Source organism: Camelus ferus, chromosome 11, assembly GCF_009834535.1.
Source record: "Camelus ferus isolate YT-003-E chromosome 11, BCGSAC_Cfer_1.0, whole genome shotgun sequence".
NCBI classification, from domain to species: domain Eukaryota; kingdom Metazoa; phylum Chordata; class Mammalia; order Artiodactyla; family Camelidae; genus Camelus; species Camelus ferus.
Window position 1 is genome coordinate 71239348 of NC_045706.1, and position 144179 is coordinate 71383526.

General features: G+C 45.1%; 4 long non-coding RNA genes and 1 other non-coding gene across 5 annotated transcripts; 2 read left to right on the forward strand and 3 right to left on the reverse strand.

Annotated features, from left to right (window-relative positions):
- Positions 1-23080: 23080 nt before the first annotated feature.
- LOC116667271 lies at positions 23081-53139 on the reverse strand. The gene is made up of 4 exons (XR_004324100.1): positions 53033-53139; positions 48404-48408; positions 28302-28312; positions 23081-23091 (listed from the first exon to the last, which is right to left on the reverse strand). It is a non-coding gene; the product is annotated as an uncharacterized LOC116667271 (long non-coding RNA).
- On the forward strand, positions 23091-52348 carry LOC116667269. The gene is made up of 4 exons (XR_004324098.1): positions 23091-23100; positions 30157-30167; positions 49184-49189; positions 52282-52348. It is a non-coding gene; the product is annotated as an uncharacterized LOC116667269 (long non-coding RNA).
- LOC116667380 lies at positions 52200-52389 on the reverse strand. Its single transcript, XR_004324269.1, has one exon. It is a non-coding gene; the product is annotated as a U2 spliceosomal RNA (small nuclear RNA).
- A 37375-nt stretch (positions 53140-90514) lies between the features above and the next one.
- LOC116667270 lies at positions 90515-103684 on the reverse strand. Its single transcript, XR_004324099.1, has 3 exons — positions 103560-103684; positions 91567-91632; positions 90515-90635 (listed from the first exon to the last, which is right to left on the reverse strand). It is a non-coding gene; the product is annotated as an uncharacterized LOC116667270 (long non-coding RNA).
- A 3153-nt stretch (positions 103685-106837) lies between these two features.
- LOC116667368 lies at positions 106838-118320 on the forward strand. The gene is made up of 3 exons (XR_004324256.1): positions 106838-106848; positions 108117-108119; positions 118240-118320. It is a non-coding gene; the product is annotated as an uncharacterized LOC116667368 (long non-coding RNA).
- The last annotated feature ends 25859 nt before the right edge of the window (positions 118321-144179 follow it).

Here is a 144179-nt window from a genome sequence, read left to right on the forward strand (position 1 = left end):
GATACCAGCTAACCAAACAAAAGCAGTGAGCCACACCCCCATCTGACCCTAAGAAGCAACCGGTTTTGTCCCCTGTGGGAGGGAGCGGGGTGTGCCCAGCAGCCTGGAGGAGAGCGAACCCTGGGAGCTGGGTGCCTGCTGCCTCCCTGGCTGGCAGGGCTCTCCTCGGGGGATGAGGGGAAGTGGAGTGTGAGCCAGGGTGGGCTCTCTCAGTCCCTGTTCTCTGTGTCCTCTGAGCCTTTGTGAGAACACACCTGGGAATGGCCACCATTGACGGAACTAGGAACTTGGAAGTTGAAACCCAAGGCTCTTATCTCGTCTCAAGGAGATGGGAGCTTGTGTTGCAGAAAGGGAAATCGGAATGAGTAAATTGTGCTGTCCTGGAGCCAGACGCTGAGGGATCTAAGCATCTGCATCCCCTGGGGCTCGAAGAAAGTCGGCAGATATTGGGCCCCACCCCAGACACACCAGGTCAGCTTCAAAGTCCAGGACCGTGTGCTTTATCAAACTTCCCAAGTGATTCAGATGACAAGCCAGGTCTGGAAAGTCTGATCTAAGGAATCTAGCAGGAGGTCACACACTGCTGGTTCAGTCATCAAGACCCTGTTGGCACACACAGCGCTCTCCTAAACCAGTGTGGAAAATATGGTAGTCCCATGGAAACATAAGAAAGGTGGCTTTATTTTAAAAACACAAGTGGTCAATAGTTACCCGGAAAGATGTTCATCTGTACGACTAAAGAAGCAACCTGATGTAATTGTTTCTACACAACAAATTGGCAAAGATGAAAACAGTGGCAGGTTCTTAGCATGACAGGGTGTGGGGAGACCCACACTCCTGCACCCCGTCGGTGGGGCGGTGGAAAGATGTCACGTGTTCAGTGTGTGGTTTAACAAACTCTGCCAAACTGTGAGCGGATAGTGAGACCCCTAAATGAGGAAGCCCACCAAAGTGTGGGTCCTTGCCGCCGGCTGTGAAAGAATCCACAGCAGACAGAGGGACAAAGTGAAAAGCTGCTTTACTGCTCTAAAGAGGTGAAAGGGAAGAACGCGCTCGAGTGGGAGCTGTCGGCCAAGATGACCGGTCAAGATCGCTCCAGCTCCGGGCTGGGCCACGTGGACCTCTAAGCTTCCGCCATCGAGTCCTTCTGGGTGTCCTGGCACCAATTCCCTTTCTTTCGTCCTTGTATGGGCTTTTCTGGTTGTTGTCATGGCAACTGGCAACTGTCCTGGTGCCAGTGGGTATGTCACTCAGCAGCTATCGCATCACAATGAGCGTATCGTGAGGCTCACGTCCACTGGAAGTCAGATCCTCCGCCATCTTGGGCTCAGCTGGTTCTAACCAGTTCTTGTTTCTTCTCTTTGCAGCAGCTTCCTGAGACTTAGATAAGAGTAATTGGTTTCTTCTCAAAGGAGGGGCAGGGGTATGATCCTGGGGGCAACAGACTCTGTAACATGGGGATATAAACAAGAGGCAGGGGTTGTGGGGGGGGCAGCCTGCAGGGTCCTATTTGGTATCAAAATTTTTACATGAATATCAAATTTTTTCATAAATGTAGTTTTCATAAAACAATTTCAAGGACTTTACTCAAATACATACATATATTTGAAGAAGCAAGCAAAACATATGTGTGTAAGATTGGACCTTGAAGAATTATTTATCACAGCAAGATCTGGAAACAACCCAAATGTCCATTAATAGGAGACAGTTGCACATGTTATGGTGGAACCACACAATGGTTTATTATTCAACATTTAAGAAGATTGAGCCAGGTGTATATATATGTGCTGACATGGGACAGGCTCCGGGAGATGCTATGTCATGAAAAGAGCAGTACGTGTGGGTGGAATTCATTTTAGGTAAAACAAATTGGGTAGAAAGAGATCCTTATGTTTATAGCCATATAATGCTGACAAAGGAACGCAAAACTGTGAGGTGGAGTTACTCCGGACAGTGGGAGTAACGGTTTGGACAAGAGAGGCGTCTGTTCCTTAGTTTTCATTTGACAACCTTATAAATGATTTGAATTTTTACCATAAGCATGTATTACTTTTGTGAAACAAAATAAGACACATAAACTCAAGTAAGGAAGTTGGAACTGAACACATGTCCACACGCAGCCGCCGTGGGAATGGTGCCCTCGTTTTGGGGTCTTACTCTCCACAGCAGCCGCATCTCCCCGCTCACTTTGGAGTTTTGCTGCCTGAACTTGGACTCACCTTGAGCAGTTAGCACTTGCCACTGGCCTGTGTGCTTCTGCTTGTCTACCCCAGACCCTCACTGATGCCCTGAGTTTGAAGTCCAGGGGATTCCAAGCCCCCGGGAGCAGCCGCTGGCGGGAACTGGGTGGGTGGTGACACCCTGGGCTCCGCGGAGGCAGTGTGCGCTCTTCCCAGAGGACCCCTCTCCCTCTCCATCCCCTGTCCCCCCTCCCTCACTCTTGCTCTGGGTCAACACCCAATAAACCACCTCACCCAGGAACTCGGATCAGTGTCTGCCTTGCCGGGAACCTGGTCAGAACTGCATCTCCTTGGAGGGCACTGTTCCAGCTCAGAGTGTGAGCAGCGTGGACAGTGGTGGTGACAGTCAGTGACGAAGACACAGCATCGCTGCAGGCCCCGAGCCAGGTGCCGCCCCACTTCACCTGCGGGGTGGGCGCCCTTCCCATCCCCATGTTACACTTGAGCAAACTGGGGTGCCTGGGGTCACGGAGTCGTCTCAGAGAGCTGGGGCAGACAGGCAGGCAGTGCCCCCGCTGTGACTGAGCCAGCTCGTGCTCCTTGGGTTCCTGCTCGTGGAATTAGCTGCTTGCAGGTCACGCCCGCGGGGCTGTGGTGGTGGGGGTGCTCCCGGTCAGCAGCACCGAGAAGAGGCTGATAAGCAAAACTAAACTGGGCGAAACCAGTTTAAGATGCGAGAGTCCAGCAGTTTGGGAGCTGTGGGGCTAAGATGCGGAGTGCATCCTCAGGAAGAAGGGAGGTGAGCTCAGGAGGAATGCCCTCAGCTGGGGGTCCAGGGAATCACCCCCTCACCCTTGTAACTGAGCAGGACCCTGTGGGGGCTTCCCAGGATCAGACCCTCATCGCTATCCTCTGCTGAGCTCCGCTGAAGCACTCAGATAATAGTATCTCATGTATATTTCCTGAGTTTTTCAGATGCTAAAACCACCACCAAAGGGAAAAATTTAATTACTTGATGATCCAGAGCATGTGAGCCCCAGACCTGCTGGCATATGTAGTGGGTGATGGTGTTGACGCCCTGTTCCCTCTACATCAGCCAATCAGAGGACTGTGCACGAGCTGGTCACACGCCCTGTGACCCCCTCCCTTACCTGGCCTTTAAATAGGCTTTGTTGAATCCCTTTGGGGAGTTCGTGGTTTTCTTGGGGCTGATCCAACCCATTTTCCTTGCTTGGCCCTGCAATCAACCTTTCTCTGCTCCAAACTCATGTTTCAGCTTGGCCTCATGGTGTGGCGGGCACACGAGCTTGCCTTCAGGAACACCCTGTGTCCACAGCTTTAGCCATGGGCCTGGGTGTGGCCTGCAGATTGGGGAGAGGGCGAGGGGACAGGGTGGGAATACTGATCAGCCTGACCCTGAGAGGCAGATGTGCCTCTAGGGGTTGGGCATCCAGGAACGAGCTGGAGCCTGAGAACAGGGTCCTGACTTGAGGAGGGATCCATCTGCTCCACCAAAGTTCCACAAGAACTCCCTCTGTAGTCACCCGTCAGATAAATGAGACTGTTCTCCAAGCAAAACCATCTTGTTTGCTCTGCAAACATGGCCTCAAGATGAATCCCCGGCTCTCCTTCCAGCCCTGATGCGGCCTCCGATTTCCCCCGCCCCGCAGATAATTTGGAGCTTCCTGTGGAGAAGAGGGCGGAGGTGCTGAGCCAACTGGTCTTGGCTCTGCTTAGCCATTCCTGCAAGGCCCAGCTGGCAAGCCCTCTGGGTCTGAGGCCAGTGGGGTGGGGGGTGGCTCCAGGGCTGCAGGTGTCACACACACCTGGCCTGGCTTCCTGGGAGGGTGGCCTCGCTGCGGGCATCACACAAGCCGCGTCCTTGCAGATTTCCCTGGAGTCTAAGATGACAGCCGCCGCTAGCTATAACCCCTCCCCCCGAGCCCCAGGGTGTCCTCCTGAAACCTCACGGGTGAGGAGTCCGACAGGGGTACCAAGCAGGAAGGCAATTGTGAAGAACAAGGGGAAACAATTTTATTAGCAGAGAGCTCCAGGAACAGGTTATTCTTTTACGCTGACGAAGGCTCCAAGTGTTCTTTGAATAATATTTATCCAAAGCGATACTTTCCGGATAGACAGGCAAACATCTGAACCCAGGATTGCCTAGCATTCTCTCAGGTGTGAGAGAATGTGAAACCATTTATTCTCAGGGGGTCCTGGCTCAACAGTCTCCAGAGAAGGGAAACATATTGGGTCTGGGCAGATCTGGTCCTGCAACCACCTGGAGTCCTGTGCCCCCCAAAGCCCAAAGATCAGGCCTGACAGGTGCCGAAGTTTCCAGCCTGGAGCTTCCTCCAGTAGCTGGAAGGTTCTGATCCTCCTTTACGGGGCAAATACTGGGAGGGGGTGGGGCCATGTGACTCTTAGCAACTCTTTCCTCCCGCTGGGCTCGAGGGCCTTGTGAAAAGAGAGAGACAAGGGATGTTAGCGGTTGAATTGTGCCCCCCCCCCCGCCCCTGCATCCATATGTTGAAGTACCTCGGGCAGTCAGGCTGTTGCAGGTGAAATTCGTTAAGATGAGGATGGCTTCCTAACCCAGTATGACTGGCGTCCAAAAAGGGGGACCTTGGACACGGGGAGAAGAACACCATGTGGAGATGGAGGCAGAGATCAATCAGGGTGATGCTTGCACAAGCCGAGGGACACAAAAGATTGCCAACAAACCCCTGGAGGCTAGGGAAGAGGCCTGGAACAGACAGCCCACCCCACCCCACCCCCCTCTGGAGAAACCAACCTTGTCGACACCTTGGTCTCGGACTTCTGTGCCCCAGATGGGGAGACAGCCAGTTTCTGTTGTCTCTGTTACTGTAATAGAAAAGAACGAATCTGACTCCATGTTAGATCTGTTCCTTTGGCTCTAACCCTGTGCTCTGTTTCCTGGGCTCAGACATGCTGGTTCTGCACCTTTTGTAAAAGAATGTCGCCTAGAGCCTGAGATGTGCAGGAAAGCCCATTCTCAAGGCTCCGACCTTTAAGGGTATTATAACACTTTTCCATTCATATAAAAATAAAAAGTTGCAGAATAGAAAATAACATTTGTTTTGTTGGAGGTTTCCAGGGACACCGTGACCTGACCCGAGTGGCCAGCTGCAGGAACAAAGGATTCTGACACCGAGAAGTCTGCACCAACCAACCACACCCCTCCCTTTTTACTATAAAAAGAGCCTGAATTCTGACTCAGTGAAGATGGTTCTTTAGGACACTAGTCCCCCATCTTCTCGGTCTGCCGGCTTTCTGAATAAACTTGTTATTCCTTGCCCCAGCACCGTATCTCCCGATTTATAGGCCTGTCGTGCGGCGAGCAGAATGAGTTTGGACTCAGTAACATTACCGCAATTACCGCAGCCCTAATACAAGGGGTATGGACCCCGGGTCGGGGGAGGGGGTAGCGGGACACAAGGGAGGACAAGGGCCACACCTGGGAAACAGGGGCCTATGGCAGGCTGCTGTCCTGGGGGAAAAGTGAGCAGTCCTGGGGGGCAGTCAGGAGCAGCTGTTTCCAGCCAGGCCAGGGGAGTGGAGAAGAGTTGGACTTGGTAACAGGGTGAACACAAGCAATGAGTGGGGAGGGCCCCCGGTGACCATCATGGGGTAGCTCTGCCTTCAGTCCTGCACTGAACGTTCACCTACCTGAGCCTGTATTCAAGGTGGAAAGGAAAGCTGGGCTCCTACATGTCCCTCAGGTGGTCCGCTCATCCTGTGGAGGAGGGAGTTAGGATGACTCACTGCTCTCTGAGGCCAGACACAGATTACTGATGGTAACAAGCCCTGGGAAGAATCAGGCGCTCCCATCGCAGCCAGTCCATTTGGGGGGAAACTATTTTATCCGCCTCCAGCCCGCCTTCTTTTAGGATTTGCTAAATCCTAAAAAGATGAATTGTGGTCCATGTGGGGAAAACCCTTACAATGATTTATTATTTTTCCAAAAAGTCTCCCTGAAAGAGGTTTCATTATCTAGAATTGTAGTTTTTTGGCAAAACTCAGGATTTCATCTGCCTCCAACCTGCCTTCTTGTAGAATGCACTGATAAATTTTAGTCTGTATGGACAAAGCCCTTATGATGATTCATTATTTTTCCAAAATGCCTCCCTGCAGGGGGTTTCACTGTCTAGATGTGTAGTTTCACACTGGGGCACGCAGGTAGGAGAACCCCGGAGCGCTGGCTGTGACCCTGCGGGATGAAGAGCCGTGATGAGCAGAAGGCAGCTCAGAGCCCGGGGCAGCCTTTACCAACCCCAGACTACAGTGAGCTCCCCCCCGGGGAGGGGGCACAGGGCGGGGCTACTGGGCACAGGGGCAGGACATCTCACTGCCAGTTCTGAAGCCCTGTGACCTTGGCTTCCCCCACGTCTCCTCCTCGGCCTTCGGCTTGACCTTGTGCAGAGTGGAGAAACCCAACCAACCCGGGTCGGCCATCTAACGTGTCTAACAATTGGTAGAGGGCTGCCCTGCCTCAGCTAGCCCCCGACTAACTTGCCTGCCTCCTCAGCCACCCCCGACGCACACTCAAGAACCCCTCCTCCCCGTTCTTTCCTTACTCAGCTGCCAGCACAGACATCCTCCAGCCTCAAAATGGCAGCCTGATCTGTATCTCTTGGCTCCCCTGAATCCGCCACTTTCTGACTATGGCGGGCCCCTCCAGCTGCCTCTCTCACTGGTCTTCATTTCTTTCCCTCCTCTTTCCCTTTTCCAGGATTCAGGTCTTCACCAGGGCTCTCTCCAGACTTCGCTGCTGCCTGGCCCCTCCCTCCCCCACCCTGATCTACGGGTTGTAGACCCCGAGTACCTTCAGGAAGTGCAGCTGCTCAGCCCAGATCCCTTCAGTGGCTCCTTAGCATTTGAGATGCTGTCAATCTGGGCTTGGGAATCCAGCATAGTGTGTGTCTGAGCTGGGTTTTTGTTTTTTCCCCTCCACCTGTCCTCCTGTGGGGAGTTTGGCAAAAGGGAGGAACGAAATTGCTCTTCCATTAGCAGAACACTGCCCCAGCCTTGTTCTGGGGGCTCACACCTGGTCCCCTCTGAGATGCCTGAAGGAGTGAGCCAGGGAGAGGGAGCGGTGAGACGGCCCAGCACTCGGGCGAGGGGAGAGATGGCGGTGAGCCCAAGGAACAGAGCAGGACTCACATGGCCCCTCAGTTTCCAGGTGGGTATCAATGCCAAGTCAGGAGAGTGCTGTCCCGGGTCCCCAGCGGAAGCAGTGGCGATGGGCAGAGGGCGAGGCAGTGGTTGGGGTTAACAGCTCCCTTCTTCACCCTTTGCCTGTGATGGGAACTGAGGCAGAGCCGAATCTTGGGAAAGAAGGGAAGGGTCCAGCGCGGGGCTGGAGGCCGGGGAGCTGGCAGGGACCACCTCTCGTCTTAGCTCCTGCTACCCCAAGACAGGCACCGGGGGCCTCCCGACTCATTGCCTGTGTTCACTCTATTACTGAGTCCAGACTGATTCTGCTCTCCCCCGATAGGCCAATCAATTGGGAGATGGGGTGTTGGAGCAAGGAATAGCGACTTTTCTCGGAAAGCAAGCAGACCGAGAAGATGGGGGATTAATGTCCTGGAGAACCATCTTCCCCAAGTCAGAATTCAAGCTCCTTTTATACTAAGAAGGGGAGGGGGCATGGTTGGTTGCTGCAAACTTCTTGGTGTCGGAATCCTTTGTTCTTGCCGCCGTCCACATGGGTCAGGTCACGGTGTCCCTGTGAACCTCCCACAAGACAAATGTTATTCTCTGTTCTGCAACTTTTTAAAATCATTATGTGAATGGGAAAGTGTTGCACCCTTAAAAGTCAGAGCCTAGGGAACGGGCTGCCCTCTATATTTCAGGTTATAGGCACCGTTCTTTTACAAAAGGTGCAGGACCACACCCGGGAAGCAGAGCACAGGGTTAGAGCCAAGGGAGCAGATCTAAGATGGAGTCAGGTTTGTTCCTCCTTACTCCCTCACGTCCCTCTGTCCACGCGGCTCTTCTCCATCTCTCGGCACTAAAAGTCCAGCATCACTTAAGACCAACTCAAAGTGTTGCTTCCTCTAGGAAGTTTTCTCTGATTTCCCAAGTCAGGATTAACTCCCTTCTCTACGCTCTCTTGATACTTTGTCAAACCATGTATCATGCTCACGTATGTTTGCATCATAGCGTGTGAGACCCCAGACCTTGGCACAGTGCTTGGCAGTAGGCACCAAATAGATGCCTATGGACTGAATAAAGAAAAGAATGAATGGATAGAGTGGAAGCCATGTCCATCCTGGACCCCTCTGCAGTGACCAGCATGGTCTGACATCTGGTTGCTTCTCAATCTATCTTGGCTAAATTGTTACTTTGATGGAACTTGTGATTACAATCATCTTATTTTGTATCATTATTTTTACCCACCTTCTATGGGAGAGAATAAAGGACCATGCACTGCCCCGAGCCAACGACAATCATGTTTTATGAATGTTTCAGGCAGCACAAACTGTTTTGGGCCCTGCGGCTTGTACCAGCCACTTGGGGAGGCCCCGACGGCGGGGCTGCTTTCTTGAAAGGCACCCAAACACCGCTGACGAGAGTGTCTGGGATTCTGCGGAGCACCTCTGGGTTATTTTCCCAAGTCTTTGTACTCATGTGATCTTATTTACAGTTCCAGTGCCAGGAGCCGTGGGCGGCCCTGGGCAGGGCAGCCTGGCTTCCTGGATGAGGAGGGGCAGACAAAGGGCCTCCCCCTGGGCCACGGTCAGGGAGCTACAGAGACCTGGCTCCACCCAGAGCCCAGGCAGGACGCCTCTTGTTCAGTCTGGGGCACAGGGAGGCCCCATCACAACTCACGGCCCTCAGGGACAGGTTTCCTGGGGCTGCCCCCTTCTCTCTGAGGGCAATCTTGCTGTCCCCTCAGTGCAGCAGTGAAGCTGCCACACCGCCCGTGCCACCTGGGTCTTTGTCGAGAAACTTCCATCAACCACTCCCCCTCCGCCACCCCCCACCCTCGCCACCTTGGCCACTAACCCCTCTCACTCGCAGGGTTTCAGTTTATTTCTTTTCCAAGTCACAGCTTTTGCAAACCACTGGAGAGAAGAAAGCCGTCTGGAATTTTAAGCTTCTCTGCATGTCTGGCCCTGCCTGCAACCCCCGGAGGGAGGCTGGAGGCAGGAATAGAATCACCCTCCCGTTTGTCAGCTTGTTCCCAGGGAGGCTGTGATTCAGATCACAGACTGGGCACTGCGACTCTCCTGGCTCCTCCCGCTGCACCTGCCGGGGGCCTGGGAGGTGGGTTCATGATCAGGGAGCTCACAGTGGTCGACAGCCCGCCGTGTGCTGGGCATCATGCAAAGTGCTTGAAAGGTGCACCCCCTCGTGTCACTCTCACAACCAGCCTCATGCATGGTCCTCACCGAGGAAATGGAGGCTGGAAGCATTTGAGGCACTTAGAAGCCCACTCTGTCTAACTCCCGACTTGAGCTCTTAACAGGACCAGGTTTTAGGGTCTGGATATATGCGTCCCTTGGAAGAACCTGACCCGGAAGTCTTGCTTCCTGGAAACCTCTTTTCTCCCCGCAGATCTTATTGTAAGACCTTAAATCGGACACTTAGGTTCCCGAAATTCCTTTCTTTCCTTGCCTTGGGTGTAGGGTGTCGAGGCTGGCCTCCACCAGCCCTCCGAAGTCTCTTTGTCTAGTGTCCTCTTTGTCTAGCGTCCAATGTCATTGCTTCAAAGACCAGTGATGGAAGGGAATGGTCTGACCCAGCATGAGAGACTGGGAGACAAGGTGGTATCGGGGGAACAGTGGCCCCTGGAACTGGTCTGCCACATCCAAATGCTGGGCTTTCTGTGTGACTTAACCGATCTGTGCCTTGGTTTCCTCAGCTGAGAAATGGGGGTATTACGGACTAATTTGTGTCCTTGCCAAATTCATATTTTGAAGTCCTAAACCCTGCTGCCTTAGAATGTGACCATATTTGGAGACAGGGTTTTAAAAGGTAATTAAGGTAAAATGAGGCCATTAGGTTGGGTGGGTCCTAATCCAATCTGACTGGCATCCTTATAAGAAGAGGAAATTTGAGCACACACAGAGTCATCAGGGATGTGTGCCCACAGAGGAAAGGTCATGTGAGGACATGTTAAGAAGGTGGCCGTCTGCAGGTCCAGGAGAGAGGCTTCAGGAGAAACTGCCCTACTGATACCCTGAACTTGGACTTCCAGCCTCCAGAACAGAGAGAAAAAAGTTCCCATTGTTGAAGCCCCCTAGTCTGGACACTTTGTTATGGTGGCCCCAGGGGGCTAAGACAGGCACTAAGGTGTCTAACTGTAACTGTCCCGGTACCCATGCTGGCTACATTCTTTTTAGAACCAGACCACCTGGTATCAAACCCCTTACTAACTATGTGACCCTGACCAAGTCACTAACCTTCCTAAGCTTTACTGCTGCTGAAACACGGCCTCCGGAGCCCACTTACTGAATTGAGACTCGAGGACAGACTTTTGGATGAAGTAGAAAAGGCAGCTTTCTTTCGTTGTCAGCCAAAGGAGGTCACAGTGGGCTAAAGTCTCTAAGACTGTGAGCCTGCTGGGGAGAGAAGGCAGGAGATTTTACAGCAATAGTTCAGTTGTAGGGGTGGAGCTAGTTTCCATAGAGATTGCATACAGAGCAACAAATTATTGCAAAGTTGTTCTTGTTTTTGCAGGTGCGGTGGTCTCCTTCCCTCTGCTGGGTATGAAGTTCACCTCTGGCTTTGGGGCTCTCTTCATATTCTTGTACCTAGAACAAAGGATGCGTAGGAAAGGGCTCCATGGAAAAGAGCTCTAGAGAAAAACTTGTGCAGTTTAAAGTCAGATTGGTAAATGCTTTTATCCTTTTAAAAAGGCTGAGGCCTGGGATCTCTTGCTGCAGGCTGAAGCCTGCAGCTTGAACAACAGGATAGAAGGAAACCACAAGGGATCAAAAGGAGAGCACCGGGGTCACGAGCAGGGCACTGGGATCAAGAGGAGGGAACTGAGCGTGATCCCTGCACACAGCACCACAAGGGGGTTGGGTGGACCACCGAACCCTCCCTCCTCTCCAGCCCAACCCTGGTCAACATGAGCCTGAGAAAAACCCTTTAAACCATGATACAGTTAAGCAGTTACAAGCACCATTACAGATGTCAGGTGCTCACGGATGACAATAGGGTCCAGCTCAGTTACATTGCTTGTTCAATCTGTGCAATGGGGATACACATAGCACCTGGTGTGAAGTCTGAAGAGTTTGTGGACATCCAGTGCTGAAGACCACAGTTGGCAAAGGTGCCAGGAGGGATCTGAACACAGGCAGTCTGGTTCTAAACAAATGCAACCACAGTAACCCTACAGCAAGTCTGTGTTTTTCATCATCAAATTTATCCCCCTAGAGCTGTGAGATGTAGAAACAAAAATAACATTGCCCTCTGCTCGTAACTCTCAGCCAAGACTTGACTTTTCTTTGGCCACTGAGCAGAGGAGCGGGGGTCTCTGTTGCCCTCTGCCCCCCCATCTCAGCTCCCTGCATCTCCTGAGGTGCTCCCCGGACCTGGGCCTCTAGAACTGTCCATCCGGCACACAGCACAGAGCTTCCAGAGAGAACTGAAAACCCCTCATGAGCAGAAGTGATTTACCTCATGTTAGGCAAACATTGGAAACGGGACCAAAAATAGCTTTGGCTGTTGCTCACCAGTCAAACAGAAGCAGTTTTTCTCAGGGCTAGTGAGACCTGTAAGTTTTTAGAAGTTGTGTTAACTCTCCCAGACTGTAACTAAGAAGGACCCTGTGGGGTCTTCCAGGGTCAGACCCTCCCCCATGTCCTCTGCTGCAGCCCCTCTCTGAAGCACCCAGATCATGGTAGCTCAGGTGTATTTCCTGAGTTTTTCAGATACTAAAAACCACCACCAAAGGGAAGAAATTAGCTACCTGATGATGGAGAACACGTGACTCCCAGACCTTCTGGCTCCTAGAGGGTGATAATGTTGATGCCCTTGTCCCTCCACATAAACCAATCAGAGGATTGTGCACGAGCTGATCACAAACCTGTGAGTCCCCCCACCTCCCGCCTTACTTGACCTTTAAATAAGCTTTGCTGAAACCCTTCAGGGAGTTTGGAGTTTTCTTGGGCATGAGCCAACCCATCCTCCTTGCTCGGCCCTGTAATAAACATTTCTCTGCTCCAAACTCCAACGTTTCAGTTTGTTTGGGCACACAAACTTGCCTTCGGCAGCAAGATCATCTGATGGAGATTGTCAGGGGCAATCTCCTGACCCACCTGCGGTGGGCTCGTCGGTGAGGGCTGTGCAGGTGCTGGGACAGGCAGGTCGACTGCATTAGAAGTAACTGGGCTTTTTCAGCACAGGGTCCCTGGGTGGCACATCCAGTTCCTACGAAGCCGGGGCAAGCCCTTATTCAGAGACTACATCCCATTCTGTTTAGCAACTACCAAACGATGGTAAATGGGCAAAATGCAGGCCCTTTCTTCACTCTGCCAAGCAGGGTCCGCCAAGCAGGAACTCACAGCCCGATATGGAGACGGAATTTCTCTTCTGCTCTGCGGCACGTGGGTGCCCAGGACACCAGCACAGCCTGCCAGGTTGCTGCGACATGTCAGCAGCATGAGAAAACCCCACTTCAACCAATATCTGCTGACTATGCCTGGGCCTTAGTAAGACTGAAAAAAGAGACCGCGTGTTTTCTGCGTCCCAGCTGGAAAAGCGCAGTGCAGTGTGAGGCCCCTCGCTGTCTTGGTGCTCCCCCATAAGGCTGTGAAATCTCTTTGCCTCCTCTTGCTTCCATGCAAATAGTTCACCACAGGGCTGTGACTGTGTAGACGAAAGGGAGAAAATAAAGGAGGAGTCATGCCAGCTCGGTGACAGCGTTTGCTTCTGTGAAGACCACTACGGGGTCCCCGAGCACAGGGGGGCGTATCCCTGCTGGGCTGGTCGCCAGGATGCCCGCCGTCCCTCCAGCGTCCTTCCACTTTTGGTTTTCAGCAGTGATGTCAGTTTGTGAGGGGAAGGCAGGTATTTCTTGAGGTGGCGTAGACAATACATTTGACCTTTAGGAGAAAACAAGAAGAAATCAGGAGAAAGAAAAGGAGAAGAAAATTTTCAACGCATGATTTCTTTTTTTCTCTCTCTGGTAGAACTGGGGCTGGGAGAGAGGTGCCAAGCCTGAGGCTTTGGCTCTGAGTGCAGTGATTGAGTACAAATTCCCTGTTTCCTTTTCCCTTACTTCCCCTCTGATTAATCATGGGAATGTCTGGATTTTCCCCTTGAAGGATCACGGCCCAGAATTTTCCTTGGCAGTCAGTTGTAACTGCTTCTAAAAAGGTTCTTGTGTTTCTCTGAGGCCATTTCTCAGAGCTTCCGAAAACTGTACAGAACCCAAGTGACTCAAACTCGGTCAGTGAAATGTCTGTGTTGTTTCTCCCACCGCACGGCTGCAAACCCAGACCACTTCAGGTAGGTCTGGCCCACATGTCCTGAGACCCAGGGCCCCTCCAGAGGAGCACATGAGGGAAAAGCAGGAAAGAGACCCTGGGTGACTGGGCCTTTCCTGAAAATGTAACAGGGAAGAACGAATCTGGCTCCATATGAGATCTGTGCCTTTGGCTCTAACCCTTGTGCTCTGTATCCTGGGCTCAGTCATGCTGGCTCTGCACCTTTTGTAAAAGCATGTTACCTGTAGCCTGAAATCTACAGGAAAGCCCACTCTCAAGGCTCTGACCTTGCAGGATATAACAATTTTCCATTCATACAGAGATAAAAAGTTGCAGAGCATAGGATAGCATCTGTCTTGTTGGAGGTTTACTGGGATACCGCGACCTGACCCACATGGACAGCTGCAAGAACAAGGGATTCCGACACCAAGAAGTTTGCAACAACCAACCACACCCCCTCCCCTTTTTAGTATAAAAGGAGCCTGAATTCTGACTTGCGGAAGATGGTTCTCTGGGACATTAGTCCCCCATCTTCTCGGTCTGCCGACTTTCCAAATAAAGTCGCTATTCCTTGCCCCAACACCTTGTCTACTGGTTTATTGGCCTTTCATGCAGCAAGTAGAATGAGTGTAGACCTGGTAACAAAAATTGTTATTACAGCTACTAAAACCCTAAGTAAGCCCTCACCAGTGAGAAGCAACAGAGCAGAGGCTCAGTGCCTCTCAGCTGCCTGCTCCTGCTAATGATTGGGGAGGGGACGGGCCACTGGATCCAAAGCCTGGAGACCCTGATTGGCCTGGCCCACCACAACCTACACATCACTGTGCCCCAGTGGCTCAGGTAAGTCACCTCCTTCTCTGAGTCCCGCCCTGAGACGATGCATCAGCAGGAGGACCCAAAGTTCCGCAGGGAAGATGCTGCGTGTAGCGATGTGGCGTGGTCTCCCCCAACCCTCCAAATGTCATTTATATTATTTTTTTTAAATGAAAACACAATGTATCAAAATTTATTGACTGTAGCTAAAGCAGTGCTTAGGGAAAAATTTATAGTTTTTAATACCTGTATCAGATAAAAAAGATCTTAAATCAAATCCTGAATTTCCATCTTAAAAAATTGAGTAAGATGAGCAAATAAACCCAAAATATATAGAAAAAGAAATAATAAAGATTATATCAGAAACCAATGATAAAGAAAACACAAAAATAATAGAGAATATCTATAATCATTTATATTATTGGCTTTGTTTTTTGGGGGCGGGTGGTAATTAGATGTATGTATGTATGTACGTATGTATGTATTGATTTATTTTAATGGAGAGACTGAGGATTGAACCCAGGGCCTCATGCATGCTAAGCACACACTCTATCACTCAGCTATATCTTCCTCCCTCCGCACTTCATGTATACAGTTACGTACACACATGCACGTATATGGTATGTTAAGTATATAACACAGCTGTATGTTCTTTCTTCAGACAAATAGTAGCATTTGCATGCTTCCTTGTTGCACCAAATACAAGAATGAGCTCTTTTCACAGCAATTCACTTTCTTTTTAACAACCGCAGAACATATCTCATGGTATAAACCGTAATTTCTACACCGGTGCTCACTGATTGACTCTCAGGTTGTGCCGCTGTTTTGCTATGACAAGTATTCTAGCAGATTCCTTGTTTTGCAAGAGTGCGGCTGTGGTGGGCAGACCCCCGTCTTCTCCCAAGTTGCTCGTCTCTAATCCCTGGTACTTGCGACTGGGTTACGTTATGTGGTAAAAGGGACTTTGCTGATGAAATTATGGTCTGCACCTTAAGAAAACGAGATTATCCGGGATTCCCTGGGTCTACAGTCTAATCACATGAGCCTTGAAAAGCACAGAAGTTCTTCCAGCTGGAGGTGGGGGAGGTGGGGGTGCCTGAGAGATGGGAATCATGAGAAGGACTCAACTCACCAATGCCGGCTGTGAGGACGGTGCGGGTCATGAGACCGGGAAGGCAGGCCGCCTCTGGAAATTGAGAATGAACCCTGGCCCGCAGCCAGCAAGGACACAGGGCCTCAGTGCTGTGATCTCTTGGCACTGAATTCTGCAAGTAACCTGAGTGAGCCTGGGGCTAGGTTCTCCCCCCGAGAGCCTCTGCACAAGAGGCCAAGCCACCACCCTCCTTGATTTCTGCCTCCTGAGGCCTGGAGCTGAGAAATCAGCTGACTCTTCTGACTTTCTGATCTACAGAACTGTGAGACGAAATCTCTGTATTCCTTTCAACACCCAGTTTGTGGTGATCTGTTACAGAAGCAACAGCACATGAATATACTGCTGTGGAGCAGCTGGGGTCAAAGGGTAGCTGCCTTTGACCTTCTGATACATACATGCTGTCAAATTGCCCGCCTTGGAAGTGTATCCAAGTTGCAAACTCACCAGTTATGTATGAGGGGCTCTCTCCCCACATCTTCACCCACTCAGTCTGTAATCAGACTTTCTGATCTTTGCCACTTAGACAAGATTGCCTTGAACTTGCACTCACACAGCAAGGCCGCTGCTCTGATTTAGACTGTGTGCTACTTGGAGTTGTTTGGGTGGAGAGACGGTCCTGGTGGAAGACGCCAGTGCTCTCCTGGGGGATGTCATGGTCAGTCTGGAGGGACAACTCGGCTTCCCCTCCTGTGCAGTGAGAGGTAGGTAGGGAAGGTCAGGTAGGGGAGCCTGGGGCCATGAGGTGTCAGCTGAGAGAGAGACTGAAGTCAGCCACCCAGGTGCAGGTGGGCACAAAGGAGGGGCTCTGTGCTATCTCCTTGGGGACAAGGGGTGGACAAAGCCATCTGAAGCCAGCTGCAAGAGATGGGGTGCAGGGTGTGCACTGTGAGGCTGAGCTGGGGAGCCCCTGAGACAGTGAGAGGCAGAGCATGGAGCTTTCTTCTTTTTTTCTTTTTTTAAAATTGAAGTACAGTCAATTACAATATGTCAGTCTCTGGTGCACAGCACAACGTCCCAGTCATGCATATACATACATGTATTAGTTTTCATATTCCGAGCTTTCTAAAGAGCCCCGAAGCCTTGCCGAGTTTGGACACGGCTGTGGACTGTGACCTGTACAAGGGAACCGGGAACGAAGGGAGTCTGGGGGCAGGCTCAGCTCAGCCCCAGAGAGGATGCGGTCCGCTCCAGGTGGGAACCAGGAGCCTCAGTCCCTCCTTGTCCCCCCAAGCTGGGAACACGGGCAGGTCGAGGGAGTGAGAAACCAGGCGAGGACCCGAAGGGAGGGACACAGAGTTAACAAGAAGCAGAAACCGCAGGGTGCCGGTGCCGTGAAGGGAAGGGGCAGCTGAGGGTCCAACCGGCCAGGCAGCCACTACAGCAGCTTCAAAACACGGAGCCCCTCCTGGCCCCGCAGCCAGCCTGGGAGCAAGTCAGGGAGCTGGCGGACTCTAACTGGAGCCCCGTGCTCCCAGCGTGGTCCCCCCGCGAAGCTAGCGCAGAGGCACAGGATGTAGGAGAGAGAGGCTGGACTGTGGACTCAGTCACTCACCGGCTACCAGACCTGCCTGAAGATGCCTGCAGGCTCCGAGCTTCACTTTCCAAGCGACAAAACAAGAATAATGACAACTTCAGGGATCCTGGAAGGATGTATACACACAGCACACATGTGTATGTCCATATGCACGTGTATCTTTGTGTGTGTATAGACTTACATGCATGTCTGTATATGTATGTCGATGAACGATTAATTGATCTAAGAAAGAAATGGAAAATTTTATTCAAGCCAAGTTGAGGATTCTAACCTAAGAAGAGCATGTCAGAGAGCTCCAGGAGCTGTTCCATCCGTGAGAAGTCAAGACACAACTATATAAGCTTTTTGACACAGAGGGGTGCAGATTAAGTGATGTATTATTGACAGTTTACACAATGTAGATCTAAGCATCATGAGGAATGTTACCTTTTAATAAGCTGCCTTGTTGGCGCTGGGAGAATGTTGCTGTTTATGGTTGAGCAGATGTTCCTGACGACAGGGGAGGTTAGGTCCACACCTAACGCAGACACACCATGCGTGGTTGGGGCGGGGGCAAAGGGCAGAGAAGAATTTTTTAAGTTTAAATTTTTCTTGTCTTGCCATAAGATGTGAATTTTATTCGACACACATATCTGTATATATAAATACACACACACACGTTAGAGAGAGAGACCACTTGTATGCCTTGCACCTGGTAGGTATTTGGAAAATGATAATTGTTATAGTTTCAGAATTCACTGAAATGTATCTGAAAAATCACCACGTGTAACCGCTTTAGTTTACAGGTGGAAAACAGGGCTCGGGAAAGCCTGGCGATGTGCTCGGGGTCAGGTCACAAAAGATGCACACCCAGGTCCTCTGGTACCGGCACCGTGCTGTTTCACCCACCCGCCTGGGTCCAGATGCGGTGGGGCAAGGACAAGCTCCCTTTGAAGAGGACAGGCGTCCTTTCCAGGGAGAGCACTGCAGCGCTCCCCTGCAGAGCGCTAAGGGTGCCCTGTGTCCTCCCGTGGTGCTGGGATTCAAGCCACGAAATGCAGAACTCAAAGAGAAACGTCACTGAGACAAATCGAGCTTACTGGAGTAAGTCCTTTTCTTGAAAAGATTATTATAATTGACCTCTCCTTGGGGCAGGGCAAACTCTAGAGAAAATAAAACCTTGAAATGAGCCATTTTTAGATTATTTATCTAAGTGTCTCCCGAGTGCCAGTTCACACACTATGGTACCAGAGCCTTCTCGATGCTCACTGAGAATATAAATTCTGGGCTCCCCCAGACCCGCTGGGTCTGTGTCCCCAGGGATGAGGCTTGGGAAGCTGATGTGTGACACGCTCCTTGGCGTGATTCTGATTTGCATCTGGGAGTGGACGCTGCAGCCGGGCACCTGTCACAGAGGCAGTGGTCCAGGCAGCTGGCTCTGAGTGACCAGAAGCCCCCACACCAGGAGCCAGCCCGTCTGGCGTCGCAGCCCTGGTAGAAAGTTCTTTCCAGGGAGCTTCTTGGTCCCTCTAATTCTCACCAGTTCAGCGCGCCTCCTGGAAAAGTAAACGCAACGGCCTGCCAAGCGGTCGGGGTCAAACCGGCGGACCTCGCTCCTCCCGGGGTATCACTTGCCCTCACAGGGGTGCTCTCAGGCCTCCTTCCACACCTCTTTCCTCCCTCCACTCAGGGCCCCGCTTCCTTCCACTCACTCAGGGCTCTGCCGTCACCGTGCTGACGCACTCGAGTGCTGGCAGACCAGTGTGTCACTGGGTGACACGTCTGCTGTTGACAGGAGGCTTCTGGGGGTGAGATCTTCGTCCAGCCAGGCTCTGGGGTGGAGACAGCAGTGCTATTCAGGTCGGGGGGGCTGCAGGAGGAGCTGGGGCGGGTCCCTGTGGTTCTGTCCTGGTGTCGCTGTCTACAGTGAACCCTACATCAGAGGTGAGGGAACGAGACATCTGTGCGTCACTGCCTTGTCACCGTAATACTCCCAGTGTCTTGGCTCCTCTGTTTTAACCCCTTCTTGCTGTTGCAAAGTGGTGTTTCCTACCATTTCCATTGTAACCGATTTTCTCTACAGGACCGGGCTCGGCTCTTGCTTTTAGGTACCGATGTCCCTCGCTGACCCGCAGTCCCGTGGTGGGAGATGTGGGCGACGGGTCAGGTTCCCAGGGGCTCCTGTGCGCTCTCAGACACCACACCTGCCATCCAGGTACCAGGTAGCACGTGGCCGGGGAGGAAGAGCCCGGGAAATATTTTGCCAGTTGGATGTAGCTAAGGAAACACTTTCAGCAACAGCCAAGAGCTCAAAGACCGGCGAATCCACTTTACAGAAGGAAACACTGAAAATCAGAAAAGTAAAATGGTATTTCTAAGACTGCAGAGTTAGTAGCTGAGTTAGAAACGGAACTTGTAGAAACGTTACGCTGTCTTCTTATTTTATTGCATTTGTCATTAGGTCACAGACATAGATATTCATTGAGATGCCTTCTTACAAACCCATCCCTGTCCACCTCTTTCCTCTCCCATCTGCTCCATCTTCCTTTTTGTTCCTTATGTACCTTCTAGTGTTTCTCTTTGCAGGTATAAGCAAAGAGGAATATGTATTATGATTTTCTAGCCTTTTTTTGCACGAAGATAGCATATTGAATCTACTGCTCTCTATTTTGTCTTTTCTCTTATGAAGCCCCAGGGAACATCTTCACTACCTTCAATATTTTTTTTACAGCTACATTGTATGTAGTCCTTTCTCTCGATTTAGCACAGTTTTTAAAAAACGGTTTTGTGGAGATAAAATTCACACCAGAAAATGCTCCTATTTAGAGTCTATAAATCAGAGGGTTTTGGTGTCTTCAGAGATGTACAACCTTCGCACAGTACCATAACTTTTCAACCAGTCACCTATCAGGAAACAACTTAGTTCTAATTTGTCACTATTACAAAAAAAAAAAAAAAAAAGCTGCAGGAACGTTCTAGCTCACGCCTGTCTGTGCACGTGCTCGGGTGCTTCTCTAGGGCAAATGGCTGGAAGCGTAATAGGATTGAAAGGATGCGTCTTGGAAGGTCGGATGTCCCCACTGTTCTCCAAGCTGAGGATACCAATTCATCACCAACCATGAGGGAGAAGACCCTCCCCCCCATCCCTGCCCTGCCCCTGCAGGCCAGCGCAGAATAGTATTCTTCTTTTAAATTTTTACTTATCCGAAGAATAAAAAATGGCATCTCGTTGTCATTTTAAGTTGTCATCAATCACACGTTTATTTTTAAAATACATTTTCTGTTGTGGTTAGCCAGCCTCCACGATGGCTCCAAATGGCCCTCAACTCCCCAGATGTTCCCTTCCGGTGAATCAGGGCGGCCTGTGTACCTGACGGAATACGGCAGGGGCAGCAGGTGTGACTTCCAGGACAGGTCGGGGAACTCGCTGCCCCTTCCACCTGGCCTCTGGGTGGCTTGCTCTGGGGGAAGCCAGCTGCAGTGTGGTGGGAACACACGGTCCAGAGGCTGACGTGGCGGAAACCAACCAGCCCACAGCAACGTGCCTGGCATGTGAGCGAGCCACCTTCCAAGTGGATTCTCCAGCTTCGGTCAAACCTTCCGATGACCGTGGCACCAGCTGGCATCTCACTACACCCCGAAGAGAAGGCCTGAGCCAGAATCGCCCAACCGAGGAACTCCTGGACCTGTGCCTTCAGAAACAGTGAGAGAGAACGGAGTGATTTCTTATGCAGTGAAGGATAACTACTATATTCATTGAATGTGCACAGCAAAGCTGCTCCTCTTAGCATATGTCTTTAAATGGTTTAACATAGATTGAGTTATGGATTCTCACACCTTAATATAAATCAGCACTTTCTGTCTCAGCTTTAGCTGTTGTTGACAATTACTTGCTCCTGAATTCTGCTTCAAGGAGAAATCCTAGCGTTCCAGTTTACACTGAGTGGCACAGGGTGGACGTCTCATTCCTGGCTTCCGAGCTGTCCAACTTGGCCTTCCCAGGAGTCAGGACTGCTAACCCGATTTCCCCTAACCTGAGAGCAGGTGTCAGTTTGCTTCTTTGGTTGTAATGACGTTGTCGTGAGGGCACAGGTCACCCATCCACCCTGCCCCTTTCCTGAGGGTTCCTGACATCGGCTCCAGGGAATCTGTGTTTCTGGTGTAAGTGGTTCTGGATTTGTGCTCTGGCAGTGGCCCAAGTTATTTGTGATTGTTTCCTTTCCAAGCGGGACAAAGATTTGGTCTGGTTTTTTCTCTGCCAGACCCACTTCTCCATCCCAAGACCTGCCGTCTCTGGGACTCTCTTCACTGAGCCATCCTCCGTATTTTAAGTTATGAGTACAGCTTAACAACAAATTGATGGCGAACAGAAAACCAGTAGTTGGCACTGGCAGGCTCTTTTGTCAGGAGAGCTATTAATTTACAGCCACATTCTACAGTTTAAAAAAAAAACCACACAGTTACGGTAGAGCCTGAAGAAAGGGGATGTTCTCTGAGGGTTCCTTGTGAGCCTGGGGCTTGTCAAGAAATCCACTCTCTGCTCCTGTAAGCAACTGGGATACAGGGTCACTCTGAACAGAGCATGAACCCCACCCCCACCCCCATTAGGGGTCCAGTAGTTTTCAAGCCCGACTTTTCTAGAGACTTTTGAGAGTGGCCAGATATGTCTGCTTTATTGATCTAAAGCTCATTTTAGAAGCCGAGTTTAAAACAGGGACGTATAAATACTTTCCTTGTGGCTGCAACCTCTCCTATGTGTGGAAACTGAGGTGTTAGAGCCGTTATGGTAGCCACTAGCCACGTGTGGCTGTTTAAATCTAAATTCAAAGTAATTCCCATGCAACTAAATTAAAAATTTCATCCCTCAGTGACACCAGCCACATTTCAAGTGGTCAGGAGCCACCTGTGGCTGGTGTGGCTGGTGGCTGCTGTGCCCAGGACTGCAGATTACAGGTCAGCCTCCCAACTTGGGAAGTTCTAACAGTCACCTCGTGTTGAGTTTTGCTGGATCTTTTTTGTGTGAAAACAAACAGAACAAAACATTTCCCCCAGAGTCAGAATTTTCTGGCTCAGATTTGGCTAATACGTCCTCAGTAGGGAGACTCAATAGTTAAAAAATAAACAAATTTTGAATATTGAATATATGCAAAACCAAAAAGTAACTCTCTCTTTGCTGTTAAAAACAAACAAGTTCAAAAAAGAACAACCACCAAACATGAGGTTCACTTAGTGGGTCCCCCAGTGGAAGAGAGCTCACACTCCCCTAGTTCACAGAAGCGATGCTGAGAAGACCTGGGTAATGCTTGCAAATCCCTTTGAAGATGGAAATCACAGGTACATAAGCGCCAAGTGCTATTTCATTTATTAACACCTGGATTAATAGCAGGCAAGTGAATGCCTTGTGATGACTTGTGTGTGTGTGATGGGTTTTCTTCAGATATGTGAACTCTAAACTATATTTCAGGCATTCATTTCTTTTAGAATTTAAAAGAGGAAATAAAACAAAATAACTCAAGAAAAGAAGGCATGGAAAATCTGCCAGGAAAGCAGACACTGTCCATTTACAAGGGACAAATAGCTCTGTGTTTCATACACGTCTCATGTGATCATAGGCTACAGTCAAGAATATCCTCTAGGGAATACTGAGTGTGTTAAGAAAAATTTTTGGCTTCTCCTTGCTTCACAGAAACAAACCTATATGAGTGGCATGCCCCCAAGCCAGCAACACTCATGAGCAAGTAGCAGCAATAAAAACAACAGTGACCATCCTTTAAGAACTTATGTCAAGCTCTGGCTAAGAGTGTCACATGAATTATCTCGTTTAATTCCCACAAGATCCGCAAATTGGAAATTCAGATATTGTCCCCACTATAGAGATATGCCAACTGGAGCAACACAGGGTTTTCCTGAAGGCCCTGGGAGACTGGGAGACAGCCAGAGACAGCAGTCTATGGCATGGCTGGAGTTCTACATTCTGTGAAAGGATTTGGCTCTGGAAGTTTCTGGAGGAAGCCTGAAACTGAGCAGGGCCCTGCAGGACCCTCTTGGGTACAAAAGCCTCTCTGTGACCCCCAATTCTTGTTTGTAAGAAAAGGCTTTAGTCTCCTAGGCCTTCCCTAAGTTCCAAGGAGCAGACTCAAGCAGTTACTAATTAGGGAAGTAAGAGAATGCAGAAACTAAAGGAAAGCAGTCAAGACACAACAGTTCAGGGATAAAACAGAGTCCTAATTCCTCCTCAAGTGATATGCATAACAATCTGATGCTTATCTCCGAGTTGTTCTGCAGAAACTCCCTGCAGGAGTAAGGCCCCTACCAGGTGGAGGATGGTGGCTCCATGCTGACCATAAGCATGTGGACACCAGACTGGTTGGAACTGGAAAGCTGATGATTCAGACTCCTGAATCATCACCCTGTTACCTCACCACCAACCAATCAGAAGAAACTCATGCCCCCTCCAACCCTCACTGCAAATGTTGCTTTTAAAAGCCCTTCCCTGAAAGCCGCTGGGGAGTTCTGGTCTTTTGAGGATGAGCTACTCATTCTCTTTGCTTGACACCTGCTAATAAATGCTGTACTTTCCTTCACAACCTGGTGTCAGTAGATTGGCTTTACCGTGTGCAGGTGAAGGGACTCAAGTTCGGTTCAGTAACAAGCTCTGAGCAGAGGAGGGTCCACTTTTGATGCTGTCCAAAAGAAAAGGCAATTCACCTGGGACCCCAAACTCATTGCTAGTGATCCAGACAAGAGTGAGAAAAAAAATTAACAACAACAACAACAAAAAGTCATGGTGTTCTGGAGACTCAGAGGTTTCCCTCACTCAGAAAGAAAGAAATTTGGAAAATTGGAATAGCAACAGAGGGAAGCTAATGTCTTCAGCCACAGTTGCTAAAGTTTACAAGAAATAGAAGACAGTACTGAGAGAGTCGGAGGGTTAAACACCTCTTAACTACCAGCCCCTTGGGTGATCACCAGGTGAAATACTCTTGCAATCCTTTACAGGGGTAGAATACTCACACAGATATAGCAGCTCACCCTCCCACCTTCACGCTGTTCAAGGATGGCAAATTTCACATTCAAATTTCTCAAAACAAGAAGCGCCACCCCTCATACATAAGTTGGTGAATATTTGAAAAGTAAGGTTCTGGTGCGCTCACCACCTCAGTTTGCCTAGAGGGCGATATACGAATAAAATCTCTTCTGAGAGCCTTTTGAATGATGGATAGTCTGGAAGGTCTTTGGTAATGGGGAAAGCGCTACGATTCCCACAGCAGAAAGGGCCAGCAGAATCCCAAAGACAAGGCCGCCTGGTTTTATGGAGGAGAACTCTAGGAAGAGGGTGTTACGGAAACGACAGGCCAGTCAAGAAACAAGCACCACTCAGAGGGTTGGAGTACTCAGATGTATTACTCCGGCGAGCTCAGAGGGGCTTCTGCTCCAAAGCTCTGAGCACCTCCAAGACGTGCGCATGAGGTTTTATAGGGTAAAGTACAAGCTTGGGGTATTTGGCCAATAGGCATGGAACAGCTTTAGCAGCATTATCATCACAAAAGTGGAGGCAGGGAGGCAGCAAACCAACATTCCAAAGCCAGATATGTATCTTTGAAAATCCAGCTGGCTGGCAAAAAACATAAACAGCAAACCAACACTGATAAACTTAGATTTACAAGTTAGTCCAGCAGAACTCAGATCAGTATTCCAATACTTAGACTTGTGAGTTATCTTGTTAGCCCAGCCCAGCCTCTCCTTCACATTCCTAGACCTGTGAGTTATCTTGTTAGACCAGCCCAGCTTTTCCTTCACAAGGGGACTCCTGGAAAGCCTGGGGAGGTCCACAGCGGGCCAGTGCTGTTCCCGGGGAATTGCCCACAGCCCAACCTCCTCTTTCCTTCTTCTCTGGAGAGCAGGGGCTCAGAGATGAAAGGCCCCCCAACAAAGCATAAGGAGACATTTAGGAAGCAAAGCCCAACCCCGCCCTCACATTTGCCGCCCCCTGTCTTGTCCATGGGGCTGTGAGTTGCCATCCATCTTGGGGTCGGTCTCCCAGACTTGCACAGAGCCTGCTGGGGCCAGCAATGGTACTGATGACTACTTCAAAGAGAGGAAGTTGACAAAGACGGGGCAGGTCAGGAAGACCCATGTTACTCCTGGTGCCTACAGAGGAGGGGAAGGACATTCAAGCTCACTGATTTCATTCCAAGCTTTAATTATTTTCACGTAAATTACAGGAAGATTTTAGATATGAATAGGTCAATAAACCAAATCGCTTTTACATTCCCAAGCTCCTTTCTCTCCCACCTGCTCATTCAGCCTCCGATGTTCCCCTCCTAGAGCAAGGGGAGCAGCTCAAGTGCTGGGAAGGGCTCCGGCTGCCGGGCGCCTCGGATGCCCGAGTCCTGGGGGGAGTGATGCCGCAGTGGGCTCAAGGTCTCCTCAGCTGCTAGAAACTGCGAACTCCAGGAAAGCAATCTGTGCAGTGGGAGCTGCACTTTCAAAGACTTTTCTCTTATTTGATTCTTTCTGGCTTCTTCAGGGGTGGTTCCCACCCTCGGGGGCTTGCAGTCCCCTGGGTAGGAGGAGAGTTCCCAGAGGGCAGGAATCACTGACCTGTTTCCTGGTGTGCGGCCAGCACCCCGAACAGTGTCAAGCAGTGACAGATGCTCACCGTACGTTTGTTAAATGAATCTAAGGACAAGGAGACACAAGAAAGATCCCTAGTGTTACGGACTCAGCAGGCGGAGGTCCTAACTACCAGTGGGAGGACAAAGAAAAGATTTACAAAGAAGGTGGTACTTAGTGCTCTAGTTGTTTTACCAAGTTAACTGACTTTACCACTTGCCAGTTAATATGTACATAAGTGACAGTAGTTTACCAACCCTGCCAACTAGCAATGGAACCCTTACTGAACCCCACCCATGTGTTCTCTTTATTAAAGCATAATCTTCCTGAGGCCGCATCTTTTTGAAGTTTTACAAACAAATGTACCTTTCCTTTAATAGTCAATTCCAAGTACTTTTCATCTTGGGCTTGCCGCTTATGGATTGAAAGAGTTGTGGAGTGGGATAGGTTTACTGAAATCAAGCATTACCTGTGTCGTATTTATTGGTAAGTTAGAGCACGAGGCGGAATGCTTGACTTTAAAATGGAAGGTTGCATATATGGGACTGCATCCATCATTTCATCCAGGAAGGTCTGTGGGTGAATATCGCATGGGGAGACAGAGCTCTGATGAATGACGGAGCGTCTTCCTTGAAGGCCAAGTGAATCATCTTTGTGTAGTTGCTTGAAGGTGAGACGATGAGCAGGGTGAAGTCTCAGCTCCATGATTCAATCCGATGCTGCCCACTGTTGAATCGTAACAGCCAAGCATGCCATAGATATTTATTTACCGAGCACTGTGTGCAAGGCCCATGCTGTTTATTAAAAATGCATGCACTGAGTTGTGAGAGACGGACTTCACACCGCCTGTAAGGAGCTCCGCAGGAGCACACTGAAGGGCAGGCTGTATTGTTATCGAAGTTGTCAGATCCTAGCCTGGGCCAAGACCTCCGGTCCTGGACCGGGAGGTTCCTTTTCCCATCAGATTCGTGCAGCCAATAACAAAACCAATGCTGAGACTGGAAAAGCGCAGGCTTTACTCAATGGCCAAAGAGTGGAGAAGCAGGAACCTAGTTTACAAGTCAACTTCTCAACCCAATTCAGGTGGAGACACCGGGTCTACAGGAGGTTTGAGGTAAAAGGGAGGGAATTAGAAAGAGTGGGAGGAATATTCATGAGTTATCCAAGAACAGGGGTGTGGTTTGGACACGAAACTGACACAACTCTCCTTTTCAGTCCTTGTATGGGCTTTTCCGGTTGTTGTCATGGCGACTGTCAACTGTCATGATGCTGGTGGGTGTGTCATTTAGCAGCTAATGTGTCACAGTGAGCATATAACGGGGCTTTAGGTCCACTGGAAGTCAAATCCTCTGCCATCTTGGGCTCAGCTGGTTCTAACTGGTTTTTGTGTTTTTCCTCTTTGCAGCTTCCTCCTGAAACTTAGATAAGAGTAATTGGTTTCTATTCAAGGGAGGGGCAGGGGTATGATCCTGGCGCGAGAGCCCTGGCAACCACATGAAGCAGTAAGTGGGAAATGCCAGTGTTTGTCCCAGCCACTGCCTCCCCCAGCTCTCTGACGCCCCTCAGCGCAGCCTCAGTCCCACCCCCGACCCAGGCAAATTCTCACCGGCAAGAGCGTACAGGTAGCCCCAGCCCCATTCAGCTCCAGCATGTGGGGGATGTTGTGCAAAGCCCTGGAAGTCCCTGACACAGTGAACGCTCAACAAGGGACTTCTGCATGAGCGCATGCACGTGTTCAGGTGTGCAAGAGCGAGTGGGAGTGGAGGGGACAGGAGGGGAACTGTGCCTATGGGAGATGGGGGACACACACAGGATGCAGGCAAGTCTTGATGGGAGCTGCTTGGGTAGGTCAGGGAAAACCTGAAGAAGACAGGCTTGGCCCGTCTTGAAAGCATTTGCCAGGTGGGTGTGGGAGGCATTACCTGCAGGAGGATGCCAGCATGTGTGAATCAGGAGGGTGCGAGGAGTGGCTGAGCTCGACTATGGTTGGGGATTGGGTTGGGGCCAGTCGAAGACTCCCCGGGGCTATTCACCACAGGTGCCGTGTGTGCAGGGGGTCCTCAGGGAGCAGGAGGGAGGCACCACCTGGCTGTGTGGGGCTCAAGTTGGGGAATGAATGAGTGAGGGAACGGGTTCTTGGTCCAGTGATGACAGTGTTCTCCGCCTTCTGTCTTCCCTGAACCCCCATCGCTGCGGAGCACCAGTGGGGGTCCCAGTGAGAGGAGGAGAGGAAGGTTTCCTATGAAACTAGGGAGGCCTGGGCGTCAGGCCCGCCATCAGCCACGGGAGAGAGCCCCAGAATGTGTTCACTCTGTCATATGGTTTGTAAAATTTGCAAAAGTGAGATATTTATATATTCTTTTTCTTGAGCTTACTTTCAAAATTGTCTTGGCTTCAGGCCTCACAACCCCGGACCCTGCTGCTGCTGCTGCTGCTGAGCAGGCCTGGGACGCTGTCAGCCTGGGTACCCAGGTGGCCCGACTCCACAGCGCCCCCGCCCGCCCGCCGGCCGCCTTGCAAGTTGAGTTTCCTGGTCCTTCCCCGCCTCCGGATCTCCAGACCAGACTGCGCTCTGAACTGCTCGCCCACCCCTGGTTCCCGGTTCCCCTGGGGGCGACGGGAACGGAAAGGAAGGCTGGGCGGGTGAGGTGGCAGGAGGAGCCAGCAAAGGCAGGAGGCAGAGAGCCGGAGAGTCCTGAGGGCGCCTGGGCTCCCGGCTGCGCAGAGGGCAGTGGGGCCAAATATTAGCTCTTCAAATCGCCGCTGGAAATGGGAGCAGAGCACCCCAAAGTGCAACAGACTCTCAATAAACATAAATTGACTTCACTGCGCAGCTGACAGAGTGACTTGGTGATGCGCCTTTCAGCTGCGATAAGAGCTCGTCCTTAAGGAAATGCTGGGCTGGCGTGGCCCCTGGAACGCGTGGGGCCGGCGGCTGAGGGGTTGGCCCAGGGGAGGAGGTCTTGGTGGGGGTGGCTCCAGTCTGCTGAGGGGGAGCCACACTGCCGCAGGCTTTTTGGATGGAGTCCCAAAGAGGGAGGCTCACGCTGCCATAGAGATGTTAGAAGGCAGGCGGCCGTCCTGAGGGCGGGATATAATAGAGCCCAGCAGCAGGAGTAGTCAGTCTAGACTTCAGAGCTGGCTTTGTGGCTTGGTATTGATCCGTTCTCCTACTGATCATTCTTCTGCTTCTTCTGGTTAGAAAATATGCTTACCTCTCTTCTTATTGACCCTCTGCCCTCATTTTACCCAATGGGAGCCCCAGCCTTTGCTGCCTTTGAAGTTCATTGCCAAGTGCTTGCTGGGCAGCCAGGCATTTGTGGTACGCACACCTCCAGGGCTCGCCCCTGACCTTCATCAGCTGTCTGGCATATCTGGGCCAATTATTTCCAAAATAAATGTTCTCAGCATGGCATTCAAAATCCTGATTCCAAAAATGCTCTCCACTGTACACGTGCCTTGACCTGGCTGATCTTCCACCAGCCCTGTATTTTCTGTCCTCCCAGCTTTGCTCAAGCTCTTCCTCTGATTGGAATGCCCCACCCCCATCACTGGGTCTACAAATCCCATTACCCCTTCAGAAACGACGTCCATTCACGCATTCAGAATCTTCCAGAAAGTTCTCCTGATTCCGCCAAGTCTTTAACCAGGACTGGGATGGAGGGCAGGGGCCTGGAAACCAACACATTTCCAACCACAACTCTGCTTCCTTCTCTTCTGGAATCCCCAGGGGGCCCAGGGAGGGACTTGACAGTGGTTTTGGCCTGGAGATCAAGCAGATAAAGCCTAGAGATCAGCAAAATGCTGCCAGCCAATCACCGAGGGTTGGCTTTCTTGGTAAAGGAATCAGAAGCAGAAAGAGCATTTGGCGTTAAGGGCAGGTTGTGCGACAAAGGTGATGTGATCGGTTGGCCCACTGGTCTCTAGGCAAAAAGCACACAAAGAGAGAGCTGTGTGTCTAGTTGGGAGATTCAATAACCCCCTGATAAGCCTTCCTAAGGAAAGCTAGAGACATCTTTTGGGGGTTAGAAAAGGACGTCTGTTTTAGACAGTGGATGGCAGGCAAAGTGACTAAATTTTGTGAATTACTCTGAATAATGGAAGTTCTGGTTAAAGTAATAAGATTTTCAAAGCATCCATCATTCCTTCAGCATATGCTTACTGCCTGTGTGGAAGCCACTGAGATGTGTGCCCTGATCACCTTCCATGAAGGGTCTGTCCCTGGTGCTGGGGGTGCTGTCAGCAGATACCTTCACCTGTCAGCCCCTTCAGGGTCGCCTGGTGCAGGAGCTGCCTCACCCCAAATCATGCTCCTTTTCAGGGCAGCCCATGTACAATGACTGATTTGGAGGTATAAAGGCCTGGCCATCTTGGCTCATGGTGGGTCACGTCTGAAGGGTCAGTTTTGTTCCAGAGTTCCCTGCAGGGTTGGTTGAGTCCACTGGGCCTGAATCCCAGTTTAATTTCTCCCTCTGCCCAGTCTTACTTCCCTCCCCTCTCATCCATAGCGCTGATACCAAGGACATTCCTTAAAACACATCTTACATCCTAAATTCCCACTCAGTGTCTACTTCCTAAGAGATCCAAAGGCATGCTTTGTGCTGGACCAGCACTGTGGATGATTACTAAGGGTTTTTAATCTCAATGATACATGTATGAAAACTATTTAGAATTTCCCATGGATTTAGATACAGCCCATCCCCAGATCTCTATAAATATTTAGTCAACAAAAGAGTGAATAATTGAGTAGATCTTCAAACTGGATTGGAAGGCACCATGCTAGTCTGACCTTCCCCACTGACACCCTCTTTGAATCATGCCCATGTGCATTGGTTGGAGAAGATGGCCTTCCCAGAGAAGGGACATGGCTCTTGACTTAGCATGAATGGAGTACTTCAATTAGATCCCGGTGTCAAAGCCAGAAGCACACAGCCAGACAGTGGCAAGATGAGAAACGGAGCATCCTCTGCCCAGTCCAGCCCATCTCCACGACTTCTCTGAATTCATCTGGGGGACTCTTGAATAGTGTCAGTTATTTTTGATTTAGTTTGTCAAATCCTATTTCACACAGCCTTGCAGATCAGCAAGGACCCTGGCCTTGGGCTGCAGTGGCAGACGCAGGCATCGCTGTACACAGCAAATGTTGGCATCCTTGGTACAGCAAGGGCTTCTGGCTGAGGAGTCCAGACCAGGCCTCCCAGCATTCAAACAGCCCTCTAGCTGCTGAAGTGAGAAGATGTGAAGTAGGTGGAACCTAGGAGTCAACCACTAGTCCTTGCAACTTGGAATCCCAAGTACAGGTGTAGGTCTTAAAAACCTAAGCAAACATCAAATGTGCAATTTTAAAAGTTTCATGGAAGAAGAACTGGGCTAAGAGTCGGAACGCTTAGGTTCTGAGCGTAGCTCTGCCTCTAACCATTTATGTACCCCAGGGCGAAACAAGCCACTCACTCATAGAATTATGAATTTTATAATCATTAGTTTTTTATAGATAAAGCAAAAGTGATGAATTAGATACTATTTGAGGTCTCTATCACTAAACAAAGCAAAGGAGGGGTTTCTGTTTAAGGGAATTTATTTCAATAGGTCATTCTACCTCTTTTTTTTAAATGAATGGACTTTATTTTTTAGAGCAGTTTCAGTTTTAGGTTTACGTGGATCTACTATTACAGTATCCTGCAGAATGGTTCCACTGCCCTAAAACTCCCTGTGCTCCTCCTTTTTGCCCCTCCTGCCCCCAGACTCTTGGCAAGAGCTGATCTTATTCCTGCCTCCACAGTTTTGCTTTTTACAGAACGTTATAATGTTGGAATCATACAGTATGCAGCCTTTTCAAGCTGACTTCTTTTACTTAGTAACATGCATTTAAGGCTCCTTCTTATCTTTTGGAGGTGTGATAGCTCATTTTTTAAATTGCTAAATTATTTACTTATTTTTATTGCTGAATAATCCGCTGTATGGATGTACCACAATTTGTTTATCCATTCACCTACTGAAGGACATCTTGGGTGCTTCTAAGTTTTGACAATTATGAATAAAGCTGATATAAACATCCATGTGCCAGTTTTTGTGTGGACATAAGTTTTCAACCCCTTTGGGTAAATACTAAGGAGCATGATTGCTGGATCACATGGTAAGAGCATGCTTAGCTTTATAAGAAACCACTAGACTGTGTTCCAAAGTGGCTGTACCATTTTGTATTCCCACCAGCAATGAGTGAGAGTTCCTGTTGCTCCTCATCCTCAGAACGTTTGGTGTTATCAAAGCTTTGGGTTTTAACCATTCTAATAGGTGTATAGTGGTATCTCATTGTCATTTTAATTTGTAATTCCCTAATGACATAAGATGTTGAGCATCTTCTAGTGTGCCTATTTACCATCAGTATATCTTCTTTGGTGAGGTGTCTTTTCAGGTATTTTGCCTATTAACATTGTTTTGTTTTGTTTTGTTTTCTTATTGCTGAATTTTAAGAATTCTTTGTATGTTTTGGATAACGGTCCTTTATCAGATAGATATATGTTTTGTAAAGATTTTCTTACAGTCTGTGGTTTGTTCATTCTCTTAACAGTGTCATTAACAGAGCAGTAGTTCTTAATTTTAATGAAATCCAGCTTATCAATTCTTTCTTTCATAGCTCATGCTTTTGATGTTGTATCTAAAAAATCATCATCAATCAACTATACTCCAATTTTAAAAAATCTATAAATAAATAAATAGTCATCATTAAACTCAAGGTTACCTAGATTTTCTCTTATATTATTTTCTAGAAGTGTTATGTTTTGCATTTTACATTTAGTTTATGGTTCACTTTGTTTGTATTTTTTTTTTTAGTGGAGGTACTGGGGATTGAACCCAGGACCTTGTGCATGCTAAGCATGTGCTCTACCACTGAGCTCTACCCTACCCTTGTTAATGATTCCCTTTGAGTTAATTTTTGTGAAAGGTGTAAAATTTGTGTCTAGATTCATTTTTCCCATGTGAATAGCTAGTTATTTCAGCACCATTTGATAAAAAGATTATCTTTTCTCCACTGAAATTCTTTTGCTCCTTTGTCAAAGATCAGCTGACTACATTCCTGTGGGTCTGTTTCTGGGCTCTCTTTCTATCCCTTTGATGTATTTGCCTGTTCTTCCACCAATACTGCACTGTCTTGATTACAATAGCTTTATAGTAAGTCTTAAAGTCAGGAAGTGTCAGTTCACCAAGTTTGATCTCCTTCAATATTGTGTTCAATATTCTGGGTTTTTTTGTCTTTCCATATAAACTTTAGAATCAGGTTGTTGATATGCACAAAATGAGGTGCTTGGATTTTGACTGGGGCTGCACTGAATCATGTTTAGAAGATCATGTTTAGAAGCACTGATGGCTTGACAATACTGAATCTTCTTGCCCATGATATGGAATACGTCTCAATTTATTTAGGTCTTCTTTGGTTTCATTTATCAGAGTTTTGTAGTTTTTCTCATTTAGATATTATAATATCTAATTATAATTACAGTTAACTATTTCATTTTTTGGTACTAATGTCAATTAGTGTTTTAAATTTCAAATTCTAATTGTTCATTGCTAGTAGATAAAAAAGCAATTGACTTTTGTATATTAATCTTATATCCTAAAACCTTATTATAATTGCTTATTCCAGTTTTTGTTGTTATTGAGTTTTTAAAATTTTCTACATAGACAATCATGTCTTTTGAGGAAAAAAAGCTAATTTTATTTCATTCTTCTTGATCTGTATGTATTTTCTTTTCTTGTCTTCTTGCATTAACTAGAACTTCCAGTATGTTGAATAGGAGTGGTGAGAATGAACATCTTGATTTATTTCTAATCTTGGTAGGAAAGCATCGAGTTTCTCACCATTAAGTATATTGTTAGCTGTAGATTTTTTAATAGATTTTTTTTATCAAGTAAGGAAGTTCCCCTCATTATTCCTAGTTTATTGGGTTTTTTAAAATCATCACAGGTGTTACACTTCATCAAATGCCTTTTTCTGCATCTCTTGATATGTTCATGTGATTTTTCTTTTTCAGTCTGTTGATGTAGTGGATTACATTATATTGGGTGAATTAAATTGATTTTTGAATGGTGAACCAGTCTTGCGTACTTGAAATAAATCCCATGTGGTCATGGTATATAATTTTTTATACATTTATTGGACCTGATTTGTTAACTTTTTTAAGGCTGTTTGTGTCTATGTTCATGAGAGGTACTGGTCTTCAGTTTTCATTTCTTATAATGTCTTTTATCTAGTTTTGGTATTACAGTAATGCTAGCCTCATAGAATAAGTTAGGATGTATGCCCTCTGCTTCTGTTTTACTGGAAAGATTGTGGAGAATTGGTATCATTACTTCCTTAAATATTTGGTAAAACTCACCAGTAAACCCATTCCTGGTGCTTTCTGGTTTTGAAGATTATTAATTATTGATTCAATTTCATATAAAGATATAGGCCTAATTAGATGATCTGTTTCTCCTGGTCTGAATTTTGGCAGATTGTGTCTTTCAGTGAATCAGTTCATTTCATCTAGGTTATCAAATTCATGGTCTTAAAGTTATTCATAATACTTTTTTATTATTTTTAAAATATCTGCAGGATCACTAGTGATGGCCATCTTTTCTGATAGTAGTAATCTGAGTCTTTGTACTTTTTTAGTTGTTTGATTGACAGCCTGGCTAGAGATTTATCAATTTAATCTATCTTTTCAAAGAACTAGTTTTGGTTCTGTTGACTTTCTTAATTTCATATTCCAAATTCATTGATTTCTACTCTAATGTTTATTATTTCTTTTTTCTGCTTTTTTTTTTTTTTGGATTTAATTTACTCTTCTTTTTCTTCCCTTTCTAATTTCCTATGGTGGGAGCTTAGATTATTAATTTAAAATCTTTATTCTCCTTCTAATATTTCAATTTCTAATAAATCAATTTCTCTCTAAGAACTGCTCTCACTGCACCCACAAAATTTGTTAAGTTGCATTTTCAGTTTCATTTAGCTTGAAATATTAAAAAATTTCTCTTGAGACTTCATTTTGACCCACATTTATTTGGACATGTGTTCTAAACTCTGAGTTTTGGGTTTTTCAGCTATCTTTCTGTTATTGACTTCTAGTTTAATTCCATTGTGGTCTGAGAGAATACTTCATATAATTTCTATTGTTTTAAATTCATTAAAGTGTGGTTTATGGCCCAGAGTGTGTTCTACCTTGGTAAATGTTCTGTGTGAGCTTGAGAGGAATGTACTCTGCTGTTGTTGGATGATGTATCTTATACATTAACTCAATGCATTGATTGATGGTGTTGTTCAGTTCAATTATATCCTACTGAGTTTCCACCTGCTCAGTCTGTCCATTACTGATACAAGGATGCTGAAGTCTCCAATTATACTAGTGGATTCATCTATTTCCCTTTGTATTTCCTTCAGTTTTTGCCTTACATATTTTGATGCTCTGTTTTTAGGTGCATACACATTAAGCATTATTTTGTCATCTTGGATAATTGACCCCTTTATCATTATGTAGCACCCTTCTTTATCCCTGGTAATTTTCTTTGCTCTGAAGTCTGCCTAGTCTGAAATTAATATAGCTACTCTCACTTTCTTTTGATTAGAGGTAGCATGGTGCATCTCTCTCCATCCTTTTATTTTTAATCTGTGTTTTCTATTTAAAGTGGACCTATGTAGGCAAAATACATTTGGTTTTTAAAAATATACTCTGACAGTGTCTGTCCTTTTTTTTTTAACTTCTTTTTTCCTTCCAGTTTCATTGAGATATAATTGACACACAGCACTGTATAAGTTTAAGGGGCACAGCATAATGATTTGACTTACACACATCGTGAAATGATTATCACAAGTTCAGTGAACAGCCATTATCTTGTATAGGTACAAGGTCATAGAAAAAAAATTCCTAGTGATGAGAACTCTTAGGATTTAGTCTCTTAACAACTTAGGCTCTGATAAATCCCTGGCAGGTTAGATTCTGAAAAAATAGTTTCTCTTGAGGGTAGGCCTTGTTAAGAACAAGAGAATGTTCTATGGATTGCAGAACGGTGCTTTTCTCTTCCCTGCTGCCAGACACATAAGATATTTCCCCCTGACAGTCAATGTGACAACCTCATAGGTTCCCAGAGGTAAAACTCACAGGAGTGTGGGGGCCCCTCTGAACAAAATGGGACCCTCTGGAGTTTTTAGCTCTCAGACTTAACCACACTGAGCCTCCAGAAACTTATCAGTGATAGTTTCGGTTTTTCTACTGGTTCCTGGAGATTTCTGCTCCAGAAGCTATATTTTGATTTTTTAAAAATTGTAGCAGTAAGGCAAAATAATACCCTTCCTGTTCGCACTTCCTCATAAGTGACTTGCCCCCCCACTTTTTTTTTGTGACCCGCTCCTTGTACAGAGGCATCCATTGCTTCTGAAGACTCCGAGTTGTTACAAGGCAATGAAACATGAAAGTCAGAGTCAATGGGCACCTCAAGTGCCAAGCACACATCTGAAGCTAACTGCAAATTCAGTAGCTCGGAAAGCTAAAACTTTTCATTTGCAGAACCTCAGGCTTTTGAGAAAGAGAAGAAAAGATCACGAAAACCAAAAGGCAAAAAATCTTGAAGGAGCAGGACATAAGGTTTACCCATAAAGATTAAATAATATATTCATCAAGAGTAGAATGGAAATACTAACTACTATATATAAAATAGATTTTTAAAATTCTTCTGTATAGCACAGGGAACTATGTTCAATGTCTTGTACTACTAAATGAAAAAGGACATGAAAACGAATATATGTATGTATATGTGTGACTGAAACATTATGCTGTGCACCAGAAATTGACACATTGTGACTGACTATATTTCAACTAAAAATAAGTAAATAAAACACACGTATACACACACGCACAAGAGTAGAATGGATAATCAAATTGTGCTATTTCATACAAAAGACTATGACATAGTTGGAAAAGTGAAAAACTGATTATTACCAGCATCCATGTGGATAAGTCTTGAAACCATAATGCTGAGTGGAAGAAGCAAATTACAAAGACTGTTACAGTGTGATTCCATGTATAAGTAGCTCAAAAGGGGCACACTGAATATATAGGGATACATACACATATAGGCAATTCAAAGAAGAATAGCAACAAGGGAATAATAAAGGAAAATGGGGGATGGTGTTTCCCTAACTTGATCACAGGGCACAGACTCCCAGGTTTGGCCCTGTGCCCAGGAGTTGAAGAGACCAAGAACCCCCTGGGATCCCAAGACACTGAGGGGGAAGGCAACTTCTTATAGACATTCACAGCCTCAGAAGCGCAAGGAGCATTTGTTTTGAAGGGTAGGGAGTAGGAGAGCCGTGTTTATTTCCAAGTCCCACTGACATGAGAGGAACACTTGACATTTTCCTGCGTTGCCCTAGAGTAGGAGGGAGGTAAAAGTTTTTACAGCAGAATGCTCATTCTGAAGAGATGGGACTAGGACTGGAGTTTAGTTTTTCAAGTATGCATAGTCAAGCCACAGACTGGGGTGAAATGTTTGCAAATTCCATATCTGATAAAGGTAGACTGTGTAGAATAAATAGAGAACTATCACAATTCAACAGTGAGAAAGAAGGGAACTCCTTCCCTCAGTGCAGGAAAGATTTAAACAATTCACCACCGAAGGTATACAGATGACAGATAAACACATGAAAAGATACTCAACATCATTAGCCGTTAAGGAAATGCAAACTAAAACTGAATGAGGTACCACCTAGAACAACAATGACAACAACCACAAAAAGACGATGTTGAGTGTTGGTGAGAATCTGGAGCAACTGGAACTCTCATCCGTTGCTGGGGAGAATGCAAAATGGTACAGCCACTCTGAAGAACAGTTTGGCATTTTCTTTTAAAGTTAAACATACACCTGCCAGATATAAAACCCGTACACAAATGTTTCTTCCTTATTCATTTCCCAAATTGGAAACAACACAGATGTCTTCCCTGGTGAATAGATGAACACATTGTAGACCATCCATCTCTTGGACACTGTACAGAAATAAAAGGAACAAACATGCAATAACGTGGGTGCGTCTCAGTGCATTCTGCTAAGTGAGAAAAGCCAGACTTGAAAGGCTGTTTACTGTTTGATTCCATTTATATTACGTTCTGGACAAAGCAAAAGCTATTGAGACAGAAAACAGATCAGTCTTTGCCTGGGGTAGGGGAGGGGAGAGAATTGACTGCAGTAATGTCTGAAGGAACTCTACAGGGTGGGGAACAGTCCTGTATTTTGACTGTGGTAGTGGTTACCTGACTGTATGCATTTGTCACAAACTTCAGAAAGCTGTACATGCAACAAGTGATTTTTCTTTGCATGAATGATAGCGTAATAAAAACATTATAAATATCTCCGAAGTTAAAAAAACTAAAATTAGAACCCATTATTCACTTTCCCCTAAAAGATCAGCGTGACTAATTTCATTACTTATTACATGCTATTTTCTTCTTTTCCCCTGTCACCATGAGAAGTCCCTGACTTCCAGATTAGCCCAAATAGCCAGACTTTCCAGCTTGGTATCCATTAGAAACTGTGCCCAGTTGCTAGCAACAGAGACTACACCACAGTGGTTAAAAAATTAATGCTTTATTTTCCTACAACATCATCAGGGACCCCAGGCTATTTTAATATCGGTACCAATGCCTTTGAAAATACGTGGAATTCTTTTCTTAGAAAAGAAACTCAGACATGGATTAAAAATACGCATATTTTTGTGGACTCATGATTCATGGATGCGTTGCTTTTCCAGTTGGAAGTACTGATTCACAATGTCATTAGCAGTATGTCAGAGTCCTCATTTTACTGCAGAATCTGTATGAGAAATAGTCCACTTTGTGGATCAATAAGAAGAGGCTCAGGTTGATCAGGTGCCTGCCCTGTGGCTGGTGGGTGCATTCCAGTCTCCTGACCCCAGGTCCTGTGCTCCTTTGCTAAGAAAATTTATGAAAATTACAGGATTACCTGGATCCTCTTTCCCTGATGCCCCATCTCTTAATCCTCTCCCTTTCTGTCTTCTTTCCTTGCTTCCTTAGATGTTCATTGAGGTTCCACAATCCAGGCACTGGGAATATTCTGTCATAGTCTTGTCTTTTGGAAGAATTTCATAGTCTTGGACCACGTTCTTCCCTTGCCTCCGGGACACCACACTCTCCTCCCAATGCACGGCACCTCTACCTGGGCGGGGACCGGTGGGACAGTGGGTCGGAATAGGGATGGACAGAGTCTCGCTGGAAGAAGGGGGGCTCTTGGTACCCACACAATAGACATTCTCCTCCTCTTCCTTCCTGATTATTTAGAGTAGCAACGTGCTCAGTTCAGTGTGACCCCACATGAGATGAAACTGTAACCTATTGGGTCGTTGGATGGCACTTTCAAGAAATCTTTAAAGGGAGCTGACACCTTGCTGGAATTGCTCACTCTTCATTGCCATACACATCAGGCACGTCAGTCTTGACCCCTCTTCTCGTCTCTAATACTTTCAATTCCCAAGTCATCTCATCCAATCACAGGACTTCGAATGCCATCTCTAAATCGGCCACTTCCAAATTCCCGTCTCCAGCCCTGACTTCTCTCCAGAGCCTCAGATTCGCAGACGTGACGGCCACCTCCACACCTCCACGTGGATGACTAACAAGCAGCACAAGTTAACACGTCTACAGCAGGGCTCTTAATTTCACACTTGAAACGAAACCTCCCCCGTGGCTTCCTTTTCAGGAAATGGCACCGTCATTCACCCAAATGCTCGGGCCCAGATCCAGGAGTCACGGCGACCCTTCTTCCGCTCACGCCCCACATTCACACCAGCAGCACATGCTCGAGGCTGCATCTCTTGCATCTGATCCTGTCTAACCCTCCCCACCCCCCCAACTCCCTCTGGGTCCATGTGACCATCAGCTTTCACCTGGGCAGCTTCCAAACTCCTCTCTTGACTGTCAAATGTCCTAAATCTGGGAGGCTCTTGTAAGAACTTAAGAATATGTTATATTCCTGCTTGCAACCTCCCAGAATTCCTCATGGCGCTCAGAATGAATCAAATTCCTCTCCAAGTCCTCTGGTCCCTGCCTGTCTTTCAGGGTCCTCAGGGTTGACAGCTGTACCTTTTTTTTTTTTCTTAAAGGTTTTCTTTTTTTTTAATGTTTAATTTATTATTTTATTGGGGGGAGGTAATTGGATTTTTATTTATTTACTTATTTTTAATGGTGGTACTGGGGACTGAACCTCGTGCTTGCTAGGCACACACACTCACTGAGCTACCCCTCCCCCACCCCGCCAGCTGTATCTTACTCGTCTTTTTGTGCCAACACATCACAGATGATGAATAAATACCCGGAGAAATGTTGATTGAATTCTACGCCCTCAAAATAGCTTGATGAAACATTTGGTGATGTCTGTACGAGGAATAAAAAGGTGGCGTATAACTACCACCATCCCCTCCCCGCCCCCCCCCCCCCGAAGAGAATATGGCAGTGAATGGCAACACTGTCAGGTCTTGGGAAAAAGGCTTCTATGAAATTCTTCCTGACCCCACCCTGTACTTCTGTATTCACCAACCTGGACTTTCCCACCTCCTCCTGAAACTGTCATGGCCATGCCTGGGTGAGTTTTTCATTTCCTACATTTTGCTTGAGTTTTCATTTGAGTTTGTTTGCCTATTTGGGGACACCCCGTTGCAGGCTATGAATAATTGAACACAACAAATTTGGATGATAAATTATGGATTACAGATGCAGAGCTGTTTTGGAACTGTTGCTCTGTGCGTTGTAGCAAGGCACTGGAATATTAAACGTGTGTGTTTTAAACGAGCTTATGTTGCTTCTGGAGAAGAAAAGGAAAAAAAGAGAAAACCCACAACAGCCCAGGGCCTGAGGGAAGATTGCTGTCTGCTGGGGGACGTCTGGCTGGCGTCATTCCGGAGTCAGGTTGCCGAGGTCGGGGAGGTGGCAGGCTCTGGGCTCCAGCCCCTTTGAGGGGGACCCTGGAATAGCCAGCTCTGGGTGCACGCCCATCCTGTGTCCTAGGGCGGAGGGAGAATGGAGATGGGTGTTGAAGAGGAATTTGCAGGTTGTGCAACCCTCCTGGGAGCCTGGGGGGAGGCAGAGCTCAGTAAACAAGGAAGCATCGCGATCCGTGTCCCGCTGCAGCGCTGAGGGGCAGCCAGGGGCAGCCACCTCAATGTGATGTGATGTCACATTTCTTCTTTTTAGTAAATGGACAAGGAGTTGGAACCTGGGAGGAAAAGGCAAAGACACCACTTAAGCGGTGTGGCTACGGCTTCGGGGCAGGTGAGGGAGCCTGCAGACCCAGCAGGGCTGCAGAGGCCCGGCAGGCAGCTTCCGTCACCACCCCCTGGAGAACTTGCGGGGCCGGACAGCTGCCCGCCGCGGGAAGCGGCCAGTCCCTGATGCCGCCCGCGGCGCGGGAGAAGGTCTGGGAGACTTGACAGCTTGCGGTCCCAGCCCCCTGTGCAATTTCATAGTTTACCAATTCTGATTTCCCAGGGGAGGGTAGAGTTTGTTAAGCATTCAAGGGGGACAAATCAGCAATTTCCTTTCAGAGGACACAGTGGGTTGGCAAGCCTGGACCTCTGGAAATCAATTTGTTTCAAAGAGCTTTGAGTTAATCTCTAGGTCCTCAAATTCTGAGTGGAGGGTGTGGTCCAGAGGAAAAAGCAGAGCTGGTCAGCTGAGTCCCCGGAGGCAGGCCTGTGTCATCACTGTCCGGCTGGGTATTTGCTGTGAGTTATTTAAAACCCCTATCAAATATGTGCTGTGGTCATAAAAATGTCCCCTTTCCTCCTTCTCCTGATGGAGACTGGCGTGTGTTTGGAATGTGAGCTAATTGTTTAGGCCTCAGCCCCCTAATGCTGGGCGGTTGTTGTAGGGACAGAGAGAAGGGGGTCGACGTCAGCTGTGAAAGTGTGCGTCAGCGGTGGGGGTTCCAGCTCCGCACACTGGCAGGTGATGGAGGGAGAGGCGGGGGGTGTGTCCAGGACTGACAAAGCGTGGCATCCGGTGCCTGTCACTGAAGACACAGGAGGTCTCTGAGTCCTAGGGAAAGTGCGTCAACATTTTATGAGAAGCAGGGTCTTGTCATTTTCCCAAATTCTCGAGCATTGGTAGGAAAACCCAAGGAGGAGGAGGGCAGAACACTGCGAAAGAAGAGCCAGCTCTGGTCCTCGGGAATGCCTGCTGGGCGCCAGAAGATGCCATGTTCCTTCCTGGGCGAGAAGGACCCAGTCGCCTGCCAGACTTGGTCAGTGCAGGCAAGAGAGCTTGGGGCACCTAGGATTGGCCCCAACTCACACAGTGCGGTGGCTGCCAGCAGAATCGGCAAGGTCCAGGGTGAAGCTGGACACCAGGCTGAGCAGACACTAGAGCAGCTTCATGGGGCCCTCACGGGGTGGCCAGAGGGTGGAAGGCAGGCGCTCCAGGTGGGATTTAGACACTGGAATACAGGGTAAGGGGCTCAGATTGGAACCTGAAGAGTCCCTGTGGCCAAGAAGTGTGTTCCTAGGGCTTTTTAATAGGCTCCTGCAGAAGGGAACCCCTCCGACTCAGGCCAGCAGGGAAGGAAGAGAACCTGGCAGCCTCATGGGTCTTGAGTCTCCCCCTTCTCTCAACTGGGCAGGCGCAGCGGTTCCATCTCGCTTAGGGATCCAGATCCAGACCCTTTGGCCATTTGGTCTGTCACCCTGCAAGACGACCTGCAGTTGAGGAAGAGCATCTGCATGTGATGCTCTGCAAGACAGCGCCCAGCACTGACTCAGGGCCATTCGGTGCAGAGGAGACAGTGGAAGGAAAGGCTCACCTGGGAGATGGATACGAAAACATGTCCCCACTGCAGTTAATCAAGCACATTTTTAAAACTTTTTCAAAAATTGAAGTATAATTGATTTACAATGTTGTGTTCATTTCAGGTGTACAGAGAGTGATTCAGTTATACATATACATGCATTCTTTTTTCAGATTCTTTTATAGATTATCATAAGATATTGAATATAGTTCCCTGTGCTATACAGTAGGACCTTGTTGTTTATTTTATATATAGTAGTGTGTATATGTTAATCCCAAACTCCTAATTTACCCTTCCTCACCCCCTTTCCCCTTTGGTAACAGTAAGTTTGTTTTCTATGTCTGAGTCTGTTTCTGTTTTGTAAATGAGTTTATTTGTGTCCTTTTTTTAGATTCCACATATAAGTGATAATCACATATTTGTCTTTCTCTGTCTGACTTACTTCAGTATGATTATCTCTAAGTCCATCCATGTTGCTGCAAATGGAATTATTTCATTTTTTATGGCTGAGTAGTATTCTATCCTATATATAGACGTCATCTTCTTTATCCAGTCATCTGCTTATGGACATTTAGGTTGTTTCCATGTCTTGGCTATTGTTAATAGCGCTGCTATGAACATTGGGGTGCAGGTGTCCTTTTGAATTAGAGTTTTCTCCAAATGTATGCCCAGGAGTGGGATTGCTGGATCATAGAGTAAGTCTATTTTTGGTTTTTTAATGAACCTCTGTACTGTCCTCCATAGTGGCTGCACCAATTTACATCCCTACCAGCAGTGTAGGAGGGTTCCTTTTTCTCCACACCTCCTCCATCATTTATTATTCACAGACTTTTGAATGATGGCCATTCTGGCTGGTGTGAGGTGATACCTCATTGCAGTTTTGATTTGCATTTCTGCAATAATTAGTGACATCAAGCATCTTTTCATGTGCCTATTGGCCATCTGTATGTCTTTTTGGCCTTCTGCCCATTTCTTTTTGATTTTTTTGTTTTTGTTTTTGTTATTCAAGCAGTTTTTAAAAAGCCAACTTTAACAGGAAGAGGAAAAGGCCAGAGTCCACAGTAAGGTCTGGGTTCAGAGTCGGGCTTCACTACCAGGTTGGTGTGTGACTTTTGGCAAGTTGTTTAACCGCTCTGAACCACAGTTTTTCATCTGTAGAATGCTGGTGAAAATCTACCTCTTAAGGTATTAAAAAAAAAACTACGGTAAAATACATATAACATAAAATTCACCATCTTAAACATTTTAAAATATACAGTTCAGTGGTTTTAAGCATGTTCACATTGTTGTGCGGCCATCACTATCATCCATCCCCAGAACTCTTTTCATCTTGTAAAATTGATGCTCTATTCCTGTGAAGCACTGACTCTGCATCTCTCCTCCCTGAGCCCTGGCAACCACTGTCTCTATGAATTTGACTACTTTAGAAATCATATAATATGTGTCTTTTTGTGACTAGCTTATTTCTCTTAAAATACCTTCATCCATGTTGTAGCATGTGTCAGAATTTCCTTCTTTTTCAAGGCTGAATAATATTCCATTGTATGGATATACCACATTGTGTCTGTTCATACCTTCATCTGTGGACACTTGGGTTGCTCCACATCTATGCTATTGTAACTAATGCTGCTAGGAACATGGATGTACAAAGACCTCTTAGATCCCTGCTTTCAATTCTTTCAGGTACATATCCAGAGGTGAAAATTCTGGATCATATGTTAATTCCACTTTTAATTTTTTGAGGAAGTGTCATACCATTTTCCATAGGGGCCGTACCATTTTCCATTCCCACCAATAGTGCATAAATGTTCGGGTTTCCCCACAGCCTTGCCAATGCTTATTTTCTGGTAGCCATCTTAATGGATGATTGTGGTTCTGATTTATAATTCTTTAATGGTTGTTCATGATGAGTATGAAAATGCTGGTTGCCCATTTGTATATCTTCTTTGGAGAAATGTCTATGCAAATCTCTTACTCATTTTTAAATCAGATTATTTGTCCTTTCTGTTGTTGAGTTGTAGGAGTCCTTTATATATTTTGGATATTAACCCCTTATCGGGTATATGATTTGCAAGTATTTTCTCCCATCCCCTAGGTTGCTTTTCACTTTGATTGTGTCCTTTGATGCACAGAAGCTTTTAATTCTGATGTAGTCCAATTTGCTATTTTTACTTTTGTTTCTTGTGTTTCTGGTGTCATAGCCAAGAAATCAATGCCAAATCTCTCAAGACATTTTTGAAGATAAGATGAGATACATGTGAAATTCCTTACAAATTATGAAGTAATATAAAAATATTAACTGTTATAGAAGTACTCAAATACACAATATGCAGCCAAGCCCTATAGGGATGGTTAAAAAATTACCAAAAAATTGTTACTTAAGATAGTAGATTGAAAACACACATATAATTTCTTTCCCTTCCTCAACCTTACTAAAGAGAGAATATGAGGATTTTAAAAACACCTTACTGAGGTACAATTTCAATATAATCAAATGCACCCATTTTATAAAGTTAGATGAGTTTTTGTAAATTTGTACATTGCTGTAACCACCACGACAGTCAACATAGTACATACTTCTGTCACTCAGAAATTTCCCTTATGCCTTTTGACAAGCAATCCACTAATAACTCTGTTCCCAGGGAACCACTATCTGCCTTCTGTCTCTGTGGGTTACTGTTGTCTTTTTGAGAATTTCATATCAAAGGAATCATACGGTATGAAGTCTTTTGGGTCTGGCTTCTTCTGCTCAACATGCTTTGAGATTCATACAAGTTGTTGCAGACAACAGTGGTTCCTTCTGTTTTATTGCTGAACGGTATATTATGGTATGGATAGAGGACAATCTCCCTTCACCTGTTGTTGAAGTTTTTGGCTCTTATGAGTGAGATGTTTATGTACAAGTATTTGTGTGGATATGTGTTTTCATTCTCTTAGGTGAGTGGAAATGCTGGGTCATATGGTAAGTGTATGTTAACGTTTAAAGAAACAACAAAACAGTTTCCCCAGGTTCACTGTGCTGGTGTTGTACAGGGATTCGAGTTGCTCTGCATTATCACTAACACTGGGTGAGGCCACTCTCTTCACATTCAGTGGGTGTGTAGTCATATCTCATTGTGGTTTTAATGATCACTTCCCTGATGATTAATGATGTTGAACATTTTTCAGACAAGATCGAGCACGTTCAGGGTGGTATGGCCGTAGACTGTTGAACGTTTTTCAGTTAGGACACTTATTAATGCACCCCTCCTGCCCTCTCTTGTATTGATCCAAATTTTAACGTGGCATAGACTTTTTTTTGCTTGAAGTACTACCTTTTACGTTTCTCGTAGTGCTGGTCTACTGGCAAGGAATTCTCACAGATTTTGTTTATAGATTTTTTTTTCTGGGTAGAGAATTCTGTTTGACTTTTTTTCTTTTCAGTACTCCATACACATTATCTCTTTTTCTTGTGATTTGCTTAATTTCTGACACAAAATCTGCAATAGGTATTATATTTTATGCATCATATAAAAAAAGAATCAGACAGCTGTGAGTTGGAGAGTCCTAACATTGCTCCTTAGCAATTTTCTCAGAAAGTATCAATATTTTCATTGTTTTGGGTTTCTAATCTTGCAAAATTTGACAACGTTCTAGATACCTAGCTCAGGTGAATTACTATTCCATTAGGGTTCTCCCTGTCTTGACCACAGGAATGGGAAATAGGGCAGGGACCTGTGACCACGTGACCAGAGGTGAGATGCTTTGGAATGTGTAGTCCCCTCAAGGCACAGCCCAGGGCTGCCCCCTCTGTCTAGGGCAGGACCTCAAGGCTGCCTGGCTCTGGACAGAGAACTAGGAGGAGTGGGATAGGACTGACAGCCACCAGACAGCCGTCTCCCACCTGAACCCTCTCCTACCCTGTCACCCTGGAGGTAAACATGCTCACCTCCCCTTCTCAAAACCTCCACTGCTGTAAGGTGCCATTGCCCTCCGTAATTGTTTGTTTACCTATTTGTCCCCATGCTTTCTCCCTGCACCCCAAAAGGTGGCGTTCTTGAGGCTAACGGCTGCATCTGGTCCTTCTCTGAATCCCCAGCACAGAACACAGGCTCCAATAGTCAGGGCTAGCAATGAATGAACCTTCATCTGAAAAAAAAATTCATCCATTTGTTTGTTCACTCATCCAGTCCTATTGTGCAACAATCTGGGTACTGGTGTCAACAGGAGACAAATTAGATGATGTCCTTGAACTTGTGTTCCAGTGGAGGAGAGAGACAATCCAAAATAAGTCAGGTGGGCATCAGGCAGATACCTGCACGGCCTTGGGGTACTCTGACCTCATGGCGGAGCAGAGCACTGTGTTCTCGCTGTTCATCCCATAAAGTTCAGTTATGAACAAGGGTTCCCACCATTGTCTGTCACTGAGTTAGTTCAGAATCTTCCAACAAGGAGCCTGTATGGTTGTATTTCAGTACAAACAACATTTATTAGCACCCACGAGCCAACTCTTGAATATACAAAGATGAGTATGAATTGTCCCTTGTCTAAGGGACTTATTTTCTGTTTCTAAGCAGCAGACATAAAACATAACATTTTAATAAAACATGGAAACTACTGGCTGTGATAGAATCAAGGTGCTGACTGGTATAGAGGACATTTAGATAAGGCTTTCCCTGACCTCCCTTATCAGGGTGCTGGTCAGCTAGGCAACCCAGACATTGCTAAAACACGGCTTCCATTGCCCGCTTACCAAACTGAGACTTGAGGACACAGTTTTGGACGAAGTAGAAAACGCAGCTTTATTTCTTTTCCAGGCAAAAGAAGTCACAGTGGGTAATGCCTCTAAGACCATGAGCTTGCTGGGGAGAGAAGACAGGGGATTTTATAGTAAAAGTTCAAGAGTTCAAGGTGGAGTGTTTAGCTAGATTCCATAGAAATCGCATACAGGGTAACAAATTATCACAAAGTTGCTCTTGTTTTTGCAGATGCATTGGTTCCCTTCCCACTGCTGGATGTGAAGTTCACCTCTGGATTTGGGACTCTCTTATTATTCTTGTATGTAGAACAAAGGATGTAGACAAAGTGGCTTGATGGAAAAGAGCTCTAGAGAAAAACTTGGGCAGTTGAAAGTCAGATTGTTAAATGCTTTTAGCCTTTTAAGTAGGCTGAGGCCTGGGACCTCCTGCTGTAGGCTGATACCTGCAGCTTGAACAACAGGATACAAGGAAACCACAAGGGGTCAAAAGGAGAGCACCGGGGTCACGAGCAGGGCACTGAGCATGATCCCTGAACACAGCACCATGAGGGGGTTGGGCAGATCACCCAAGCCTCTCTTCTCTCCAGCCCAACCCTGGTCAGCAAGAGCATGAGAAAAACCCTTTAAACCTTTAGACAGTTAAGCAGTTACAAGCACCATTACAGATGTCACTTGGTCACTGATGACAATAGGGTCCTGCTCAGCTACCCAGACAGGAAGACTGGGTGTCCAGGGTGGCCATGTCCTGGCATGGTCAGCCCACCCAGTAGGGGCCGAACCCTCCAGGGCTCCGGAGTCCTGGTCAAGGGCTGCGGCTGACAGTAGAGACCGGGGAACGTAGGGCAAATCTCAGGGCTCCTGGCTACTCCACAAGCCTTCAGGGCGGCCAGCACTTCCATAAATACTGACAGGTCAGGCCCTGGGCGAAACTGTGAAGGGGTTTTGATGTGCCTGCTGGAGTGCTCAGCCCCATCCCACCCGCCTTGCTCTCCACCCCCACCCATACCTCAGCATCCTGCTCTCTCTTGCTCTCTTGCTTCCTCCCCCACCCCCTCCCTCCCGCAAAGGTTACCGGTCTTACCAGCCCAGCCTGTATCCTCCCACCTTCCCTCCTTGTTCATACAGTGCATGCATGAATGTACATCTTCAGGGAGCTGCACATTGTAAATTCAAAATTCAGATTTCTACTCACTCCCCCCTCCCCCTTCTAGGGTGGGAGCAGGAGGAGAAAGAGGGCAGAGCTTCTGCCTGGGCTGGTGCTGTTGCCAAACAGCTACAAGCGCTCTTGCGCTGGTGGATGTTTCAACGACCTCATGCTCCCTAGGGCGTTCCGCTGGGATGCTGGGAGGCCTCCCTGCTCCCTCCTCCCAGGCTGGCTGCTGTAGGCTTGCTAGCCATCTGTCCTTGCAGACTCTGCAAAAGGGGTCACTCACTTTGGAAATACCCTCATGGACAGGGTTTCTTTTTAATAATTCCAGGCACTATTTCTCTTGTAGGCCCCACATCCGGTCCCTGGACTTCTTGCACCCTCGCCCCTGTCCTGGGGGACCCAGGGACTTCTCACACAGGGGAGGGCCATCGCACACAGAAGATGCGATGGGAGCCGTGATCCCTACCGCCGTGCCGTGCAGCCGGCCGGTGTGAGTGTGTGTTGGAGGCGCTCCAAGTGCTTCTCCGTTTCTGGGGGGGCAGGTGAGCAGGTCCCCGAGTCTCTGTTGAAAGTTGACTCTCGCTAGGTGAGCGGAGCGAGTGACACTCTCAGTGACCTCCCCTTGAAAAGGGAGCTGGGACTCACAGAAAGGCAGCAGCTCTCTCCAAAGAAATCACTTTACAGATGCTCTCCTTCTTCGCAAGCAAGGTGCCTAGGGAGCAGGACCGAGGGAGATGCTCGTGTCAGAGTCATGCCTGGTGAGCGAGGTCTCACCACGCTTTTTGTCCTTCGGACAGTCTCTCCTTTTTAGGAGGCAGTGTGTGAGTAGTTCAGAGCCCAGACTCTGGAGCCAGATTGCCATGTTTGCGTCCTGACTCTAGCACCGTGTGAACTTGGGCAGCTTTCTTTTCTGTGCCTTAGTTTTGGCATCTGGTAAAATGGGTCAGTAATGGAATCTAATAGTATCTACCATGTTGGTTTGTTATAAGAATATATATATACATATAGATAGATAGATAGATAGATAGATAGATAGATAGATAGATAGATATACATATATGTACATTAGAGCGATAGAATATATATAGTTGTGTATATACATAGATAGAATATATACATGTATATGTGTATATTTGGAATATGGATACATACATATGTGTGTTTATACATATGTATAGAATTTATATACAGATGGTACCAAACTTATGACAGTTTGACTTGTGATTTTTTGATTTTACAGTAGTGTAAAAGCAATACACATTCAGTAGAAACTGTAAGTCGAATTTTGAGTTTTGGTCTTTTCCCAAAGTGTGATAGATATGTGGACCGTCTCTGGTGATGCTGGGCAGTGAGCTGCAGCTCCCCGTCAGTTCCGCCACCATGGAAGAAACAACGGGTACACTTACAACCATGGTGCACCCAGACACCCGGTCTATTTTTCACCTTCAGTACAGTATTCAATAAATCACATGAGCTATTCAACTTTATTGTACAATAGGTTTTATGTTAGGTGATTTTGCCCAACTGTAGACTAGTGCCAGTGTTCTGAGCATGTTTAAGGTAGGCTGTGATGTTCGCTGGGTTAAGTGTATGAAATGCATGTTCAGCTTTGGATATTTTCAACTTATTATGCGTTTATCAGGGCATAACCCCCTCGTAAGTCAAGGACGATGTCTACATCTATGGAAGAGTGTCTGACACCTGGAAAGAGCTATCTATATAAGTATGAGCTATTATGATTATTGCTGTTGGATACGCTTGTCTCACCCACCCCTCCCCACTCTTCTTCCCCCTTCAGCTTCATGATGTACTCCCCCCGCCCCCAGCCCCTTGAATGATAACTCATGTTAACAACTTGAGAGTATTCTTCTAAAAAAACTCCATGCTATTGGCATATCAACCTTGTCATATATGAAATTCTCATTTGAAATGAAAATCTATTTCTGGACCATTTTTTTTCTGTCTAATGGTTCTATTTGCTTATTCCTATGCCAATTAATATTGATTTGAGTACAGTCAACTTCTAACTATGTTTGGATAGTTGGAAAAACAAAGCCTCACATTTTTCTCCCAAATGTCATCTTGGTTACTTTCACCTATTTATTCTTCCAAATGAAATGTGAGATAATTTTATCCAATTTCAGGGTGAAGAAAATTATGTCAACATTTCAATTGAAATTATGTTAACTTTATATAAAAATTGAGGGGGGGGGATTAAGTGTTAATGATGTTAGATCTTTCCATCTGCAAAGACATACCTTCTCCTTTATTCAGAATTCATTTTATATCTTTCAAATACATTTAAGTGTTTCTTTATATAGACACCACCCTTTCACCATTTTATTCCCATGAAATTTACACTGGTAGCTTTTGCCATCATTACAAACAGAGTATTTTTTTATCATCTCTTTTTCTGTGTGAAAAGCAGCATAGAGAAAAGCTATTGATTTTTTGTGTATTTTTCTTACATCTAATTGCTTTGCCAAATTCCTTTCCTAGGTAAAAAAAATTATGTCATCAGCAAAAGAAAATTTAATTTTTGTTTACTTCATATTTGTGCCAATTGTTTTATTTTCATTTGCTAAAACCTCCAAGACACTGTTCAAGAAAAATGACAGAGCTGGCATCCTTGTCTGGTTTCTGATGGTTTTAGTGATTTGCTATTTAAGATGTTATTGGCTAATGAAACTGTAAACAGCCTGTAACACATTTTAATTGATTCTTATCCTTATCTTGTTTATAATTCTTTTGAAAAATGGCTGCTGAGCTTTATTAAGTGGCTTTTCAACATCTATTGATATGATTGCGGACTTTCTCTTTTAATCTGTTGCTGCAGTCAATTTTATGTGTAGATTTCCTGAGATTTGAACCACATCTGCATTTCTTGAAAAAAATTTACTTGGTCATAGTGTATTTCTTTTGATGTATTGCTGTATTTTATTTGCCAATATTATATCAACATATTTTTATATTCAGAATGAGATTAGGCTGTAAGTTTTTCCTTCTGTACTGTATTAGGTTTCTGTATTAACTGTACAAAATCAATTAGAGAACTTTCATCTTTTCTATAGCTTGGAATAATGTAACTGTTATTGGAATTATCTGTTCTTTATGGGTTGGCTAGAACAAAGCTCTAAAGTTATTTGTTCCCATTAACTTTTTTAGAGGTAGATTTTTATTTACTTTTCCCATCTCTACCATGGTAACTGGTCTTTTCAAAGACCAGCTTTGGGAACTATTTATCCTTTCAAAAATTTTTAATTTTCTATTTAATTGCTTCTTGCTGTTTTGGATTATTTGACTATACTTTTTTCTCCTTTTTATAGACAAGCACAACATCCTTTCCAGATTTATTTTTCTTTAAAAAAAAAAGACGGCAGTTAAATTCATAAATAACTTTTGCTATACACATACATTTTGACAGAAAGTGTACTCTTTTACATTGCTTTCTAGATTTTTGATTTCCTCTTTGATCCGTAAGTGTGTTCTTAATTTTATAATGGTTAAGAGTTTTTATGTCTTTCTTATCCTTACTTTTTTCTAGCTGTATTGACTTGCGACTTGATGATATAGCTTGTAAAACTTTGACTTTTTCTTTTTTTAATTTAAGGACTCTATTATGGCCAAATGAGAAAAGACACAGCTGGGCATATCTTGTTTACTTTTGCCTTTATATTTCCAAAACTGAGGTCTTGGTTTTGCTTCAGTTTTTTTTTTTTTTTTTCTTCCCACAACAGCTAATTCCCCTGAAGAGGGTGCACCATTCCTGAATGCACTGCAATACCAGGTCAATGAGTGGAGCGGACGGAGCAAGCTCCTATTCCGCCAATAGTTCCAAAACTCCATTTAATATATTGTCCTCGGATAGAGGACATATCAGATATTAAACTGATAAGAACAAACACCACACTTGATCTTAGCCAAAAGGCTGAGAAGTGTTTGATTCCATTTTTAGTTGGCTAAGAGTCTCAGGTGCTTCTTACTGCATAGATGGCAGCCTGAGATGTGTGGGTGAAATATACTCCAAATTCTTGCACATTCTCAAGTATATTTCTTGCACATTGACCAGAGAACAATATCTCGGTTGAGAAGAGGGTTCTTGGGTTGCAAGTTTTTTTCTTCATAGTCCACAGGTGTTAAACTACCAGATTCCATTCTCCAGGCAAAGTAAGGAATCTGCTGCCAATCTGAAACTCTTAACTTTATAAATAACTTGTCTTTACTGTCTGGAATCTTACACGATTTCTTCTCTAACATCCTACCTCTTCTCCAAATGTTTTGCTCCAGTACTTCTTTTTCGCAGACTTTCTCCATTACTTAAGAGTGCATTTCGGTCCATTTCCCCATCAGTCTGGAAGGACGTTGCTGACCTGTCAAGGAGAGTAACTACCATGCCTTCCAGTGCTTTGACGAAACCTCAGAAGTGAGGCATTCTGGCCAAGCTTCTGCAATTTTATTGTTGGAGGCTTCGTTGTATTCCTGGGAGTTGTAGCTTTCTGTAAGTTTTCAGTGGCTGGACCAAGAAAGAAAGCATATGCAGATTTCTATAGAAATTATGATTCCATAAAAGACTTTGAGGAGACGAGGAAGGCTGGCATCTTTCAGAGTGCAAAGTGATCTTGGAATGTAAAGAATTTCTTTGGGTTGAGTTCCATGGAAATTTGTCACTTACCTGCATTCCTGAACTATGAAACTATGAAACTATGAACCATGCATATCTGGGTTAAGGAACAGTTTCTCTTGATAAATAATTGAATTCTGTTGGGGGGAAAAGAGTGCATTTCAAGGTAGAGGGGCAGGTGGAGAATATCCCTGACGGGATTTCAGGGAGAGGCTTAGTTTCTTGTTTGACTTCGGCAGCTGAAAGCTCTTTCCACAGCTGCTTGGCTAAATTGCTGTCTGACCACTGGACCCAAAGTTCATGAGAATGGGGTGTATTTAATAAATATTTGTTGACACACTGGCTCACTCTAAGGCTGTAGGGGCTGCTGCAGTCACCAATGGGCATTATTTTGGTTTAACAAGTTCCAAATGTTAGTATTCCCTTGGCTCATTCAGAGGAGCACTGCTGGTTCTCGACTTTAGGTAAATCAGACCATGCTTTTAAGGAGATACTCCGAGGACAAGTCTAAATACGAATGATTTTTTAATAAACAGGCACTTAGGAAAATGCACAGATCCTTAGAGTACAGCTCAGTGATTTATCACAATGTGAACGCACCCCTGTAACCAGCACCCACAGTGAGAACGAGAACATTGGCTGCTCCGTGTGCCGCTTCCAATCACCGGCCCCTCCCTTCTCTCCAGAAATAGTCACTACCCCTTCCTCTCACACAGCACGTTAGTTCTGCCTGTGCTTTGAAGTTTATGTAAAAAGAATCATGCTGTGTAAACGCGCCTGTGTCTAACTCCTTTTGCTTAACACGCACTTGAGAGATTCACGCGTGTCGCTGCTCGTGGCCGCAGCGTTCTTTCTGAACCCACCGCAATTGATTCCCCGCCTCGACTGTCGATGGACATCTGGGTTATTTCCAGTTTTTTACCATTATGAATAACGCTATGGGTACCGTAGGACATTTTCTCACTTAGCTTTGTTTTTATACCTGAGATCCCAATTACAGAAACAGGAAGAACATTGTCACACTCACTTCTCACTCACTTCCAAGTCCATGGATCTTCATTGAGGACTGAATGTTTGAATATGCCTCCTCCCCTCCAAGTCACATGTTGAAACCATAACCCCCAGTGTAACGGTATTTGGAGGTGAGGTTTTGGGGAGGTGATTTGGTTGAGATGTGGTCATGAGGGTGGAGTCCTCATGATGGAATTAGTGCCATTATCTCATTATCTGCCAGAGAGCTCTCTCTTTCCCTCTCCCCCCACCCCTCTCTCTCCCACGTGAGGAAGCAGAAAGAAGGCAGCTGTCCTCAAACCAGGAAGAAAGTTCTCGCCAGACATGGAACCTGCCGGCACCTGGATCCTGGATTTCCCAGCTTCTAGAACTGTGCTAAATAAATGTTTGTTGTTTAAGCCACGCAGTCTAAGGAATTTTTTAAGCAGCCCGGCTTAACTGCTAAGGATTCCTTACACTGTACTCAAAATGCAAGATGATACATTAGCCTCCCTTTTCATTTTAAGCCAGTCGCATTTACGTTTAAACCTTGTGTGGATGTCTTGTTTAAGAAATCTCTGCCTACTGATATATCAGGAAGATATTATTCAAATTAGAGTCTAAAAACTGTGTTGTCCAATGCAGCTCTTGAGCATTTGAAATATGGCTAGTCCAAATTAAGACGGATTGCAGGTATAAAATATACACTAGATTTCAAAGACAGTATGAGCGAAATAATGTAAAACCTTTCTTTAGTCATTTCTATTTTGGTTATATGTTGAAATAATACTATTTCAGACACAGAAAGTTAAATAAAATATATAATTAAAATTGATTTCATGTTTATTATTACTTTTTAAACGTGGCTACTAGAATATTTAACATATATGTCATTATATATGTGGCTTGTGTTATATTTCTATCGGGCAATGCTGTTCTCGAAGATTTATTGTTTCATCTTCCACATTCATACCTAAAACTCACCGGGAATTGATTTTTGTGTGTCATTTGAGATAAGGGTTACTTTTCACCTATTTCCCTGTAAGTAATCAGTTGCTCTAAAACCATTTATTGAAGAGACTGTTCTTTCTACACTGTTCTGTAGTATTACCTTTGTATAAATCAAGCGCCGATATAGATGTGAGTCTCTCTGTGTACTCTACTCTGTTCCATTAGTCCATTTGTCCTTTCACTGTTAACACGTGATCCTAATTAGTGCAGCTTTATAATAAGCCCATTTCTGGTGGTCAAGTTCTCCAACTTTTTTCTTCCTTTAAGGTTGTCTTGCCTATTATTAACCCTTTGCATTTCAACATACATTTTATTATCATCAACTTATCAAGTCTCTCAAAAATGCCTGCTGGGATTTTAATTGCAGTGTGTTGAAAGTATACATTTGTGAAGAATCAACACCTGCCTTCTAATCCACGGACATGATCTATGTATGTGTAATTGTCTTCTTTCAATTCTTTCAATAATGGTTTATAATTCACTGTGTGGAGGGGCCTTACACAACTTTTGTTAGATTTATTCTTAGGTATTTGATTTTTAAATGCTGTTGTTAAGTGGTCTTATTTTAAATTTCTTTTCCTACTTGTTACTGACATAAAGAAATCCACTTGATTTTTATCAACATTGCATCCAGAGACGTTGCTAAATTCACTGATTAGTTCTAGTAGTTTATTTGTAAATTCTTTTGGATTTTCTATTAACACAGTCATGTCACAGGCAAATAATGACACTTTAATTCCCTTCCATACATTTTATTTCTTGTATTTCTTTTTCTTTCTTTACTTCACTGGCTAGGACTGCTGGTAAAATGTTCAGTTAAAATGATAATAGCGGTCATCCTTGTCTCATTTGTAATTTCAGAGAAAAAGGTTTAACATTTCACCATGAAGTGTGATAACCTTTTAGTTTTTTTGTGGTGAATTGTCTTTAGTAGATAAGGACATTGCCTTCTCCTCCTAGCTGATTGAAAGGTTTTTAAAATATTACAAGTATGTGCTAAATATTATCACGTGCTTTTTCTGTCTCTAATAAAATGATTACATGATGATTTTCCTCCTTTCTAGTTGTATTATAGCTACATATTACTGTGTAACAAATGACCGCAAAACTTAGCATCACGAAACATTTATTACCTCATTTAGTTTCTAATGGTTGCTGGGGTGGCCTGGTTGCGTAGTTGGCTCAGGGTTTGTCACACAGTTGAAGTCAAGTCGTTGGCCAGGGCTCCAGTCGTCTCCAGACTTAGTTGCGACTGGAGAGTTTTCTGCTTCCAAGCTCACGCGCATCATTGCTCCAGGTCTTAGTCACGGCTGTTGGCTGGAGGCTTCAGTTCCTTGGCTCACGAACCCCTCCATGGGGCTGTTCAAACATGGAGAGATGAGAGAGAATGAGGGGGTGGGGGAGCACTCAAGATGGAAGCCCCACACGTTCATATCCCAATATCACTGGATTACTTACCATTACTTCTGCCATATTGCTATTGTTCACGTTGACTAGGAGTTTGTCCCCTGTTATTTTTAAAATGTAAACCAACGCAACAACAACAATAACAACTAGGAAATGAGTGAAGGTAACCACCTTCCCCTTCTCTTCCTGTGTCTCCAGCTCTGTCCACGGGAGAAGGGCTTTGACTGATCCACACACACATTCTGGTTTGCTTGGCAAGCAAGTCCATCTCCTTCAGAGAAGAGAAGTAACTCATGTCACCACAGCCTGATGGAAATAACCCTTGAAGTGCTACCAGAACATCTAGGAGGCTGTATGTGTGCATGTATGTATTGACTTCTGATTGCCAATCATCCGGCAAATCAACTTGTACAAAAACACGAGGTACGAATCTGAAATCTACATTTTGAATGACCAGAGGACCTCATTTTGGAACTTTTGGCAAGATCTCACCTCTTGCCACCAGAAGGAAAGGGCAAAGATAATCATAGGAAATCTGGTCCTGGAATCATGACAACTATACATACCAGCAACACCTACCTCCAGATTTGTTATTTAGAAAAATAAGCCTGCTTTTGCTTAAGCACTGTGAGTGGGGTTTTCTGTCACTTACACCCCAAACATTCCAAAATAATACAGTAATGAATCTTCCTTTAATTATGGCATTGATTTTTGGAAATCCCTGAGTTCTCTGGACATCTGAGGTGCCTAACTTAAGTGACCCAAGTAGATATCAATGGTTTAGAATCATATAGATGATAAAAACTTGGCTTCAGAGAAAGTTCTGACGAGGGGCAATTTGTAGGCATTTTGAACAATATCAGTAATACTAGAATCCACTTTATGGTGACTATTTTGAAAAGCAGTGGTCAATTTGATGCTACATTTTAGTATGTATTTTTATTTTATTTACTTATTTTTTTGAGAGGGGAGTAATTAGGCTTATTTAGTTAGTTTTAATGGCTGTGCTGGGGATTGAACCCAGGACCCAATGCATGTTAGGCATCCACTCTATCACTGAGTTATACCTTCCCCTTGGTACATATTTTAAAAGTAATATTTCTTTACTGCCTTTTTTTTCATTTTTCTTTTTCATGCTCCAACATGGCCCCAAATTCATCTGTCTACATTCAATAAACGCTTGTTGACTGACTACACACAGACATGCCTCGTCCTAGTCTTATTTTACTTTACTTTATTTACTAAGCTCTTTCTGCCTTCTGCAAGTCCTAACATCCATGTGTGCCCTGAATTATAAACTTAAAGGAGATAAGGGTTGTTCAAGTGTTTAGAGCCTGGTTTTGTTAGGCACCATGAAAGGTTGTATTGGTGAGTTTCGTAAAGACAATGGTGACATTAATGATGGTGATGATGATCGAGATGACAATGTCCTAGGGAAGGATAGGGGGTCAATGACCCCACTTCTTTTGACTGCCAAGAGCTCCCTCGTATGCATAAGAAAAGGGGGGTTGACCAGAATAATCTCTACCTAATAATTCTACCAGAAGGATCCCTATCATTCTACACAATGCAGCAAGGATGTGTGCAAAGGAAGGAGCAGACAGCTACTGGTGAGCCCCTGCCCCAAATAAGAATTTACCCCAAGTCCCTATCTGCCTGGAGTCCTGGGACCTCACACCCAGACCCAGAATCTCCCGCAGCCTCCAAGCTCCAGGGTGGTTTCAGGTGACAAATACAGTGACAAAGTGGTGTGCCCAAAATCGGAGGAGTGTATTGAACGCTGCTGGGGGCTCACGAGCTCCTCTGAGCACAGCACCTTGGGCTCAAATCACATGTTCTTCCAGGGGTTCACTCCTCTTTCCAGGATTCTCTTCTTTCACAGTTACTGACCTTCACTGTGCTGCTCCATGTGCAGGGGACCTGGGCTGGCACAGTGTTCCGGACCCCCAAGGAAGGAAGATGTTGTGTGTGGAGAGGGGGCAGACCAAAAGCTTCTGTGCTCCCGGAAAAGGAGAGGCTTCGTGGGCTGAGGGCTGAGGGCCCGGGAAGACTTCGAGAACTGGCAAGTTTCAAGCTCAGTATCCGTCCCATATGCGATAGATGCTGGGAGCCAAAGGTTGGAGAGACGGCAAAAGTCTGATTATGCTGGGCGTTGAATCCAGGATAAGTCTGAACTTTTTCTGATAGGTTCTAGAAAGCCACTAAAGATTTTTCACGTAGATATAAACGGGGTTCCTCAAATTTGCACTACTGACATCTGGGCCTGGATAATTCTTTGTTGAGGGGAAGACTGCAGGATGTTAAGCAGCATCCCTGACCTATAGCACCCCGGTTGTGACATTCACAAATGTCCCCAGGCATTGCCACATGTCACCAGGGGCAGAATCTCCCCAGGTGAAAATCAATGGTATAGGGGGCAATCTGTGGATAAGGACACTTTAGGGAGATGACAGTCTGTAAGGTGGTTGGCAGAGAACCCTTGCGGAGGTGACCAGTTAGGGAGCAGGAGCAGGAATAGCCCAGGAGTGAGTGTCGCTGGTGTCCCTGGGACAGAACAGAGGGCGGGCAGTCAGCAGGAGGTCACGCAGTGAAGGCACGGGCAGGGCTTAGAGGCCGACAACTTGGGTAACAGGAGATGACAAAGAGGCACACACGGACATCAGGCTGGTGCCTGGGAGAGTCATCGCGTCGTTGTCAGACATTCATATGTCAAGAACTGGGGAGTGAAGGGGGGAGCTGAAGTTGACCAAAAGTTTGGATTTTAACACCCTTTTAGGAAAAGAGAGGATGGGAACTACACTACTATCTCTAGTTTATAAATGGGAACATTAAATCAAAGATGAGTCCACGTGTCCAAAATGAAAACGCTACTTTCTAACAGCGCATGCTCGGGAATTCGGGACTCCTGACTCCCCGTCGCCGCGTGGAGCGGGCTGAGAACTTCAAGGGCTCCGTTTTCTTTCAAAGTATGATGACCCTGAAAACGTACTTCCCTGTCCTCTCCTTTCAAAAGTGCCTCAATTACGGCAGGGCCCAGCCCATGGGGAAGGGGAGACTTTAAGTCTTTCAAGAAAGCGATACAAGCACGAGTGATTGCGGCGGCTGGAAGCCACGCACCAGTCCCGGAGGGGAGGGTTTAAGCCGCCATCACGGAGCACCAGGCGGGTCACTGGCGCAGCAGACGGTGCGCAGGTCTGAGCCCAGTGGGTGAGCCGGTCGGAGCCGAGTCAGGGGCCTTAAAGCAGGCGTCCTCCGGGGCGGCAGAGGGCGACGACCGGGACTCTCCAGCCCGGAGAGGTTCGGCCCTGCGGGGTGGCGACTGCGTTGCGGCCCAGGGCGCGCAGCGGCCGTGCGGCCATCCGGTCACATGGCTCCGCTACTGATCCAGAAGTGTCTCACGGGCTGAGGTGCTGGCCTCTTGCCCCGGTCAGTCTCTTACTAGAGCTGCACACGGGCGCGGATCTGAGGGATTCGAGTTGCGTTTCCTGCGCACATCATCATCCTCTGCGGAAGCGCCGTCGGGAGCCGGGGAGCCCAGCATGGAAAGGAAGGCAGCGCACGGAAGCTGGGGAATGAGAGGGCTGGTGCCTCCGCACTTGCAGGCTGATCGTTCGCTCCCTTCTGCTGCTGCTGCTGTTCCGCACACAGCCTGGCACCCTGGATGGCTCGCAGCCCCTCTCCACACCCCTGCCGCAGCCTTGCTTCCTCCAGGTCCTCCCTGCTCCAGCCGTGCAGCAAACCACCCAGCACGCTGTTCTCTGCCTGTTTACAGATTGGTGTCTCTACCTGGATTCTCAACTCCTGAGGGCAGGGCCACCACCGTATTCCTTTCTGTTCAGCCCAGAAGCCCAAGTTCTCCACACTCCTGAGTCAGACAGCTGTGACCCAGCCCCCGCTGTATCTGCAGGGAGGAACGCGGGCCCCTCGGTGTTCCACATTCTCCCTCCCGCACCAGCTGCTGCTCTGGGTGAGTCTGTACCTGTGGCCCCGCTGTCCTCTCCCTTGTCCCCCTACACCGCCCCCAGTCTCCGACTCTGCACAGCCCAGCTACCAATAAGCCTTAGCGGCTCATGGAACTCTATTAAAGATTGAGGGTAACACTGGGTTAAAAAAAAAACCTAGGAACAGAAAGCTGCAGAAGACCTAACCTCTCAAGATCAAATACCGATGCTCCTGGTGTCCTCCACCTTGCTGTGTCTCCAGGAGTTTTCCTGTGGTCATCAATCTTCTTGATTCTGGCTGGCGGCCATGCTTCCTGGGATCCGCTCCAGCCCAAACAAGAGTCTCCCCTTTAAACTCTCCCTCCCCTGGTGCTCCAGACACTGTGATCTCTTCCCATCACCGGGCTGTGCTCCCACTAGGATTCTCTGTAGAGCATGCTGAGCTGTTTTGCACCTCTGCCAAGCGCCCCCTGCTGGACCTCTGCAGAAGCAGCCAGTCCACCCAATGGATGCTCCAAATACGAATTCTATTGCCATCCTTACAGTCCAGGGGCTGACTGCAATTCAAAAGCTACACTTCCTGTCTTGTTTTTCTTCATCTTACTATTAAGTTCAAAGCACTTAACAAAGGAGTCTGGGACACACAAAGTGCACAATGATGTTGGCTGATTAAATTGATGCACCTAATTTCCTTTGTTACTCAATTTCGATGAGAGATAAGACAGAAATTGTAACTTGCTTAATGAAATGATTAAGAGATGGTGGCTGCATGAAATAGTGGGAACGCTTTCCGTTTATTATCTTCTAACTTTGGAATTTACTGAGGTTAATCAATTGATCATTTTTCAGTTCACATCCTCAAAATCAATACACCTGTTGGATCCACAGAGCCCAGGCAGAGTAGAGGTTAGGGGAAGGACAGTGACAGACAAGGGGTTTTAATTCCCTGTCTCGTTATGGGAAGCCAGGCCTGGCCACGGCTATAGGGTGGGCGGATGTCATTAGCCTAGGAGCTAGGAGGCAGAGAGCAGAGAGGACACTAGAATAAGAAAACTGAGTGAAATGCGAGTCAAAGCTGAAGGGTCAGAGCCAGCAAGACAAGTCCAGATATGGCGCTACAGGATAGTCACTGGTACCAAGAACACAGGGACTGAGGGATGCGCTGGGAGACAGAGCCTCATGAGAGCCCTATTGTTCCTGGGCAGAAACCAACTGTGTCTTTCACGGAGCAGCTCTGATCTGGTGGCCAAGAGAGCCTGAGCAAGTAAGTGTCAGCTAGAAGTGAGAGCTCAGAGCTGGCTTGGAAACCCAGGCAGGCGGCCAAAGACTGGGACAAAGCCCAAATGTCCTTCAACAAGAGGATGTATGGATTAAGTGTGGTTCACACAACGTAGGAACAGTATGGCCAAACGACGGCTGTGAAAACATGGCAGATCCTCGCAGACTTGATGTTGAGCAAAAGAGTAAGGACACAAAAGAATCCACTGGGGTGGGGGCGGTTAGAGCTCAGTGGCAGAGCGCATGCTCAGCGTACATGAGGTCTTGGGTTCAATCCCCAGTCCCTCCACTAAAAAAATAAACAAATAAACAAACAAACAAATCTAATTACCTCCCCCTCCAATAACTAACTAAATTAAAAAATTTAAAAAGAATACATCAATGCAATATTCAAAAATAGAACCATAATTGTTAGGTTTTAAATACATAGGTGGCAAAACTAAAAAAAGAAAAGCAAGGAAATTATTAAGCTAAATAAAATAGTGAATTACCTCTGGAGGGGCAGGACACATGGGGTGTGGTGTAGTGGATTCTATTTCTGTTTGCGGTGGTAGTAAGATTCTATTTCTTCACTGGGTTGGTGGTTACGAGTGTTTGCTTTTTATTTATTAATTAAACTGTCTGCATATGTTTTGTGGACTTTTCTTTTTCTGTGTTCTATTTCATAACTTTTAAAAAAAGGTTTTGTTTTTTTTTAAAGAAGTCATACAAGTTAAAATTCTTGCAAGCAGGGAGGGTTCCAGACATTGCTTTGCTCACTAGCCATAAACAACAATTTTGGCCGGCTCCCCACAGGCAAAACCTGCAGGCTCCTTGGCTCATCTATTCAGTCCACACACACTGAGCAGGAGTTTAAAAGTTCTGAGAACGGTGCCGGCCGCTCAGGGCTCCTTGCTCCCACGGTGACGTCCTAGAATGCAGAGAAAATAATCTGACACACGATGCTTCCCTCTCCCCCTAGAATTTCTGGAAGCTCAGAGCTGAAATTTACTGTTATTTTTGGTAGCTTTCCCTATTGAAGATGTGGGGATAATTTAACTCCTTTAGTTTTGCAAAATCTGCTACATTTTCCAGGAAGCCTCTCCAAACCCTTTTGGGTGGTAGTGAAAATGAATAAATAACGGGGAGCCCCTTGCCCCCCTCTCGGCCCCACCCTCCCAACTCTGTCTTCCCCGCCACCAGCCTTGCCTCGTGTAGACTTTGCAGAGGTGACTGAACAAGAGACACCGCCGAGTTCATCCTCATTTTCGAGGCTCAAGGCGTCCATTACCCCGGCAACAGCGGGCGGAGAGGCACCTCCAAACAGAAATACACTTTCATTTACCATTTTGAAACCCCCTTAATCAGCCCTCAAAATACACTCCACTTGGCTAAAAGATATCCTGGGATGAAGCGTATTTCAGCGGACCAGAAATGCCAGGTGACGTCTGCTGCGAGAGGAAACCTTATTTCAAATGTTGTTTCAGATGAGTGTGCTGCCGGGACCCTGAGCTTTCCCGGGGCGAGGGCACCGGGCCGCTGGGGTTGGGCCAGGATTCACCGCAGACGTGCGTGCACCTTCCGCAGCGGGGCTTGGGGACAGGGAGGGAGGGGGCTGTGGAAGCCAGACTTGCTTTCTTTTTTTTCTTTCCCTTGAGATGATAAATCTACGTAGGCATCTTTGGAATGTGCCCATGCCAGGGATCCTGTTTCCTTTATGACTCCACTAACTTCTGGGCCATTTCCAAGACAGTATCTGGAGGGAGAAGAATGTTCAGGGAGCTGGGGGAAAATGGTGCCTTAATTCTGTTTAGAGCCGTTTTCAGTGAGATGGAAATGAGTTTGTAGAAATGGGCTGAGACCCCTGTGCCCCATGGCTGGCCTTTCTTGAACTGGAAGAAAATGCATTCAGAGCAACAAGGTGAAGTCCCAAAACTGTGTGCAGTTTCAATGAGAACACAAACCCTTTAGTGTTCCTGGTGCACACATGCATGGCCACGCATGTCCCCACACACGTGCGTGCACACACAAATGCGTACGTGAACAGTCTGCCTCCACGCTTGCACGTGCATACACAAATGCACGTGTGCACGTACACAATGAAACACAAAAGCACTTGCCTTAATGGATATGAACTCAAGGTCAGAGAGGGAAGGAGAAAAAGGAAAAGGCATATAAGAAAGATACTTTCAAGAAAATAGTATCTTCAGTACAAATACCCAGAGACGGGAGGGAACCAAAATTTGTGTCTTCTACAAGAAAAAGAATGCACTGCAGAGAACTGTAAAATTACATCCAGTCTTGGAAGAGGGCAGGCAAGAGCGGGCTGTGATGCTTCAGTGTCTTAGGTCAATGGCAAATGCACTGCTGAGCAGAATTCTTCAGCCCCACCACAGGTAAGTTCCTACGCAGACCTGATTTTCTCACCCCAGGTCCCAGCACCTTCGATCAAAGTGCCAGAATCACTGGTCCTCTTTGTTGTGGCTGCGTCTCTACCTGGGACGGGCGCTTTGCTTACCCCCTCCCTGGGCTCTCTTTCCAAATCTTTTCTCTCTCCATTCTTTCCTCTCTGCTGGCGACAGTGTCTCAGAACTACAGAGCTGAGATTTCACTCGTTTCCCTATCAAAAAATACTGACTTATGAAACACTCCATGAGTGAAAGCTGTGCTTTTGAAAGCAGGTCCATCCTTGAACGTAGGTCTTCAGATGCCAAGCACTGGGAGGGGGGCAAAGTCTTTCCTAAATTCTGCCCTTTCCACACGTGGGCTGCCCTCTGCACAGCAGGTGGGTGAGATGGTCTGGCTGTTACGGGTTAAGAAAGAAGTCTGAAGAGGGGCAGGGGAGAGGGTTTCCAAGATCACAGAAGAACTGTTTCCTAACGTGTGTTCCCCGAAGCACTAGCTCAGCAGAAAGCTCTGGCTGTAGCCTGAAAACGAGTTCTGGAGATGCTAGCGTTAAACGGGTTACGTTACTAGGGGACTCCTCTGAATCCCTAATAAGCTCATGTAGGCTGTGCGTCTCCAGTGGAGGGATACAAGATACATTAATTCCATACTTAATGGACCTTCAGGCTCTTTCTTTTTTCAAGGGGCAGAGTTCGAGAGAAACCCCCACGGAATCCAAGTGGAGGCAACTCTGCGGCAGGTGGATTTGGTAGAGCTCAGGGTTTGGATCCACTGACTTTTTTTGTTGTTGTTGGGGGAGTAGGCAGATCGTTAGCAGGATGTGGGTCCTTCCAGTGATTGCTTCTTATAAACTCTGCTGTGATGAGCCACCAAGGAATGGATAGGGAACATCTGCCATTCTTTCTGGCTGCCCAGCGTCTGAACCCCCTTCCTGGAGTTGGGGGATTCCTCACTTAGTGGGTCTTGGGGAGAAACAGAGCCCACCTTGAAAATGTGAACCACTTTCTTAGCCTCCCTTGCAACTAGGGTGGGGAGCAGGGGCCAGGCTTGTCCACCAAAACACATGTATGAGAGTCTTCATAGCAGTGCAATGGCCACAAACTAGAAATAGCCTAAATGTCCTCCAGCAGTAGATTTGATAAGTGAACCATGGACTATTCATACCCAGTGGAATACGAGAAAGCAAGGAAAAAGGTTTAACGATGGCTGGATGTGGTGACACGGATGAATCTCACAGCTGAGATGTTGAATGAAGGAAAGTTGATGTAAGTGCACGCTGTGATTCCACTTATTTGAGGCTCAGAAACAGCAAAACTCATCTGTGGTGAGAGATGTCAGGCTAATGGTTGCATTGGGGGGAGTATTCACTGGGAGGGGGCATGAAGGAACTTCTTGGGGTTCTGGAAACATATGCAAAAATGCATCAAGCTTAACACCTTAACATCCATGCAATTTACATGACGTTCATTAATCCCCTCTTCGAATAGGTAAATAAATAGAAAGATGGGGGGGAAACCCAATATCTACTGTCTAACGACCTAGTAATTAGCATTTTAAAAATATGTATTAGAAGCAGGTAGGAGGGGATAAATTTGAGAGTTTGAGATTTACAAATGTTAGCCACTATATATAAGAATAGATTTAAAATAAAAATTTCTTTTGTATAGCACAAGGAACTATGTTCAATATCTTGTAATAACCTTTAATGGTTATTACAAAATATGAAAACGAATATATGTATGTATATGCATGACTGGGACATTGTGCTGTGCACCAGCCATCGACACATTGTAACCGACTGTACTTCAATAAAAAAAACAGTGCTAGAAATTACATATATATAATAATGTGTATTGCTCATAATAATCCTGTGGTTAAGGTTCTGAGACTTTAAAAAATAGCTTAACTGAGGTATATAAATTAAACTGCATGTATTTAACTAATATAATTTATTGTCTTCATCTACGCAAATTCCTATGTAACCATCACAACAATCAAGACCATGAGCTCATCTACCATTCTCAAGATTTCTCATGATCCTTGGCAATCTTCCTCCCACTCTCACCCCTCCCTGCCCCTTCCTCACCCCTCTCTCAACCCCAGGCACCCACTGGTCTGCTTTCTGTCACGACACATTAATTTGCATTTTCTGAAATTTTACATAGTTTTACATAATTGGGATCATATCTCATTCCTGTTCATCGCTGAAGAGTATTCAGTTACGTACTTCGTCTTCTCATCTGTTGGTGGACATTTGGATTGTTTCCAGTTTGGGGTGATTCTAAATAAAGCTGCTGAGAACTTTTGGGGGGGCACGTCTCTATGTGAACATATGCATTTCTCTTGAGTGAACAGCTAGGAGGAGAATGGCTGGATCCTATGGTAGGTGTGTGTTGAATCTTTGAAAACCTGCAAAATTCTTTTCCAAGTTGGGTGTACATTACATTTCCAACAGCAGGCTGTGAGAGTCCTAGGTCCTGCACATCACCAACACTTGTGCAGTCTTTAGAGGTGTGTGGTGGGACCTCACTGTGGTTCTAATTTGCATTTTCCTAATGTCCTAACGATGCTGAGCATATTTTCCCTTTGCCACATGTGTATCTTCTTCAGTGAAGTGTCTATTACAGTTTATCGCCCATTCAAGTCTTAGGTTGTCTGTTTTCCAATTATTGAGTTTTGAGAATCCTTAATATATTCGGCATAGTCCTTTATCACATATATGATTTGCAAATATTTTGTTCCGGTCCATAATGTCTTTTGAAGAACAGACTTTTTTGATTTTGATGAAGTCCAGTTTATTAATTTGTTCTTTCATGTATTGTGTTTTTGGTGTCACATCTAAAATTATCTTTGCCTTACCTGAGGTATCAACAGCTTCTTCTCTATTGTCGTCTAGAATTTTTATACTATAGTTTTAACATTTAGGTTTATAAAGCATTTTGAATTAACTTTTATACATAGTATAAAGTATGGTTGAGGGTTTTTTTTTTTTTTTTGCATATGTGTATCCACTGTTCTGGCACTATTTGTTGAAAAGACTGCACTTTACTGGGTTGTCATTGTATTTTGATCAAAAATCAGTTTACTATGTGTGGATCTATTTCTGGGTTCTCTATTCCAGTCCACTAGTCTATTTGTCTGTCTTCACACCAATACCAATTTTGTTCTCCACTGTCAACTTTGTTCAGGCTAGTTAAGATTCTTGATATTTCCATATAGTTTTTCTTTTAAAGTTTGCTAGTGAGGTGAATTATATGTATTGATTTTCAAATATTACATTAATTTTACACTCCTGGGATAATCCCCATGATCAGATTGATGACTTATCTTTTCTAGATATTTTGGATTCAATTAACTAGGATTTCCTTGAGCAATTTGCATCTGTATCCATGAGAGATGTTTGTCTGTAGTTTTCCTTGCCTGATTTTGGTATTAGGGCTTGATATCAAGACTGGATTTGCAGAATGAGTTGAGAAAGAATTCTTTCCTCTTTAATTTGTAGAATTGGTGTTCTGGAAGAATCTGTAGAATAATTGGTATTATTTCTTCCTTAAATGTTTGGTAGGATTTACCAATGAACCATCTGGTCCTGGAGGGGTTTTTGTTTGTTTGGGTTTGTTGTTGTTGTTGTTGTTCTCTGTTTTTTTGGGGGGTGGGGATGTCAAACTACAACTTTAATTTCTTTACTAAATACAGGGCTGCTCAAGTGATCTATTTCTTCTTCAGTGACATTTGATAGTTTGTGTGTGTGTTTTTTTTTAATGAATTTGATCATTTCGTCTAAGTTGTTGAATCATTTAGCATAAGGTTGTTCATGATTGTACTGGGATGAATAGTGTTTCCCCCAAATTCCTGTCCACTGAAACCTCAGAATGTGCCCTTGGTTGGAAATGGCATTCTTTGCAAACATAATTAATTAAGAAGACATCGTATTGGATTGGGGTAATCCCTAAATCTAATACAACTCGTGTCCTTAGAAGAAGAAGGAAATTTGGATACAGAGGCACAGGGAAAACATCACATGATGACTCGGCTGCAGGGGCGAAACTGCAAGTCCACGGATGCCAAGCATCTCCTGGCCCCACTGGCAGCTAAAAAGGCAAAGAAGGGTTCTACTCAGTCTCAGAGGGAAAACGTCCCTGCTAACACCTTGATTTTGGACTTCCAGCCTCCAGAACATTCCATGAGAGAATACATTTCTGTTGTTTTAAGCCATCCAGGGGTGTGGCAGTTTTTTCTGGCAGCCCTAGGAATTGAACACAATAACAATCCTTTATTATCCTTTTACTATCTGTGGAATCTATAGGGATGTCAGCCCTCTCAGTCCTGATGCTGTCTCCACTTTCATTTTTCCTGATCAGTCTGGCTTGAGATTTATCAATTTTATTGATCTTCTCAAAGAACTAAGCTTTGCTTTTTTCTCTGTTGCTTGTCTGTTTTCTATTTCATTGATTTCCACTCTTAATGTTTATTGTTTCCTTTCTTCTACTACTCTGTGCTTAATTTTCTTTTTTCCCTCTAGTTTAATGTAAATGTGAGATCACAAGTCATTGGTTTGAGACCTTTCATCTCTTCTAATACTTTATTTTATAGTATTTTTTTGTTTTGGTGGGGGGAGGTAATTAGGTTTGTTTGTTTGTTTGTTTATAAATGAAGGTACTAGAGATTGAACCCAGGACTTTGTACACGTCAAGCACACACTCTACCACTGAGCTATACCCTCCCTGCTTCTAATAGTTTAGATTAGTGCAATAAAATTCCTTCCCAGTTATGTTTAGCAGTATCCCACACATTTGGATATGTTGTGCTTTCATTTTTATGCAGTTCAAAATATTTCCTAATTTCTCCCATGATTTCTTCTTTGACCCCTGGGATTTTTAGAAGTATGTTGTTTAGTTTCCAAATATTTGGGGATTTGCCAGTGATCTTTCAATTATTGATTGATGTTTTAATTCTACTGTGGTCAGAAAATCCTTTTGTATGAAAATCCTTTTACATTTATTGAGATTTGTTTTATGGCCCATTTATCTATCTTGGTCAATGTTCTGTGTGCATCTGAAATGTATATGTATTCTGCTGTTCTTGGATGGAATGCTATACAAGTATCAGTTAGGTCAAGTTGGTTGAATAGTGTTGTTTAAATCTTCTATATCCTCACTAGTTTTCTCTTTGCTAGTTCTATCAATTATCAAGAATGGGATGCTGGAATCTCTATCATTGTGAATTTCTCTCTTTCTCCTGGTAGTTCTATCTATCTTCGACTCGTATATTTTGAAGCTCTTTTATTAGGTGCATGCATATTCCGTATTTTTATTTCCTCTTGATGAATTGATTCCTCTCTCATTATGAAATAACCCTTTTGTCCCTGATAATACTATTTCCTCTGAAATCTACTTGTGTGGTACTGATATAAACAGTCTAAGCTTTCTTTCCATCCGTGTAAGCACCATTTATCTTTTTCTATCCTTTTAACCTAGTTGTGTATTAATATTTGAAGTGAGTTTCTTGTAAGCAGCATATAGTTGGATCATTTTGACAATCTCTACCTTTTAATTGAGATGTTAGAATATTTGCATTATATTTAATGTAATTATTTATATGGTTAGCTTTAAATCTATCATCTTGCTATTTGTTTTCTGTTTGGCCCATTGGTTCTTTGTTTCTCTTTTTCTCTTTTCCTGCCTTCTTTTGAATTCATTGAATAACTTTATTATTCCTTTTTAGTTCCTTTTTGGCTTATTAACTCTCTGTTTTATTTTAGCGGTCAGTTTAGAGTTTAAAGTATACATTTCTAACTTATTACACTTTAACTTCAAGTGATATTGTTCACTTTACCTATAGTATAAATATCTTATAGGAAGCAATATATTTCCATATTTCCCTCCCTAATTTTTATGCTATTACTGTCATACATTTTACTTTGCCATATGTTTTAAACCCCATGCTACAGTCATTGTTTTTTGAACAATCAATATCTTTTAGAGATATTTAAGTAATTTTAAATTCTCATGTCATTACCCATATTACCGTTTCCACCGCTCTTCAATCCTTTATGTAGTTCCATATTTCTATTTAGATCTCCATAAGAGATTACAGAATTTGTCCAGAGCAGCTCAGCTTGTAACCAGTAAATCCACATTTACATACGGGCAGCCCAATGCCACAGCCATGTTGTTAAGAATCATTATTTCTTTAAGCCTGAATGATTCCTTTAATATTTTTGTAATACAGGTCTGCTGGTTGTAAATTTTTTCAGCTTTTGTCGTTCTGAAAAGGTCTATTTTGCTTTCATTATTGAAAGATACTTTTGCTGGGTATAGAATTCTGGTTTGATAACTCAACTGCTTTTAAGATTTTCTTTTTATTACTGGTTTTTGACAATTGGTTATGATGTACCTACGGGTCATTTTTCTTATTTTTCTTGTACTTGGGATTTAGCTTGTTGAAAAATACAACAAAGTTTGATTTGATTTTTTTTATAGCTTTCGTATCTCTACTTAATTCTTTGAACATATGAAATAAAATTATAATGACTATTTTAATGTCCTTATCTGCCATTTCTAATAGCTGTGTCACTTCTGGATCAGTTTTGATTGATTTACCTTTTTGTTTGGCTCATAGTTTCCCGCTTCTTTGTGTATTTGGTAATCTTTTACTGGATGCTACATGCTGTGAATTTTACCTTGTGGGGTGCTGGAAATTTTTTACTTTTAGAAATAGTTTTGAGCTGTGTTCTGGGATGTAGGCAAGAATCTTGGAAATAGTCTGATCCCTGCAGGTCTTGTTTTTAATATTTGCTAGGCAGGACTGGAGTAAATGGACACTCCTACCACTGAACTCTCAGGTGCCTTTTCCCTCTCTGCCTCACTTATGTAACTTACATGATTGGGACTCTGTGCTGGTCAGTAGTTATTCATCAGCATCCTACTGAATTATTGAGGGAGACCCTCTGCAAAGTCCTCTCAGGGTTTTCCCTCTATGTGGCTCTCTCTCCTCTCTGGTTCTCTGTCCTGAAACTCTGCCCACCTCAGTCTCCCCCTCCTCTCAATTCCATCTCCTCAACTCAGAATGTCCACCAGGCTCTGTCTGGGTTCCAACTCCATGTTCCATCTTCTAAGGCTCTAAATTGGGCAACCACAGGGCTCTCCTCATTTGTTTCCTATCTCTCGGGGATCACTGCCCCTTATTGCCTGAGAACCAGTGTCTTAAACACCATTATCTCATATATTTTTGTCCTCGTTGGTGGTGGGAGGGTGGAGGGAGGAATCTGGTTGCTGTCACTCTACCTTGGCTAGAAACAGAATTTCTCTTGGACTTTTTATCCCCATTTTATAGTTAAGGAAGATAAGGACTTAGAGAGATTAAGGAACTTGCCCAGTGTAGTTCACCCACATTCACCTACGGGCAGTCTAATGCCAGAGCCATGTTGTTAAGAATCGCCATGCTCTCCTGCTTCTGTGGTCCACCTGCTCTGCGTAGATGACCTTATCCCATGTTTGCAAAAGCATCCTAAGGCAGGCATTGTTAATCATTTAACTAATATTTGTTGAGGGCCTCCGACGTGCCAGGCCTTTCCTAGGTGCTAAGCAAAGTTGACTCAAGTGCCCTGCCCAATTAGAGCTAATATTCTCGCAGGAGGAAACAGGACAAGTAAATAGTAGAGCCTGTGAGACAGAGACGTTCTAAGGACAAAGTCCAACAGGGAAGAGGTGTAGAACATGTGTGTGTGGGGGGCTGTGTGTGTGTGGTGGAAGGGGTAGCAATTTGGATAAGGAGTCCAGGGAAAGCTTCACTAAGAAGGTAACATTTACACAAGAGACATGAAGAAGTTCAGGGAGTGAAACATGAGCGAAGGCAGTGTCTGTATTTTATAGCCGTAACGGTAATAAGTACCATTAATGAAACACTTCCCCAACACCCAGGCTTGCGGTAAGGGCTTCACATGTTATTACCTTCACACTCACAAAATGAGGAAGTTATTTTTTTCTAAAACATAATTATGGGTTTTTTAAAAATTGTAAAGAAGCCACATGCCTGTTGTAAAACAAAAATAAAGCAACATAGAAAAGTCTGTAAATACAAGGTAAAGATCCTCTTATGGTTAATCTCTTCCCCTCCTCCCCATGTTCCACCAGAGAGCTCTTTTTTTTTAAGCTAAAAATTTTTTTTAAATTCTTTTTTTGTTTGTTTATTTTTGGGGGGGAAATAATTAGGTTCGTTTATTTATTTATCTTTAATGGAGGTACTGGGGATTGAACCTAGGACCTCATGCATGTTAAGCACACACTTTACCACTGAGCTATACTCTGTCCGCTCATTGAGGTAACTCATTAACAAGTGGATGAATCCTTCTATACATTTGTAAACATATACATGTAAATATACATATAAAATAGGCTCCTGGTGGACTGGTTGTCATGTAATCTAGTTTTTTTTTCTCTTTTCCTGCTTTCTTTCTTTCTTTTTTTTAAATTGTATTACAGTCAATTACAATGTGTCAATCTCTGGTGCACAGCACAATGTCTCAGTCATGCATATACATACATATATTCATTTTCATATTTTTTTGTTAAAGGTTATTACAAGATATTGAACATTGTTCCTTGTGCTATGCAGAAGAAACTTTTTTAAAAAATCTATTTTTATATATAGTGGCTAACCTTTGTAAATCTCAAACTCCCAAATTTATCCCTTCCCACCCCCTTTCCCCGGTAACCATAAGATTGTCCATGTAACCTGGTTTTATTCCCTTTTCACAAATACATCAAGGCCAACTTCCCAACCTGTATAAGGACTGTATCTTTTTCAATGCTGTGTCTGAATGCACCATTCTTTAACCCTTTTGATGCGTATTTAACAGTGTTTTGCTATTATTCAAAATGCTGCAGGGGACATCCTTCTACACTTCTCTGATTGGGTCAGATATTTTCCACTTGCTCCTCCAGGTCTAGAGAAAAAAAAAGTGAAGCTGAGAAATGTTAAGTAACTTATTTGAAATTCTACCTCCCTACAGACAATAGAGTTCATTATAGGCTGTGTCAATACACGTAATTGGATTGTCCGTAGCAATAATTAACTTTGCCATATCACCAAAAGGTCAGCTCAGTGAAACCACCAGCGTGCTTTTCTGATGGAGCTGACAGTGGGGCTTCGCTCGGACCGCGTATTCACAGCCCCAGCCAGATTTGTCAGTGATGTCGCCAGAATCCCGGAGGGTGAGTCAGAGCTTGCATCGGAGTTCATGGAAAATCAGAAGTATCTGGAGGTAAAAGCGCGGGGTGGGAATGCTCACGGCGGGAGTCAGCACAGAGGCACTGCTGTCTCGGCGTGGGGTTTGGGGGGCTGGTCCCTGGCTCTAGTCCTTCTTTGCTGAGCTCACTGCTCTGCCGCTCCCGTTTGCCTCGGCCTCTCCCTGCAGGCGAGGCCCGCTGCTCCCCGTCTCCTTCCCGGAGAGCCCAGGGTCCCTCTCAGGAGCTCCACAGTGGTCTCCTCCTCCTCTTCACCTGCGGGAACGACAAGAGCCAGGACTCAGCTGACGACACGTTTAGAAACTCCACTCCAACTAGCTCAAGTAACCAGCAAACTGGAAGGTGCAGACAGGCTTGGAAAGGCTTGATCCGACGCCATGACAGGCTCTCCCGCTCTCGCTCCCGCCCTCTCATTTTGCCCCGACGCTCCTCTGGGCTTTACGTGATGGGGATGCTCAGGTGCTGGGAAAGCCGGCCCTGGCAGCTCCAGCTTTAGTCTCACTCTGCGGGTCAGAAGGGAGGAAAACCTCCCTTCCACCAGACTCTGAAATCTCTAGGAGACTTGGATGGGTGCTGCCTGGACCACACTGCCCCCCTTCAGTGGGGAAGGGAGAGTGCAGACAAACAGGGTGCCAGTAACTGCCCCCTCTGCAGTGACTGTGGTCCTTTTTTTGTGTTGCTCACCCAGGTCACCTGGACCTCCAACTGCCTGGCACATAACAGGGGCCCCATAAAATGTTTTCTTATGGAATTAAATGGACACTTAATTACCTCCAGCCACCCTGGCTTTCCTGAATATGTACGCATAACCCCTTCCTCTAAGTTAAGCCTGCCTTCCAGAGAGGCCAGGGGCTCTCCTCCATGGGTCTTTATTCTTTTGGGTTTCTGGGTTGCGGGGATATTTGAGGGGGAGGGTTGGGGGATGGTGGTGGCAGTCATAGCAGTTCTGTGACATAAAGGTGCTGTCTGCTTGGGCACGTGTTTGCTGTCCCGTGTCAGGCATCCTCCCCAGAGCCACCTTCCAATGCTGAGCTAACCCCGAGGGTCACGGAGCGTTTGTCCGATGAAGGCTATCGTGGTTCCGTCTCCCTTGTCCTCGCCTCTTCTTTTTCCCTCTCCTCCTGGGGATTTGGCATGGAAGCAGGAGGGGCCCCCCAACCGTACCTGCTAATAGCATCGCAGAGCCTTCCCGCCAATCCCAGATGCTAGCCATCGTCACCCAGCCTGTGTCCGAAACCACCAGGGCCACTCTGTTCTTCTTAAGTGTGAGGGCTGTTAGGATTCGGAAAGTCAGAGCTGTCTATGGCTTGTTCTATGAATTTGCTTTTTCTTCTACAAAAAGGAAAAGGAAATTGTTTGTTCCTAAGAACTACGAAGGATGCTGGAGACATTTGGATAAACCTGCTTTTCTGTGAGCTCAAGATGGTAACTTAATCTGACAAACAGGATCATTAATTTATCAAAAGCGATGCATTCCACTTGAGACAAGTTATTAATCTAGAACACCATAGATGGCACCCTTTCTGGTCAGATACATGTAGCTTAGCAAGTTCTAGTAATAAATCACATCTTTACCTCTTGCCAAAAGAAAAGTCTATTTTTTGATATTGTTTAGAGAAGAAAACCACATATTGATTTTTAAATATATGTGAATAACCTAAGTCCCCAAACTCAGCTATGATACAGCAAAGAATAAAAAGAAATAAATGGAAAATAAATGGAAGTCGGCAGGGACAAAGGAAGAAAAGCTCCAGGAAAAAAACCACTAACTTGCTGACAACAAAAAAGTGCATCTCAGATGAAGGTGTTACCAGAAGCATTGTAGACGCCTTCCTTTGGCCCTTAGACGACCCCTTCCTTTGGTGAGTGAAAATGAAGAAACAATTATTACTTTCATTTCCTTCTGGAAAAGAATCAGTGGTTCATGTCCTGTAGTGACTCTAGGTGGGAGAAGGAGGAACACGGCAGGGGTGAGAGATGCTGGGTGCAGACAGAAGCATGAGAAATTTGTTCTCGGTGATATTAGTGGGGTCCCCAGTTCCTCTCCCAGCTGGGCGCAGGAGGTGACTTTTACGGCACCCAGATATCATTCTGCTGGGAAGAATTAAAGAAGGACACGCCTCTGGCTTCATCGCTCGTGCCAGGGTGGACAGAGACACAGAGCATTTCCTAGACAGCTAGCGGGGCTTTGCAGCTGTGAACCCAGCAGTTCTCCCAGAGCCTAATCATAAAGGTTCTCAGGAGTAGTGCGTGATTATAAACAACTGCCAGATAGAAGGGAAGATTTTGAGACGTGGCTGCATCCGTGTCTCCTACTATTACTCCTTTCTCTTTTTCCTCTCCCTTCTTTTCCATCATATGACTTCTCTCACCATCAGCCCTCCCAGATCGTGACTGAACACGCCTACAACAAAGAGTAGTTCACTTTGCCATCATTTTTGCTGAGCAAGGACTCTGGCACCAGACCCCCTGATCCCTATTCTGGCTCTGCCATTTACTAGCTGTGTGACCTTGGGCAAGTCACTTACTCTCTCTGTGCCTCATTTTCCTCATCTGAAAAGGGGGGTAATAGTAATAACGTAGCTTCTGAACAGTGCCGCTCTGAAGAGCCAGTTAATAAGTGAAATGTGCTTGGGGTGGGGCTGGGAATATAATGAGTCATTTAAGTACCTGATAAATAAAGTCAAGAGGAAGTTCACCTTCAAAAATAACTTAAAAGAATTTCAGATAACATGTCTGTGGTACAGGAAGTCAGAAAACGTGTAAGCAAGAACAGGGGTCCTGCCCTGGGCTGAGGTTCCCAAGGTGCCCAGGGAGCTGCAGGAAGGAAGCTGTAAGCTCACAGTCGCACCCCAAGCCTCACAGACCCGGCAAATATGCGTCCCAAATGCATTCTCACTTCAGGTGCTGTGGGGCTCGTCCACCCAGCGGGAGAGGGTCCCTGTCTCTCTGTCTCTCTCCTGGTGCAGGAATTTCTCAGGGTAGGTCTACTGGTCTTTGTTCTCTATTCTGTTTCCTTTCTTTTTCTTTTAATTCTTAACACAGGCTTTGATGCATTTAATTAATTTTTTTTGTAGCTAGAGTTGCATAATTTTTTTTTAATATGCATCGCATTATGATACTGACTAGCAGAGCACAGCCTTTAAAAAACAGGGGACCTGGGAACCAAAGCGAGCTTGTCAAACAGCCACCCGGTCCGCTGGGGAGGAGAAGAACAAGGCCTGAGCTTTGGGGTCCTGGGCAGCTGCGAGTCCAGGAGGGCAGGGAGGAGGAGGGCTACTAGGTGGCTGTCTGGTGAGGGTGGGGAGGGCTGGGGATGGACATTATTGGGGGCACGGTTAGAGCAGAGGATTAAAAACTCCTTGCAGTGGAATGGGGAGTGTGTCCCCGTGTCTGCTGCACAACCCCGGGGCTGTGAGAGCTCCAACCGCAGGCTTGCGAGAAATCCTCCAACCCAAGGGCAGAAGTGGACGGAATGACTCTGCGACCGAGACTCTGGCTTCTCCGCATGCAGGGGTGACACTGTGCTGCTGGCTGAAGAAGCAAGCATGGAGTCTGGGCAGTGGGGCACAAGGGACCTTGCTGGAGGTGACCCCAGGGACAGTGAGGGGAAGGTGAGGGAGTGACAGAGGAGGGCGTGCCTGTGTGGGGCAACACTCCAGGGATCCAGGAGCTGGGCCAGCGAGATGCCACTTCTGTGACCCTGTGGAAAAGGTGGGTGAGGGTCTATCTGAAATTTTTGTTTTCAAAAAAAATTTTGGGGGTGGTTGGAGGTAATTAGGTTTGTTTATTTATTTAGTATTATTTTTAATGGAGGTACCAGGAATTGAACTCAGGACCTCCGGCATGCTAAGCACTGCATTCTTTTTCTTTTTCTTTCTTTTCCTTTTCCTTTTTCTTCTTCTTTTCCTTTTTCTTTTTCTTCTTCTTCTTCTTTTTCTTTTTCTTTCTTTCTTTTTCTTTTTCTCCTGTCGGTAAGTGATCTGAGGATCCTTGCCAGACTGACTTGTCCTGCACTCTGCTGGGGAACTGCACACTTCAGGACACTAGGAAAACCCTTAGCACCTGAACCGTGGGAGAGTGATCTTTGAATGAATGGAAGAGTGGGCGATATGAATTTATCCAATTCCTGCACCCCAGAGAGTAACAAGGGGGGAAAAAGGTGTAAAGCTATATTCTGATACAAGCACGCGTAAACAAGTCTATCCCTGAAACGTCTGTAAAGCAAGTTGTGAATGAGGAGGGAGGTCAGGAGCGCGCGGACTGAGCTCAGGTTCCCACAGCCTGAGGATGGAAAGCGCAGAAGGAAGCATCAGAAGGCTGTGGATATGCGACGGTGTAATTTATCCGCTAACTCAATACAATTCTAAGAGTATATTGTAATGATGAAAATTATTGACTGAAAATTTGGTTTCTTACATTGATGGATATACGATACAGTTCTATTTCAAAAATGCTTTTTATAAGAAAACTCTTCTTTAAAAAACACTTCTTGAAAAATAAAAATGTACATTGAAGAAAAAATTAAAAAGAATTTCTCTATGCTGATTTGAACATTAAAAATCATAGAAGCAGAATAATTATCCTTGGCACATAGTCACCTGCTTTAATCAGTTTCTTAACTGCATCTATCTGTGTCACTTACTTTCTGAAGATTCTTTGCTTTTTTTTTTTTTTTTTTTAGTGTGGTCTTATTATTTTAAATCTTTCTGCAATATTGCCTACTATCTTTAAACTTGTTTTTTTTTTGTTTGTTTGTTTGTTTTTTTAATAGAAGTACTGGGGATTGAACTCAGGACCTTGTGCATGCTAAGCATGTGCTCTACCACTGAGCTATGCCCTCCCCACCTCTTTAAACTTGTATTTGAAGGTCAATTAATTCTAAATATTGACATCCTTCATTGACACTTTTCTATAGATAATAAAATTTTTAATTAAGAAAATACTCTATACAGCTGCTTATGTCTTTGGTAAGCTCAGATCATTTTCTGCTAAATGGAGAATATTTTCAATTCTAATTCCTTTTGCATTGAATATGTAAATACATCAGCCAAATATTCACACAGGTGCTTTTTCTGCCTCTATTTGGAGTGATTTTCTTTGACAACATTTTTCCAAGACCAGATTTGCCAAGTAAGTTACCTCTGCTATGATTCTTCTATGTTTTGCCAAATTTAGTTGCTACAAAAATCATAGCCTTTCTCAGTTTCATTCCGTTCCAGTAAAATGAAAATTATCTAGTTAAAAATAAGAGCTCCATGAAAAGGCTCCAAATATTCCAAAACTCAAGCAAATCTCATGCCTTGTTTGAGTTCTTATCATTTAATTTATTTAAAGCCTCCATTGTTTCTGGGAAGATAGATTTATTGTCTTCCTTTTTGCAAGTCTTCTTTTGATTAAATGCAATTTTCTGAAAATATCAAAAGCTCTAAAAGAAGTTTTTGGTGCTCTGTGCATTGATTTCTGGGAGTAAAGATTTCCAAGTGATTTTGAAAAAAAAAGAAGAATCTCAAATTTAGAGACTTACAGAAGACTTCAGTATCATTGCCAAACATTTAGATGAACTTACAAATTAATTCTTAAAATGTTTAACTATTTCCAATATCTGATTAATGATGGCCAATAAAGAGAGAAAGTTCATACTGACCTGCTGAATTATTTTTTAATCTACATCATCTTTGTACAATTAAATTTTATAATTGAGTTGCTCTGTATAGATAAATATCATATACAAATAACACTTTGTCGACTGAAATAAATGCATAGCCTAAAAGTTGAGAGCTGTGTTTTATTTAGCAGACATTTCTGAAGACTAGAGTCTGGGATGACAGCCTCTCAGATCACTCTGAGGGACTGCTCTGAAAAGGTAGGGGAGGAGCCAGGATATATAGGAGTTTTACAACAAAGAACGCGTAGTTGGAACATTAAAAGATTACTTGTTAACTGAAGAAAACCAGACATCTCAAGTTAAAGAATTTAGAGCTTTTTTATGTATGGGAGGGAGCAAATGTTTGGGCTCATTGAAATCATTCCTTTGACAAGCACCCAGCTATCTAGGGCCAGTGTCCTGTCCTTTCTTATTCTGTGTCCCCTCAGGGTGCACCATGTGAGTGGCTGCAGAGGCCGGGCTGCAGGCTGGTCTTCACTGGGGTGGGAGGGGGGAGGGGGGAGGTCATGGAAACGGCTGATGACTTGATGGCTTCAGCATTCTTTGTTCACTGGTAGGGTTTGCAGTATTTTTTGTTCACAACTTATATGTGGAATCTAAAACAAATGGCACAAATGAACTTATTTTCAAAAAAAACAAACTCACAGACATACAAAATAAACTTATGGTTACCAAAGGGGAAAGGATGGGGAGGGATAAATTAGGAGTTTGGAATTAGCAGATACAAACTATACAAACTACTATAAACAGAATAGAAACAACAAGGTCCTTCTGTATAGCACAGGGACTGGTAATGATGAAAAAATATATATATATATATAACTAAATCACTATGCTGTACACAAAAACTGACACAACATTGTAAATCAACTATACTTCAATTAAAAAAACAAACTAACTAACTAAAAGGATGGGAAAATATTGCATGAAAATGGAACCAAAAGAGAGCCAAGGGTATCTATACTTATATTATACAAAAGAGACTATAAGTCAGAAACTGTAACAAGAGATAGAGAAGGTCATTATATGATGATAAAGTAGTCAATTCATCAAAAGGATATAACAATTATAAATATATATGCAGTCAACATCAGAATACCAAAAATACTAAGCAAATAATAACAGGTGTGAAGGGAGAAGGAGAAAATAATACAGTTACAGCAGGAGACCTCAATAACTCACATTCAACAATGAACAGACAATTCAGACAGAATTATTGGACTTGAACTATACTTTAGATCAAATTGACAACAGACATACACAAAACATTCCATCCAACAGAAGCAGAAACACTCTTCTCAAGTGCACATGAAACATTCCCCAGGTTAGATCACATGCTAGGTCACAAAACAAGTCTGAGAAATTTTTAAGAAAATTGAAATCATACTAAATATCTTTTTCAACCACAAAGATATGAAGCTACAAATTAATAATAGGAAGAACACTGGAAAATTCACTAATATGTGCAAATTAAACAGCACTCTTGAATAGACAATGAGTAAAAAAAGAAATCAAAAGAGAAATAAAAATATGATATTCCCCTTTCATCCATGGGGGAATCTCCAAGACCCCTAGTAGATGCTTGAAACTGTGCAGAGTACTGAACCTTATATATCCCATGTTTTTCTTATACTCCTACCTATAATTAATTTATAAATTAGGCACAGTAAGAGGTTAACAACAGTAACCAATAATAAAAACAATTATAACAATTTGATGTATTAAAAGTTATGTGAATGTGGTCTCCCCCATCTCTAAAAATATCTTTTTACACAACTTTAATGCCTTTTCCCTTTAACTAAGCACTTTTCCTGCACTGTGGCAGTTAACTTTTGCAGGTTTAGGTATGACAGCAAAACTAGCATGAATTTCTTTCTTTTTTCTTCACAATCTCACGATAGAAGATTCATTCTTACCGTAGATCTTAGCAATCTCAGCATGCAATTCTTTTTCTTTCCTTATTATGTTGAAAACTTTTGCCTTTTCATTTCAAGGAAGTACTTTATGACTTCTCTTCTCTCTTCTTTATATCCAAATTGTCAGCATCACTACTCTTGTGCTTTGGGGACATCTTTAAGTAAAATAAGGGTGACTTGAACACAAATACTGCAATATTGCAACAGTCGATCTGCTAACCAAAATGGCTACAAAGTGACTAACAGAAGGGATATGCTGAAAAACTGGGTGATTCCTGTCCCGGACAAGACAGAGCAGAACATTGCAAAATTTCATCTCACTACTAATAATGAGACACAATTTAAAACTTATGAATGATTTATTTCTGGAATTTTTCTCTTAAAATTTTCAGACCATGTTTGACTGTGGGTAACTGAAACTGTGGAAAGTAAATCCACATATAAGGGGGAACTAGTGTATCTTAAACAAACAAAAATACAAGCACAACATGCCAAAATTTATGGGATGCAGCAAAAGCAGTCTAAGAGGGAAGTTTATTACAATAAGTGCCTACATTGAAAAAAAGAAAGGAGAGGGGAGGTAAAACTCAAGTGGCAGAGTGTGGGCTTAGCATGCATGAGGTCCTGGGTTCAATCTCTAGTACCTCCTCTAAAAATAAATAGATAAGTAAGATAAATAAATAAAGCAAATTACCCCCCCAAAATAAATAAAAATAAAAATATTTTTTAAAATTAAAAAAAAAATCAGAGCACTGCTAGGGTGTGTGTAGGTGTGTGTGTGTGTGTGTGTGTGTATGCACACACAAGCACACATATTAAACACTTAGGGGGAGGTCATAGCTCAGTGGTAGAGCACATGCTTAGCATGCATGAGGTCCTGGGTGCAATCCCCAGTACATCCTCCAAAAAGAAATAAAATAAACCTAATTACCTTACCCCCTCAAAAATTTTTTTAAAAGGACAACCTCAAATAAACAGCCCAACTGTACACCTGAAGGCACTAGAAAAACTAGAACAAACTAAGCCCAAAGTTAGCAAAAAGAAGGAAATAATTAAGATTGGAGCAGGAACAAATGAAATAGAGGCAAGAAAAAATAGAAAAAAAATGAATGAAAATAAGCTGTTTTTTTTTTTAAAGAGATCAACAAAATCAACAAATCTTTAACTAGAATATGAAAAAGGGGAAAGATGCAAATAGATAAAATCAGAAATGAAAGAGGATACTTTATAACTGAACCACAGAAATACAACGGATCATAAGAGACCCCTATGAACAATTCTATGCCAAAAATTGGATAATCTATGTGAAATGGATATATCCCTGGAAACATACAACCTACCAAGACCGAATCACGAATAGAAAATCTGAACAGGCCATTAATGAGTAAAGAGGTTGAATCAATAATCAAGAACCTCCCAACAAAAAAAAGTCCAGAACCAGCTTGTTTCCTGGTGAATTCTACCAAACATTTAAAGAATTAATTCCATTCCTTCTCAGCCTCTTTCAAAAAATAGAAGAAGAGGGAACACTTGTAGAATGAACAGTTCATTCTACAAGGCCAGCATTACCCTGACACCATGCCAGATAAAGACAGTACAAGAAAAGAAAACTATGGGGCAATGTCCCTGATGAATATAGATGCAAAAATTCTCAACAAAACACTAGCAAACTGAATTCAACCACACATTAAAAGGATCATACGCCATGATCAAGTGGGATTCATCCCTGGGATGCAAGGATGGCTCAACAGTGCACATCAATAAACAAGACACACCACATTAATAGAACAAAAGATAAACATTACATGATAATTTCAATAGACACAGGAAAAGCTTTTTACAAAATTCAACATCCAAAAAGTCTCAACAAAGTGGGTGTGGAGGGAACATACCTCAACATTATAAAAAGACCATATGTGACAAACGTAGGCAGCATTAGGCTTAATGGTGAGAAGCTGAAAGAACTTTCTCTAAGATCAGGAACAGGACATAGTTGCCAATTCTTGTCACTTTTATTCAATATTGTATTGGAAATCCTAGCCACAGCAACGAGATAAGAGGAAGATAAAAGAAATCCAAACTGGAAAGAAAGAAGTAAAACTGTCATAGTTTGTAGATGACATGATAGAAAATCCTAAAGATGTGACCAAAAACTATTAGAACTAATAAATGAATGCAGTCAAGTTGCAGGATACACAATTAATACTCAGAAATATATGGTGTTTCTATACACTAATAACAAACTCTCAGAAAGAGAAACTAAGAAAACAAATAAGACCTAAATAACAGATTACAGAGTTAATGGATTGGAAGGTTTGATATTGTCAAGATATAAACCCTCCCCAAACAGATTAGTCAATTCAATGAGATTCCGAACAAAATCTTTACAGTCTGCTCTGCTGCTCCATCTTGTTATAATTAATCTAAAATTATAGATTAATTACAAGTGGGCCAAAACAAAGTAGATGAATTTGTTCTATCAGATGTTTAAGACTTATCACAAGGCTATAATATTTAGGAAAGTGTGATACTGGTTCAGAGATAGACATATAGCCCATTGAGATGGAAAAGAGAACCCAGTAACTTCCCAACTTACATATGGACACTTGATTTATGACAATCTTGGCACTGCAGAGGAATGGGAAAGTGCAGTGTCTTTAATAAATGGGAACAGGATAGCTGAATATCCATTTGGGAAAAGGACTCCTTCCATAAAACATAAATAGAAATTAATTCCATTTCAGTGGTATCTCTAAATGTGAAAAACAAAAAACAAGGCTTTTAGAAAATAATCTATGAAGATCGTTTCATGAATTCACAGTAGGGAAAACTTAAGACACTAAAAGCACTAGCCACGAAGGAAAAGACTGATAAATTGGATTTCATTATATTTAAGAACTTCTGTTCATTAGCAGATACCATGAAAAGACTAAAAATGCAAGCCACAAAATGTGAAGATATTTCAATACTAATGTAACCAATAAAGAGCATATATCTAAAAGACGTAAATTATTTCTATATACTGGTAAGAAAAAGACATATCACCTACTAAAAGAAACGAGCAGGTGACTTGAAAGGGCAAGTCACAAAAGAGACTATCTGAATGGCAGATAAGCTTATCTTCAACCTCACTGGTAATCAAGGAAATGCAGTTGAAATGTACAATAATATACTTCTAATCACACTCCCAAATGCCTAAAATTATAAAGAGATAACACCGATGTTAATGAGGATGTGGGAAGCATCAGGCACCCCTGCGACTGCTAGTGAGAGTGTAAGTCAGCACAGCTTTGGAAAACAAATCATTATCTATAAAAGCTGAATATATGCATGGCTTTGACCTGGCATTTTCACCCCTAGTTATATATGCAACAGAAATGCATGCAGAGTCACAGCAAGAGACTGCACAGAAATGTTCATAGCATTATGCTTATAATAGCCCCAAACTGGAAACAATCAAAATGGACATCAAGAGTAGATGAACAGACAAGAGAACGGATGAATATTCCTACCACAAAATGTATTCATAGTACAGCAGTGAAACGAACAAATCACAGCTACATGAGACGTGAGGAAATCTCACAAGCAAGGTGGGGCATAAGAACTCAGATACAAGTGAGTAAAACTGTATCATTCTATTTATGCAGTTGAACAAATAGGAAATATAAAAATAGTGTTAGGAGTGAGGATAGTGGTTAGATTTGGAGGAAGAATACAATGATTGGACCAAGGCATGGAGGGTGATTCTGGGTGCTGCAATGTTCTTGTTCTTGACCTGGATCAGGTTACACTGTTGCTTGCTTTGTGGTGATTTACTGTGCTGTACAATGTTTGTTGTGTGCACCTTTCAGAATGGCAATAAACATATATCTTGGGTTGGGTTTTTTTTTTAAGGCATTGGATGTAAGGGCAGAAAAAGAAAGTGGATAACTCCCTATCATTTCCAGTTTCCAATCACAATCAGATAGCTCCAGGATGTCTGAATAAAGGCAAAGAGGTGCTCCCTTTGAGAACAGGCTGACCATGAATACCCTTTCTATGCTTATTTTTGGAAGATTACAAAATAACACAAGCTCATTATAGAAGATTAGACATGTATAGTAAAATTTGAAAAAGCAGTAATTTTAGTGTCTTATCAACCAGAAGCCATCACTGCTCACAATTTGATTATTTCCTTTTAGATTTTTTCTTTGCATTTTTCTATACTTGTCATCCTATAATAGTTTAAAAAATCAACCTTTTTTCTTTCCTTTGTGAACTGAATACTTTATTCAAAATATATACACATAGCCGAGAATAAATTGTAGCTTCTCCAGAGGCACTCTTTTTTTAACACTTTTTTATTGATTTATAATCATTTTACAATGTTGTGTCAAATTCCAGTGTAGAGCACAATTTTTCAGTTATACATGAACAGATATATATTCATTGTCACATTTTTTTCTCTGTGAGCTACCATAAGATCTTGTGTATATTTCCCTGTGCTTTATAGTATAATCTTGTTTATCTATTCTACAATTTTGAAATCCCGTCTATCCCTTCCCATCCTCCACCCCCTTGGCAACCACAAGTTAGTATTCTATGTCTATGAGTCTATTTCTGTTTTGTATTTATGCTTTGTTTTTCTTGTTTTTGTTTTTTAGATTCCACATATGAGCGATCTCATATGGTATTTTTCTTTCTCTTTCTGGCTTACTTCACTTAGAATGACATTCTCCAGGAGCATCCATGTTGCTGCAAATGGCGTTATGTTGTCAGTTTTTATGGCTGAATAGTATTCCATTGTATAAATATACCACTTCTTCTTTATCCAGTCATCCATTGATGGACATTTAGGCTGTTTCCATGTTTTGGCTATTGTAAATAGTGCTGCTATGAACATTGGGGTGCAGGTGTTATCCTGAAGTAGGGTTCCTTCTGGATATAAGCCCAGGAGTGGGATTCCTTGGTCATATGGTAAGTCTATTCCTAGTCATTTGAGTAATCTCCATACTGTTTTGCACAGTGGCTGCACCAAACTGCATTCCCACCAGCAGTGTAGGAGGGTTCCCCTTTCTCCACAGCCTCTCCAGCATTTGTCATTTGTGGATTTTTGAATGATGGCCATTCTGACTGGTGTGAGGTGATACCTCATTGTAGTTTTGATTTGCATTTCTCTGATAACTAGTGATATTGAGCATTTTTCCATGTGCCTATTGATCATTTGTATTTCTTTCTTGGAGAATTGCTTGTTCAGGTCTTTGCCCATCTTTGGATTGGGTTGTTTGGTTGTTTCTTATTAAGTCTTATGAGCTGCTTATATATTCTGGAGATCAAGCCTTTGTCGGTTTTATTTGCAAAGATTTTCTCCCATTCCGTAGGTTGTCTTTTTGTTTTACTTATGGTTTCCTTTGCTGTACAGAAGCTTGTAAGTTTCATTAGGTCCCATTTGTTTATTCTTGCTTTTATTTCTTCTAGGAGAAAATTTTTGAGATGTAGTTCAGATAATGTTTTGCCTATATTTTCCTCTAGGAGGTTTATTGTATCTTGTCTTATGTTTAAGTCTTTGATCCATTTTGAGTTGATTTTTGTGTATGGTGTAAGGGAGTGTTCCAGCTTCACTGCTTTACATGCTGCTGTCCAGTTTTCCCAACACCATTTGCTGAAAAGACTGTCTTTATTCCATTGTATATTCTTGCCTCCTTTGTCGAAGATTAGTTGACCGGAAGTTTGTGGGTTCATTTCTGGGCTCTCTATTCTGTTCCATTGGTCTATATGTCTGTTTCTGTACCAATACCATGCTGTCTTGATGACTGTAGCTCTATAGTATTGTCTGAAGTCTGGGAGAGTTATTCCTCCAGCCTCTTTCTTTCTCTTCAGTAATGCTTTGGCAATTCTAGGTCTTTGATGGTTCCATATAAATTTTGTTATGATTTGTTCTGGTTCTGTGAAATATGTCCTGGGTAATTGGATAGGGATTGCATTAAATCTGTAGATTGCCTTGGGCAGTGTGACCATTTTAACAATAATTATTCTTCCAATCCAAGAGCATGGGATATATTTCCTTTTTTTAAAAATCTTCTTTAATTTCCTTCATCAATGGTTTATAGTTTTCTGTGTATAATCCTTTCACTTCCTTGGTTAGATTTATTCCTAGGTATTTTATTACTTTGGGTGCTATTTTAAAGGTGATTGTTTCTTTACTTTCTTTTTCTATTGATTCATAGTTAGTGTAAAGAAATGCAACTGATTTTTGAACATTAATCTTGTAACCTGCTACCTTGCTGAATTCTTCAATCAGCTCTAGTAGTTTTTGTGTGGACCTCTTAGGGTTTTCTATATATAGTAACATGTCATTGGCATATAGTGACACTTTTACCTCTTCTTTTCCAGTTTGGATCCCTTTTATTTCTCTCTCTTGCCTGACTGCTGTGGCTAGGACTTCCAGGACTATGTTGAATAGGAGTGGTGATAGTGGGCATCCTTGTCTTGTCCCAGATTTTAGTGGGAAGCTTTTGACTTTTTCACCATTGAGTGCTATGCTGGCTGTAGGTTTGTCGTATATAGCTTTTATTATGTTGAGATATGTTCCCAAAAATCAACCTTCTTAAAATCAAATGGTTTCTTTAAGAATTTCACATGTTTAATGGATGGACCTACAGATTATCATACTAAGTGAAGTAGGTCAGACAGAAAAAGACAAATATATGGCATCACTTATATGTGGAATCTAAAAAAAATGATACAAATGACTTATTTACAAAACAGAAATAGACTCACAGACATAGAAAACAAATTTATAGTTATGAAAGGGAAAAGGCAGGGAAGGATAAATTAGGAGTTTGGGATTAACAGATTATACACTACTATATACAAAATAGATAAACAACAAGGACTTACTGTACAGCATAGGGAACTGTATTCAATATCTTGTGATAACCTATCATGGAAAAGAATCTGAAAAAGAATATATATATATATATATATATATATATATATATATATATATATATATATATATATATCTCTGAATCACTTTGCTGAACACCTGAAACTAACACAACATTGTAAATCAACTATACTTCAATTTAAAATAAAGAACTTCACATGTTTAAAAGTTCTTTGCAAGTATCCTTTCTGGGACACACAACATTAAAGCATAAGATAAAGGAATCCTTAGGAACCTCAGATGACACCACGTGATCCAGTTTAACCATTTCCTGACAGGAGTCTGGACACCATCCCTTCTTTAGCTCCTTTCCATTTGCCAGTAGTTTGCATTTAAGTCTCTCCTTAACTCCTTCACGTCGAAAGGGCTCCAGACAATTTTTTCCTTCTGGGTAACTTTCACATTGGCTTTTTTTTCAGTTCCGCAGTCCAAGGATGGCACCCTACGGTGTGCTGAGCGTTGAGGCGATGGTGAGTGTGTGAAGGGAGGGCCCCTTTCTTTAAGTTCTCAGGGAGCAGGGGGAGGCATGCAGGGAGAGAAAGGCCCTGGGTACTGCGGGGCATCGCTAGTGCTAAGTGTGAGTGCCAACCAAGGGAGGAGAGGGCAACATGGGCGCCAGGGCACAAAGTTGGGGCAAGAGCTGCTGCCTACCTGCCCTGTGCGCTTTTTCTCTAGTTAATCATGTGTTTCAAGAGCTATGAATCAGCCTGAAACCGAGACCCCTAGGAGCTCAGGAAGAAGTAGGTATCACCCTAGGATTCAGTTAGGAAAAGCAATTTCCTCTCTGCCACTACTTACACGACCACCTAATATAGTTGAAAATATTTCTTGGTGGGGAGGGGGTAGCTCAGTGGTAGAGCACGTGCTTCACACGCACGAGGTCCTGGGTGCAACCCCTAGTCCCTCCATTAAAATAAGTAAATAAAAACCTAATCATCTCCCTCCTCCCCAAAAATATATTTCTTGTTTCCTTCTGGACAACTTCTTATACTTTTTCTTAAAATAAGGAGAAATTCCTACTTATATGACCTCATAATACATTTTAAAATATTATTTCCTGTATCCTTACAGACAACCTCCTATTTTTTTTTTTTCAAAAAAGGGGAAATTCACAAGTAAAAGAGGATTGCGTGGGTGTTGTCCTGCCTCAGATTTCACTTCAAATGGATGCTGCTCACTGGTCCTCGCGAGACAGGAAGGCAGCCTTTGGACTTTGCCGTGGGGAGGATGATGTGAAAATGACCTCCCGAGTGATGCCCCGGACTCACCTGGAGCGCTTTTAGAAGGAAACAAACTGAAGCATGAAGGCCCAATCATGCTGATGTGCCGGAAGAGATGACGGGTTTTGTAGAGACGACAGCTCTTTTATTCATGGATGTTCCACAAAATAGGGGGTGATACGTACTTCACTTCTAGGAAGGAGAAAGACTTACCAACAGAAGCTACATCCTCAACACATCTCTGAGAGGTGGGGTCATATTTCACATCGATTTCTCTGAATACTTTGAAGAGGCTAATTAATTAATTACTCCATGTATTTGGTAAAAGCTTGCCTGGGGCCAGGCACTGGAGATGCCAGCAAGGTCCTCCTTCATGGAACCTATGTTCTCGTGGACAACATGGGATCCAGCACAAAGGATCCAGAGAGATTCGCCAGGAGGAGGGGCTAGAGAGGAGCTGGGGTGGGGAAGCTGCCCTAGCATGCTGCCCTGGAGGCATCTACCTGCGGAGGTGAAGACTGAAAAGATACTGGGGAAACTGGGTGACTTCTATAGTTCTGTGAGTTTGCTGGAGCTGCCATGACAAGGCACTACAGGCAAGGTGGCTTCAACCTGCAAGGCGGCTCCATGGTTCTGGAGGCTGGACGTCCAAGATCAAGGTGTCGGCGGGGGTGGTTCCTTCTGAGGCCGCTCTCCCTGGCTTGTCCGTGGCTGACTTCTCCCTGTGTCTTCACATGTTCTTTCCTCTGTGCTTGTCTGGGTCCTAATCTCTGATTCTTATAAGGACACCAGTCCCACTGGGTTAGGGCTCACCCTAAAGACCTCACGTTAGCTTAATTGCTTTTGCAAAGGCCTTATTTCCAAATACAGTCGCAGTCTGAGGTACTGGGGGTTAGGGCTTTGACATAAGAATTTGGGGGCGGGGACACAATCCAGCCCATAACACTAGTTATAATAATAAAATGCGCCCTTGGTTAAGAGCCTGTTACCAGCTAGTCACTTTCCCTGTCACACCCCTCACCTCCCAACGCAGTCTGCGAGGACCGAGGTTCCTGGAGGAAGCTGAAGCCCAGGGAAGGTAAGGGATTCTCCCAAAGCCAAAGGGAGAGAAAGTTCTCAACGGGGAATTTAAACTTAACTTTATCAGCATCAAAATTCCTCAGCACAGCTAAGCCTCTGGGAAGCCACTGACAGAAGCCTGGTCTTGAGCACTAATTTTGTGGCTATAAATCAGGGCTGGCACTTGGTAGACTATGAGGGAGGTGAGGTAGGTGCTCTGTTTCCCAGGAAAGCAAGGAGGACTGTATGGCGGTGGTGGTGGTGGTTGTGTGCAGATGTGCTCAGCCACGCTCTGCCATTGTCTGGCTCTTTGATCCTAGGCAAGTTCTTCAAAAACTCCCAAGTTATCCCACGTTCCCATCTGTAAAGGCCGTCAAAGGAGGCTGTGGTGATCACAGGAGAAAAGACACATGGAGCAGCTCGTGTGAGGTTCGTGCTTCTTGGCTGCTTGGAAGATTAGCTTCCTCACCCGTGAAAGGGGAAATCAGTAGTTCCTCTTTGGCACCTTTGAGACCTGTGATCGGGAGGGCGTATGGAGAATCCCAGGTATTCATACAAATGGCAGCCGCCTCGGCTGTAGCCTTTCCTTCCTCCCTTCCTTCCGTGGCCTCTTCCCTATCCCGCCATTTCTGCTCTGTGGACCCTGAGCCCTGTCCTGTTCTGATGATACCTTGCTGTGTTCATGGACCACTCTGCTCTACCCTGGGTGGATTCTGTGCCCACTTCCAGGAGCCCCTTAGGCTAATGGGCAGGGTGGGTCCCTAACCAAGACAATCCACCACGTCTGAATCTCAGAGCGAACAGTCACTGGTTTCAAACGACAGCAGCAATCATCTAAGCCAGGGCTGGCTGCCACAACAGTTACCTCCTGATTAATTAATGCAATCAAGACCTTGCCAACTTATAAATTGCTCAGGCATGCCTTTAACTCAAAAGCTCTCTTGTTGGCTAACTGCTTAAGTGATTTTTAAAATCGTTTTAATGAACCGCACTGCAGTTGGATTCTGTGCTATTTATTTATTTTTCTACCAGCAAGATAAAAGTGCAGGAATGTGTGAAAAAAATACATAGTGAATCGACTTAGGTTATGATCCGGAATGAGATGTGAGGTGGAAAAATGGATCTCTCTGCACAGCAGCAATCTTGCCCTGGCCCAAGGTTTTAAAGCCACATCAGAAGCTTGATTTCTCCCTTCCCGTCTTCTTTCCCTCTTGCCTTATTGCACACATTCTGCTTGAAGAATGTGTCATGGGGATGCATGGTTCAGAAGTCAATAAACCTGTGTGAGCTCATCACTCTGATGCGCAAAATCCACCTGCCACAAAATTCCAGGGGGTGGTTTAGAGCCAGACAATAAAAATCTCTCCTGTGGCTGGATGATGCCAGTTCCGGACTTTAATAAGATGTCATCCTACCCACCCGCCTCCGTACCCGTCCCCTTATACCTGTTGCCATGTGTCTTTCAGGAAGGATCCAGTGGAAACTGTGGGAGGTTCTGTAGGCTCATGTGTCTGCAGAAGTGAGGAAAATGAGATCAAGGTGGAGGGCAGCTCTGATGTCCTTTTCCCTAACACTACCCTGGATCTAACAGCATAGGCAGTGGGCGTGTTCCCACTTCCCAAAAGGGGAAGGGAGAAGACCCAGTTCTTGTCTTACCCGAAAGATAAGAATTCAGACGGGAGAATTCAGAGGTGTTTCGTAGCAAAAGATTTTACAGGTTTTTATTAGCAAAGGGAAAGCACACCTCCAGGAACGGGAGGAGGCTGATCCCAGGGCAGAGAGCAATGGTCTTTGTTTGCCCCCTTCTCTTACATCCTCGCTTAGAGGTGGGCTCTTGGTTGATGGATGGCTGTCGCCCCTGGAGTTCTTAGTCACGCTGGTCCCTTTTTGCACATGTCCTTACCCATGATGCACACAGAAAAACCCATGAGACAGGGGGCTAAAATGCAATGTTAATTATATTACAGTGAGCACTGGGTCATGCTGGGTTAGGTCCTTGTCACTACTGTGAAGCTGTGGCTGCCAGAGTCTAACCAGTTTCTTGTTGGCACTCATTTAGAGGAAGTGAAGCCCTTTTATGCTGAAGGCGGGCATACCGCCATCTTTGGGACCATCCTCCCTGTCCTCCACCTTATCTGCCCGGTGCCCCTGCTTACCTAACTACCTAACAGGAGGGGGGCAAGAGAGAGAAGCAGAGGGGCGCAAAGGAAGTGCTGGTAAGAGAGAGGAAATGAATGAAAGACATTCCACTTTCTAGAGCTAGTCTAGAAAACATGTTCCCCACCTGGTGCTCTTAGGAAGGTGTGTAGTAAATGCCTTATGTAATAATACACTCCTTTTTGAAAGTTGCCTTTCTCGCCACCCTTGAGTAGCTCAGGGATTCGATGAAACTCATGACAGTGGGTGGGACCTGCTTGCCCACCTGCTTTTCTAGGATGCGCTGTATATGTGATTGTGACTTTGAAGGAAATTTGTTTGCCGTTTGCTGATTTCTTTTTGAAGTTAATTTCTAACTTCTTTCACTCCTAAATGAAGAAAAGTAATGCATCTTTTGAAATACACCAAAAAGATTGAGTACATAATTTAAAAAAAAACTTTTTTACTTGTCCAAATTAAAAAAAAAAAAAAAGAAGATATCCCACAAAGTGAAAGACTGTAAAAAGAGGTAGAAAATGATTGTCCTAAAGAGAAAGAACTAGAAATATAGAAAGAATTAGGACTCAAGAGACAGAAAGAAAGAGAGAGAGAAAATGAGAAATGGAATGTAAGAGAGAGAAAAGAAAGAGATAGTGAGAGGGGAGAAGAAAAAGAAAAAAAGTGAGTGTATGTCGGGGAGAAATAAAATTATCTGGGAATTTTATTTGTCAAGGCAGCATCAACATTCTAGTCACCCTCTCTGAAGTTAGGGAAGATTCCAGAACCTCACTCCTGAAGTCTGTACATCCCCTCTTACGTTCAAAAACGTTACTTAGATAATGACTTCATTGATCCAAATCCCGGCTCAGTTCGACGTGCCATTTGCACTACACATCGCCAGTGACTCGGCACTTGACCTCTGTGGAATGTCGCTGAAGTGTGACACCCAGCACTTGCCCTGGTTTCTTTGGTCGGAACTGCTGACTTTCACCCTCTGTGTCTCAAACTCGTCCAGGTTGCTATTTAAAACGTTTGCTATTTTGGGAGACCCATGGCCCGTTGACATGGGGCAGAAACCTTGAGCAAGTCTGATGCGTGTGGAGAAGGTTTATGGAAAGGCAAGCTGCTCATCTTGGACCCGGAAGACCATGGAAAGCTGAGTGACCCAGATGACAGTGTGTTTTACGATCCTTGCCTCCTGTCATTCCTGCATTTCTCCTTACAGTCTGGGGAATGTTTCTTCCTTGTTTCCTTGTGGGCTCAGAATTACAGACACTGAAAGAAAAAAAAAAAAGGGCAAAACTCTTTTATCTTTTCACTACTTCTATAAAGATTGCCAGGTAGTAATACTCACACTTAAATCAATGATCAGCATCTGCTTAATTTTAACGTGGTATTATTTATCATCCCTTTCCTTACGGTCACTGGTTTCTGTGTCTTTTAAAATCCTTGGGGGTGGGAGGGGAGGGTATAGCTCAGTGGTAGAGCGCATGCTTAGCATGCACAAGGTCCTGGGTTCAATTCCTGTACCTCTATAAACAAATAAAAATAAATTTTAAAAAATACTTACCTACTTCAGGGTCACAGAGAAACTCCCCTGCGTATGTCCATGAGGCTTTCTTGTTTTACTTTTCACACTTAAATCTATAATCCACAGGGAATTATTTCTGTATACAATGTGAGGTAGTAGGGTTGGTCAACGTTCATCTTACCCCCATTTGAACACCAGACCGTTGCGGCATCAGTGACTGAAAGTTTGTTTGCCCTTCTTGTTTTGTAGCGCTCCTTCTGCACACACAGAGTCATGGATCTGTTTTTGGACCATATTCTGTTCCACTGGTTTATCTGTCCATTCTTACCTAATACCACTCGTTCTAGCTTTACGCTAAGTGTGGATATAAAGTAATTCCTTCCCACTGTGCTTTCGAGAATGCAGTGACGTCTGCATTTCCCCACAGATTGTAGAAGGAGCTTGTCAGCTTCTACACAGAAACACGCCCATACATATCTGTGGGGATTTTTAATGGCATTTGACTGAATCTATCAATCAAATTTGAGGATAATATCTCTCCACATTTTCCCCATTCCTTTTTCTCTTTCTATCTCCTGATATATTTTAATTTATGATTATTGTACTTCCCTCCATTTATTTAGATCTTCTTTAGTTTCTCTCAATGTTGCTTCCTTGCCTTGAATATCTTTTATTAAATCATATAGATTTGGTTCTTTGTGATGTAATGCACTGTTATATATAATATCTATTTTAAAGTTTATTTTATGTTTATTGCTGCTATTTAAGAATGCAATTATTTTTGTATTCTCTCTATTGACTTTGCATCTGGCAATTTGTTGCAATAATCTGTTTGTAAACTGAAACTCTTTTCTGCATAGACAATTATACTATTTGAGAAAAAGACAGTTGTAATTTTACCTTCCAATTTTTATATCTTATGTTTATTTTCATTGCTTTATTGCATTGGTTTGAACCACCAATAAAATGGTAAATGGTGGTGGTGGTAACAGACATCCTTATCCTGACCTCGGAGGGGAAGCTTTTCATATTTAACTCTTAAGTATAATGTTTGCTGTAGGTTTTAAAATAATATTAGATGAAGAACTTTGCCTTTTTTTGTTGGTTTTGCTAAGAGTTTTTTAAAAATTCTAAGTGGATACAGAATGCTATCAAGTGCTTTTGCTGCATATATTGAGATAATTGTATGATTTTTCTTTTTTAGCCCAGGTAGTGAATTACACTGATAGATTTTCAAATGTAAAGTTTGTCTTGTATTCTTGAAATAAACCCAACTTGCTAATGATGTACTATCTTTTTTATATGTATTGCTGGATTTGGTTTGCTAATATTTCATTTAGAATTGTTGGACAATTCATGAGTGAGATTGATCTACAAGTTTTATATATAGGGGTACTGTTTTTGTGGATTTTGGAATCAAAGTTACACTGGCTTTATAAATCAAGTTAAAAGAAGTTCCCTCTTTTTCTTTTTCTTTTCTTTTGCAAGAGTTTTTATTCTCTGTAGATAGGCATTATTTTTGCTTAGATATTTGGTATAATTTGGCAAAGTGAAGTCATCCAGAACTGCAATTTTCTTTGTGGAAAGGATCTTTTAATGTATTTTTCAAATAATATTTTGAAGGTATAATTTACAAAGAATAGAATTCATTCTTTTTAAGTGTATAGTTCTGGAAGTTTTCACAAAGGTATACAGTTGTGAAACCACCACCAGAGTGAGTCCACCGAACACTCCTGTCCTGCCAGAAAGTCCCCTCGTGTTCCTTGGTGGTCAGTTCCCTCCCTTCTGTCCCAGTCCCAGGCAACCAGCGCTCAGCTCCCTGTCCCTGCCATTTTGCTTTTTCCAGGATGACACACCAATGGAGTCATAGGGTCTGCATAAGAGACTCAAGTCTTTTGAGTCTGGCTTCTTCCACTGAGCACAGTGTCTGGGAGAGTTATCATGTGTTGCTAGTCAAGCAAAGGCAAGTATCCCAATTGCTTTACCCAGTCAGTGGTATACGGTCATTTTGAGTTGTTCCCCATTTGGCTATTAGGAAGAGGTGACAGAAGCCACTCATGTACAGGTCTTTAAGTGGACGTACCTGGGAGTAAATAGCTAGGAAGGCTAAGTCCTTGGGAGTGGGGTTGCTGGGTCACAGGGAAGTGTATCTTTATCTTTGTAAGAAATGACCAAACATTTCCAAAGTGGCTGTACCATTTTCCATTATCACCAGCAGAGTCCTACCAATACTTGATAGTGTAAATTTGAAAAAAAAAAAAAAAAAAAAGCACTTTATTTTGGGGGTTTTAATACACACTTTTCTAATGAAAAAAATTACAGAGCATCTTTTCATGTGCTTATTTGCTATACATAGAACTTCTTTAGTGACATATCTGTTCAAATCTTCTGTTCAGTTTTGATAGGATTGCTGTCTTATAATTTAATTGGAGTCACATATATTTTTGGATACAAGTCATTTATCAGATATGTGTTCTAGAAGTATTTTCTCAAGTCTCCGGCTTATTTTTTCATTTTAAAGAGCAGAAATTTAAAATTTTGATGAAGTCCAATTTATCTTTTTTTTTCTTCCCTGGTTCATTGCTCTCAGTGTCTTACCTAAAAATACTTTACTTAACCCAAGTGACAAAGGTTTTCCTATACTTTCTTCTATAAATTCTTTAGTTGAATGCTTCCATTTAGGTCTATGATTTTGAGTTAATTTTTGTGTATGTTGTAAGTGTTCAAGTTCTTTTAAAAGTATGCAGAAAAGACTGTCATTTCTCCGTTGGATTATCTTGGCACCTTTGTAAAAATCCAATAGCCCATATGTGTGTGGGTTTATTTCTAGACACTCTGTTCCTACCTGTTTATTCTAATGCCAAAACCACATTCTTTTGATTACTGTGGCTTCATAGTAAAACTTGAAATCAGATGTTGGAGATCCTCTAACTTTTTTTTTTTTTCAAAACTACTGTATTTCAAATATATTTTACAATCACCTTAATTTCTACAGAAATGAAAGTCATGCTGAGATTCTGATTGGCTCACATTGAATATGTAGATCAGTTTGGAGAGAACTGACATCCTGGTTAAATTGAGTTTTCCTCTTCACAAACACGATATACCTATACGTTTATTTAGATCTTCTTTAACTTCTATCAGCAATGGTTTATAATTTTCAGTATCCAAGTTTTACCCATCTTGTTGGATTTATCCCTAAATATTAAATATTTTGATGCTACCATACATGGTGTTTTAAATTTCCATTTCCAGTGGTTTGCTGATAGTATACAGAAACAAAGTTGATTTTTGTATTGACTTTTATCTTATAACCTTGCTAAATCCACTTATTAATTCCAGCTTTTTTGTAGATTCTTTGAGATTTCCTACATAAAAGAGAGAGCTGCCTATGATGAAAGACAGGTTTATTTCTCCCTTTTGACTCTGTATGCCTTTTGCTTCACAGCCTTGGTTTACTGTGCTGGCAAAGGTCTCCAGTACAAGGTTGTATAGAATTAGTGACAGCAAACATCCTTTCCTTTTTCAATCTTAGGAGTAAAGCATTCGGTCGTTCACCGTTAAATATGTATGAGGTTAGCTGTAGGTTTCTTACAGATTCCCTTTGTCAAGTTGAAGAAGTTCCTCCCTGTTCCTAGTTTTCTGAGAATTTTAATCACAAGTGGAAGCTGAATTTTCTCAAATGTTTTTTTCTGCATCTATTGAAATGATCATGTATGTTCTTTCTTTTTAAGTCTGTAGATTGGGTGAATTGCAATAATCAGTTATTAAATGTTGAACCAACGAAGCATTTCTAGGATAAACCCAACTTGGTCTTTTAAAATATATTGTAGAATCAATTTGGTAATATTTTATTAAATATTTTGCCTTTCTTTTCATCATGGACATCAGTCTGTGGCTTTCTTTTCTCATAACATTTTGGTCTTTCTTTGGTGTCAGGGTAATTCTGGCCTCATAGAACGAGTTGGGAAGGGATCCCTGTTCTTTTATTTTCTGGAAAGTGTTTATGGAGAATCAGTATTCTTTCTTTCTTAATTGGTAGGATTCACCAGTGGAGCACGGATGTGGAATTTTCCTAATGGAAAGGTTTTAAACATGAATTTTTCCCTTTAATAGATATAGGTCTATTCAGGTTATGTATTTACATTTTCTTGACTGAGCTCTGGTAATTTGGTGTTTCCAAAGGAATTTGTCCACTTCATCTAAGTTGCTGAATTTATTTTCATATGATTGTACATCATGCATTTAACATGAGATCTACCCTCTTGACAGATTTTTAAAATGCAATACACTAATGTAACCATAGGCACAATTTTGTACGGTAAATCTCTAGAATTTATTCATCTGCATGACTGAAACTTTATATCTGTAATAGAAAAGAACAAATCTGACTCCACATTAGATCTGTTCCTTTGGCTTTAGCCCTGTGCCCTGTTTTCTAGGCTTAGCCTTGCTGGCTCTGCACCTTTTGTAAAAGAATGCTCCTTTAGCCTGAAATAGACAGGATAGTTTAATCACAAGGCTTTCACCTTTAAGGATATTAACACTTTTGCACTTATATAAAGATAACAAGTTGCAGAATAGAAAAATAACGTTTGTTTTGTTAGAGATTTTGCAGGGGCACCATGACCTGACCCACGTGGACAGCTGCAAGAACAAAGGATTCCAAGAAAAAAGAATTCCTACACCAAGAAGTTTGTAACAACCAACCACACCCCCTCCCCGTTTTAGTATAAGAGGAGCCTGAATTCTGACTTGGGGAAGATGGTTCTCCAGAACATTAGTCTGCTATCTTCTCAGTCTGATGGCTTTCCAAATAAAGTCTCTCTTCCTTGCCCCAACACCTCCTCTCCTGATTTATTGGCCTGTCACGTGGCGAGCAGAGCGAGTTTGGACTAGGGAACTTATTCACTGAACAGTAACTCCACATTTCCCCCTCATTAACCCTTTCTTGTCTGTTAGATCTGTAGTTATGTCATCTCATTCATTGTCATTTGATTTACATTTTTCTTATCCCCCTCTGAGTTTTCCTTTGGCTCATATGTTATTTAGAAGTATGTTATTTAATTTCAAACTATTCAGAGATTTCCAGATATATTTCTGTTACTGATTCTGTTTAATTCTGTTGTTAAAGAACATGCTTATAAGATTTCAATTCTTTAAAATTTTTGAGATGTGTTTCATGGCACAGAATATAATCCATCTTGGTGAATGTTTTATGCATACATTTGAAAAGAATACACACTTGAAAAGAATGCATGCTCTGCTGTTGTCAGGTTGAACATTCTGTAAACGTCACTTTGCTCAAGTTGGCTAATAGTCTTGTTCAGCTCTGCTAAATTCTTACTAATGTTCTATTTACTTGTTCTTTTAATTAAGCACAGAGAAGTATTAAAGTATCCAAGTATGACTTTTACTTCTATCAGATTTTCCTTTATGTATTGTTATTATGTGCATACAGAGTTAGAATTATGTCTTTTTGATCAGCTGTCCCATTTTATTATGTAATGTCTTTATCCATGATAACAGTCTTTTTTTTTAATGAAAACAGTCCATTTTTTCTAATTTTTCTAGTATTAATACAGCCACTTCCACTTTTTTGATTAGTCTTTGCATAGAATCTCTTTTTCCATCCTTTACCTTTAATTTACATATTTATTTATATTTAAATTCATTTCTCATAGACAGCATATCATTGGGTCTTAGTTTTTTTATTCAGTCAGACAATCTTTGCCTTTTAATTTGTGGTATTCAGTTTACCTACATTTAATGTAATTATTGATATGGTCGGATTTAAATCAACTATATTATTCATATTGTCCCATTTGTCTTTTGTTCCCCTTTTTTTCCTGTTTTCCTTTCTTTTTGTATTAAAATTTTATTGTATGATTTTACTTTATATCCAATATTGGCTTATTAGTTATACCTCCTTTATAACTTATTTCATTCTTACCCTGGAGATTACCATATATAGCATTAATTTATCAGGGTCTACTTCCAAATAATATTAGACCACTTTAGGTATAGTGTAAGAATCTTGCAACATTTTATTTCCATTTTCTCCTTCTTATCCTTTGAGCTATTTTTGTTACACATTTAACTTCTACACATGCTATAAACTTTTAGACAGTGACTTTTCTTATAAAACCGTGCAAAATTTAAAAAATTGTTTTATATTTACCTTTATTTTTACTATATCTAGAGCTCAACATTTTGTGTGTGCGTAATACTAGCATTCTTTATTTCCATCTAGTATCATCTGCTGCCTCAAGAACTTTCTCTTTTTTTATTGAAGTGTAGTCAGTTTGCAATGTTAGTTTCAGGTGTACGGCAACGTGATTCAGTTATACACATACTCAAGAATTTCTTTAACATTTCTTGTTGTTCTGGTCTCCTGGCAATGAATTCTCTAAGCTTTTGTTATCTAAAACAATTTTTTATTTGGCTTTTATATTTGAAAGACATTTTCACTGGATGTAGAGTTCCGAGTTGACTTTTTATTCTTTTAGTAGTTTACGGATGTTGCTCTATTATGTTTCGGTTTGCCTGCTCTCTGACAAAAGAGTCTGCGTGATAATCTTATCTTTCTTCTATTGTATTTAATGTTACCTTTTCCTTTGGCTGCTTTTAAAAATTTTCCCTTTATCTTTGGTTTTCAGAAATTTGATTATAATGTCTCTGTGTGTGTGTGTTATCCTATTTAGGATTCTTTGAATTTCTTGTCTCTGTGCTTTGTTGTTTTAAAATTATTTTTAGAAAATTCTCAGTTGTTATCTCAACTATTATCTCCCTTTCTCCCTCCTTCTCCATCTCCTCTCCTACTAGGACTCCATTTTTTGTGTTTGTTTGTTTTTATTTTTATTTCTACTCACAGCTCTTGATACTGTGGGATTTTTTTTCATTTCCCTCATTTTTGTCCTGTTTTAATCGTTTCTGTTGACCTGTCTTCAAGTTTTACTGATTCTTTCCTCCTCAATGTCCTGTTCTCTTTTAAACCTGGGAAAGGAATTCACCTTTGATATTATGCGGTTTTTCATACCTAGCATTTCCATTAGACTTAAAAAAATCATTTTCACCTGTCTGCTAAAATTCTCTATCTGTTCATGCACGTTGTCCACTTTTTCCGTTAGATTATTTAATGCATCAGTCATAGCTTACAGGGTCCTGTTTGATAATTCTAACATCTGGATCATTTCTTGTCTGACTCTGTTGATTGATTTATTCCTTAACAACATATCTTCAAGTTCAATAATCCTCTCTAAAGCTCTGTTTCTAAATCCATCCTTTGAGTATTGATTTCAGTCATTGTGTTTTTCAATTCAAGAACTTTCTACACAGTTATGTTTATAGCTTTCAGCTCTCTGCCAAAATTCCCAAAATTGTCTTGTCTCTCCTTGAACAAATTAAACGTAATAAGTTTAAAATCCATGTTAGATAATTTCATTATCTGGATCACCTGTGGGTCGGCTGCCATTATCTATAATTTCCCCTGTACATTTTTTTTTAAATCAAGCTGGACCCTCTCTTTGAATTCCTGCTATTTTAAAATTTATATCCCTGACATTGATGTGAAATTGTTTAAAGATAATTTGAAGCTCTGGGTGATGCTACATTTTTCTAAGGAAGATTCATATTTGCTTCTGGCAGGTAGGTAGGGGCACTGTCAATCCTAGTGAACTTAAATCATACATGGGTTTTTTGGGGGAGGGGTAATTAGGTTTATTTATTTAATTATCTTTAAATGGAGGTACTGGAGGTTGAACTCAGAACCCTGTACCTGCTAGGCAGGTGCTCTCCCACGAAGCTATCCCCACCCACCCCCACCACCAATATGTAGGTTGAGATGATTCAAAGTTGGGCTTCAGAACCTGTGAGAACTGATCTATTTCTAGTTCACTCTTACACATAGGGTGCAACCCAACTCAAAACCTAAGGGGTTGACTGTGGCTACCTGTGCTGGTGAGCTGAAATGTGAGTGAACATGTCCTCCTAACCTGGCTCAACTCTTAGCCTCCTCTGTAGAACCACAGATGTTTCCAAGGAAGCCGTGGTCCTGAACATCTTGCTTACTTGTTCCCTTCTTCTGAATGTTAACCAGGTAACTTTTCATGTCAACCAAGTAACTTTTCACTGCTCCGGTAGCTCTCCATTGCCTTCAAATTATGTATATATACAACATATTTTTCCAGCTTCTGTCGTTGATCTCAATGGAAAGAGCCTTCTCCAAACTTCCTTCTGTCACCACTGGAGATGAAAATCCACCCTCACTCTCAAAGAAAGAAACAGGCCAAGCGCTTTGACCCAGGGCCTGAGTAGAATAAATTATTCTTAGTCCCACTCTTCTGAATTATTGATTTGTCTAATGAACCCAAATACGGAGTCCAACTACTCTCTCGGACTCTGAACTCAAACTGCTTAGGGTCAAATGTGGAATCCTATTAACTGTGTGCCCTTGGGCAAGTTACTTAACCCTTTTATGCCTCTTTTCATCACTTATAAAATACATGTAACAGTGTCGCTATGAGAACTAAGTATGTTAATTAACATCATTCTCTTAAATTGTTATTGGCATATAGTAAAAGCTCAAAAAATTAGCTTCTAATATTCTTTATTCGACTAACCTGAGGATAATATGGCTTAAAATATGACCTCAGCTTCTTTTCCCTCCAGATCAAGTGAAAACCAACAGCAATGTCTGCAGTAAGACACTCTGATTTTGAAGATTAAAGATCTAAATCACAGATAGGCCAAGAAGATGAAACTCTTCCTTCAAAGCGTATGACTTAGATTGCAGAAGAACACTTCTAGAATGGCATTTTTAGTAGTGCGATAATGACAAAATTATATCCAGGGATCTCAGTTTGCTCATGTGCAAAACAGAGTTATTATGATGCCTGGTGTGCTGGCTTCCCAGGGCCATTATGAAGTCACAGCTGCAAAAGTGCTTTAAAAATTATAAGGTGCAGTGGGAATGCGGGTATGATTTGTTAATGCCAGTTATCGGAAAATTCCTGAACCTTCTTATTTAAAGTAGGAAGAGCAGAAGTGAAATTGTCAGGAGTGTATGTACTTGGGCACACAGACACACACACACACACACACACACACACACGCACGCAGGATTTGCTTGCTGAAAAGAGAAGGAAGTATCTGCCAGCTGATTTAAATCTTGCACTTGAATAGCTTTGCCCCAGCCATCCCCACTGCCAGCAGCTCATCCTACAGGGGATGAATTGGAGCCAGACGGAGTTGTCAGCTTATTGGACGCCAATGGGGCGAAGCAGAGAAACTCAATTGTTCTAACATTCCCAGTCCTCCCCAGGGGCTGGCAGCTGTCAGCGGAGTAATGAGAAAGAGGAACAAAGATGGGAAAAGACCAGCAGCTCTTCAGTGAGGCTCTGGCCATCCCTGCCCCCACTCCCAAACCACCTGCTGAAGGGAGGGATGTTAAAAGAACCACATTTTCCATTCCTCAAAGCCAAACAAGCGGAGAGTCAGCCCAGCTTCTTCTAAATGGGTGCCTGATGGAGGAACAGAAAGCTGAACCCACTGAAGGGCTGCATCTGTTAAATGAATCCATGGCTTGAGAACCAAATCAAAACAGATGGGCTCACACAGCACAGACCCTCCCGCGGAGAGACACCTCTACCTCCATGTCCCACGCAAGTCTCTCTCCAGCAGGAGGTCTGGTTAAGCAATGAAAACCATGTATTTCTATTCATCGGGGTCTCGCATGGTCTCCAGAGCCCCAAGCCCCCCTGCCCCACTTACCTGCATGCCAGGGAGCCCAGCCCACTCCCAGACAGAGGCCATCAGTGGAAGAGCCCATTCAGGGACGGAGGCCAGTCAGACTCCGTGGCTCCCACGCCCCAGACCGCCTTCGCTCCAGGTTCCTGTTCCCGGGATCAGCAGGATCTGCCAGCAGCTGGGTCAAGAGCATAAATCCTGGCCATCCTCCAAAATCCGGCCCTGCTTGACACCTCCAGAACCTTCCTCAGCCTCCCAGGATGAGTCCGTTACTTTCTTACAACATTTTTGTGAAAACCTTCATCTTGGAGAGCCCCAGCGATCCACCCGTTGGCCTCAGGGAATCTGTGAATTCCCTGAAATGTTATGCAGATTTTTGTACATAGCCATCTGTACATTTTCTTTCTAAGGAGAGAAATAATAATGTTTATCAGGTTTCAGAGAGGTCTATGCCCTAAAACCATTTAAGATAAATATGATTTACGAATGTTAGCCATTAGATATAAAAATAGATTTTAAAAAAAGTTTCTTTTGTATAGCACAGGGAACTTTGTTCAACATCTTGCAATAATCTTTAATGGAAAAATATGAAAACAAATGTATGTATGTATATGCATGGCTGGGACATTGTGCTGTGCACCAGAGATTGATACATTGTAATTGACTGTACTTCAAAAAAAAGTAATAAAATAAATTTTAAAATTCAAAATTTTTTTTTAAATTTTTAAAAAATTCTATCGAGTTATAGTCAGTTTACAATGTTGTGTGTTTTGGGTGTACAGCACAATTTTTCAGTCATACATGAATATACATAAATTTGTTTTCATATTCTTTTTCACCGTGAGCTACTACAAGATCTTGACTCTATTTCCCTGTGCTATACAGTATAAACTTGTTTATCTATTCTATATATATCTGTCAGTATCTATAAATCTTGAACTCCCAGTCTGTCCCTACCCACCCCCTCCCTCCTGGCAACCACAAGTTTGTATTCTATGTCTGTGAGTCTGTTTCTGTTTTATATAAAAATTTTTTAAAAGGTAAATACGAACACGACTCTACACAGTATGTATTGTTGATGGTGCGCTGTGTGTTGTGATGAACAGTTCGAAGCCAGAGAAACCACACAGTTGATGCCTTCGGGGTATAGCCTAGAAGGTAGCGCTCAGTGTTGGGGAAATCACATCTCTCAGCAGGATTTGAAAGGCACGGAACTCAGCTTTTTCCAAGAAGAAAGGTACTTGAACAACTAATAGACACACAGCCCTTACACCCCCGCACTTATCCAGAAACACAAGCCTGACCAGTCTCGGCACCTCTGATTCCCTCCCCAAATCCTCCTGCAGAGAAAGACTCACCAGGCGTCCAGCCAGCTCCAGGAGCAATTAGTCAGGAGCCAGGAAATGAACTACAGAACACAGAGTCCCTCTCCCGCCAACTTTGCTCTTTAAACGTCTTGGTTTGCCAGCCTCGCCTCCCACCCGTCCTCACCCTGCTTACCGGCTGGCAAACTGTGCCCGAGAAAACCACGGGCCTGTGATGGGGACCCTCAGTCTCACCTTGATGGGGCGAGGGTACCCCTCACAGCCCCCCACCTGCAGCACTGCTGTGTCGTAAACCTCTCCAAGGCCAGCCCTCACCTCTTCTCCCTTTTCCCCTTTGCCTGCGGGGTAACCGGGCTCTCCAACCTGACTTTCCCCAGATTTCCCCTCCACCTGAAGCTCTCTCTCTCGGGGCTGCCCCTCACACCAGTGTCTGAGGAAAGAGGGTCTCTCCGTGTGGCTCATCTCCCACGTGCCTTTTTTCTTTAATTGAAGTATAGTCAGTTACAGTGTGTCAATTTCTGGTGGGCAGCATCATGTTTCAGTCATACATGAATATGCATATATTTGTTTCATATTCTTTGTCATTATAGGTTACTACAAGTTATTGAATATAGTTCCCTGTGCTGTAGAGAAGAAATTTGCTTATCTATTTTATATATAGTAGTTAATACTTGCAAATCTCGAACTCCCAGTTTATCCCTTTCCACCCCTTTTATCCCCTGGTAACCGTATGTTTGTTTTCTATGTCTGTGAGTCTGTTTCTGTTTTATAAATAAGTTCATTTGTGTCTTTTTTTTTTCTTTTTGTAGATTCCACTTGTGAGTGATATCATATGGTATTTTTTTTTTTTCTCTTTCTGGCTTCCTTCACTTAGAATGACAATCTTCAGGTCCATCCATGTTGTTGCAAATGGCATTATTTTATTCTTTTTTTATGGCTTTTATTCCACTGTATAAACTTACCACATCTTCTTTATCCAGTCACCTGTGAATGGACATTTAGGCGGCTTCCATGTCTTGGCTGTTGTAAATAGTGCTGCTGTGAACTTTGGGGGTGCATGGATCTTTTTGAATTAAGAGTTCCCTCTGGATATATGCCCAGGAATGGGATTGCTGGGTCATATGGTAAGTCTCTTTTTAGTGTTTTGAGGAATGTCCATACTGTTCTCCATAGTGGCTGCACCAAACTGCATTCCCACCAACAGTGTAGGAGGGTTCCCTTTTCTCCACAGCCTCTCCAGCATTTGTCATTTGTGCCACATCTTTTTAACATTTTATTATAAAATATTTCAAATACATATAGAAGTAATTAAAATGTGTCCCCTTATTTTCAAGGCCTAGATTTATCTGCTAACATCTCCCATAGTTGCTTGTTCACGTTGTCCTTGCTGAACTGTTGTAAAAGCAAGGCCCACATGTCACATTTACTCTAAGCACCTTGTTATGTGACACTAAACTGCAAAGATATTTTCTCACACAGCTACAATACCATATTACCCCAAACAAAATTAACAGTCATCCTTTAACATCATCTATATTCAAATTTCCCTTATTGCCCCCCACCCCACAAAATGTCTTTTACAATTGGTTTGCTTGAGACAGAGTTCACGCAAGGGCCACACTCTGCATTGGTTTTTATGTCTTGAATGTTGCTTAAATCTTAAGCTTCCCCTGCACCCCTCCCCCAACCTCTTTTCCCGCACCATTGCCTGGTGGCGGGACCGTTTGGGTTGTCCTGTAGATTGCTCCACTTTCCAGATTTGTCTGATTCTTCATAGTGCCATTTAACTCATTCTTCTCTGCCCTGTATTTCCTGCAGAACAGAATTTTGAAGAAGCTCAGACTCTGGTAGGAGCCAGACTCCCCTGGGGACTTGGTAGAAACACAGTTCCCAGAACTGAACCTGCCTTGGTGAGCCTGGGCTCTGTCCGCGTTATCGGCTGTTCAGGGTTTCTGGAACCATGGCCACAGGGGATACCGTGTGCTCCTGTTACATCGCAGCAAGGCACACGTCTCACTGTCGGACTTTGGTGATACTGATGCCCTGGGTCCAGGCGGGGACAGGCTGAAGCCACCAATGTCAAGTTGTATGCATGCCGGTACCTGTAGCCTCACCCTCTCTAGAGTTCTTCAGGACCCTTTTCTGTGAATTACTTCCATTTTCTCTCATTTTTTTCAACTTTTCCTCTATTTTCTCCTTCTCTTAAAAAAGGCAAAGAAAAATCATGCTTATTATAGTGTGGTTTATAATAGTGAAGAGACGGATAAAGCTTAAGTGTCCAGATAGAGAATCGGTTATACACTTGATTATTGTTTTAAATACAGTCAGTTACAATGTGTCAATTTCTGGTGTACAGCACAGTGTTTCAGTCACACACACACACACATATATCTGTTTTCATATTCTTTTCCATTATGGGTTATTACTAGATATTGAATATAGTTCCCCGTGCTATACACTTTATTGAGTAAAATTATTTGCAGCCACTAAAAATTACACCATCAGAAATATATAAAGACATGAAAAAATTTCCTAATAAAATTTTAAATAAAAATAAAGCTACAAAACAGACACATAACTACAACGTAGCTGTATCATGTATAGCTCTACATTTTCATAAAAACAAGCTCACAGGCTACAGAACTACTCTAGATGCCTCTACCTAGAACAAAAACACAAGGCACAGTTAATTGCGATTTTATCTGGGTGATGGGATTAGGCAGAAGTTTTATTTCTATCTTTGGTTTTTCTGTAATTTCTGTATCTTCTAAAATGGGTGCAAATTGATTTTAGAAATAAAAAACAGTATGTTAATTAAAACAACAGAAGTGGGGAGGGTATAGCTCAGTGGTAGAGCGTGTGCTTAGCTTAGCAGTGCATCCATTAAATAAATGTTATTTCAGTGAGTTTATTCTTCACCTCTGTTTCAGTATTCTTTATATTTTCCAGCTCTTTTCTAAAAACTTCACTCTGTGCATCTATACTCCTCTTGAGTTCTCTGAACATCTTGGCCATCATGACTTCAAACTCTTTCTCAGATACATTGTCTGTCTCCTCATCACTTATTTCCTCTTCTGGGATTTTATCTTGTGCTTTGGCCTGGGAGATACTCCTTTGTCACCGCATATCATGTGTCTTTCTATGTGTTTGTGGATTCCTTCCAAAGGCTTTGGGATTATTGTTTTCTTATTTCTAGTATCTGCCGTGGTGGATGGGGCCGGACTAGAGGCTTGTGCAGGTTTCCTGGCAGGAGGAGCCGGTGCCCGCCCACTGCTGGGTGAGGCTTGGTCCTGGACCTCTGGTGGGCAGGGCTATGTCTAGAGGCCTTTGTGCCTCAGGAAGTCTGCTGATGGGTGGGGCTGTGTTCCCACCCTGTATGCTGTTTGGCCTGAGGCTTTCCTACAGGCTGTTGGGTGGCAGGTCTTGGTGCTAATGATCTAATCAAGATGTCAGCCTCCAGGAAAGCTCACATAGATGAACACTCCCGGAATGTCCGTCACCAGGTTTTATGTCCCCTGAGTGAGCTGCAGCCATCCCCCACGTCCCCAGGAGACCTTCCAAATCCAGCAAGCAGGTCTGGCCCAGGTTCCTATGACATCACTGCCTCTGTCCTTGGACCTGTGGCTGTGAGTTTCTGTGTTTTCTTCTCAAGAGAATTGAGTCTCTGTTTCCCCCAGTCCCATGGGGCTCCCAGAGCCAAGCCCTGCTGGCCTTCAAAACCAGATGTCCTGGGGTCTCCTCCTCCCAATGCCGGGGCCCGGGCTGGGGAGCCTGACGTGGGGCTCAGAGCTCTCAGTCCTGTGGGAGGGCCTCTGTGACTTAACTACTCTTCAACTTGTGGGTCCCCCACCTGGGGGGTATGGGGCCCAATTACATCGTGAGCACGCCCCTCCTACCGTACTGCTGTGGTTCCCTCTTTATGTTTCCAGTTCCAGAAGATCTTTTTTGCTAGGTTCTAGTCTTTTTTCCAATGGTTGTTTAGCAGTCACTTGTGATTTCATTGTAGTCACGAGGAGAGGCGAGCTTATGGTCCTACCACTCCACTATCTTGACTGGAACATCTTCAAATTTTTTAAGTTTTGAAAAAAGAAAGAAAATTAAAAAAGAAAAAAAAACAGAAATTTTCTTTTATTGATCTGGTATCCCCCTCAAGTTATGACCATACCTTCAGCCCACATTTCTTGAATGAGTTGTTGACACTGAATGTCCGGCACTCAAGTCCTGCTCATTCATCTGGTAATGTTTCCGGTTCAGAAACTGTTTCCAGTTTAAACAGACTACTGACACCACTCTCTCCCGGGACTGCATTTGCCATCTAGTCCCTGCTCTCACTTTGGCCTCTCCAAAGCATCTGGAAGTGCTGACATTGTAAATGCTTCCTCTTTCTTGAGATAGTCTCCTCCCTTTCTTCCTGCAGAATTACTCATTTTCCTACAGATATTCATTGAACACTAGATCCGTGCAGGCATAGGTCTCGGTCGCTGGGATACAATAAAAAGAAACAGACAAAGCCCCTCTCCACCCTGAAGTCTGTGTTCAGGGAGGTGCTGGGCAATCTGGGGTGGTTCTAGCAGGATGGCAGGGAGGCTTCATTGTGAAGGCGACATTTGAACAAAGACTTGAGGGAAGTGAAGAGGGCGAGTCAGGGGAGAGCAGCCCTGAGAGGGGTGGGCTGTGCAGGCTTCATGAGGACTGGGCTCCTACTCTGAGTGGACCCCCAAGCCCCTGAGGGCTGAGAGGGGAGGGCAGGCAGGATCCGACTTCTGCCTGGAGGACGGATGGTGGAGGGTGTTCTGGTGGAAGCAGGGAGACTGTGAGCAGCCTCTGCAGATGACAGATGTGCAGAGTAGTGGTGGAGGTGAAGAGGGGGATTCTGGGTTCAGCCTGAGGACAGAGCCGAACCATCTCGTTCAGTCCTTTGCTGCCATCTCTCCTTCCTGCTCACTGAGAACAACTGTCTTCTCTCTTTATCCCTTGGCCAACTTGTCTGCATAGGTGGCTGCCTCAGTTCCCACAGTCAGGCGGACAGATGTCCCCTCTTCCTCCAGCTCTGAGCCACACACATTCTGACACCCCAAGTGGAACACCATGAACATCCTTCTATCTTTCGGACACAGTTTCAAGCCAAGAACTTGGGTCGCTTGTTCTCAGCCCCTGGGAAGTTCAGGACAGCTCCATCTTGTCCTAAGAACAGAATGGGCCCTGGACTCCCATTTAGAATCCAGAAGACAACACATCACAGAGCACGTTCATGTCTAGTATTCCATTACGTCATTTGATTCCAGTGATCACCCTGGGATACAGGTGTGGCAGCTACAATCACACCCATTTATGAATTAGTTAATAGATCGGGTGACTAGGGCAATGGCAGTGGCAGTGGCAGTGAGCTGCGGAGACAGGACTGGAGCTCAGTTCTCCTGGCTCCTCATCAGGGGGACCTACCATCCAGTCTCTGAGAACCCCGGGGCCCTCATCAAGGCAAGGACCATCATAAACCAACAGTAAAAGCATCTTGGTTTGCTGTGCATTCTGGAAAAGAAAAAAGCTGTGAGACCAAGCAGACGTCACAGGACTGGTTAACATTGCCCTGGTGTTCAGGCTCAGAGAGAATCCTTCCAGAAAGTTCCCAGCGTGGGCCAGCCCTCCTCCTGCTGCCCCTCGAGGAATGAGGAATGAGAGACTCTGCACCCTATCCATCCACAGTCTGTACCAGGATCGTCTGTGGCAGGAGGATATCCTGCCCCCTTTCCCATGGGAGTGGTCTTCACTTTGCTGTGAAGAGAAGGAAATGAGATAGCAGCTCAAGTTTTACTCGGAGCCCAGAGTCCGGACGGACTGCCGCTGGCTCTGGGGGCAGGATGCTCTGTGGCTGGTAATGGCCTTCAAACTGAATGGATGATGAAGGCTGACTGAGATACTACACTTAGGCTATAATTAATTTAGAATTTGAAATGGGGAGAAACCTTGTGTGTTTCAAGCCGAAGCTGCTCAAGCCGGAGGCTGCCTTATGGCAGGGATTTTTTTTCTCACATTCCCATCAAAACCACGGATCTAAGAAGTCTGCTCTGTCCCACCACAGCAGCCCTCCTCCCAGACTCATTTCCTGCTGTTGGAGCAGTTAGAGCACAGCTCGTGTGCGAGATGAATAACCCGCTGCGGGGAGGGAGAAGGCACCGTGGGCAGGCTCCTGGTGTGGTCCGAGCTCCCCCGCCCCCAGGCGCTGCTTCCTGGGCAGGGAAGGTGAACACTCAGGTGCTGGGCAGGCTCCTTGTCTTGCTGCACTCAGCCTCCTTGGCAGGTGGTCCTTCTGGGATGGGTTGGGGGCTTCCACCAACAAGCAGAGCAGCTGGAGAGGGAGTGCTGGCCAGGGGACCGGAGCTCTTCCGGGGAGGGTGGAATCACCCAGCTCCCGGCCACAGCACAGGGGCTGCGACCGTGACCATGCCGTCTCTGAGGGACCTCCACGGGAAGGCTTTCCTCTCCCCTCAGCCCAAGTGGCACCTTGGCACCTTCTAGAAATGGAGAGAATCAAGTGCAACAATTCTTTTTTCTGGCCCACCAAAGAACCTGACAAAATGCTCTTCTTTTTTTTTGTTGTTTTTAAAGAATGTTATCTGTTATTGTCCATCATTTCTTGTTGTTTGTGGTAGAAGATTTTACAATTGATTGATTGATTGATTGTAATGGAGGGACGGGGCATTGAACCCAGGACCTCATGCATGCTGAGCATGTGCTCTACCACTGAGCTATACCCTCCCCACCAAAAATGCTCTTCTTAAGCATGGAGACCATAAAGTCAGACACGGCTCTGAGGTTTGTGGTCAGAAAGACAAGGATAATATGAAAAGAACAAAGATGTATGTAAACGTGCTAAAATTCAACCAAAGGATGGGACAGCTAGAGGTCTGGCCATTCAGAGAGGAGTCAGCAGAATGAGGTCACGTACAGTGAAAGTGTAGGTGAACCGGGGGGGAGACCACCCTGTTTGGAGAATATTGGCAGAGTGACCAGGAAGCTGGGATCGACTCGGCAGTCAAGGTCACCACCAAAAACCCAGGCGGTGTTCCAGCCAGAGAGCCACTGGCCGTTAAAACTCCCCAGCTAACTGAGAGGCAAGCACAGGAACCGTATGATAAGATAACCCGAACGTTGTTTAGAACTGTCTCCTTAGTGGGCGTACATCTTTCAATCACGAAAAGATTTAGAGTTAAATTTAGAAATGCTTGAGAGAATCAGCCCTCAGAGAGACTCTCTCGTGGTTAAGATGTTGGGAGACAGCTTTCCGTCACTTTCTCACATTTCTGCACATCTGCGGGCAGAAGCAAGACTGCCTTTGTTCTGGACTCCCTTTTCGAGGATGTTTGGCAAACAAATGTGGAAAATGGAGACAGAGTCTCCCTCCAGGAGGGCAGGTTTACTGTCCAGTACAGTGAAGATCGTTTCTTTCTTTATGGCAAAAGTCAAGCAGACTTGCTACCCATGGGAAAAGATTCAGGCTCCACAAGTTCAGGGCTGCTGTCCTGTTGCCCACGGTGTGTGCAGGTGTCACCTGCTCCCTCTTCAACTGCCCTGGGGGGATCGGGGCTTGGGGAACCAGTGTCATTGTTGCTGTTCTCCTCACTACCCCTGCTGTGAGCAACGCAGTCCTTTGCCTCTGACCCGGGAGTCTCGTGTCTTTTACCAGCATCCACCAAACCTGTTAGTTTGAAAGTGGGCTAAAATCTCAGACTCCCTACAGTTCTTGAATGAACTCTCTTCATATTTAGTATTTAAGTTCTTACAGTAGAGATGTTGGCCTCTGCAAGTAGTAGAGCCACTTTGTGATTCCATATTAAAATTAAGTAATTTAAACTTGTGATTTCTGAATGACTCATTTTTGGGGGGGTGGGAGTAATTAGGTTTTTTTTTAATGAAAGCATTACTATATATAAAAATAGATTTAAAAAAACTTCTTCTGTGCAGCACAGGGAACTATATTCAATATCTTGTAATAACCCTTAATGAAAAAGAATACAAAAATGAATACACATACATATGTGCATGACTGGGACACTGGGCTGTACACCAGAAGTGGACACATTGTAACTGATGGTACATCAATAACAAAATAAAAATAAATGGGGGCACTGGGGATTGAACCCAGCACCTTGTGCATGATAAACACATGTCCTACCACTGAGCTCTACCCCCTCCACTAAACTTGTGATTTTTAATGTGAAATTCACTGAGTTTATAAACAGTGTAGGGGCATTTAAGATCTAGATTCATCTTATAATTATAATTAATTAAATGTATGAAAATTACCTAAAGACTCCAGAAAGATTTGACATAGCCATCAGACAATTAAAGTACCTTAAAAAGGAAATAAAATCTGTTACATTTATAAATGCTATTTTCAGTGTTTGAAGGTGTTCAATCACTCAGTTTGTAGCTGGGACTAAAATTTTAAGATGCCTTCCCTTTTGGTTAAAAATCTGAGGTGGGGAAGGGCGTAGCTCAGTGGAAGAGTGAATGCCCAAGGCCCTGGGTTCAATCCCCAGTACCTCCATTAAACAAACAAACAAAGAAACCTAATTACCCACCCCTACCAAAAGAAAAATCTGAGAATGATTCACCTAGAACGTAGAGAACTGGGAATTCCTCTCTCCTTCCTTAACAATAAGAATGTGTCAGATGAAATACAAAATGATAACTGTCCTTGAATTCACCAGAGGACTAAGATCTCAGGGCAACTGAGTAGCCTCTGCCTCCTTTAAGTCTCTGAGGTGCAGCTAACCGAGAATGAGACTTGACTTCTGATTTTCTGTCTTAGCTGGGATGAGTTTCCACTTGGCTTTTCTCAGCATCACGGTTCTTCCTCTACAAGAGGGTTCTTCAAGTTACTAAGTAGGTCCGTTCCAAAGATAAAATCAGAGATGAGGCAAATGAACACCAGCTGGGGCGGGACCCGTGGGACCACTATGAGATGGATTTGGCACCAGGACTTCCCCACATCGACAGGAAGGCTGTGATGGTATTTTCGGTCTCGTCGTATCAGTTTCAGCTCCAATCTTGTATTCACAGCCCTTCAAGGGTCTGAGTCACTCCTTTTCCTCAGGAGAAATAGCCAAGGTCCTCTCGGTCCTACATGAGGGCCCCCCTAGTGCGTCTGCTCGCTGTGACATTACAGCGTTATTCCTCAAGGACACTCAGGCGCCCCTTCCGTAGATTGGCTCCTGGTCTGACAACTGGCTCCGGTCTGGAAACTGGGCAAAGGATCATGATTTTCCATCGCAGCAGCTGACATCAGCCTTTGGCTCACCTGCTCTTGTTACACAGTTTGAGCAACATGTTCCAATCTTACTGTTAGGAACACCACGGTCTAGTAGTCACGGCTCCCTTATTCTTGCAAATAAGGGTCCAGGTTGCCATTGTTACAATCATTTGTCCACCGTGCCTTGGATGGCTAAGTATTGCCGGCTCTGCTGGGCTCTTCTTGAAGCCTATCATCCCCAAATTCACCCGGGGGCCCACACCCACCACAGCCCAGAAAGCTCAGTCATCAGGGAGTTTCTCAGCAATGCTGGTGGCCCCCTGACTGGCACGTTCCTTCTTTTACTAGTGAACAGCACGCCCTCCGCGCGCTCCCAGTGACTGGTTACTTGGAAGACTCTGTGGTCTTGCACAATAAATCTATTTTGAATGCCGACCCCACTGAATGTTCTACTCCTTCTGCTGTCATGGGACTTCTAGCATCAATGTCATCCTCATTTCCAAGCCGCAGGGCACTCTCTCAGCCGCAGATAAGGATTGGTTCTAGGTGTGCTTGCCAGGATGCAAATCCTGAGTCAGGGGAGAGTGCCCGAGTATCAGTCAACTCGCCTTTGTCCAGCTTAGTGGTTTACTCCCAGTTCAGCGTGCTCAAGATTCACTGGGTCACGTTGGTCCATGTGAGCCAGGTTCTGTGACCCTTTCTGAAGCAGGAACAGCCCCTCTCGCCTGCCATGTGGAGCTATGCCAGACCTTACTATTAGCCTAGCACAGGGGTTGGCACACTGTGGCCCACTGGTCAAATACAGCCCATTTTTGTAGATAAAGGTTTGTTGAAATCCAGCCACGCCCACATGTTTACATATGATCTACTCTGCTTTTGGACACAGGGAAGAACTGAGTGGTTATAACAGAGAATGTATGGTCTGAACAGCCTAAAATCGTCACCATATACAGATACACCACTTTACAGATAAAATGTGCTGACCTCGAAGCCGTGAGGGCTGGTGGGGGAAATCCTGAGAAGGGCAAGTTTCATCCTGCAAGGCAGCTGCCCCAGTGGAGAGCTCTGCATGGACGTAGGGCAAGAGGAAGCTGTGTTGTCTACAGGAAGGGTGGGTTTCTTCTTCAAGCCCAGAGAGTTCCAGGGAATCTGAGGATAGAAGGTTCTCAAGCACATCTCCCAGATGTCCCCTTGCCAGGACCTTGGGTCCCACCCGTCCTGATCATGCCCTTGACTTTGGCATAGGTTACTTGCTAAGGCCACAGATTGGACTTCTCTGACTTTTATCAGCAGAATGTGCCATCCAGCTATGGCAGATGAGAGTCCTTTTACACGCTGCCACAGAGGGCTTCTGGCTTCTGATTTTGTGCCTACTCAGAGGGTGGGCTGATTTGAACTTGCATTTCTTCCCTCTGTGCATTGACCCACCTAACAGTCAGTCCCCAGCCATCCCCTTGCCCTTGTGGCTGCTACGGCTACCACATCTCTCAAATGCTTGCGAGGCCACATAAGCCAGTGCATCCATCCTCTGGCACCTGCATCCCATCCAGTACCAGTCAGGCTCCAAGTCAGGATCATCAACCACGCCAGTTATTTCTACAGAGAGAATTTAATTTAGGGAATTTTAAACCTGCTATTGAGAAACTGGACAGGTAAAAAGGGAATATTGAGACCAACCATCCTGGTTTGCCCAAAACTACACTAGTTTTAGCACTTAGAGTCCCGCATTCTGGGAACCCGCTCAGCCCCAGGCAAACCAGGACTGTTGGCCACCCTCACTGAGGATCATCGGCACAGCGCATTTACAAAGGGGTTCATTCATGGGAGCTGGGTTTAGGGGAAGCCCAGGGCCCAGTGCAGGAACTCAGGGCTGGCCAGAGATGAGCTGCCACCACTTTAGGCCAGAAGAAACGAGGGCAGAGAGAAGTTACTGCAGCTCAGAAGGAGAGAGAGCCCTGAAAGCAGCAGTGTCCTCAGGCTGAGACACAGACAGCCGTGGCCACCTTGTGGGGAGGGAGCCAGGGGAACACACCCACGACGTCGGTCGCTCCACGCCTCTGTTCTGATGGTGCTCCCCGCTGGCTAAACTCAATCACAAGCCATACTGTTGCCAGTAGACACAGCAGGTTTCCAGATTCTTGTCCCATAACAGAAAGAATTCAGAGACAAGATGCAGAGGTTAAGACAGTAAAATGAGGATTCATTAAGGGATGGACAGTACACTCCCAAGGGGAGAGCGGGCAGGGCCAGGTGAGCAGTTGCCCTGAGGGGGTTTTTTTTTTTTGGCAAGTTGGTTACGTACAGTGTCAAAATGAATGGGTGGACCATTCAGTGGGGAGAGGATTTGGGGTCATATTCCCTAATTTTCACCCCAGCTCCACCTTCCCAAAGGGAGAGGGAATTTGGTCCTTATTTAGTCTGGATGGGAAGTGTCATGGTGCCAGTGCAGGATGGGTACTTCTAATCTGAAAGGCTAATTTTATTGAAATGAGGGCATAATGACATTCAGACACTGGAGATTCCTGCCTTTTCCCACCTTTCTTTGTCAGCCTCCAGGCCACTCATCACCCCTAAATGTGCGACCTCTTATCAGCCCAGAGGGTTCTGCTTTTTTTTTTTCTGCCCAGGGACCTCTGGTGCTTACATGATGTGTGATTTCCTGTATTTGGGCTGTGCCCCTCCTTTCTGCCCACTTCCTGCCATTTGGCCTGGGTACCCCTTTCTCTGCTCATATCTAGCTATCTGCCCACTCTAACAAAAGGATATGGAGGCCATTGATGTAGCCCTTATAGACCTGGCTCCAGGGTGGAGTGCACCGTGGGGGAAGAGGAACAAGTGGGTCTGTGGGATCAGACAGTAACTCTCTGGCACAGGGCCTTGATATTCTCATTGGTAAGATGGGAGTCATAAGGAAACCAACTCACAGTTTGTTTGAGTTGGTTTGTTTGTTGTGCAGATTGATAATGAAACAGGTTCAAAGTGTCCAAAATAGTTCTGTCTCTCCTAAATAGATAGACAGACAGACAGACATATAGATAGACAGACAGATAGAGTTGACCATTGAATAACATGGGGATTGGGAGCCTAGACCCTCAGTGCAGTTGAAAATAAGTTAGAGTCAGCCCTTATAACCGCAGGTCACCTGTATCTGCAATTCCAAATCCGTGGATCCCACCAACTTCGGATTGTGTAGCACCATCATATTTACTATTGAAAAAAATCTGCGTGTAAGTAGCCCTGCCCAGTTCAAACCCTTCCTGAAGGGTTACCAAGGATGACTGATCAGCTCTTCCACAGTCAGGACCGATCAGCTCCTTTCCCCCTCAAGCATGTGAAGCTCACCTGTACTGAGAGCCCAGAGTCTGACTCACAGGAAGGCAGAGTGTCAGGGGCTGAGGGTGACACAGACAAGGGTCACATCACCCAGAGTCTGTGCAGAGGGACCCCAGGAATTGGGGGAAAAGTGAACCAGGGCAAGAAATGCAGAGGCCAAAGACAAATGTCTTGGATTTCAAATGCTGCTCAAAACATGGCTCCCTTAAAGAACAGGAAAGGAAAAGACCCCACATGGAAGGAGAGATTGTATCCAATCTGTCCTGAGCCCTGCCTAGATCCGCTGTATCCCGTGCCCTCTACCCACCGCCCCCTTCCTCACCCCTGTTTGAAACCCACTTCCTTTATGTCTGCTCCCGAGGGGTTTTGACTCTCTTTTAGTTACTTGATTCAGCTTCAGAACTGGCTTTAGTCCCTAAGTCAATTCTCAGATGCTGACTCATCCACCAGTCTTCATGTCTGGATTTCCTCTCCATCACTTGTTCACTCTTCTTCCCCAAGACTCTCTCAACCATCGGCAGCTGAGGAGGCAGCTGGGCTGGGGAGGCAGCTGGGCTGGGTCACAACGTGGTGCTGATGGCCACCCTGGCTCTGCCTCCTGCCAGCCTGCTCAGGTAACGGAGCAGGACCCTGTGGGGCCTTCCAGGGCCAGACCCTCCCCCATGTCCTCTGCTGGAGCTCCTCTCTGAAGTATCCAGATAATATCATTTCATGTACATTTTCTGAGTTTTTCAGATGTGAAAAACCACCACCAAAGGGAAGAAATTAACTACTTGCTGATCGTGGCCCCCAGACCTTCTGGTGCCTGGGGGTTGATGGTGTTGATGCCCTGTTCCCTTGACATCAACCAATCAGGGGGTTGTGCACGAGCTGATCACGTACCTGTGACTCCCCCTCCCTTATCTACCTTTAAATATGCTTTGCTGAAACACTTTGGGGAGTTCGGGGTTTTCCTGGGCCTGAGCCACCCCGTCCTCCTTGCTCGGCCCTGCAATCAACCTTTCTCTGCTCCAAACTCCAACGTTTCAGTTCGTCTGGCCTTATAGTGTGTTGGGCACATGAACTTGCCTTCAGTAACACTCAGGTAAGCACATGTCCTGGGCATCACTCTTTGCCTGCGCTCTCTCTGGACACTCACAGGGTGGTCTCTGTCCCGGAAAGTGTGTGTGGTGGGGGGGGGGGTTCTTCTTGTCACTTCTTCTAAACTAGATGCCATCTGTCACCCAGGACCAACGACTCTGGTGGGTTCTGTAAATACTTTATCTTAGGTACGTTAGAGCTGATTTCACTACTATTATTCCTCTGACCTGCCAAGTTAACCACTAAGTGTAATATCATTTCTTTAGGGAAATGATGCAAGTTCCAAACAACCAACTTAGAGTGAACTTTGGAGGAATCCATCCACGTTAGATGAATTTTTGAAAAGCTCTCTATGCATAAGGAGGTGGGGCGTAAGTAGATATCATTTGATGGGCTGTGGTGTTATTTTTGTCCCTATGGAGCATGCAATTAGCATTCCAGCCACACACTAGCTTCACCCAAGACCAGAAGCTGAAATATAAATAACCACTCAAGCAAGGTTATTTAGATCATCAATCAGATCGACCAGATCTAAGCCAATTATTTTTCCGGCAGAGTTAATTAGAATGTGTCGAAAGTGAGTGAGATGTGAAAGGAAACTTTCCATTACTTGTTCCTTTAACAGTTACCTTATAAGCTGGAGTCCTGTCCTTAATGTCACATTACGAGTACCTTCTAGAGAGGAGAAGATCTACGTGTAGCCTTTAAAAATTGGAACCAAAGTACGTTCCCACTAGTTTCAGCTCAAATATTAAATTGGGTAGAAGGTTAATCACAGGGAAATAGGAAGACTTACTAGAGAAAAACAGAAACCCCAGGGTGGAAGAGAGTCTGCAGGTATAAAGCGGGAATGGATCTGCAGGGACCTCTGCTTCCCTCACTTAGAGCCTGAAGCCTTTGAGTGGATCCATCAGGAGTCTGAGAATCTTCTGTCCTCTCAGCTCTCCATCCGCCAATGGTTTATGGTCTAACTGCAGGGTACATCACCCAACAAGAGTGTGTCACCAGTCACAGTCCTCAGACTTGCCACCTGTGAAATGGGACTACGCCCTCTTTTGCAGACTGAAGTTCATGGTTTATGTTGTTTTGATCTTGGAACACTTTTGACAAATAAAACATGAGAAACTGCTTTCAGGGCAAACAACTCATTATTTATTAAGAAGAAAAATAATGAAAGAGAAAGACGCAAAGGGTAAGATCAATAGGTCGTCTGATGTTGAGCTAGAAACGACAGGAGACGTGCCTCCTCGAGGCCGCCCTGACTCCGAGTGGCAGGAATGGGGGGGGGGGGGCGGGAAGGCCAGGTACACACGCTCCCCACCCCAGTGTGGAACATAAGCCCAGCCCCTCACCTGCCTGCCTTTCAGGGCTTTTCTCATGAAAACGAGGTTCCGAATGCTGATTTCTGCTTTAAGGCCCAAGACACACTTGAAACATCTGTGTAGAGTGTGGGGAGAAGGTGTGTGCGTGCGCATGCGTGCTGGTGGTGAGGGAAGGAGACGGGGCGGGGTGGGCGCTTTCCTAGGAGATAAAAGAAAATAGCAAAGCAGCAACCCCGTTCTCTGTCTTCCATCCGGGCACAGCTGCACGGAAAATGGCCCGAGTGCACGCTGGGGCCGCGACTGCTCCGGGGCTTAACGTACAGGAGCCTGTGACACCAAGCCACGCTCACCCGCAGGGACCTCCAGAGATAGAGAACTCTCATAGAGCTCTCAGCGAAGCTCCGTGGCTTTCAGTTACAGAAAGATTTCTTCTTTTTTTTTCAGAGGGAATTCTTTGTTTTATTTTGGTCTATGTTGATATGAAATATTCCACATTAGTATGAATTATAGAAAAATTGGAACATAGAGATAAGCAAATATAATAAAATTAAAACTAACCACAAATTCACTACCCAGACAGAATCAACATTAATTTTTTGGCCAACTTTTTTCTACCAGGTTTATTTTCTTTGCATACATACATGTTTTTATATTATTTGGTAGCCTGGTTTTTACACTCAACATCACAAGTGTATTTCATGTGAATATGATTCCTGTACTTTCACTGTTTATAGTATACATGTTATATATTTTTAATTTTTTTCAGTTTTATTGGGTATAATTATTACAATTAGACAGCACATATACATTATATTGCATGTAAATGCATGCATTTTTTTAGTTTACATATGTGTACTGATAATTGTTTCTAAAAGCAGATTAGAGCTTTTAGCTTTTTAAACTTACATAGTTATCAAAAGAATAAAGCCAACCACAAAGTAAAAATCAACAGAATGCAGTAATCCAATCATAAAGGACAGTCAGATGCGCTCACACATATTCAAGAAATCAATCATCTAAGGTGTAAATAATAAGTAGTTCATTTGTGTCCTTTTCTTTAGATTCCACATATACACGATAAGAAAGATTTCTTTTTTGTAAAATAAAAAAAGTATTACTGTTTAAAATATTCTTAAAAAGACACATTATTACTGTACATCTCAATGCACCTTTATAAAGTGAACCGCCATGCAAACATTATCATGAGGAAGGAATGGAAGATTACAGATGCCCCAACCCCTCCCCTCAGTCTCGGAATCATGACCACCGCCCAAAGTAACCACTCCTCTGGCTTCTGTCTCCCTTGGTTTATTTTGGCAGTTTTTCAACTTATGTATAAATTGAGTAATATGGTGTATACTGTTTGTGTCTTGCTTCTTTAACTCAGCCTTATCATTTGTGGGCTATAATCCATGTTGTTGCAAGTAGCAGTAATTGGTTGCTTCTCAGTGTGAGAATGGATCACAATTTCTTTGTCCGTTTTACTACTGATGGGAATTTGGGTTATTTCCAGTTTAGTGCTCTTACAAATACGGTTACGTTTCAATATTTCTTGGTGCACCTAAATATACATTTCTCTTGATTATGTTCCTAGGAGTGGAATTTCTGGGTCATAGGGTTGTAGGAAGATTTCTAAAGAAATACAATGGACAGAACCAAACAGAGTCAGACAGATCTAAATTGGGGTCCTGCCTCCCTTCCTTCTGGCCTGAGATCTTGGTCCCAATGCCCATCTGTGGCGTCTTTCCTCATGGATGGGTAGATTTTTTCAGAGCAGCCCTGCAAAGGAACCCACTTCTGACCCACCTCCTCCTCCAGCTCCTGACCCACCTTGCCCCTTCCTTTCCTAGCAAAACTTACCGAGTCCAGATTTGTTCTGCTCACTGCACGACAGGCCAAAAATCGGGAGACGAGGTGCTGGGGCAAGGAATAGCAACTTTATTCGGAAAGTTGGCAGACCGAGAAGATGGCAGACTAATGTCGTGGAGAACCATTGTCCCCAAGTCAGAATTCAGACTCCTGTTACACTAAAAAGGGGAGGGGGTGTGGTTGGTTGTTGCAAACTTCTTGCTGTAGGAATCCTTTGGTTTTTGCAGCTGTGCATGTGGGTCAGGTCATGGTGTCCCTGTAAAACCTCCAACAAAACAAACGTTATTTTCTATTCTGCAACTTGTTATCTTTATATAATGGCAAAAGTGTTGATGTCCTTAAAGGTCAGAGCCTTGAGAACTGCTCTCCTGTCTATTTCAGGCTAAAGGCTACATTCTTTTTACAAAAGGTGCAGAGCCGGCAAGACTGAGCCTAGAAAACAGGGCGCAGGGCTAAAGCCAAAGAAGCAGATCTAATGTGGGGTCAGATTTGCTCTTTTCTGTTACAAAACTACTTAGAAGAGCCGCCAACACACGCCACCTCCCACGTGTCTCTTCCCGCTCTCTTTCGAACTCTCCCAACCGGGCCTCTGTCCTCACCCCTGAGCCGCGTTGCCCATCCTGTCCATCTCTCCTCAGGCCACCCTCCTCTTGGGCCCTCGGCGGCACGAGGGGTGAATGGCCCTCTTAACGCCCCGCCTTCTCTCGGCCTCAGTGATGCTGTGATGGGGAAGAGCGCGTCTGCCTCCGCAGCACGCCTTCCCCGCTAACGGTAACGCGGCGCCTCCAGCTCCGCAGGCAGGAACTCGGGAATCATTCTTGACGCCTGTCTTTCTGTCACACGTCCCAACTGGTCCATCTGCAAATGCTGTTAGTTCCACCTTCAGAATGTATCCAGCATTTGACCACCTGCCACCAGTACCACGACCACCGTCCTGAAGCAAGCCCCCCACCCACCTGGGCCGCTGCGGGAGCTCGGCCTCTGCGCCTGCCCACAGCGTCCTCCACAGCCTCACACGCCAGAGAGTGACCCTGGGAAGACACGACGTCCGGTGCGCCCCATCCCACTCAGAGTGGTGCCACGTTCTCACCACTGCTGGCCCAGGCCCCTTAGCTCTTTGACCCTGGATCCTTTCATTCTGACCCGGGTACCGGCACATTCTCCCCGGCCCTCCCCCGCCGCCCTGCTCACTCTGCCTGCACCGCTCTCCCATCAGAGAGCCCTGGGCCGCCTCCTCACTGCTGTCATCTTTTCTCAAAATTCGCCTCCTGGCCACCCCATCTAAAATATCACACATCTCTAGTATTTCAGACTCCCACAGGGAGGACATCGTGTGAAGATGAAGACGGCTGTCCACAAGCCAAGGACAGAGTCCTGGACCAGGTCACCCCTCACAGCTCTCAGAAGGAGCAACCGTGCGGACACCCTGATCTCGGACTTCTAGGCTCCAGGACAGTGAGACAATAGATCTCTGCTGTGTGAGCTGCCCAGTCAGGGGGACTTCACTACGGCTGCCGGGACAGACGGACACCCCTCCTCTGAGGCCAGGTCCACGGGCCCAGCACAGAAAAGTGGCAGGTCCTGAGTGTTTTGCCTCCTGGAGAGCAGAGAAGGGCACTGCCACCCCGCCTGCCCAGGCCCTGGTACCTTCCTCTGCTCCTGCATCCTCACTTGGAGTGATGCTTAAGCATGTGTCTGTCTCTGTCTCCCCTGCAGGACCGTGGGCTCAGGGAGGACAGAGACTGTGTCTTGTTTGGCAGGCTCTCAGCAAGGCCTGTCGAGCTGCACAGAGCATCAGTCCCCAAAACGTGTCATGATTTAGCAGAAACTTCAGCCTTGTCTCCCACTTCCTGTCCCTGGACAAACCCTCTGACTGCCAAGCTGAGCAGCTTTGTATTCCTCCAGCAAGCCCCTCTAAACTCCCCTCTGCCCTTATTCACTCCCCCTTTCTTCTCCCTGGTCTCAGAGCCAAGTGTGCATGCCCCTCCAATGCAGGCGCCCTGGGTACCACCTCCAGGCCCTGTGTCCACCAGCTGTGGGACTTGGTGTCATTGGTGCCACCCCTGAGAGCCCCTCTCCGGTTTGCCTGGTACTCGGGGTCACTTGTTCCCTTTCTATGCCAGCCACTGTCTTCCCAGCTGGGGGCCAGGTCCTTTCTGCCCCCCACAGTCCACCCCCCACAGTGCCTGCATTAGCTAATCTGTGCATCCCAAGAACCGCCCGGGGAGGGAGCGTGGGGGAAATGCCGATCCTGCTTCTGCAGTTGCAGGCGGGGCCAGGAATCTTATCCTCCTGCAAATAGACCAGGGTCTACCTTGGAAAAACGGCATCCCAAGTATTCAATATGTGTTTGCGCCAGACAGATTTGCGGGGCCACCCCCACCTCATCTCCTTTCCCATCGTGCCTGCCCAGAAGCCCTTTTTCTATTTTTCACTTACATCCTTGGGGTTTTATTTCCAGGCAGATGTGAAAGCAGATAATGAGCCTGTGCTCCATCCGCAGAGCACTCCCTAAGCAAGTTAAGAGAACATGAGGCTGGGCTGGAGCCCCCTCCTCACAGCCCGGTATGCATGGAGGGCCTGCAGCTGGAGGAGGGCGCCCCCGGGGCTCCGGTCCTCACCATCACCACCCAGCATCGTCTCTCAGACTCTCCTTCTCTGCCTTCCTGCAGGCTCCTGCTGCCCAGCCCACAGATATGATTGTGATGCTCCAGCCTCTGCCTCAAACCACCACCCAGATCGCTGGACAGCAGACCCGAACTCTCACTGTCCCCTCGTCCCCAGCCGGCTGGGCTCCGAAGCTGTGTTCTCAAAGGGTGTCTGCTGGGGTGGTCACCCCGATCGGGCAGACGTGCTCTGTGCAGGTGTACAGGAGTACCCAGGCTAAGGGGCGGTGGTCACAGGGTGGCCCTCGCGGAGGACATCAGGCAGTGGCAGGAGGGGTCTTGTCCCAATGACATCACACATTAGGACAATTTCCTCCAGGTGGAGCTCAGGCTCCTGAGGACCGTGTCTTTCCAGTTTGCATGGTGACACAGTAAGGACCCCAGGTACCCGTGAGCTGCAGGCCCCCAGATCCTGGTCCTGTGTCCTCACCCTGGGGGAGTCATCACCAAGGTCTGCCCTCCTGGAAGCTCCCCACTTCCTGCAACATCACCCCTTCCTGAACTTAGGGGTGATGAGCCTCTGAATCCCGTCTTGACATTTCCTTCTCCTCTCTCACTGGTTTCTTTCCTTTTGCTCCGTAAGTATTGGTGAAGCTCAAGGCCCGACCTCAGCCTCCCTCCCCTCCCCCCAGGCACACGTTCTCTGGGTCTTTTCATCCCATCGTGAGGTTTCCTGTAGGTCCATGTGCACAAAACACAGCACTGTCCTCTGTAAGTAAAATCGTCACTTCACATTTCGTAAAAGTGAGAGTCACTGTGAAAATCTCAGAGAAATTTTAGAAACCTGGAACATCAGAGCTGGAAAGCACTTAGGGGTTTCCAGTGGGAGGCACTCGTGTTACAGATAATAACAGAACGGGGGGAGGGTGTAGCTCAGTGACTAGAGGGCGTGCTTAGCATGCATGAGGTCCTGGGTTCAGTCCCCAGTATCTCCATTATGAGATATATATATACATATAAACAAACCTAACTACCACTCCTCTGAGGGAAAAAAAGCCCAAAAAACTCCAAAACAACAAAAAAGATAAAAGAAAACATTAATATTCAAGCATCGTATGTCCCATGCACTAATCTAAGCCCCCTTGATGTGTGAACTCATTTAATCCTCACCCCACCCCTCTGAAGATAGAGCTGTTACCCCATTTTACAGATGAGGACACTGAGGCCCCAAAAGTTTGAAAGGACATGCCCAGTTTCCCTCAAAGACTGCAGAGCAGAGCCAGGATTCAAGCCCAGGGGGCCTTGCTTTGGATTCTAAGAGGCCTCAGGTCAGAATCTAATCAACCACTCAGCCTTCTTGAGACTCAGGGTGCTAGCTTTTGGCTCCCTGCTCTGTCCAGCCCTAACTAGCCCTTAACCCCACTCACCTCTCCAGGCCTTTGACACACTGCCTTCACCTTCACTCTTCACTTCTGCCACTATGGCCTCTGTAAGCTTTCCGTGCGTCCATGTCCCCTCTGGCCACAGGGCCTTTTCACATGCTGTTCTCTGCCTGGAGCGTTCTTTTCCACCCACTTTCCTCCAGTAATGTTCCTCCTTCTGGTCTCTGCTGAGTGTCTTGTGCACAGGGAAGCCTCCCCTGCCCTCCCAGGCTAGGGCAGACCTCCCTCATGAGCCCCTAGCCCAGGGACAGTGTCACATCTGTCATGACAACTCAGTATCAGCTTCTCCCACTAGTTACAAGGGAGTGTGGTCTGCTCACCACTGATACCCCAGGGGCTGGCGCAGCGGCTGGCTCCGTAGATGGCTGTTAAATAAATAACTACATGGCAGGATGGACGGCTCTTCTGAATCCCAAACTGTGCTTGCCTGGAATTCCGTACTTTCCCCCCTCATTTATAGCTGAGGAAAATAGCCCTAGTGACGGCAAAACAGCCTGCTGTTACATCCACTGGGTACAGAAAAAACATCAAATGCCTTTCTTTCTGGTTGAAATTTCTTTTTATTTTCCCTGTATATCTAGAAAAGTATTCACATTTCATTAAACTGATTCAGAATGCATCTAAACGAGGGTTAAATATAATTTTCTGACTGCTCCCACGCTATAATTCCTGTGTCTAAATAAAAAATAACCAACAGAGGGAAACGAGGCGATGGGTGAGATTTCATCTGGTGGTTTTAAACCCTCCGCATTTGCTCCAGATAATCTGATTCGCTGCAGAAAGTATCTGTGTGTCTCCTGTACTCGTGGCTAATTTTGACCTGGTTTTTCAGACAGATACATCCTAGACATCTATGAGTCACGTGCCTCAGGTGGAAAAGGGGGGAAAGGGAGGCATGGGGAATCTGGTGCTCCCTGGAGACCCCGAATGTCTTCCAGAAATCCAGGGTGGGGCGTGAGGCAGGGCAGGGTGCCCTCTGGGATGAGCAGAGGGTCCCCTTACCCAGGACCTTGCTGTGACTGTCACGGGAGCCCGCATGTTTGCATGTGGGGAAGCCACTCAGGGTAGCATGGTTCGTTGCACTCAGATGCCAGCTCTTGGGATGACATTAAATCTCCCCACTGGATACAAAAGCTCCCGTTAAAAAGCGATCAGAATCAGCCTCAGGAACAGGTGGACGATAAATTAATGAACACAATCTTATCCTTGGAATTACGCTGGGGAAGAAATTAATTACCAGGCAAATGAGGAACAAGAGGGATCCCACCTCCTGCAGCCTCTGAGAACTTGGCTGTTTTGTTCTCCTGAAATCTAATTTCCATGGAGCGCTTGAGGGAGGTGCACATTGCTGGCAGAAGAATTTTGGAGCCGGCGTGCTAATAGGAACGCCGTAATTCCACGGGAAGGAGCGGGCTCCGCTCTAAAACCTCAGACTGACAAGAATAATATTTCAGGGGGCCCTCGGTTGGTTCCCAGACACTGTTAATAACCACCGTCCAGATTGGGTGCCGACTGAGCTGGGGGGATTCACCCAGAAGGGGAATATAAATTTTATTTATAGGCACATACCCAGAGAGATATGTACAAATACATAAAATCTTTATTTTCAATAACATAAATTCTCTTCCTGCCTAGAATGTAAATGAGCTTTCCTGGCAATCCAGTGTCCTTCGCAGGGAGTTTCCAAGGCAGAGCCCTCCGCAGTGTCACCCCTGCAGCTGTTTACAGGGCTCCGGCGCTTGGCTGAAGCTGACTGATGGTGGCGGGCCCGGTGACACTGGAGAGTGCGGCTGCTGGCCTCCTAAATCACTCCTCGCAGAAGCCCCCTTCTCCCTTCCCGGCCTGGACCCCCGAGGACAGGACAGCTGCTTCTCGCTGGTCTGGGGCCGACCCATGGGGGCTGCTAAGGAAGAGATGCTCGCTGGTCTGGCCGCGTGCCGGCCCTGCGCTGGGAGGTTCACAGTGAGTCCTCCAAACCCGAGGGCTTTGTGGCTGCCATCCTTGTCCTTATGAGGAAGGAGAGATCAGAGGTTCTATTTCTTCTCTCCGAGACAGACAGCTGGCACGTGGCTAACAGAAGCCGGGGCACCCCACTCAATGGCCCTGCTTTTCCCCAGCACCTTTTACTGCTGGCCAGACCATGCCTCTCATTTTCTTGATCCCACTTCCCTCTGTAGTCAGCAAGTGACTGCTCTGAGCCCAGGAAGAGGGCAGGATGTGGCCCGGGGACCCGAGACCGAACTACAGGGGGCGCCCTTCCCGTGCTGCGTGGCCTGGTGAGAGCCTGGGGACTCCTCTCAACCTCCCTATTTGTTATCTCATCAGTAAAGCGAGGACCCTACTCCGCACAGCCCCGGGCACATGGGTGGTGTCCTCCTGGCCAGCGCTGCCAGGGTGACTAGAGAGCCGGTGCCAGCCCTGCCACTGCCACGTTCAAGTCTTCTCACCTTCAGCAAGTCGGTTCGTCTGTCTGAGGCGTGGTGTCCTCCTCAGTGAGGCGGGAATCACATCGTCCCCCACGACTTCACATGTAACGTAGTGAAAACGGGAGGCAATTCATTTGTCATTTGAAAAACATAATTGTCATACAAACGTAAGCCCTGTACTGGGCTCGAACTCACAAATTATAAGACCCAAATTTATACCCATTAAGATGGCTATTTTCTTTTATAAAATGAAATAAATAAGAAGCATTGGCAAAGATATGGATAAATTGAAACCCTCATGCACTATCGGTGGGAATGGAAAATGGTGCAGCTGCTGTGGAAAACAGTATGGACGTTCCTCTGAAAAAGGAGACAGAACTATCCTATGATCCAGCAGTCCCACTTCTGGGAATACCCCTGAAGTGACTGAGTGCAGGGGCTTGGACAGGTGTCTGTATATGGATGTTTACAACAGCTTTATTCACTATAGCCAAAGGGCGGAGGCAACCCAAGTGCCCATCAGCTGACGAATGGGTAAACAAAATGCGTTGTGTCCAGCCTGGGATATTATGCAGCCTTAAAAAGGAGGGGAATTCTGACACGGGCTGCAGTGTGGACGAACCTGGAGACCATCGGGCTTCAGGGGAATGCACCAGTCACTGAACGACGTATACGTGTGACTCCGCTTCCACGCGGGTCCCAGAGTAGGGCTGGGGCTGGGGCTGGGGGGTGGCAGAGTTATTAGCTGATGGGTACAGACTTGTAGTTTTGCAAAATAAAAGCATTCTGGAGAGAGATGGTGGTGATGGTTGCACAACAATGTGAATGTTCTTAATGCCACTGAGCTTACACTTAAATAATGGTTACAATGGTGAATTTTATGTTACAAGCATTTTTTCACAACGAAAAATTAAGAGTAATGAGACGCAGCTCCTGCCCTAAAGGTGCTCAGCATCATTCTCTGTCTCCTTCTCATGGTCCCAGTGGCTGCGTTGCCTGCTTCCCTCAGCCAGGAAAGGCTATCCTGCTTTGGCCAAAAAGACTGGCAATCAGAATGCTTTTGTGGTGGTGGGAGGGGAACGGGCTCCGGCCAGGCTGTGTGGCTTCCAAGCCCAGCTCTGCCCCTTCTCAGCTGGTACCAGCAGCCAAGTCCCCTCACCTGTCAGGGCTCAGGTCTCTCACCTGCAGCTGGAGGTGACGACGGCACACGCCTGAGTGGAAGGCTTACCTGCGCAGATACCCGGGGGTCTCAGAACAGTGCCAGCGCCATGAGTACTCAGTCAGTATCGGGGATTACTGTTTGACATTTGGGAAGAAGAAGGAGTAACCACCTCTTTTATTCCAGCATCCCTGGAGCTGAGCGGGTCCCTGCCAGTAGCACAGTGCGGCTACTGGAAAGGTTTGGTTCACCTTTTCAATGTCAGCCCCACGAACCGGCTCGGGCATCCGCTGTGCGCCTGGCAGGGATCATTATCCAGAGGGTCACCCCACCCACCCCTCTCCGGAGGATGCCTCTGGGGGGCGCCTCACCCCGGAGGGGGCGGCAGAGGAGGGACCACTCCTCTCCTGGTCCCATTCATCTCCAGGAGCTTCATGGATTCCTGACACCCAGCATCCCGCCCACTGCCCCCCCACCTTACCCCCCAGGGGAGGATGAACTGGACTCAAAAATAATCACCGTCCGCAGCACAAAACACCAAGGATCACTGGGGCCAGTGATGGCGCAGTGGGAGCCTCAGATCTAATCACACAAGTATGGAAATTGAGATTAAGAGAAAGCTCCATCTCGTAGCTGTGTTCCATCCTGAAACCTGAGAGGAAGTGTCCTGCACCCAGAGCAGGAGGTTCAGGCTGAAGCTGAGCCCAAATGGCAGCAGGGCTGGCAGAGGCTCCTCAAAGCTGCAGCTGAGAGATAGGACCATCCGGGAGTTGACGGTGCCTTCATCCTGGAAGACCTTTAACCAGAAGAAGACATTTCAGACTGAGAAGCTGAGAGGCGGGTCTGGTGAAGCAGATGTGAAAAGGGTGGTGGGGGCGGGGCGTGCTCTCCACAGCTTTTGGTGCCTCCCCCAGCCCCCCACCCATCTTCTAGCCAAATTTAATACAAAGAGATTCTGGCAGAACTTTCAAACTTCAAAGATAAAGCATCCTAGAAGCATTCAGGGCAGAAATCAAGTTCCCAAAATTAAAAAAAAAATCTGATTGGCAACGTTTAACCGATATTTCAGGTGGACAAGAATGTGGTTAAATTGGCACTCCTGTACTCTGTGGAGGGAACATAAGTTGGTATAATTTTCTAGAGATAAAGTTGACAATTCTATTTCCAGGAATATAGCCTGGAAAATAACCAGTGAGGTAAAGATTGGCATGAAAGTGTGCCAGGGTGTTCATCACAGCATTACTTTAAATGGCAAATTCAGAAACAACATGCATAGCAAACAATCTAAGGTGAAACAAATGATGATTTCAGCCTTTGCTGCTCTGGGTGAAAAGGAATTAAGCTGTGTGTTAGGGGCAGATGAATTTGCCCTTTTATGAACGTCTGTGCGCATAAATCAGAAACCTGCAGTGACACTGGCTGAGCAGAAGTCACCCCGGATTGCCCCTAATGCCCCACGCAGCCTGGCTTTGGAGGATGGTGGATGTGTCCAGGCTGTTGGAAACTGGGTGAGACCCGCCCCTGGGGGTAGGAGGATGTCTTCTCTGCAGGACATGCGCATCCTGGAAAAGAAAGATCCTACAGCCGGAGGCGGCACCTGGGCAGGCAGGCTGTGCCCAACGGCCCTGTGCTCTGCTTTGAATCTTCTGGGCCCCACTCCTTCCTCCAGCCACCTGGCCTCAGGCCAGCAAGGTCCATCTGAGCAGCCCAGCCAGGGCTGCTCTGGGCTGAGGAGAGGAGTGGTCCAGGGAACCCCCTCAACACGCACAAGCACAGGGTGGTCAGATGGAGAGGTGGTCTCACAGGGTCACAGCGTGAGCACAGAGCCGCGGCCTCTGGGCGGCGCATCCCTGGGGGCTCTCCCTCCTTCCTATTCAAGCCCCCTCCTCACTCTGCCCCCTGGGATCATGAAGGACCTGTCTCAGGCTCCGATTTCCAGGAGCGCAGTCAGAGATGAGAGGGGCAAGGGCGTCAGTGTCCCTTTGGAGCTTCGTGGCTCTTGCTGGGCTCAGAAGGGCTGTCCCCTGGTACTTGGAGGCAGCCTCAGAGCTGGGCTGGGAAGGATAGGGAGGTCTCTGGGGAGGGCGGTACTGGGCTGCTGCTAGGTACGGCCACCCCTGAGCTTCACTCATCCCTGAGTGTCCTGGTGAAGCTCACAGGGAGGTACCAGCAGAAGCGTGAGGTCAAGAGCAGACAGCCAGAGGCAAACCCCACCTTGCTTAAATGGTGCCTAATGTTATGACCTTCTCTTTGACTTTGACTCCTTTGTTGCAGAGGCTTGAATGGATTTTAGATGCCGACTGTCCCTTTGTTCTAGAAAGCAACGTGACTGAAGAAGGCTCCAACTTTTGTTCTGGGATAAAACTGCAAAGGAGCCATTGACCTAAACCTAGAAACAGCAGACGCAGAAGTCAAGCGAGCTATTTTGTTCGTTCATGTAATATAATTGTCAGAGCTCTTTCTCTGCAGACTTCTGCCTTGGGCTCCAGTGGTGAAGGGCTTGCAGCCCAGGCGAGAGCAGAAGACCCCAGATGTGCCAGAGGAAAGATCTGGAAGCAGGAGCGTGCTTCCTTGTAGGCAGAGACGCAGCGGAGACTCACAAGGCGCTCGGGAAAGGACCACTGCCTGGAGACGCTGGGGATGGCAGGGGGCTTAAAGGGGGAGCCTTGGGTCTTATTATCCATCTGAAACTTGAGCATCCGTGGACGTGTGACATCACTGTTTGCCACTGGCAGCGGCTAGAGTCTGAGGATTGAATTCACCATCGGGGGCTAGTGCAGCCTGATGAAGGCAAAGAGCTGGGGTGGCTGGACACAGCCGGGCTGGCGTTGTAAAACTTCTGCGGGCTAGTCCTGCGTCTGCCAGCGGCGCAGACCAAACGGCCACCAGCTCCTGAGGGAGAGCCTGTGGCAGGTGGAAGTTCAAAACCAAGTAGGCTTTTGATACGCAAGACTTTAAAACCAAATCCTTTCGCCTCGGGCGTTTGTTTTTGTTGTCAATTGAATATGTGCCCACATTAGAGACAGAAAAAAGTAGACGAGAAAGCAGAGATCACCTGCATTCTTGCCTTCTGCTTACAATCTCTCAGCAGCTCTTTTCCACTCTCTTTTTTTTTTTCATTTTTCTTTTTTTTTAAATTGAAGTATAGTCAGTTTACAGTGTTGTGTCAGTTTCTGGTGTACAGTTTTTCATGCACATTTAAACTCTCTTTAGGAGACTGGGATCATCACAGATTAGAGACAGAGAGAGAGATAAACAGACAGACAGCTGATGGATTTTTCTGATGGGTCTTTTTTATGGGACTATTTCCCTTTTCCTTAAAATTATTATTTAAATGTTAACGGCTACGTGTCACCCCCACTTTCTGGCTCTACGTTCTTTGCTTAGCTAGTTCCCTGTTGTTGACCGTCTAGGCTTGGCCCATTGTTTTGGTCCTAATTAACACTCCAATGGCTGTCTTTCCACAAAGTGCTTTGTCCTTGTCCCTGGGAGTCTCCTTAGCATAACTTCTAGGGAGTAGATTTACCAGGACAAGTGACCTGATCCCGGTAAAGCCTCTTGTCCTCTGCCATCCACCATCTCTCCTATAGCCTTTTTTTTTTTTTTTTTTTTTTTTTTTTTTTTTTGCTGCAGGAAGGATGTATTTATTTCCTGGATATTTTCACGTAACAAATCTATAGCTTTTGTTACCTTGCAGCAAAATCAATGTATTAAGTCAGTTGGTGGGGGTGGAGGTGCAGTCATGGCGTTGTCCTGGGCGAGACTCCGTTAATAACCAAGCTCAACAAACTCAAATGCCCACCCTGGCCCCTTTACAGGTGTGTCTTCCAACTGCCTGGGAGCCAGGATGAGTGCAAATGTGGGTGCCAGACTCCTGGTGACAGACCCCCAGAGTCTGCAGGATGGGGCTGCTCAAGGTGGAGAACAAAGGAGTGGCCCAGCTTGTCCCAGACAGCCGGGTCCCCCCACTCCTGGTGCCTGTTTGATTGTCAGTGCCAAGCCACACTTCTGAGAGAGACCGGCTGTGCTGAGTCTGAGTCACCTCCCCTCCGGGTTTCCTGCATGAACAGGGCCCTTTGCAGTGCTGGAGCTGGGGTTCCGGGCAGATGCTGGAGGCTCAGCTGTGTGACTGCTGGTGGCCAAGTCCACTGTGGGCTCAGCCCAGGGAGGCCAGGGCCCCTCGCCTGCCCTCTGCGGGGACCCTCTCCTGCACACACACCTCGGGAGGGCACTGGTGGGGAGAAGAAGGGCTGGGTCAGGGCTTTCCCAGAGAAAGTTTGAAGGAAGTGAAAAACATGGCTCTCAAACAAAGCAGAACGAACACATGCCCAAGATTTTATTAAGTGCATCAATTAAGGAGAGAGCCAGGAAGGCGGTGATGCTGGTTCCAGTGGCATGCAAAGTGCTAGAATTTATAGATTCCAGTGGGAGAGGCTCACTAAAATAGATTTTTTACTGTTTGAGACAAATCTGGGTAAAGTCCTACAGGGCCATAAATCGGCGGTTCTCTCTTCACTGGACAGGAATCATTTCACCTCTACTGGACAAGTATCTACAATGTAATACAAAGCTTCACAGAATCTGAGCCTTTAATTAATAGCAAATGGCAAAGGCAAACAATGGCGCAGCCTCCTAGAAATGTAGGTCAACCTGTGAAATGAAGCTTCCAGGTGACCCTGGAAGCCCACACAGGCTTCTTAGACTTCAGATTTTGGATACTTCTTGTTAGCAGCACAAGCTTATGACCATCCCTGCAAAATCAACTCGAATCATACATTCGCTGTGCCAGCTCTGCAGGGCCAAGCACCTTCATGCATGAAAGCACCCCTAGAGTTTGGAGGAAAGCAGTTACCGTGCCAGCAGGGTCTCTGCCCTGAATCTCTGTCTTAAGTGAGGTGCCTGCAGCTCTTAACATCCTATTTTTCAATGATTTAATGTGTCTTGTATCTTCAGCCACATTGTAAATTTTTGCTGGCAGAGCCCATGGCTTACCAAATCCAGAAACCTCTAGAACTAAGGGTTCTTGGAGATTTTTAGTCTGATGCTCTCATTAATCAGAGAGCTTTATTAAGGGACTTGGCTAAAGCCAACTGGCTAGAAGGTGCAGAACCAGGAGAAACACACGACCTTTAGACCCCCTGCCCCAGGTTCTGCCCAGTCTTCTTCCTCTACCCCCAGCACAGCTTTGGATACACAGTGTATATGGATGAGATGGGTAGGTGGATGGTTGGATGAATGGGTGATGGGTAGATGGATGGGTGGATAGATAGGTAGGTAGGTAGGTGGATGGGGGGTGGGTGGGTGGGTGGATAGATGAGTGAGTAGATGAATGGGTGGATGGATGGATGGATGGATGGGTGGGTGGGTAGATAAGTGAGTGGGTAAGTGGTTAGGTGGATGGATGGATAGGTGGGTAGATGAATGGATGGATAGATGGATGGGTGGATGGGTGGGTGAGTGGATAGATGGGTAGGTGGATGGGTGAGTGGGTGGATGGATAGATGGGTGAGTACTTGGACAGGTGGATGGGTGGGTGGGTGGGTGGGTGGCTAGATGAATGATGTACACAGACTAATGTTTTTTTTCCTTTTAAAGAAGAAAACGACTTGTGATCACCAACACACTTGGTCCCTTTTCTAGAAGAAGAAGAAGTTGATTCTAACTGTACAACACTTCCTTCCCACTGCCCTACTCTGGCACGTATCATGTTCAAGACAGTCAGCCTCATGGCGATGGGGTGGAGGGGGTGGTGATACCTTCATCTTTGGCATGGTTCTCAACCCAGGCTGCACGTTGAAATTTCTTGGTAGTGGGTCTCCTCCTCAGGCCAATTAAATCAGAACCCCTAGGAGTGGGGCTCCACACCACATTTGTATCACAGCTCCTTCAGGTAGTAATCATGGACAATTGCAGTGAGAGGACGACAGGTAAGTCTGGGGACCGCAGGCCAATTAGGCTCACCTCTGAGTGGGACGAGCCTCTGTGCCAGGGAGTCACCACGACTGACAGCTGCGATCTGCTTCCTGGGCTCAGAGCTCACCAGCCCAACAAAAGTGCCCTCTCCTGGCCAGCACGGGTGTGCTGAGGCAGCCAGAGATTGGCCAGGCTGAGTGAGGAGGACTCCCAGACCCCCGCCCAGGGATGGATCCAGTTGCTCTCACTGGAGTCAGCCCCCCAGGAGACAGGAGCTGGCATTGCCTCCTGAGAAAAACGCAGCTTTGGGAGAGAACCCCAGCAGAAGCCCGGCGGGGGCCTCCGTGCAGGAGCGGGCAGCGGAGCACGCGCTCGACACAGAGTATTTCTGCGTATTTACCGTTTAATTTGTACTTACGTCTAAGAAAAGGGTGCCCGTGGAGTTTAACCTTTTATCAAGATTTGCTGTTAAGTGGACATATGACAGTGTCTGAACCCTCTGTGGTACCACTTTGAAGACACTGTCCATTGTGCTATTCAGCCACTTAAAAGGAGCCCTAATAACACGTCCCCATTAGAATTAATGGCAGGGAGATGTTTCTTTCTTTGAACAAAAGGGGCAGTCCTTTAATCGGACAATTAGAACCATTTGTGCTTTCCCATCAAGATAAACACCACTTTTACTACTAAATTACATCCATTCTTGCTAGGCCAGGCGTCTGGGAGAATCATTTTTAGTTCTCTGCCTCCGAATCTCAGCTGCCTGGTTCTTGGTTTCTGTCTTTCTCACTTTCCCTACACTAGTCTTTAATGGGTGACTGTGGGACGCCGGCCACTTTACATTTATTTTTCTGTTGAAACTGGGTCAGAGAGCAACCTATGAAGCGAGGACACATGAAGGAACACACACCTGCCATGGCCACGCTTTACCATCTTTTACAACCTCCAGGACCATTCTTGTTGGGGCAGCTGCCCCCTCCTCAGGGGCCCCTGTCCACGTCACCCACACCTCTCAGTGCCCTGCAGAGGCCTGGCTTTGCCAGGCCGCCCTGGGGCGCGCACCCGGGCCCTACATCTCTCACAGCAAATTCTCAAGGAGGAAGATCTAGGCAGCCCTGCCTGGATCCACTTGTCCCCAGGGCCTCTGGCTGTAAGTCCGGGCGTGACGCATAAGGAGGGCAGAGGGTGGGCGGGGCTGCAGGAGCACTGCCTCGGTCACCACCTCACACGGCTGTCGTCCGGACTGACTGAAATCACGCGACGTGCCAAGCACAGCTCACGGCACAAAGTCGGGGTTCAGGATCGGGTGGTCACTATTGGACCAGTGGAGTTGCTCCGGGTGTAATTCTGGGTCTAGATAGGAGAGAGGCAGTGAGTGTCCATTGGCCTTCATTAGACACTTGACAACATTTTTAAATTTAAAAAAATTAATCAGCTTTTTTCAGATGTAATCGGTGTACAGTAAGGTGCATTCGCTTAAGGTTTCTAACTCAGTGAGTTTAACATCACCGTCTGCAGAGACACACACCTCACTGCATCACTTCAAAACGTTCCCTCCTGCCCGGCATGGTCCACCTGCTCTGCGCCCCGTACCCCAGGCAATGGCTAATCTGCCTCTGTCTTTAGTGTTTGGTTTGAATTTTCTAGAATTTTCTGTAAGCGGAATAATCCCGCGCGTCCTCTTGTGTCCGGCTTCTCTCCCTCGGGCCGGGCATCCTGAGATTCCCCTGCATTGCCGAGTGTGTCAGAAATGTGCTCCCTTTCACTCCTGGGTAATATCCCACTGTTTGCCCATCCTCATCTGCTCGCTGGTGGGCCCAGAGAGCGCTCACCCCGTCAGCGCAGGGGCCGGCCTTTGCCGGCCTGACGCGCTCCTGTGGGCAGTGGGGAGACGCCTGGCGCGTGGGTGGGTGCCCACCATCAGAAGGGCCACTCGGAGGAGAGTGGGGCCTTGAGATATGGGGCCACTTCTGGGGCCAGTGAGGCCACCCTGTGGGACGTCACCCTGTGGGACGTCTGTGCCAAGTTAAGAAGGAGGCATTTCCTGGACCGTGATGTCGGAGCCGCACTGGAGTGGAGAGGCCAGCCTGGCGAAGGCAAAGAGGGGGGCGAGGCCAGCTGGTGGGAAAGCAGGGGCTGGGTTGTGCCTGGCTCTGGACAGCGTTTGGGATTTTCCAAGTGACAGAGGGTTTTAAGCAGAGGAAGGTTGTGGTTAGATCTGCTGATTAGCAAGTGACACCTTGGTCTGAAAAATGGACCCGAGAGTCAAGAGGGGACATGGGACACTGGAGGGGGGGGGGGCGGTTGCAGGTAATCCAGGCTCAGAGCCAGCAATGCTGTGAGTTAGAGTGAGAACACGAAGGCAACCTTGGGGGGATGTGTGGACCACTTGGGACAACCTGGACCTGACTTCAGGATCCCACAGGTGGGTGTTGAGAGGACCCGGATGTGGGGAGGGGCCTGGCTGGCAGCGTTGCCTGGGATGCGGGGCTTCGCCCGCCCACCTCCCCGTGTTTCGGTCAGCTCGGGCTGCCACAGTCAATACCACAGCCGGGGGCCTTTAACAGCAAACGTTTATTTCTCAGAGCTCTGGGGGCTGGGAGTCCAAGATCCAGGGTCTGGTGAGGGCTCGCTTCCTGCTGTGTAAACGGCCACCTTCTCCCTCTGCTCTCATGTGTCAGAGAGAGAGGGAAGGTCTCTCGAGTCTTCTTATAAGGACACTAGTCCCATCACAGGGGCTCCACCCTCGTGACCTAATCACCCCCCAGAGACCTGCCTCTTAATACCAACATGCTGGGGATTTGGGCTTCAACATGTGGATTTGGGGGGACAGATGCATTCAGTCCGTAACACTCCTTGGCCTCCTGTCCTGGATTTCCAGTTGCTCTGTCTGGAAGCCCAACTTCCTGCTCTCACTCCAATCACCATTCACGGCCAGGGCTGGGGCTGGTGCCCCGTGCTGCTCTGGGCCCTTCCCACGTTCCAGGTCCCCGGGCATGCGCATGAGGCTTTCTGGGAATCCTAAGGTCTGGACTCACTCTGCGGTGACTCATGATCTTCGCCCCCTGGAAGGGTCAAGAACAGCTCCCTGTCCCTAATGGCTTCTTCTCCATGAAGGCCCCAGGCTGCAGGCTCTCATGGAAGCTTCTGTCCCAGGGCTTCGCTCCAGACCACAAGGAATCTCTCCACGGCCCTGACCTTTGTCCCAACCCCCTGGGTTCTCCCACTCCTGTTCTGTTGCTTCTGCTCTGCCCTTGCTGCTAAGCCCAGACACTTCCCCCTGCTGACCTTGCCCGTTGACTCATCTTCCAACTTTGCCACTGGGCACTCCCTTGTGACATTTTGGTCCCATGCCCTACAGGGACAATCTTGTTCACTTGTATGAGCTCCACGGGGTCACTATAGCTGGAGACAGTCTGGAGGGAGGGATTTCATTGTCACACGCCACCCACCCGGAGGGCACTCCTGGACCACTGCTGATGGGCCGGCTTTGCCCTCTAACACCCAGCCCTTCTCTGTCCCACTGCTCTGGGCAAGGGCACCTGTGCCGTCCAGACACTCCTCCAGGCCCCTGGCCACTGCCTCCTGTCCCTCTGCTGAGCCCTGCTGCTCCCCCTGAGGATCCCTGACTCCCATTATAACCAAGAGGCATGGCTAGATCAGGGCGCGTGACCCAGCTTGCTCAATCAGAAGTCCACACCCGTGACGACCACGCAAGTTCAAGCTCATGTAGAAACTTAACACTCTCAGCAACTGTCCTACGAGGACCAGATGTGAGCCAAAAGTTAGGGAAAGACTGCACACAGTCTCCTTTGGCCAGTAATTCTGCAGAATACCCAGCTTTATGAGATACTTTTGATGGAATTTCACTTGAACGCCTCAACATTATAGACTTAATTACCTGCAGCTTCATTTGCCATGATTAACGGCTCAGCCCTGCTGGGGTGACACCTGGCCACAGTCGTTTACAGGAACGTGGTGGTGGCTGCGTGAGAAGGCCAAATCGGCCCATTTGTTCACATCTTCTGATCAAAGATGCAAAACACTGATTTTCACTGAATATCTGAGACAAGCCAAAGCCTCAGGCCAAGGAAGCCAGTTTTCACTGGATGGATCTTTAAGAACCCTGGAAGCTGTAATGCAGCACGGTCCCTCTCCAGCCATACAAGTGGTCCTGCATCCTTTGTGGGGCAGTGCATCCAACCAGGTGCCCTGCTCTTTCCTTATCCTGCCAACATGATTTTAATGCATGTCTACTTAACTATACTTAATGCCTCTGGTTCAGTGGACTCCTTTGAAGAGGAAAAGACTGATTTGCATGCAAATGCAAGCAGAGGAAACATAAGTAGATGCTGGGAGGAGGAAGGAATCTTTTGTAGGTTATGAAGATTAGCAGCACAGATGCCTCATCTTCTACATAAAAATCAACCGGTGCAGGCACTCCCTGTTGATGTAGCACTTAACAGTTTGCAAGGGCTTCCACATACCTGATCTCATTACATCAAGAGCGCTTCAAATCTCAAACTCCCAATTTATTCCTTACTGAAAGGTATATACAAAATAGATAAACAAGTTTATACTGCAGAGCACAGGGAACTATATTCAATATCTTGTAGCAGTTTACGGTGAACAAGAATATGAGAACGAATATATGTATGTTCATGTATGACTGGAGCAGTGTGCTGCACACCAGAAATTGACACAACGTTGTAAACTGACTAGACCTCAATAAAAAAAAAAAAAAAAAAAAAAAAAAGAGCACTTCAGTGACGTGGCTTCCGCTTCTGGGCTAAGCGAAAGGGTTGCCAACAGGACTCGAGAGAGCCTCTCACACCTCCAAGACAAGCCCTGTTCAAGACCTGGCACTCCCTACTTTGTGCCTTAATCTGTGGGGTTAAAAAAAAAAAACCTCAAACTGGAACCAAAATCATGGGCAATCCAGGAGTGGTATGATTGACATCAGTGTTTTATACACTTTACAGTTTCCTTTTAGTGTTCTAGAGGAGTCTGTTAAGTTCAATATAGATACCAAAATATCTATGGTAACTATTAAAAAAACAGAACTAAAGTGCATAATGTCCAAACTGTTAGGGGGGAAAAGTGAAATGAAGAGTGAAAATGCAACTGATCTCACAGAAGGCAAGAAAGGATGGAAGAGGGTGGGCAGACAGAAAAGATAGGACAAGTGGCATAAAATAAGATAATGTAAATGGATAAAAATACGTCGTAATCAAAACAAATGTAAATGCGCCAAACTCTTAAGCAAATTGACAAAGATTTTCAGACTAAGTTTGAAAAAAAAAATCCAGCAATACCCTGTCTGTAAGAACTGCATCTAATCATTATAGTGAACACTTACATGTGCTCTCTATGTGCCAAGCACTGTTTATGTTAGTTCTTTTACTCCTCCCAGCAGCCCAGAGGGACAGGCACTATTTTGATAAGAAAATCAGTCATAAAGAAGTTAAATAACTTGCCCAAGGTCACATAACCTGAGTGGCACAGTCATGATTTAAAAACCAGGCAAACTCCTCCTGGAGTCCATACTTTCAAATCTCTCTATCATACCACCTCTTACAGAAGGCCCCAGAAAGGGGAAGGGGAAAGGACAGAGAAATATCCAGCAGGTAAATATTAACCAAAGGAAAGCTGGCGTAATGACATTACAACAGACTTCAAGGAAAAAGATATTATCAAAGATAGAGAAATAGAAGGTACATTTCTTAGAAGATTTGATCGTTGCAGACTTGTATGCCCTTCCAAACATAACTTCAAAATATACAGAGTAAAAATTGACATAACTACAAAGAGAAGTTGACAAATACACCATCATGGTGGGACATTTTAACATGCCTCTCTCAGTAGACAGAAAATCAGTAAAGATTTGGAATATGTAAACAAGCTTGACCTGTTGAAGACTAGGGAACAGAGTACCCAACAACTCAAGAATGTACATGCTTTCCTGTATATATGGTACCTTCATAAAAATTGATCACATGCTAGACCTTAAAACATCATGAACCAACTTCAGCGAATCATCATCCAAACCACAGTTCCTGACCACAATGTGATTACCTTGGAAAGCAGCACTAATTCAGAGCTAAAAATAGTGGCTTGATCAGAGTTCAGATGAAGGGTGTGTGCGGTTAAACCCAGGAAGCAGCACCAGGGGTGGAAAAAAGAGGGTGCCATCTCTATATATTTCTCGCATCAGCCAAGAAGGAGTTGAGGATGTTATTGTTTGTAGCTCAGGCAACCAGGGGTTGGCAGAGCCATTAATCAAGAGATGGGAGAGCTGGAAGAGAAGTTTTCAGGGGAGAGCATAAAATAATGTCAGCCTCTGCAGGGAGACCAGTGGGACAGAGACTCAAGAATAGGACATAAAGCTGACTTCAGTAGAGCACAGAGTGGCGGGGCCAAACCCAGGCTGGACTGGTTTGAGGAATAACTGGGAGGCAAGGAAGAGTCAGTAAGTGTGGCTCTCTCTTCCAAGAAACTTAATAAGGAAAGAAAAGAGGATGCCAAGGTAGAAGGGTTTATTGTCTGTTTTTGTCCATTATTTTAAATGGGAAGGACTTGAGTGTGATGGAAGTGAAATGGCTGTGAGCATAGCCCCCAGAGGGACTCAGGGGACCACTTCCAGCTCTCTCCTGCCATCCCTACTGCTGGCCACACTGCTCACTGTCCACTCCGCCCTTTAACCCTTAAGTCGTGGTGGGGCTGGAGGGGGTGCAACTGTCTTCCGCCGTCATGACATTCCGTTGCCAGGCCCCTTTCCCACTAACAGATCACTGCCATTTAGAAGTCCCAGCTGCTGGAGTCAAAACTCCAAAAGAATTAGAATTGCTGTTTTTAAACGTTTAAATCATGCCAAGCAAATCACGTCTGTGCCATCCAGGGTTTGCCGTAATCTTACTGAGGGCTTGGATTGGGATAAAGAGCTTGGACTACGCACTTGTTATTAATGGAGACATAGAAACCCTTAGCTAAAAAAAGAACAAAAAACGCTAGTGACAATAGCGCCTAGTTTCAGGTACCACTGGGCTCAGTTGCAAAGGAAAGACAAGCCCAAGAGTGAGATGGGGTGTGTGGGTTACGGAGCACGAGGCTGGCAGGGAACACACAGGGATCTTTTTGGTCCTAACTGACGGGTCCTTTTTTAAAGTACTACAATGTCAAATAGATTGCTGTGGGGAGGGGTAAGGCAATTCTCATGTTAATGTAGGCAGGCGATTTGAAAATGGAACTGTGTCACAGCCAAGTATAAAATATAGCAGAAATTAAGGATGCGTCTCTCCCATTTCCTCTTTTGTAGTAGCAGGATGTTAGGAACCAGCACAATTCGTTGGAGGATGATGAAACTACAGTGTGCAGACGAACCTAAAATTGTTATAATTACCATTGTAATTGTTAGTCAACCTCCTAATGCAGGAACACAATGGAGCCAAATGATGTTACCTTAAAGTGGCGATCAGATTCTTTCCCCATTCCTTTGTTCCGCTGTCGCCTTCCCCTGCCCCCAGTCTCCCCTCCCCTCCCCTCCTCTCAGGCTCCCGGAGCTTGCCTGTGAATCTCTGCCCCTGCCAAACACATGCCCTTCCCCTCTGAGCTCCCCCCCACCACCTTTGGTCTTGCCTTTTTCAGGACTTGCCCACAGCCCGTTTTAATCATTTTTTTCTCATTAAAATTTAATATATGTCCGTTGTACACATTTTATAAAATGCATTCAGGGCAGAAAAGTAGAAGGAAGAACATAATAGTCATCTGTAACCCTCACCACCCAGAGATACGCACTGAAGGGTAACATTCTCATGTATATAATTCTCTTCTTTCTTTCTTTCTTTCTTCTTTTCCTTGTATATATATTCTTTTATTGAAGCAGAGTCAGTTTACAATGTTGTGTCAATCTCTGGTGCACAGCACAGTGCTCCAGTCACCCATGAGCATACATACGTTCATCTTCATATTCTTTTTCACCGTAAGTTATGAAAAGATATTGACTATAGTCCGCTGCACTATGCAGCATGAACTTGCTATTTATCTATTCTATATGTATCTATCAGTTAGTACCTTCTTTCTTATGTGTACTCTGGACGTGTGTGTCGACCACATGGCAGTGGAAGTGCTCTTAGGAAGATAAGAGCTTTGCTAGGAAAGCTACGTGGATAGATACTTGAAATAGACGAGAGCTGGGAGAGGCCCGTCCCACCCCACGCCACCCCATCCCTGACAGCCAGTGAGGAGGCTGCCGTAAGTCTCTCAGGGCAGGGAAGTCGCCGCTGCTGGAGGGGTGAGGGAGAAGGAAGGAGAAACAGAGGGGGCGAGAGGAGGGCAAAGTGGGGCAGAGCTGCTCACTCTGCTGTGAGACATCTTCATGACCCCCCAGGTCCTCCGTAAAGTTCGTTGAATTCAAAGTGATGCAGGAAGGAAGGGCCACGTTGCAGGTCCCAGGAGAGTCCCTGGGACGTGCCCCACCAAGTGAGGGTCCTTGGCTTCTCGCAGGAAAGAACTCAAGAGTGAGCCATAGTAGAGTGAAGGTAGATGTATTCAGAGAGATGGACACCCCACAGACAGAGTGTGGGCTGTCTCAGAAGGCAAGAGAAAGGCCACGAGGGGGGGCTGGGTGTTCACAGTAAAAGTGGATACACACCCCACAGAGAGTGTGGGCCATCTCACTCAGAAGGGAGCGCGGCCCGAGGCAAGCGGGCTGTTAGTCTTTATGGGCTCGGTAACTCCACATGCTAACAAGTGGGAGGAACAGTCCAGCTGCTTTGGGGAAAGGGGCGGGGATGCCCAGGAACTGGGCCACCGCCCGCTTTTTGACCTTCTGTGGTCAGCCTGGGAGCTGTCACGGCGCCTGGGGGAGGCGTATTACAATGAGCCTGTAATGAAGCTCAAGGTCTGCTGGGAGTCACA